The following is a 144,179-nucleotide window of genomic DNA, read 5'->3' as shown; positions in this document are numbered from 1 at the left end:
GAGCCCATGTGTCCATGGATTACGTTTTTAAATGAAGCTAAAATTAAAACTTCTATAATACATAACCAAAGAGCGTATAAGGAAAAGTAATACTTGATTTGATTTCTAAATACAAATTTATGGACAACTTTACTAGGCATAATTCGAAGTTGCTGAGGGATCACAATTCCCCAACGATTTTTGTTATCTTGAAACACTAAAGCTGGGAAAAAAAAAAAAATGCAAAAGCCTCCACCAGTATTTAAGGCTTCCTCATCATTCATTTGCACTCAGACATACGGCTATCTGCAATAGTTCAAGAACAGCACATGGCTCCTTCTAGCAGGCAGACTCTTTAATAAAGCATTTGCCACAGACATACCAAAAGACTTCTTATACTGAAGAAGGCAAAGAAAGGAACAGAAGCTTTTATTTCCCAGGGCCTATTCCCCTCAATTTCCTGCCATTAGAGATTTTTTCCCATGGAAAGTGAGACATCAAGGAGGAAGAGGGATTTTTTGGCACCACAACAGGAAAGCTCAATACATAGGACATAACAGAGGATGGAGAGAACAAAATCCTCTTGCAGGGACAGAAAACAATTTTAAAGTCAGGATTGAGGGAGAAAAAGAGATACATGAAAAATACTGTAAAAAGCTGGAATGACAGCTTTTCACCAGTGTATTTGAATTAAACATTAGCTAACTCATGTTTGGCAGTCCCAGATGTATACCCTCCTGGCCATGCAGTAGGTGAGGCAAGGTAGCTCTCCAGTCCACTAGTAAGAAATTCTGCATATTCTGCTTATTCCCTCCTTGTACTTTTCTGTTTCCTCCACCCAAGCCTGTCCCTACATCCCTGGTATTATCACACTGAAAAGTGTTTAACAGAGGCATGCTGTAACAGCTGAAAACACACACAAAAAAGAAGCCAAGGTCCTCTTGCACAAAAACTCCTGACTGACATTTTGCTGGCAGCCCCAAAGAAAGCTGAGCCCATTACAATAGGCTCTAGGCAGCATCCCATTTATGTCTGCCTGTACCATGAGGATAAGCTGTGAATCTGAAGCATTTGTCATCACACTTTAGTGCTGTAGTTTCAAGAAAAAGCTGTTTGAATTATAGATGATCAAGGTGACTTCAAACCTTATTATATGACAGCATATAACTATTTTGTCCTCGTGTGAAAGACGACAATGAATTCCATGTCAATAAATTCGGAGGTCAATACATTCAGTAAATGCACCTTTTTATTCCTAGTAAAGTTTGTACTTTCACTCCAGGAGTGACTGCTCAGAGCAGTTCAGCTCCATGGCCACTCCTAGGTTAGCAGTTCAGATGCTACTACTTCACCAACGTATCGCCATCCAACCCCTGTAACTGGAGCAGGTCCAAGCTGATGACGTTCTGAGGCATACTTGCTGCTACCTGAGGTGCCCTTACTGCAGTGGGCAGGAGTTTACAGAACTGCAGCTGGAAACTATGTGGAGAGGATTACATGAACAGATATCAGAAAAACACTGCTCAAAGCTGCAGAGACAGAAGGAATCCTTTTCTGAGCCTTCACTTCCAATATCAACTCATGGGTATCTAATGAAACAAGTTTATTAAATGTGGAGCAGAAAGATGCCAACTTTAATTATGTGAACTTTAATTCTGTGAATCGGAGACCATTCAATAGGCTAAGGAAAAAAAAAAAAAAGGCTTTACCGCACAAAACACTTATTACAAGTGCTCTGTTATTAATATATTTAGTACCTACAGGTCTATCATTATACTGGCAGAAATTTAAGGCTTCAATCAAAACAGCTTTCTACGTCAAAAATCACAGTCACAAGCAGCTAGCACGTATCCCACAACAATACAACCAGATGGCCTGAGCCTATTTCTGTGGCTCCAGTTGAAGTAATTCAGTCCATTCCCTGATTATTTGCTCCAAGAAAGGGCTCTGGACAAAGGCAGGCACAGCAAGAACTCAGAAACCTACCACAGCTATGAACTTGGAGAGCAGATTCACTTGAGATAGTAGATTAACAGAAAACTCAATTATAAGGTTCTTCAGTACGGCATTTTCCAAATCTTTCCAACATTGCACTACTCTCTCCCTCCCTTGAAAATTACTATCTCTCTCCTTATATAGTTATTACAATACCCAAAGCAATCAGGCTCAGATTTTCATACAGAACTATACACGCATCCTCTGGCCAGCAGACAGATATTATCCAACTCTTACAAATTGTGAGTCACACAGGATCTTCAAGGCCACTGTTCTGGACAAGATCTCACTGCCCAAACACTGCAGAAACATGGAAATTAAGCACACACCATTAGTGTGGGAGTGTTGACAACAGAACTCCAGTAAAATGACATCGTGATGCAAAACTAAAGATGTTTGTTAAACTAATCTTTCCCTTGAGCTTTCTCAGAGAGTCGCACTCTTGTGTGTTCACTTTCCTGAGTCCTCCTCCCCTGTTTCCTTGAAAAATGGCTTCTTTCACTGTCATGTGTCTATTACCATAAGTCCAACTACATCCACTTACAGACTCTTAGCACTATTACAATATGTGGACCTTAGGACTATCATACCAAGGAGACAAGGATGCAACAGCAACCACAGCCCTTGCTTCTGGAGCCAAGTGTCAAAACTGCTTGATTTCACAGTCTGTCAAGAAGGCAATAGGACTCCAAGGATGCGGAGATACTTGAATTCCCACAAAGTTTAGAAAGTCTCATTTAGCCACATGGACACAAGACAGCTTTTGCATTCAGCAAGTAACTACCTGCACTGCCAGAACATTTAATAACTCATTTTTTTGGCTTATAGGTAAATACGGGCTTTACTCCACTTTTAAATTTCAGGCTTTCTACAGTACCTTCAAGTGAGACTTTGGTAGTGGCAATACATTAAAACACATTCAGTATTTCTAACATCTTATTGCATTATGATAACACACATTCATCTTTTTTAGTAGGTCCTTACCCTTGTGCAGAAAAATAACACTGCTCAATTTATCTGAACTTCAGTATAAATATTCCGCATGTCTGGAAGAATAAGGAGACAGAGTAATGGAGTTGAAGGAAGTATATGAAAATCCAACTCCATGCAATTTTGGTTAGCTTCAAGCGTTGCCATCTACAATTACAAATATGAAATGCAATTAATCAGCCTGTTGCCCAACTGCTTCCACCTTCCACCTATATTGCACTGCCAGTCTCACTGTCTCCAGCAATACTTCACATAAACCCTTAAAATTGTAACTGTTTACCTTTGCACAATTTGCAAGGGGGTCACCTCAAAGCACAACAGGTTTCCCCAAGATCCAGGTTCTCAGGGAACACCTTTAAAACTCTAGCTCCTTTTTATGGACTTTACAGTTGACCTTAAAGTTCTTTGTTAATATAAACCCTCAGGCTATGTTACCGAAAAAATTACAAGCCTGAGAAAGCACTCAGACTGATGGATCCTGAAGAGGCAGTGAGCACCAATTACAAGTTGCTTCTTTCCCTTACAAGCCATGTTATCTCTAGTTGTCTAGTCTAAAAGCCATTAACACAGCCAAGCTTGAAGGCAGCTTGAAAAAGGCTACACCGGGAAGTAGTCAGTCTGGTTGGAAGGTCTGCTTAGTTTACACATGCTTACAGAAAGAATGACATATTTCACATGGTCTTTAAAAAAGGCAATGCTTTGAAAAGGCTGGTTGATCAGGTTAACACATCACTGGAGGCTTGAGGCACTCAAATGAATATTGCACATTCCATCAGGAATTTCCAACAGGCTTTCCTTCTCTAGAGGCTAATTCATGAGGAAACAAATAGCAAAGCATGAAAGGTTCCTCTGTAAGCTCTATACACTCACTGCTTTCTTAAATAAAGAACTTATGATTTGAATTCCATGTATTTTGACACATTTTCCATTTGCTCCATTCATTTCACTGGAATTATTTTTACCTGTTTGCTTTTTATTAACAATAAACATTAACAATACTCAATAAAAGAGCCAAAATTTTACCATATGGATTCCATTTCTTTACTTTTTACCTACTGCAACCTCAGTTCAACTTAAAAGCAGAATGTAAATGAAATAATGAAGAAGACAGTTTAATATTGCCAGGCTAGTAAAATACACTATTCAGCTATGAAAGGCAAACATTAGCATCTACAGCACTCTGCAGTATCAAGTCTGTAATGGGATTTAGTCAGAAGAAAAATGCCAAGTAACTTCTCTAGAAATGCCATCAAATTTATTCCTAGGATTAAAAATTTTGTATTTCATTTTTCTCTGAAAAGAAAAATTGCAGATATATGAGTAGGTCAAATGCATACACACACCTACATAAGAGGAGAAGTAACTTGTGGAATGTAAAATATTTTGAAGGGTATCAAAAAAGGTGAAAAACACATCTGAAAGGCATTCATGCTTTTCAATGAGCTGGACAGAAAGGCACAAATTAACAGGAAAAGGAGACGTGCCTGCAGCCTTCTGCTGAACCCCAAAGGCACTTTCATTATATGTAGTCACACCACCACTGCCTGTAACTACAACCGCACCCATAAACATTTGTGGACCAAGTACAGAAAGCCACTGCAGAAACAGTGGAAGAACAGGAAAGAGGGCTGGAGATGATCAGAAGGAAGGGCAGGGCAAAGACTGAACTCACCACAGTGGCAGCACAAAACCCAGTCTCAGGGTCACCCACCCCTCATCTGCTTGCAAATGTTGATGTTGACCCAGGGCTCTATTGCACTCCTACTGATGCCAGTTTAGATGCTCTGCTTTGCAAACAGAAGCTAAGATCACCCTAATTGTTTAACACAGAGAACCAAAGTAAGGTAAGAGGCTTACTGTGGCAAAGGGGGACCACAGGAACTCAAGAAGCTAAGCATGTCTAAAAACAGCTACTGCAGTTTCACCAAAAGGCAAACTCACTGAAGTCCACAGGGAAACACATAACACTTTGGTCACTGTTACTCTCTGGTAGAAATTCAGATGACTGATGGCCATTTAGACAGTAATCTATTAAGCTAGTGCCCTGTAAATGCTGCACATGATTTTTGGCTAAACCAGAACTTTGTGCAATTTCTGTTTCAATCTTGAAAGCGTCAAAAACCTCTCACCTGCATTACAGTCTGAGATCAGAATAGTAAACTGCTACTACCTGGAGGCTGGTTAGGGAAGGGCTACTCTTTGCTGTGAGAAAGGAGGAAGACAAGAACAACAGCTACAGGGTGAGTGAGAGAGGAAGGGAACATCCCCTCACACCTCCTGAAGAAAAGTCTAGCATTATACTCTCTTTAGAGGGTAAGAGTTACTGAATAGATTCAATATTCAGATCATTAGAAGGCTGAGATCAAAAAACTTCGTACCAGCAAACTCACAGTATGAGCTGGAAGAAATCAGCTAGAAGAAATGTGGTAAGATATAGCTTAAAGAACAAGAGAATGACAAGCAGGAATATCGGAGTGAAAGATTAAGAGAACCCGAGGAGAAAGCTGTATCTGAGTGTCAATGGACAACTCAGACAAGAGCTACATGAGTCATAGGCTCTGAACCATAAGACTTAGAAGCACTGAAACACCTGTCTAGAAAAAGCCATAAGCAAGGGCATCATGTAAGCACTGGGTAGATTTGAAATCAACTGCAATGTAGAAACCCTCAGCCCTGACACCTGGTCTCAATTCTTCCTTTGGCAGTGTATCATCTCCTGGTCCTTCCACAGCTGGTCTGTTGCAGAGTCCTCCTTCTACCAAGGTCTGAAAAATCATCTGCTTTACTCTCTTTTCACTTGGAAAGGAGCTGCAGAAATCACCTGAAATGTTGCAGCACATTTTTCACAAGCACGTGTTTAAAAAAGAAAAGCATGCATGCCATGAGGTTTGCAGCCTAAAACTTAGAGAACACATTTCCTTCTAGCTGCCTTGCTTTTTGTTCCTTAGTAATTATTACAGTCAATATCTTTGAAGTCTGTAATTCAGATTCTTTAATATACAGACACAATGGCTTTTTATTAATATTAGCGAGGAGAAAGAAAAAAAAGCATTGAGGATAACATCTGAAAATTTAGTTTGCACCTACAGACCCATGAAATAGGATTGAACAATTTTGATACAAAAAATGGTTTGAAATTCAGAGGAACATAAAAATAATGATATATCGTGCATAACATTAACATACAGGTATGGTAAGGTTAGGTGATAAGCAGGACATTTGGGCACCCAGAGGCAGAGACTGAACGGAGCCATGATGGTTCCTGCCCTCTCTCCAGCATTCCCAGCTGCACTGAGAAGGCAGCTGAGCTTCTTGTGAAGCAACACCTAAAAGCACTGTGCAGTCAGAAATGGTTTCTGCAGCTGAGATGGGCCAACACTAGCAAGAAAAACAAACAAACAAACAAAAGATGGAGGTGCAACATCAGGCTCACAAGGTAGGATCCCATCCTAAACCCTCTTAGTCTTGCTAACTGTGTTGGTCAACACAGGTATAGAAAGGCACAGGGAATGGAGATGCGCCTTCTTTGTTCTTGCTTCATCGCTAAGATGACACATTTTCACAGGAGGAAGGCTGACTCAGTGTATCCATGCAGTTAACCAGTTTAGAGATGGTCTCATGTCAGCAATAACCTCACCACTTGAAGCCTGCTTGGCTGCCTCCATTTTGCAGTGGGCAAGCAAGTGCTTGCAGAGTTATTGGAGCTGATCCTACTGGCTCCAGGGTAACCTTCTCCCAGTACTCTCTGCTAGGTCACTTCAGGAGAGCACCACACAGGCAGGCAAACATTGCTTGTGGGGCAATTGCCCACACTATTTTTGGACAAATCCTGCTCTTATTTCTCATCTACATACATGCTCAGTAATAAGAGTTATTTTTTCCTTCATCATCAGGAGTTAGAACCCCAGGAAAAAAACAAAACCACAAAAGGTTAAGTTTCTAATCTTTGCCAAGGTTTGGAAAGAGCAGAAAAAACACCACTTTTCACTCACTACATCCAGGACCTAAACATGGAAGCTCAAGACTGCTCCAAGTGACAATGACACATCTACTGTTGTACCCATCGTTGCAAAATAAGATACAGAGTGAACCAGCTGTTCCTTCTAACTTATCAATAAATCAAGTACTTCTATTTCCAGAAGAAGTCACCGACAACTGCACTCACAAGATAAGTTTTCATCCAGGTCATACACTCACAAGTATAACCACATTCATTCTACTAAATTCATATTTCCTCTAAACTGTCACAAAACTGTCAATCTCTCGTCTTGAAGATCTGCATTCTTCGGGTTACTTGCTTATGTCCACTCTATAGCCAGCTCCAAAAATTAAAGTTTGGTTTAATGCAGCATATACTGACCACAGGACAGCCTGCTTGATGCTTTGAATCCATCTCCACTAGGAAACCACTTCAGTGACGACACTGAATATCAGCTATCAAAAACATTGTGTAAACACCTCAAAACAAGAATTCTGCTTGGAATAGAATTGGAATTGCCAAACCCACCAAGCTAAAGGAAGTGTAACCAGCTTTCAATCACTGTTACAGCAACCGTAGTATGAGCAACACACCTCAAATTAAGCTACACATCTGCAAGCTTTGAAGTCTACTGAACAAGGAAAGTCGTATGCATTGACTCTTGCAGTCTTCTGTGCAGCCGCAGTCCATTTCCTTTGTTGAAGTAGTACTTCAAAAATCAACACTTTTGCTAGGACTTGTAATGGTTCTTTTTCCAAGTTTTACCCTGGTTTCCAGCTCACACACTATGGTCAGCCTCTTTATTACAAGGCATTTACAGCTGCTACAGGGAGCAGAGCACTCAAAAAATGGCCACTCCATCAGCAGTATCTTACCCATGTGAATCTCTGCCATTCCTGATCTATATAGGAAATATTTCTACAAAGGCCCAGTGTTACAACAAGCTTTGTTCATCACTAATATTTCTACTTCTCCTGGCCTGCACATTAAAGGCTATCAAAAGTAAGCTCAGGTGGAATGCTTCTACATAACTGGTAACAGTTTTAATGTAAATGGTCAACTTCCAAGAAAGTCTCTAACTGGAGGAAATTAAGTTGTAATAACTTGATCAGACACAAATCTGCATTTCAGATGTGACCTAGAAGATAGCACAGACCAATTCTGCTACTGCTATAAGAGCCCAGAAGTCTTGAATGCTCCTTTTTTGGTCCTTCTGGGGAGTCTAAGATAGGCCTGTCAATGGGCAACATTTGCAGCCTGCATAGAAGCAGCCTACCAGTCAGCACCCTGCCACCACAGTTTTAAAGAAAAAGGGTACAGATGAATGTTACAGAAATCCACCTCTATTTTTATCAGAAGCCTCTGTAAACATTTATGGAACTAGTTAATTTTAAGTGGAGGAAAAAAAAAAACCAAAACGAAACTGCTGAGTGTTATTGCCATAGTTCAGTGTTAGAGGAAACACCAGCCCTTATTTTGCCCGTTACTACCCACAATGCTAAGAAACTTGATTCATTTTGTTCTGAAATAACTCACAACTGTGAAATCTTCAGCAAAACCATGTGGTCTTACTTCTCATGATCTGTATGAAAATAGAAACTGGAGCTTGCTTTACACATGATAAAAACTATTTACCGAAGCATTCTAACACAACTTTTAAATATCATTGCCATTGTCAAAGGTGACATAAATTCAAAGCAGCAGTCAACCACACCCAATCCTTGCAGGCAAGTTGTCTACCTACCTTCAGCAGCTGGCTGCCATGAAATTTCAAATGCCAAACCAAGGCTGGTTCATCTCCCAGCATCTACTAAATCACAATGAAGAAATTTATGCTATGGTCTGCATTATTCAAAACAACTTCTGAGCTCAGATGTAGTGAAATCACATTTACTATGTGCCTGGTTTTGTAAAAAGAGCTGGTAATTTTTTCTTGGTAAAAATTCTGCCCCAGATTGATCTAAATGTAATCCCTGCTTTCCCCTGGGCTCTTTAGTTCTCCTTTTCAGTTACACCAGCACATATCCATGCTGATATTTCAATGCATTAGTTGTTCTGCTAGACTGTATTGAGAACATATGGAATTTAAGACTTGTTTACCGCTGAACAGGGGCCAGACAGTTATTGCTTGGGTAAATCAGTTGGGCATGAAGAACTAAAAATCCCAGAAATAAGCAGCACATACCACAAGTGACACCTCACCCCTACATTTTGGGGTGCCTGCAAGTCAAGAGTAATTTTAGCAGCAGAGGAGGGTTCAAAAAACTTCTTGAAACTTATTTTATGAACAAAAAGCATTTACTTTTCTTTCTTGTTGAAGCAATCTAGTATTTAGACAAGTATTTCTTACAAGTTTCCTACCACTGCTGCATTGCCTGGCAAACACTGCCATGCCTGTATTGACACTTGGGGATTGAAGCTGCAGCACTAGAGACTAAATTCCCTCAAAAACATTTCTGTAACTCAAAACTCCCTGGGCAGCAGGAGAGCTGAGAGCAGCCCCAGTCCTGGCAGGCAGGCAGGGCACCCAAGGGGAGCCCCCCTGCTTCTTCTCATGTGCCCCAGTCCACTCGTGGGCTCTCTGCACATTGTTTCCCCACTGCACACACACTTTCCAAATCTCTGTGTGCAGCAGTAACAACTTAAATCAACTCGACCTGCCATTCTCTCTACCCCTTGTACTCTTCCCTGCTCCAGCTACTACATCGCGTTGGCAGACCTGTCTGCGGGTTCGTGCTGTGAGCCAGACTGGGGAATCTAATCCAGCCAAAAATAATCCCATAGAAGGAGTCGAGGTTGCCTCTTCCACCAGCAGAGCTGGCTGAAAACATACACCACAGCTTCAGGGTGCGGTTCCAGAGCAATTTAAACACATTTAAATTCTGGCTGCTACAGCCCCACCTGGCCAGAAAGTCCCTCCTGCCTCAGGCCAGCAACGAGATCTGCAGCCAGCCCCTGCAGAGGCTTGAAGTGACTGCTAATCCAGCAATGCAAATCAGCTCTGCAAAGACAGATTAGCGTCTTTACACATTAGGTCTCTGTGCCATTGTAGAAGGGCGAAGACCACAGTAGCCTGACAGAGCAGCTGAAGGCACATTGGGAAGTTGAGGCTGCTGAAACCTCACCAGTTGCAACAGTCTGCAGCAAGGCAGGAGCTGGCATGGCAGTGTAATTAACACCAGTTAAAACCAGCAACTTCTCTCATGAGAGATAATGACCCTAGATAAAGGATCGTGTTTTTGGAAGAGCAAACCAATGTCCTTGTTTTAGCTTTTGATTTTGTTTCTAATAATTTCAACAAGACTATTAAACATATATCCCCTGTACTTACCTATGATTGCCAAGAACAACTTTGAAACATTGATGCTACAACCCTGTGAAAGTGTGGTTGCCTCAGTGAAGCACATTTCTGTATAGTTTGGGCATTTCCCATTCTGACTGCCCTTGTATTCATCTGTGCTGTGTTTCCAGAAGCTGTGAGGCTCTGATCCTGCAAATGTAACCAGTGTACACAGCGGCTTTACAAATCAAGCACAATGCAGGAGATACCCTCAGTTTTCAGCTGGAACAGAAAGCAGAGAACACACAGCATGCACAATTACATATTTCCCTTCAGACTTTGGAGCCTGGTAAAAATCTGTTTAAATACTTTGTTACGTGCCACAAAAGCTTCTACTGCACTTTGAAAGAAGCAGGTCAGAGTCCACAGGGGACGACTTGCAGAGACCACATCCTTCATCACCCACTTTAGCTGAAGCCACAGAATACTTTGCCTGATACACCCAACCCAGGAGAAGCACTTGGGGTGAGGACAGTAGCTTCTGCCAGCTCAGGCAGGCACTGCACCTTGAGGCAGCAGGTCCTCAGGGTCTGGAAGCAGTTTGCCAGCAGTTGTGAGTCAGAGCTCTAAGGTGCTCCTTGAATCTGACTCCTGAAGAATTTATACCTCGCCAACCTCTTAACTTGGGCAATAAGTGATACCTAAGAACTGACATAATTCCTCCAGGTAAGTTTTTCTTGCTAGTGCATGCTCATTTGAATGAAATAGTAATTTAACACTGAAATTGGCCACCAGCACAGGTTCTTAATAGCTTTTTGCTTACGTGTATCAGAAGGTATTTAGGAGCCATGCAGAGCTTGTATGAACACCACCTGGTTCAGTATATCCCTTGACGGGCAGCAAGGAAGGTGATTAAACCAAAGCATCCCTGTTCCATGCACAAGACCTCCATGCGAGGACCATGGCCCCATTCCCTCTCTCTTCCCAGCCATATGTACCACCCTGACATCCTACCAAGGCCCTTGATCACTACGGAGCACCCTGCAGGCACTGCCTGCCCCACCAGACCATCACCACCGTGAACCAGGCTGGTGTTCCAGCAGTGCCGGGGCAAGGTGTTGGTCACCAGCACAAACCTGTCCCTCTTCCAGGGGCTCAGCAGCCCCCTTTTCTCCCCAGCTATGAAGGTAAGGCAGTATGTGCCCTGCAGACAACCCTTTTTGAATACCAGCTGGCACCAGCCTGAAGAGGATGCCACTGCTTTCTGATGGTGAACATTGAGGTGCAGGAAGCACTGACCCACGAATGAGCTATGCAGGGCACAGCTCTCACCCCAGCCCACCTCATCAGGGATCAGCAAAAAGGTGCCTGCAGCCAGCACTCCTCCCTTCGCCAGGATGCAAGCGTTTGGCCTGAGCCATCCCTGATCATGCTCCCCAGAACGAGCAAGCACAGCTTTGGCCCTGACCTGCACTCATGCTTTCATTCTACAACCTGTGGCACTACAAGGATACCTGTTCCAGAAAAAAAAACAACACTGAAACAGCCTGAACAAGAGAAGCAAACAGCAGGTTAATAATTTCCTGCAAGGAGCAGAGCACAGGAGAGCACACTCGCTTTTCATCTCACTGAAATATGACCCACAAGTCCTGCCTATCACTGCCAGGCTTTTTTTTCCACCTTACACGTAAGATCATTCCTAGTAAATCATAGTCAGCTCAAATCAGCAATAGTATCAAGCAAATCCTGAGCTAGAACTAGGTAACTGAAGCACCGCTTAATGGAAGAGGAGAGCTGCAAATCTGCTTACTTCCCTGCCTCAAGTATTGGACTCGATCGAGCACACTCGTGTATGCTATAAATCCTGTTTCCAACCCAATATTAATATTTCCTGTTTCAACAGCATTCAAGTAGCTTTAAGCATGCTCTAACATAGCTCCGTCCTTTCTTTACCAAGAAACTTCAGGGGAGATGAGTCTGCTTTGTACAAAAAGCACACAGAGAACCACTCCTACCAAATAAATTATGTGTACTTGGCTAAACAAAGCAGTTAAACTTTTCAAGTTCTCATTCAGCAGTTTAATTATTAGCAATCTACAAAAGAGTGGAAGAGATAAACAGTGTATTTGGTTGCCAAATTACACCCATCAATAAAAAAAGGAGAAGTGTTTTCAAAACCCGCAAGTGCTACAAGAAAGTATACACCCAAAAGAATATATATGCATAGGATACAGCTAAGGTTTTGGGTGAGGGGTTTGTTTTTGAGTTTTTTTTGTCTTTTTCTTTTTTTAGTTGTGTCTTTTTTTTTCTCTTCTCTTTTTATTTTCCCAAGCTTTAAAAAACCCATTTTCAGATAGAAAAATCCTATGGAACTTCTACTGAAAGATCTTTCCCCAGCTCTATTAAAATATAACCATTTGTTTCCCTGAGCTTCACAGACCTGTAGACAAATTTATAATTTCCGAAGTTATGTTTTTTAAAAACTACTAGTATGCAAGCTTTCACATCCTGCTGAAGAAAGAAGCTAGGTGCAGTTTCATCAAAAGGTGTAGGTTCTGTTTCACTTTAGATTTGCCCTGCTTGTAGAAACAGGCAGCTTTCCCTCCCGAAGCTTCATGATGTTTGTCTTGTCTCCTACACTTTAGTGCCAAACAGAAGCAGTCGTGGGAGCCAGGACCAGAAGTACAAGCAACGCCCTTACCATGGATAGCAAAGTCAAGCTTCCCCCATGTTTACCCACCTACACCCAGTGAAGATGGCTTTCCACCTTCAGCAGGAGAGATGTAGTTTTCTATAACTGCTTGTCTCCATTAGATGAGTTTGGTGGTGCTGAAGCACCTAGTTTCTCTCCCACTCAATATACAGTGACCTAGGATGTATGTTAATTCAGTTACTCTGAACATGGAAATGCCTGAAATCCATTGCAAATCCAGCCACTCATGGCCTCATTCTCTTTGTTCCTGCACACAGGTTTCAGTGAGAACTAGCTATAAAAGACCAAAGAGTATTAAGAAAAAGGGATTCTCACACACTGCTTCCTGATTTGTTATCTTCCTATGTACAAAACTTCACATTTAATTTGTGAGGCACATGTAAGATTTATACTTTTTCACTTTATAATCTTCAACAGCACCAAGCACTTTCATTGTAAAAATGGCTTATACCTCAAGTTGTATTACAAGTTCCAATTCTCTGCAGTTATGTGAACCTCTGCATCTGATTGTGCTGGGATTGAGAAATAAACCAGGCAACAGCTGTAGCCAGATTGGAAGAGTCAGTGAAACACCAACAGAAATCTCTTTTAAACTATTGACAACATGAAGAGCTGGAGGCATCTCCCATTGCACAGTCCAAAAAGCCACAATACTTTGTCTCTAACAGGCTAAGGGAAGGCTCAAAGACTTTGCTTTGAGCTCCTGTTCATCCCATGAGCAACATTCATCCTGAGCTAGCACCCACCCACAAAAGGATACTCTTGTTTGATTTCATTCTGCTATTTCCTGACTTTAAAGATTAAAATTATCAGCTCTAAGATTTTTTTTCCTAGGTGTGTGCGTTTGAGTTACTACACCAGCAAAATTTGTAATGCAAAATAAGTTTATAGGTTAGGAATATGTCTTCCCAGTTACTTGCTTTGGGCTATGATGTTTTATGCTCAGAGACACTTTTTTTCCCTACTAGTACCCACCAGGCTACAAAATGTAGCCAAGATCTACGTATGTCTTCCTCTCCATTTATCAAAATGAAATGCTACTGATAACCATGCACTAGTCCATACAGTTTCTACCACAGAATTATCATAGTAAAACACTAACCTTCTTCAGAGCAATACAAACTCAGCCAGGAGCCTGAAGCCAAAGTCAAAAGTCCAAGTTAAATGTTTAAAACAATACTAGGTCACTAAAGCAAGGAATCTTACCAATTTGATAGCCTAACTTGAACAACTTATTAAGTCTTGTTCGGCTTCACAAGCAAAATGCTCATTTTTGCTAACATACTGGCATGGTCACCCAGCCTAAATCTGTAGTAACCACTCCAAAATACATTATCAGTACTCACAACTGTGAGCACACCTTCCAAAGCATCTCATCCACCTGCTATGCAGTGCAAAATTAAAATGAAACCTACCGACAGGTTCTACAGACTGCCAAAACTGGCAGGCATCAACAGAGGAAACTGCTCAGGAGAGCACAGCATCCTCCAAACTGAAGGTAAAGCTGCCAAACACTGCCTTTTCTGTCAGCCCTGAGTGGAAGTGAAGTGACCCAACCTCTAACACTGTCAAGGTGTTTTCCCCTTGTTTCAAAACAGAAGTTTCAGAGCTGTTTTGAAACAAAGCTGCTACCCTAAGACTTGTAAAGCTGCTCATCAGAATGCAGGATGCCAAGGTTGTGTTGTTCACAATTTGCAATGCCTGAAATAGCAGAGCCACTTCCAGGGATAGCACAGCCAGGGGCTTGCCCTGCTCTAGAACCGGGGGAAAGTACAGCCCAGTACAGGGTCCCAGGGCAGCGCAGCAGCGCTGAGAGAGCCGCCACAGGCACAGTAACGTGCTTCAGGGCTTTTCTTAAATGCAGGTTTGGGAAGTAAATGCACCCTCTCTGAAAAGAGACCTGCACCTTTCTCACCTCACCCTAGTTATTCAAGTTACGAAGTTCTAAGCCAAAGTTATAAAATCAGAAAGCAAAGTTTTAGTTTCATGCTCCGAAATTCCAAAGTGATAATCCAAAGGTTACACAGTTACAACCCGAAGCTACAGTCAGAACTCGTTATAAAGTTACAATCCTAACATCAAGTTACGAAGTTAAAACCCCAAAGCTCCGCTCTAACCTAAAGCTCCCAAGTTGCAGCGCGCAGTCACAGCTACAATCCGTTCAGAGAGTTTTCGGAACAAAACCCAGCCCCATGAAAACCTGTTCAAAACGCAGCAGGAGCCCACTGCGAGCTAACCTAAAACAAGCCGGATCGCTGCAACAGAGTGTGCTGGGCGGGTTTTACTTCCCTCCAAGTCCCTCTTTCAGAGTTAAACCGAGAAAGCCGGCAAGAGAGCAGAACAGAAAGAAAGGCGGGAGGGGGAAATAAAAGAGGTCCGGGGCTCCCGCCGCTCCCCCCGACCCTACTCACAGCCATAGCGGGGCCGCTGCAGGGGCGCCAGCTCCTCATGGTGCATCCTGCCGCTGCCGGGAGGGACGGCGCCGGCCCCCGCCCGCCCTTCTTATGCGCGGCCTCGGCACGGCTGATTTGCTCCGCCCGCGGCCGCGACCGCCCCGCGCGGGGCCGGGGCCACCTGGGTCTGCTCCTCTGAGCGCCGGGGGGGTGGAAAGGGACAAAAACACGAAGAAAGGGTGAAGGAGAAAGAGCCACCTCCCCTCCCACAGTCACCACCCCCTAAAAAAAAAAGGGGGGGGGGGGGGTAAAAAGAGGGAAAAAAGAGAAAAAGAAAGAATGTAAAAATTAAAAAAAGAAAATAAAAAACAAACATGAAAAAAAAGAAAAAGAAGAAAAAAAGAAAAAAAAAGAAAAGCAAAAATACCTTAAAGCAAAACAAAACAAACAAACAAGCCAATTAAAAAAAAAAAAAGAAAGAAAACAGGAAAAGAAAAAAAATCCCAGGAAAAATCAAACCCAAACAAATAACAATACCATCTCCCTGAAAAGCAAACCCAAAACCAAAAAGTCCCCAAACCAAAAAGAAAAAATATCTCCCCCCCGCCCCCCCCAAAAAAAAAGGAGAGAAGCAATTAAAAAAATTAAAACCAATCAGTCCCTTCCCTGTAAGAAAGGCCAAGGTATCTCTGCTCTGGTGTTGTGTGTGCTATGAAGAGAGGTGAAAAACCAAGTCCAAGTGTCCTTCCTGCAATTCCATCCTATTGAAAACTCTCACAGTCCACAGTGGTTTTGCTGCAACAGGAAGCCACCACTTCAATCTGCAGGGCAGCTTTGGAATGGGGAGCACCCACATAGTCCTGTGCCATGTTTGTGCCCCTTTCTGAGGGGTATTGGAGAGAGCAGAGCATGTGCCTGCCTTCATGTCTTCCATGAAGGGTGTCCCTCATATCACCAGAGAGGGTTTCCTTGTAGACAGCAGAGCAACAAATCCATAGATCAAAAGGTTTGTGCTTTGTCGGTCTCCAGGTGACATCTGGAAAGCACCTGGAGATGGGCAGGGCAGCAGTTTCTAAAATGGAAGTGTATTATAGGGCAGGACTGTACCTTCCTGGCAGTCTCTATGTGAAGTTTGCTGGAGAACAGAGAGTGAAATGGTGTCTCTACAGAGCCATGACTAGTTTCACAGAGCCAGGGGGACATGACCCACCTGAGCATGCTTGTGGTTTAGTGCATAGCCAGGTGACTCTGATGAGTGTTTGCAGATTGTCAGGAAGATTTCAGTCATCTCTGTTTCAAAATAAAACAGTGGTGGATCTAGAGAGTCCTCTGTAGTTTTCCACAGATTTAAGGATGCCTGTAGGTTGTTTGAAAGACCTTAATTTTGCTCATTCCTTGTCTCCTGGTGTGCTGGGTACAGGTTGCAGGTTGAAAACATGATGAGGGGTGACAGACACTCCTGACAGTAATTAAAACATGGATTATCCAAGAGTAAAAGACCAAAAAGGTACAGAGGAATTACACGCAACGGTAAATGCCATTATTTTTCTTCAGGTCACTTTGATTTTTCCTGCTCTTTTTTCCTCCAGCACAGGGACAATTACTTACTGTAAAGGTGTGTGATACAGGCACTGGTAAAGCTGCAGTCTGCACTTGGCTTTCTGAATGCTTTCTTTTTAAACAATTTTGAAGAATCACCCATTTACTTGCTTCTCCTCTTATGAAAGAAAGTGAGTGACAAAACTCAACATGAAAATGAAGAAATTGGCTTCCACAGTTTAAAAAGCATTTGAGTTGATTGAAAATACTACATTTGCTTTAAATGACCACTTTTACTGCCTTTTATGCTGTTAATACTTAGCCTCAGTCAGGAAAATACTGAAGTACATTTTCTCTCTCAATTTCTTTTATGCTTCAGTCAAAATCAGACACTTCAAAGTTTTCTTTAAAATATTTATTCTCACTAAAATCAAATGACTTTATTCCTCTGAAAAGCTTTTTTTTTTTTTTTTTTGACAGAGGCCATCACGTTTTAAATTACATCACATTTTAAATTACACCCCTCTCTTGAAAAGCTCTCAGCCTCATCTGCAAGATGTGTAGATGTGGTGTGACATGGCGGCTGAGAGGTCTCTCCCCTTGTAAAAACCATCTGGCAAAGCCACAGAGGGTCTCCACAGTACAGTGCCAGTTTCTGGTGAGGTTTTGTACTCCCTCACTTGCTGTGTTTGGGAAGACAAGGGTATGTGCAGTTGTGGTGTCACATGCATGAACATTGACTCTGTGCCTGAGAAAATGTTCGCCCTTGTCTTTCAGCCTCTGTACCTGCAACATGTTCTCTGCCTTCTCCACCCTATGGCTCCCCTTGCCCTAGGCTGTCACCAGCATTTTACTCAACCCTGGGGACCCAGCTAACTGACCCAGATGAAAAATTGTTTTTTTTTCTTTTGGTGGGGCTATTTCCTAGGGCAGCGGTTCCTGCACCGCTTTCACACTGCTGCCTCTTGAATGCAAGACCTAGCATTGAGGAGGGGCAGCCTGAGGGGAGAAATGAAAGGCCAGGGTAGTGAGAAGTGAGAGTGGTTTTTTGGCTGCAGTAACCTCCATAATGCTTGCAGAACAACAGGCACGACAGGAAACAAATACTCCCAGTGGGAGATGAGACAGGTAAAAGAATATTGGAGTAACAAGCAGCAGCCATGCAGGTCTGGTTATGACCTTTTGCGCTGCATTTGTTAATCCCCGTTTTTTCCGACTTGAAAGGCAAACTCCATCAGCTGTTCATGGCATGAAGGTTTAGACGCTTCTGGCAGGAACCCCGCTGAGGCAGTCTGCCCCAGTGAGCTGCCCAGTGCTACATGTCAGTGATGACAGCAGCCCCTCTGTACCTCCTTTCTCTCCTTCCTCCTTCTTCCCCTTCTGAAGTGCCACCGCAGCTGCACCCAGTGCCCACTTGGGCCGCCTGGAATGTTTTCCTGCAAGAAAGGCAGCACACCATGCATTCTCTCACTGTCTTACAGGAACCCAATTGCAGTATATGATGTAGAATCAACCACTGATTTTTAGTCAGCCTACACCGGACCTAAAGATGTGGACCATATTCACTTTTTAAGTACTTAAGCGCTCCACTTTTATACTTGCTAAGAAGCATGCACTTCAGAAATCAGGGTAGCCAGCTATCTAGAGTAAATGTTTGCATGTGAATACTTCCTGTTCGCACTCTGCATCCTTTAATGGAGCTTAAGATCAATGTCCTTGCTATATTATCAAGGACGTTGTGCTGTGGATAACATGTTTCCCACATTAGCATTGTTGCTAACCGGCTAGCCCCAGCCTCCATACCTGCGGGTGAGCGAAGCAACATGCCCCAGTAGGGAGAGAGCATGGAAGCAAGCTTGGAGTGAATGGGTTGTGTTATATACACTCCGTATTTTCAGAAGCAGCTATGGACTGCTCCAGATCTAGCAGAGAAAAAAGCAGACAGAAAGCCGATAGGAAGAGATTAAAATGTACCCTTCCTACATCTCATTGCCTGCACTTGGATCAAAAAAACTGCAGAGGACTCTGTTACTTCATGCTTCCTGACAGTCCTGTTGTGTACAAAGGGATTTCATATTGTGGAGGATATTGATATTTGGAATTCTTGGGTGGCTTATGTAGCAGTGACGCAAGTACATGCAGGTAATTAGAGACACTAGGCTTTTTGTTGAACACAACAGTTTCAATGTCACTTTTTCTGTGACAATACTTGCATTTTATTGGTAAATCATATGCCTTGGCTGGCTACATTTGTCTGACAGAAAGGAAAACTGCATTTGCTAATTTAAAAGAGGTGGGTTTGGTTTGGGGGTTTGGTTTTTTGTTTTTTGTTTTTTTTTGTTTTTTTTTTCTTTTTTTGTTCTGTTTCAGTTGGTTGGTTGGTTGTTTTTTTGTTTGTTGGTTTGGTTTTTTGTTGTTTTTAGTTTTTTTTTTAATTTCTGTTATTACGTATTTCACAGAAAGACAATATCCTTTTTGTTTTTGCAGGAGTGAAAGCCTGGGCTGGAGAGTTTCTCTCAGTAAGTGGGAGAGGGAAGCTGCTCCTCAGGTGGGTCAGCCTGACTGCGCAGCACAATACGGAAGAAGATTAGCATCAGGCTGGTCCCAGTTGTTGCAAGGACCTTTTTTGATTGTTTCTTTTGCTCAGCTAATTAAAGGGCGGCAAGCTCAAGCTGTACTTGCTACACTGCCACTTGCACAGATCCAACCAGCAGCGTGTTATAACCAGAAATGCCTGGCTGTCCTTAACACTCTCTGTGTAGCCAGCAGATCTTCCCCTGAGCAGGGGCCAAAATGGACCTGGGTGCTTTAGCATTTTGGGAGGGCTCACTCAGCCCTGCTGGACATTAGAGGTGACTTGAAGGGACAGTGGCTCACAGCGGCCGTGGTGGCAGAGCTAGTGCTCCCATACGCTGATGAAGATTTCAGTGGGAACACTGGGGGAACCCAGATAAATAATTTTACACAAACTGCAGTGAAAAGGCCAATATTGCTGTGTTTCAGAATTCAACCCAAAGGCCAAGAGATACTCAGGAAACATTAGGAAAAAACAAAATAGGGAAGTGCCCCCCGGTGCAGGATGCCTGTATGGTCTGCATGGGTCTTGTAATCTTCTGCCTCTGCAGGGAAGAGGATCAGCGGTGGGAATCAGCACTGGGAACCAGGCTGGGTTACAGCCTCCTCCTCAGCATGGTATTTGTGTTATGCATTATTTATTGTTGTGAGGTAAGTAAACAAATAAGTCATGACATAATTGGCCACAGGGATCCTTGAAAGAACACAGCCGGTGTCAGGGAAGGAGGGAGCTTTAACTCCCCTGCTAGGGAAAAGTAAAGATCATCACTTGCTTTGACTGCTTGTGTGCCCTTGTGTGCCTAGAGGGGAGAGACAATGGTGCAGCCCAGCTTTCCCCTTCCTTAATTTCCCTCTCGGCACTCTCCTTCCACTGAGTGAGGGCCTGTGGTCGCAGCAGAAAGCCTGATTTAAAAAGTACATTAAACTCAAGCTAGACTGGAGTTACGTTAGCCACATTCACTAAAGAAATGTGACATTTCATAAATTCAAAATACTGTGGCAAACTTAAGTGGTGGATAAAATGGAGATCAGGAACAAGAGTGCTGAAATACACTTCTCTCTTAGCAGCAACGGTTCCTTCCTGTTGAGGAAGTGATTTTAACTTCTGAACTCTCCTGGCGTACAGTCAGAGGCAACACTAAATACCAAAACTCAGTGTCTAGAGGAGCACATTCTGCAGATTTTGTAACAGCTTCTAGAATGAGCCGAGGTAGTTGAAGATATGCTGAACTGAGGCCTGTTGGGCATCAGTCTAAATAAAAAATAATAACTATGTTGTTATTTATCTTGAAATTGGAAACCTATGTTTTAAAAGCAAAATAAATAGTTTCTGGGTTAGAAGGAAAACAAACATATGAGTAACTTTGAGCCAAAAATTTAGAGAAAGAACCAGAAGGTATGTATTAACATATTCACGAAAGAGTGATTTTGTATAGCACTGACATCCAAAAAAGAACATGATTAGAGAAAAAACTTCAGTGTTAGAATCATAGAATAGTTAGAGTTTGAAAACACCTTAAGATCATCAAGTTCCAACCCCCCTGCCATGGGCAGGGACATCTCACACTAAACCATGCCACCCAAGGCTTTGTCCAACCTGGTCTTGAACACTACCAGGGATGGAGCATTCACAACCTCCCTGGGCAACCCATTCCAGTGCCTCACCACCCTCACAGGAAAAGAGTTTCCTCTTTATATCCAATCTAAACTTCCCCTGTTTAAGTTTTAACCTGTTATTCCTTGTCCTATCACTACAGTCCCTAATGAAGAGTCCCTCCCCAGCATCTCTATAGCCTCCCTTCAGATACTGGAAGGCTGCTATGAGGTCTCCATGCAGACTTCTCTTCTCCAGGCTGAACAGCCCCAACTTTCTCAGCCTGTCTTCATACAGGAGGTGCTCCAGTCCCCTGATCATCCTCGTGGCCCTCCTCTGGACTTGTTCCAACAGTTCCATACCCTTTTTATGTTGAGGACACCAGAACTGCACACAATACTCCAAGTGAGGTCTCACAAGAGCAGAGTAGAGGGGCAGGATCACCTCCTTCGACCTGCTGGTCACACTCCTTTTGATGCAGCCCAGGATACGGTTGGCTTTCTGGCCTGCGAGCGCACACTGCAGCCAGCTCATGTTCATTTTCTCATCAACCAACACCCCCAAGTCCTTCTCCACAGGGCTGCTCTGAATCTCTTCTCTGCCCAACCTGTAGCTGTGCCTGGGATTGCTCTGACCCAGGTGCAGGACCTTGCACTTGGCATGGTTAAACTTCATGAGGTTGGCATCAGCCCATCTCACAAGTGTGTCGACGTCCCTCTGGATGACATTCCTTCCCTCCAGGGTATCAACCGAACCACACAGCTTGGTGTCATCGGCAAACTTGCTGAGGGCGCACTCAATCCCACTGTCCATGTCAATGACAAAGATGTTGAACAAGACCGGTCCCAACACTGATCCCTGAGGGACACCACTCGTTACTGGTCTCCAGTTGAGCACTGAGCCATTGACCACAACTCTTTGTGTGCAGCCATCCAGCCAGTTCTATGTCCACTGAGTGGTCCATCCATCAAATTGATGTCTCTCCAATTTAGAGACAAGGATATTGTGTGGGACAGTGTCGAACGCTTTACACAAGTCCAGGTAGATGACAACAACTGCTCTACCCCTGTCCATCAGTTCTGTAGCTCCATCGTAGAAAGCCACCAAATTGGCCAGGCAGGATTTCCCCTTAGTGAAGCCATGCTGGCTGTCACCAAGCACCTTGTTGCTTTTCATGGGCCTTCCAGGAGAATCTGCTCCAAGATTTTGCCAGGGATGGAGGTGACACTGACTGGTCTGTAATTCCCCAGGTCAACCATTTTCCCTTTCTTGAAAACAGAGGTTATATTTCCCTTTTCCCAGTCATCAGGAACTTCACCTGACTGCCATGATTTCTCAAATATGATGGCCAGTGGCTTAGCAACTTCATTTGCCAGCTCCTTCAGGACCCGTGGATGGATTTCATCAGGTCCCATGGACTTGTGCATGTTCAGGTTTTTAAGATGGTTTTGAACCAGATCCTCTCCTACAGTGGACCCAAGGTCTTCATTCTCACAGTCCCTGCGTCTGCCTTCCAAGACTTGGGTGGTGTGGTCAGAGCCTTTGCCAGTGAAGACCGAGGCAAAGAAGTCATTCAGAACCTCAGCTTTCTCCAAATCCTGTGTAGCCAGTTCTCCTGAGAGCTTCCTGAGGGGGCCTACATTCTCCCTAGTCTGTCTTTTATTTGCTATGTACCTGTAGAATCCCTTCCTGTTATTCTTAATACCCCTAGCCAAGTTTAATTCTCACTGGGCCTTAGCTTTCCTAACCTGGTCCCTAGCTTCCTGGACAACATCCCTGTATTCTTCCCAGGCCTCCTGTCCTTGCTTCCATTTTTTATAAGCCTCTTTATTCCTTTGAATTTTCCTCAGGAGCAGCTTTTCCATCCAAGGAGGTCTCCTCACCCTCCTGCTGCATGTTGGGATGCAACACTCCTGAGCTTGTGGCAGGTGATCCTTGAATATCAAGCAACAGCCTCAGGCCCCCCTGCCCTCTAGGGCTGTATCCCATGGAGCCTTATTCAGCGGGTTCCTGAAGAGGCCAAAGTCTGTTCTTTTGCAGTCCAGGTCAGTGAGCTTGCTGCACGCTCTTCTCACTGTCCTGAGGATCTCAAATTCGAGCATCTCATGATCGCTGCATCCAAGGCTGCCCTGGAGCATCACATTTCCAAAGAGCCCTTCCCTGTGGGTGAGCACGAGGTCAAGCATGGCACCTCTCCTTGTCGGCTCCTCTATTACTTGCAGAAGGAAGTTGTCTTCTACACAATCGAGGAACCTCCTGGATTGCTTGTGCCAGGCCGTACCATCCTTCCAACAGATGTCAGAGTGGTTGAAGTCACCCATGAGAACAAGGGCCTGCGAGCGTGAGGCTTTTCCTGTCTGTCTATAGAGTGCTTCATCCACAGAGTCCTCTTGATCAGGCGGTCTGTAACAGATCCCCACAGTAATGTCTCCCACAGCTATTTTCCCTCTAACCCTGACCCACAAACTCTCTGTGGACTGCTCACCTGTCCCCAAAGAGAGTTCCATACTCTCCAGCCTATCCCTAACATAAAGGGCAACTCCCCCTCCCCGCCTGCCTGTCCTGTCTTTCCTAAAGAGCCTGTAACCTTCCATTCCAACACTCCAGTCATGGGAGCCATCACACCATGTTTCTGTGATGCCTATTATATCATACCCCTATAGACATGCACACATCTCTAATTCCTCTTGTTTGCTCCCCAAGCTATGGGCATTTGTACAGAGGCATCTGAGCCGAGCTCCAACTGAAGCCGGCTCATTGGCTGGAGTGGCTGGAATATCTCTACATTGCTCTGAGCATTTATTATAGGTTCTGGCAACTGGCTGGGTGTGTTGGAATGGAATGATGCTCCCCTCCCCCAACACATCTAGTTTAAAGCTTTCTTGACCAGTCTGGCAAGCCTCCTACCAAAACTGCTCTTTCCCTTCTTTATCAGAGCAGCTCCACCAGCCCCCACTAGACCTGGCCTACAAACTTGGGTCCCATGTTCAAGACACCCAAACCCCTGACTATGACACCACCCTTTTAACCAATTATTAACCTGGCCAATCCTCCCAGCTTTTTTTAGGTCCTCCCCTGTACCCTGGAGAACTGATGAAAAGACCACCTGAGCTCCAGAGCCCCTAACCACCTCCCCCAGGGCTCTGTAGTCCTTCTTTATGTTCCCCAGGCTACTACTATCTATATCCCTAGCACCCACATGTATCACCAGAAGTGGGTAATAGTCCATGGGACTTACTAGAGCAGGCAGCCTCTCTGCAACATCCCTGATCCATGCCCCTGGTAGGCAACACACCTCCCTTGAGACCACTTGCAGGTCTCATGTTGTTTGCCTTAAAGCTGCATCTACCAAAGTAAGAAGATACTTAAGCACCTGCATTTCAGTTTTTCTGAGAAAATGAGACTTTCCAGACCTTGTGTTTTGAAGGAAAACCTGCAAATAGAGTTCTGAAATATCGAAAGTTATATATCCTCCATAATTTTGTCAGTAAACCCTCATGACTTCCAAGTTAGTGCCATGAATCCAAGGATTTTGATTTCATACACTACCCCATGGAAACAGCAATACTGTGACTCTGCAGTGCCTCTTTCTGCATCCCAAATCGCACTTTACAAACCAGAGAAGCACCACTCACACTGATGCTGTTTTACTCATGGGGCTATCTGCAGGATCACACCATTATCTCAGTCATGGGTCTGAGCTGACTTAATGCTCCTCTTCCCCACCCAAAAGCTGTGATTTTTTTCAGAAGCTAACTCAGCTCCCAAGGAACTGCTTAAGTATAAAAGAGAGGGGAATGATACGCCCTGTGCTGAAAGTGAGAAGCAGTGGTGGAGCTTGAATATGGGGTTATATGGTAGCTTGCTGTATCGACTTCTAACTTATTCATGTTATGCATCCTAGACTTACCTAAGGTGCATTTCTAAGGTATACTTTTGTATGTCCTTTCCTACTAGGTGAGGGCTTCCTCCACTTTTCCCATCCTGGCAAGACTTGGTTAAATCCTGCCTGCCAAGGTACCTAAGAAACCAGTTTCTCTGCTTGAACAGGTTTAAAAAAAAAAAGAAGTATTTGTTGAAAACATCTTGGACAAATGCCCTGGTTCCTGCAAAAGAGGCAGGAGTTTAGCAGTACAGAGGTTCTTTCTGCAAGAATTCTGCCAGAAAAGAGCTTTTACCATTTGTCTATTGGAATAAATATTTATTCGTTTAACAGAGTACTTCATAGTGGAGTGACCCTCCTTGTCTAGACAAAATGAATGACCATAAAAATGAATTCAGACCTGTTTGAAAGCCGGGAACATCTGTGCTTGGCTCCAGCTCACAGATTCAGCAAAAAAACCATTCCTTATTGGGTTGGATATAGCAAAAGTAAAGTCTTGATTGTTTCCTCACATGTTATCCACAAGCTATGAGGTCTGCTTGTGGCAATGTTTCTTTTGGGGGGAGATTTCTTTGGGGGTTGGGGTGGGATTTTTTTGGTTTTGTAATACAGCATCTGTGTGCTTCTTTGTGATTGCAAGTGCTTAGCAATGTTTCCACTCCACTAAAAGTCTATACATTATTCACTCATTAATGTATTATTTACTTATTACTCTCGAAGCAGAGCGCTAGGAGCTTTGCATTTACAACATACCAAATGACAGCTACGGCAACCCTACAATTATTTCTTGCCTGCCAACAGTTGCCCCACAGATAAAGCACAGGCTGAACTCCCATGGATTTCCACTAGACTAATTCTGGTCTCCTTATTTCCAGCACTTTTCCACTGGCACAGCTCCAGCCTTTTGAAAAGCTCCTCATTATTCACATTAGTGTAAAAAAATGAAGATTGTGTCTAAAAGACTGACAAATTCAGGCTCTAGGAAGCTCAGTGAGGAAAGCTAATTCAAGCACCCAGGACCCTTCACACAGGGAACACAGTATCAGCAGCCTCCTCTTATTTAAATGAAAATCATTTCAGTTTGAATTACACTCTTGGAAGTGGCTTTGTTGTTTTTCTAAGGGGAAAAGGGTATTCCTCAGACAACTGGATTCCAAATCAGTTGCATCTGTAGTGTCAAAATCAGTATGTGAAATTCCAGGTAAAATTGACCAGAAGCCTTTGTCGTTTGGTGAGCTCTGGGATCCTGACACTGGCTCACTGGTTTGTGGCAGCACTGCTTGTGGAGAGGCCCGGAGCTGCCCTCTGCTCTAGACTTGACCCATCAAAATGTGTGGCTGAGGGGAACCAGTTCCCAGCTCAGGACACTTTGCTCACCCATTGAATAAGACGCCTGGTACCTCGGCAGTGGATTCACCCACAAGTGAAAGATCAAAGCGTGTTGCTGGGCAATGATAGCTGAAACCAGCTTTATATTAATCAGGTCTTTCCTGATCCTTTCCAATAGTAATTTTTCCTACTCCACCTGTAGGTCAAATTGGCAATTGCACTGTTTCGATGTCAACCTGTTTATTTTCTATAAACAGATTGCTGGCAGTAGAATATGCCCCCCTGATGTTGCCAACATTAATGTTTCCACGTAGGGAGGGTCCTGTGTTGTCATGAACATGCGTTCTTCCTTGGTTTCAACATTCATGCAATAATACAATGTAAGGTAAATGTTTAATTAAGGATGACTTCTTTAACAGATGTGCACTCTTATCCACCTTTTTTTCTTTTGCTTTATGATCAGTCAATAGTTTCGATATGGTTTTGCCACTCTAAGTCCAGAGGTTTTTTCCTGGCACTTGGAGTCTGTATGCCGCTTTTTCCAGCTTTTAACTATTAAGGCTTTTATACGTATTTTTGCTCACAAACACAGTATGACAACCCTACTGAAGACCAGTTAGAGTTCAAACTAGCAATGTAATACTGATATTGCTATATCTCAAGAGTATAGCAATATCTTACTGTTCCTTGGTCCTACTCTTAACCTCTGTACTAGCAGCTAGTGAACTTTTTTATTTCTGATCAGATTCAGCATTTTATTAAAATCTAAAAAGCTCTGTTTTTAGTTAAGGACTGAAAGGAAAAAGTCAAACTCCTGCATACTGAAAACTGGGATGCTGAGTAATTGGTCTCCAGGAGCCTGAGCTCATTTTCCATTTAATTTTACTGGTCAGTTACGAAGCAATCATATCTGTAATTCTTTATTGACTGAAGGGGAAGGAGAGGGGAACATACTCATAGATAGCAGTTCACAAAGGGCTCAAAAATGCTGGATAGTAAATAAACCTAGGAAGAAAGATCCTAACGGATATGTAATCCTACATACCAGGATGATTGCCTTTTGGATAGACTAGCTGTGCCACCATTGCTGCAGTGCTGTTTGTAAGCTGAATCTGGAGTTCACAAGAGAGTCTTTGGGGAAGTTTGTTTAAGGACAGCCACTTGAAGTTAATGGTGTAGCAGATATGAGAGTCCACTAATGGCTTCACTTTCAGGATGTTTGGGAAGGTGAATTGCTTAGTTTTATCTAATTTCTCATTCCTAGTCTCTGTAAAATCTGGTCTGACTGCAAAGTGAAAGATATTTTTATTCAAAGTCAGGAGCCTCTTCAGTGTCCTGTGGGGATAAGGGGTTTGCAGTCTGTATGAGCGTGAGACACAATTAAATGTGTTATGATAAAACCTGTTGTATAATGCACAATTCAGAGATATTGTAGCCACCTACAAAACCACTGTTGTTCTGCAATAATACAACTCTGTGGATTATTATGAAGCTTTTTACATAAAAGTGCCATTTACCTTTGCGAGAATTGAGATCAGATCTCCAGCCTAGGATGTATCTGATCAGAATTCAACCAGACTATCTTGATATCCAACCAACATTTTAAGTGGTTATAGCAGACATTTCACAGTTCATTCATGTAGCAAGTGATTCTTAAGTGATTATTTTTTTCAGCATTGGACAATATGTTTGAGGAATACTTTGACAATTTCCCATTCTGTGACTAGAATTGCCACAGTCTGGCTTTTCTGAAGGATAGCAGTAGTCACTCAAGGATTGGTAAGGCTGACAATGGTTTGTCTTCTCATGTTGAAAGCTGGAAGTATTGCCTGGATTGATTAGTGTAGGCATTTCCAGATGTAGCTTGTTCAGGCATTATCACTGACGACAGTAACTGCAGCTTCCGCTTCTAGGTCTAAAGGTAGTGACAGCATTTTGGCTTTCTGGGCAAATATCATACAATATTTTGAAGACAGCAGTGTACCCTTGTGCAGTCAGTAGTGATCAGCAGATCACTGCTGACAGACCTTTGTGTTTGTATAATTTAGCAGGTGACATGGTCCGCCCCTTTCTTCAAGCTCTATCTTCCTCTCCCAGTAAGTCTTGGGTGGTTTTGGTGTTTTCCCAAGCTATTTTGTACATGCAACTTTAGTCTGCTATAGTAATACTAAATTGTTACTGAAATCCTAATCACACCAGCTAGGTCCATTCGAAGAGACAGAAGTAACATGATCTGAAATGCATTTGTATAAAGAGGGAATTCACCTGTATACTGTGAAAGTTATGTATACTGTGAAAGTTTATATATGAACCAGAAAAGGTACAGAATGGTATGAGTTTTGTTTCAGCTCAATAGTTTTAGGACAGTCTATGAGGAACACACACACAGTGCTCTGAATTAAGCATCACCTCTTTGCCAACATAGCTATGTCAGCTATACCCATGCTTTCAAAATTCTTCCAAGAAATGCAGTCCTTAAGCCATAGTGCCTTTTTTTGCAGGGTGATGCTGTCCAACACAAAATTCCCTGCTGCTGAAGGGAAGAGTTGATTTTCAACCTCTTTTCTAGCTTCTTTTTTATTTTCTCTTAGCAGCCCTCCAGTACCTAAATGGGCCTACAAGAAAGCTGGAGGTGGACTTCTTACATGTAGTGACAGGACAAGGGGGAAGGGTTTTAAACTGAAAGAGGGTAGGCTTATATTAGACATTAGGAAATAATTATTCACTGTGAGGGAGGTGAGGCATTGGAGCCTCTGTGGCTGTCCCATCCCTGTTACTGTTCAAGGCCAGCTTGGATGGGACTTTGAGCAACATGGTCCAGTGGAAGGTGTTTCAGTCTGTGGCAGGGGGTTAGAAATAGATGATCTTTAAGGTCCTTTCCAACCTATTTGATGATTCCATTATATGATTTTTCCCAGAATGAGACTAGGAGGTACAAGCATAAAATCTTCATCTCCACTAGAGGATGAGAGCACTGAGTTATACTTCTAATCCCCTTCAAATACAGGTGGAAAGGGTGTACATCTAAGTGGACTTAAAATACGGATTAGTACTTCAGTTGCTTGTACTTAATGAACAGATAAAAGATTTTCTGTACTGTAATACAAAAAACTCAATTTGCCAAAAGACAGCCACAAAATCATACATGCCCGTATATCTGTTGCATGAGCTGAAAAATACTTCCATTCAAGCACTGGTTAACTTTTCCCTGTTGGTGACACAGCTGAAGAGGCAAATGTGTTTTGTTTGGTGCATCATCTGTCTGGAATAACCTATACTTGGAAATGAATTTCCAAACCAGACACGGAGGTGGCAGAATATAAATAACTCAGCAGTTTGTGTTATTTTAAAGCTACCATGTTTGATCTGTTGAAGCTTTCTGGAGGTTTTTAGTGTACAAATGCAATGAAGAGCTTGCATTGTTGCAGGGCTGCTTCAGTTTTTCTCTGTTTTGTTTTTTTGTTTGTTTTTTTTTTTTTTTGTGAATACCAAGTTCTTATGGAACCATAGTTTTTTGTATAAACTCCCATTGGCCTTTCAGATGCATGGATCATCATACCTTGCAGCAGCATGCTTTTCACATAGAGTTAGATTAGACTCTTTGGGTGATAATATACCCCTGTATTGCAGTTATGTAGCAAAAGGCCAGTTGTCTATTTTGTGAAATTATGTACCATAAAAGTATGAAGCCCAGATAGTTAACTAGAGAACTTTGTCTCTTGCTACTGTAGCAACTTTTACTCTTTTTTTACAGCCATTTTAATTTCCATTGTTCCATGTTTTCTTTTAATACATGTTCAACTTCCATTGCAGGCATTAAAGGTGAGATACATAGGGAGCCTTTGTAAAACAACTAGTTATCATAAAACAACTGTTTTTGTGGAATTTTATGGGTTGTAGAGGGTGATGTTCTGGCTATCATCACACCTGATATATATCCATTGCAAAGAACAAATCTTTATTTGAATATAGTGAAGCAAAATATCCCCTTTATTAATCTGATGTACACTAAATAGCTTTTGCATTTGTTACATGGATGATAAATATTTGGCAGATAAATTTATAAACACTTCCACATTTTATAGATTTATACTGTACACAGTCATCTTACACAGAGCATGCCCTTTCACAAGTATACAAGGAGCTTTCCTCAGGGGACTTAATCAAAACACTTGGTCAAACATTTTTGAAGTTTCAATCCAACACAGAGGAGCATACTGGAAAGATGAGTTCACAATTGTACCAGCTGGACTTGAAATGAAAAATTCAGAACTCCAAAGAGAGAATTTATCAAGGCACACACATGCAAACACATATATACAATAGTGATGACTGTAACCTGCTTTGCAGGAGATCACACACAGCCATAAAGAAAACAAAGAAAGAAAGAAACAGAGAAGTCAGGACCATTGCCAAGATCTTGTTGCAGATTAGCAGATCTAGAAGTAAACATGTATAAATGGGAATTCAACTTCAAAGTAGCTCATTACCATATATACAATATGTACATGTTTCCTTGCCTTAAGAAATGGAGACTGTCAGAAATGGTTATGAATTTCTTGACAGCATATGCACACTAACACACCTGTGCTTTTGTACACAAAAGACAGTTTGAAAAAATGTACTCCCAGTTGGCTCAGAGCAGTTGGAAAGTTGAGTGGAAGTTTAGTAGGATAAACCAGGAGCAGAATATAGCTTATGAAAAACTAGGAAAGAATATATATTTTCCTTCTGTGGCTCAGCATCAGAAAATGCTCCTAAGTTTTTAAGAAAGTCAGCAATCTGACAGTGACAATAAATTACAGTGAAGGCAAAAAGCCCTACTTTGCCTTATCCTTGATGTCTGAGTTCTGCACATATTTCATTATGCAGGGAAACTGCCCACTTAAAATAAAAAAATCTAATTATGCCTAGTACATTGCCATATATATTTGCGGCCAAGTATGAGATACAATTTAGTTGTTACAATGTTATACAGATGAAAGTAATACAGCAATTTTGGGTGAAGTTTTAGTTGGGATTTTTAATACAATGTCCTATAGAATAATAAGCTGTCAGTTGATTCATTAGTCTTGCAGCATGTGGTGCTATTATAAATCCTTCTACTGTTTGGGAAACATTACATTCATCTGAAAAAGCTAGGCTAAAGTTATTCATGCTAAAAAGAAGGCTTAAAACCCCACACTTCTCTTGCAACAGCAATCCCAGCATGACAGTACACAGAATCATGTATTTAGTATCTTTGAAAGAGAAAGCTAAGATCTCAATCATGCAAATTGCTTCACTGATTTAAACAGGGATCAATTTACACATAAAATACAAGCTTAATTTGACACTTTGTAGGATCTTATACCACTAAGAAGACAATTCAGTCATGAACAGCTTGGTGCATTTTTAAAAACTGTTTATAAATAAGCTGGTTTTCCTACAGCCTAATACTGTGCCTGCTCTCATTTTTGTTGCAAATGTCAGTAAAAACGTTAATTTCACTAGTGGGGCCCAAATGAAATCAGTCACAATATCGGAAGGGATGTGTGGCAGGAGGAAACAGGAAAGAGCTGTATGGTTTGCCCAAAAGAGATAATGGGCAGTTGTGTTTTGTAAGTTGCTCTCCAAATATTAATATTCTCTTTTTCCTTCTAAACTATAGATTTTAATCTATGTTCACAAATTTCTGCATAGAAGCTAGTATTATGTACTACTACTTTGAATCTGAACAGCAATTTTCTACTTAAAACTGTCTATTCATGATCACAGTCTCTCTCAGTGACTATGTGTTCCTTTTAGAAAGGCCTGCTACCTTTCCAAAAGTACTGTCACTTAAGCATTGCTACCCTTTCATAGTCTCCCCCTAAAGGTTTGGTATAGACTAGTATTCGGTTTATCAACTCCTAGAACACATGGAGAAAAAGGAAAATTACAGAAAACCTCAACTAACTGCAAAGCTGCTTGGCTTTGTTTGTTTGTTTGTTTGTTTTAATCTTATAGAGTTGGCTTTGTTATAGCAAATATACATTGTTAAGTCTTGCGGAAGGAATACACTCTTTCTTCTGCTGCTTTCTTAGCTCTGTAACATGTGTGCTCTTCACCAGACGAAGCACACTACAAGAAGCACATGTCCTGCAAACAGGGGAGGAGAAAAGTAGCTTTTGAAAGAGCCCTCTCCACTCTCACTGCTCTGTGTGCATGTACTGCTATTTTCACTCTAGATTTGCTTGAATTATAGATGTAATTACTGTGGAAGATCTTTGTGGGAGGTGTTAGTCATTAATTGAAAGACACCCTGGCAATGGCTCTGTTTCAGGCTGGTCAAAGATTGCTGACAAGAACAGCAGCAAACAATTATTTGGCCATATTACTAGAACAACAGCAGCTGTGTATGCAGAAACAATGGAAAATATACAATACAGCAAGACGCAGACATTTTCTCATAATGTTACACAGAAGTTTACAAGTTGAGATCCCCATGGAACGTTTTGAAGGACTTCTAGTTGTGTAAGGCAAATTTCATAGCTTTTAGGATTTTGTGAATCTGAGAGTGCTGTGTCTCTTCGTCACTGGAACATGACCAGTGCCTTTGACCACATGCTATTTTGCTGTTTGGCATAGTGGGGCAGTAACATGGAAGGCTACAAGTAAGTCAGAACCCATTTTCAGAGCATTTCAGGAGTTCTCTTCCAATGATGAAAGCTAGTAACTAGCTAAGATGAATTTTGGCATCCCTAAAATTTTGCACATGAATAAGTAAAGGGTTCTGCACAAGGAATGGAACAAGATGTTACTTAAGTTCTAAGCATCATGCACAATGCAAAAATAACACTTAGTGTCATGGAGAATGAGATGAGAATGTGATTTGTAAGTCTTACATCCACCTGTGTTACAGGGAACTGTATGTGTATATATGCATGTATACTCAGCCAGACATGTGTCTATGTGTTCACTTCTAACTGTGTAATATTTCTTTACAATATATAGTATTAAATAGCTGCAGCCTAGGATTTAAGGAAAACAGCTGACAAATGAAAGTAATAGAAGCCTAGGCCTTGAAATCCTACTTTTCTTGGTTTGCATTTGATTTTATTCCCTTTCACTGTTTTTTCCTGATCCTTTTCTTTTAAAGTATCACTTCTTAAATAAGTAAGACAGGCCTATATGAGATTCACAAATCACTTTTATCACATAGCCAGTGGAGGACAGGCGTGTATTTACAAGGCAGACATTAAGAGAGTAAAAGACATGTCTTATAGGTTAGAAAACATGCAGTATTATCTTATCAGAGAGAAATGTTGGATGACAACTCTAGCACTAGACAACAGATGAAACTGGAACAACACATAAAACATTGCACTTTTACAGAGTACTGTGCATGCAATGAGTTATGAATGCTGTCCATTAGCAGCAAGTAGCTTCAACTTGATTGGTCAGGACTACTGGTGAAAACTGAGTGGCAGGTAGAAGATGTCCAAAACTAGAAAGTAGAAGGCTGAGCAAAAATACCAATCCCTAGGATCAAGCAAAACGAGTTTGGGTGGCTAGTTGTGGAGAGAGTGATGAAGGCCAGCCTGCCAGCAATTTCTCTCTCACTTGCAGACTGATGTGTCTAGCTCCAGCTCAGAAGCGTTGAAGCCCACAGTAGGGGCAAGATCTGTACAAATCTTATTGGTTACATGGCATTATAATATATGTTCATGAATCCCCTGGATGGAAAGGACAATACTTTTGTGTCAGGTTATCCTCATCCAAACACCTTTGTTATTAAGTAATATCCAGTCTTTGGTTATTGGGCTGTATGCTGGTCAGAAGCAAGCAATATATTCTAGACCTTTGTCAAGCAGGGAAGATCTTCTAGCCCAGAAAGCAATCACACCTGTATTTTTCCCCATTTTTTTCCTAAGAATTTTGGTCCTAGTAAATGTAGCTGTGTGTATGCTGTGGGAGGAGAAAAATTATTGCTTTATTCATTTTTGATTGGACAGTATGTACTCAAAGGGCTAGAATGCCTGGCTACATATTACAGGTTAGCATCTTTGGAGATAATTCAACCTGCTATCAAATAAGAAAAGTAAATCAGGCCCATTTTGTCTTATTTCCTGTTTCTGACATGCTAAGTCCCTGCATCAAAGAAAGGTCCTGAATGTGGATGAAGTTCTATATAAAAATCTTACCCATCCTGAGTAGGACTAAGTATCGGAGGATACTTCCTTTGCATTAAGAAATAGGGTATTCACCATGGCAACAAAAATAAAGAATGCAGGTAACAATAATGGATCCAAAAATATTTTACATCATTTGTTTGATATTATCAATATTAGAAGAATGGGAATCAGGCTTATTTCAGCATGTGGACTGGTTGCAGGCTGGATAGGAATACCTGCAATTAGCACTATATATTAGTGCTTTCTATTTAATTCAGGTTCTGAACTAAGTTCCAGATTTTTTGGCGAATATGTCTCTGCTAATTCCACAGCACTTCTTGATCCTTGTCTTGCCTCCAAACTGCATGCAAAAGTCTGTCTTTTCATGCTATTTTTTGTGAACTAGCAGCATTGGAAAGTACTAATCCAGGCCAGTACCTAATATTTTACAGTAAGTTTAATGAACACGAAGGCAGGAAATGCAGAAGAAAAGCAGTCTCTCAGACATGTTTTCTTCTGGAATATGATTACTGAACATGTGTTTTCTTTCAAGACTCCAGAGGAAGTAAAGGATTCTGTTTTCACTTCTTGTCTGTTTGAGCCCCTGAGTGCAAGGATTCATTTTTTAACATTGTGATTGAAATTTCAACTGCATTTCCAGGTTATTAAACAGGAAACATGGCTTGTGGGTTGTATTAGCATGATATCATCTTGTTTAGGTAAAGAGGTGCAACTGGATGTAAACATCTTTCTTTGACTAATGAAAATCATTCTAAAACTCAGAATGGGGAAGAGAGTTAAAGCCCAGCACACAGAGGCTGTCCATATGAGAGGCTGAAGACTATATTATATTTCTAAGAATTGGAATCAGCAGTTGTGCCTCATGAGCAGTTTCACAAAGATAAGGATCCATAGTGGAAGAAAAAGCTAAAAGAGAATACGTATGTTTCACATGGGGCTACACTAGGTGCACAGACAAAATTACTTCACAGCTGCACCTAGAGCAGAAAAGGCTCAGCAAGGGCCATTCTGACAGGAGACCCCTCCTTGTATTTGTTGGGCCTTCTTGATATGTAAGGAAATGTAGGTTCTGGCTGCTTCAAAAGGATAAAATCATCTGAAGGACTTTTGATGTCACTTTCCATCTTCATTTAAGATCCTTAAAAAAGGATGGACAAATTGCGAAAAGTAGGTAGCAAACCTTCTTACTGAATGTTACTATGAAATCAGAAGCAAGTGAGAGCATGATCAGTGAGTTTTGGCTGTCTTTAAGGTTCACCCTCTGGAAAGAAAAGCAATTTGGGATGGAATTAATGGAATAGCAGGAAGACAAAGAGAACAGGGTCTGAGTTAGCAGTCTTACTTTGACCCACTCTTCTAAGATTAGGAGCAGGGTAGACTACTGAAGCCATTAGGAAGGAGAGCTAACACCTTTTTACCCGTGTAAAAATTTTGTAATACATACCTCTGGAAAGGCACTGGCTAAAATCAAGCATAGAGGAAGAAGGCTTCCCAATACATTATTCATTAACAATCCCCTTCAGGACTCCAGAAACCATTAACACCTAGACCTGGTTCCCTTGATAGGAGTCTGTACTCAGTAATCAGTGTAATGCATACCAAATGTAGTAGTACATGCTTCCAACCAAGAAGGTGCTAACATGAATATAACCAATCTGGTTACAACGTTCAAACACAATGAATAAATTTCTTTCAAGAAGTAAGAATCTGCTAAATCAAGCTCTGCTGTCAGACAACCTGTAAGGAGTAAAATTACATAAATACTCTGACAAAAATGAAAACATGTGGTTTCTTCTGTAGTTTTTGGTTTTGAATTATGAAGTAGTTCTAAATGCTTTCAGTCTTCTTTGTCTTCAAAAGCCATTGTACTTTTTGTCATTGCTGTCATCAGGATAAGTCTTTCATCTTTAGTGAAGAAGAGAACTAGACCTTATATTCTACTTCAGTTTAGACTGAAAAGAGTTTCCAATTAGTGGTCAGTCAGTTCGGTGACCAAAACAGAAAAATTAACAGTTCTTACTACATATGTTTCATAGCTCTCATACACAAATGCTATCAAGGTCAGTTTCCTGTGGTGTATCACGCATCTAACCAAGACACTAAGTGGTTCTTTATGTGAGATATAAGTGAATAGACAAAGAAAGGATGTGCAGTTCCTATTGTCCAATATTTATTACCTGATACTGCTTTGGAAACAAAAAAAAAAAAAAGAAAAAAGATTCACTACAGAGCAGTCCAAATCACTTTTGTTTGTAACATAAGAAACATTAATGTCTAGATCTCCATAGATCAAGTATGTACCTAAGTATTTATAACTTGAAATTGCATTCACTTCTTTTGTCTTTATATGAGACAAATCTTCACTGCACTCAAGCCCAAACGATTGTTCAAACAGCTTTGATGCTGGCTTGCTTCCTGGTTCAAATCTGTTGAGCGAACTGGCTCACCAGTTAGGGAAACTCTAGCTTTAAGTTTTGTTTCATATGGTGGAAATGTTCGTGGATCTTTTCTTTGTTCTTCTTGTTTTTTTTGTTTTGTTTTGGTTTGGTTTTTTCCTTTCCTGAACACTATTCTTTTTTTTCCCTTTTCCTACCGTAGAACATTCATTTTAATTCTGGACCATGCAAGGTCTGTGTAGTTGAGAATCTTATTCACCTTTACTGATTCCTATTGTTATATTCTACTTCACCCAGACTTGATCGCACACTAATGATGTACTCAGGTTTTATGGTAAGAACCAGCTTTCAGATCAGCAGAATTTTGCATGTAATGAGATTTTAGTGTGTTAGTCTTGAACCATAGCCCTCAAAATTCAAACCTTATTTTTCTGTAGCACATTTTCACCCTACTGGTCAGGCGGCATGAAGTGTTGGATCTGGGTGGTTTTCAGAATAACATACAGAGATGGGCAGAATATATTACTTCAAGCGGACAGTGGACAGCAAGACAATGTAATATTTTACCATTGCTGTTGATGTTTACTCCAAGCATGTACAGAGGCTTCAGATTTCAAAATACGTTGTGCAGTAAGTACAAGAAGGTGGACACATACTATTGAATGTAACAGAGAAAGAGAGCTCAAATATAATCTCATTGGAGAAAACAGCCTTGAAATAATACTAAGGCTTTGACTAGTGGACAGAAGCCACAGATGCAAAAATAAGGCCAGCATTTTTTTCTTAACCTGGTACTTGGTGAAAAATAATCCTTCCTCCTTTTTACACCATTGTTTAGAAATTTAAAAGACATGTTTAAGTCAGATTGAAATATAAAATACTTCATCTCATAAGTCTTGATCATTTATATTCTAAAATAAAAACAATTACTAAACTTTGTTTTTACTATATCATATTTAAATTTTCAACATTAAAAAAATACTCATTAGTTTTCCCTACGTATGCTTTTTTTAATTCAGCTACCTTTCTCACTTGTTAATAGCAGAAAAACACTTCTTGGGGTAACATTCTGGTGCTACAATGTGTAGCACACGCATTTGTTAGTAACTGAAAAATGCAGCTTCTAGAACCAGGAAATAAACAGTGAACTTTAAATGTAATGAATGATGTTCTTATATGGACTTTTAGTGACTCTTTCAATATGATTAAGACAATGACTGACACAGAATGCAGTGATAGGTATTACTACCCAATGCCAAGTTCATATAAATGAGCAAGAGACAAATTAATGACAAAACCCCAAAAATCTATCTTACTATATCTTATCTGAGACCCTGATTTCTTTGGCAATGGTTCAACCACCTAATGAATGTTGTCAGACATAATTAGAAAAAAATACTGATAAATTTTTCCTTATGTGTTATACCAGATTTGTTCTCTGAAACTTGAAAGGGTAGATAGTTCATCAGCTTATACATGTTGTCTTAGCTCCACTGAAAGCAATGCCAGCTTCTGCCATCAGAGGATCTACCCCTTTTTTTGGATAATTTTATAAATGTATTTGTATTGAATTTTTAATGTTAACATTTTAAAGAGATCCTACTATTATCAGTCTTGATGCGGTCTGTAGTTTCCTAATTAATGCTGCGTGCATTGATACATTAACATTCTCTGCACCAATACTGCTAAGTAATGGACTTGTGTGTCTGTACTCGTACAAAAGCTCCAAATGCTGTTGCCGAATTTTTTAAACAATGTGACTGCTCACATTTTAAATACCTTATCATCAGTATTGTTTTTACATACCTGGACATGTCACCAGAAGTGTTCTAAGAGGTAGCTTTACAGTTTTAAGTGATTTTTAATAGTGATATATGCAAGCAAACAAAATTGAAATCTGAAATTTTCATACAGAGGTTTCTAAATCTCTGCCACTCCAAACGCGTTTTGGGTTTGATTTCTGACATTTGAGTACTCTACTAAGCATTGAGAATCTGAAGCCTTTGCACCATTGGTCAGGAGGGTTGACATTTGTACAAATAAATAAATAAATAAATAGTAAATGGCTTTTTCCCATTACATCAACACCTGGGTTCTTGTGTCAGGAAGACGAAGTCCTACGAGACCTCCACATACTAGAACAGTAGAAGCAAGGAGAATAGGGATTGCTTTGGTGATACCAACAAGGGAACCGAATATTAAGTTTCCAAGCACAGCTGCTGCTTTGCATAGTGCATTCAAAAAGCCAAAACCTGTTGCCCTAGAAGAGAAAACAGAAGAAAGTTTAAAAATGGGCTAGAGAGTAAGGCCTTTCAGACAAATCCTCAGCAGGAATAAATCAGTATAGCCCAAACATCTTAAACAGAACTTATGCCAAGAAGGATTCTGTGCTTGTCTCTATAATGCAAAATAAAAGCTCAGCTGTTACAATATTTTATTAAAGCAAATTCATTCTGCTGCCTCAGGGACCAAAATGGGGAATGAATGACTGAATAGCTACGTTCACACCTCCACAGTAGATCAAAGGCCTGCAAATGAAAATTCAGTAATACTTCAAATGCTGGATTGGGAGACAGGAGGAATCAAAAGAGTTCAAAATAGAGCTACTTGGTGATTTTGGAAAGAAGCCATCAGAATAAAAGAATGTTCATCTTGGGGCACTGAATAGAAATGGATTTCTTACAGGTGGTGTACATATTCAACCAGTGCTTTTTCAAAAAAATAAGACCTCTAGTAATAATGAATGTTTGTCTCTTGGAGGCAATGAGAATAGGGTATATAAAAACCTGCTTGGTGCAGGAGTGATATCTGAGAAACTTTGGAGAAAAGGGAAAAGAAATAGAGTGACGACAGAAAGTATGACACAGGCAGTTCTGAGGGGCTTTTGCATTGCACTGGTGTGATTTTAGTAGCCTGTATTAAGTATTTTAGATGCTTGGTAACCTGTGCATAGATGTATTACGCAAACTGCAATTAAATTAATAAATTATGCTTTACTTGACTGTATGACTCATTATTGCAACAATAGCCTCGCCCTAACAAAAATATCTTAACAAAAATATCTGTACAATAGAATCTCAAAAATGTCTCAGATTTCTTAGAAGTGAAAGAGGGAAGGAGTATGTGGAGGTCACACTGTGCTCTCTGAGATAAAATAATATGAATTAGGAAGGTAGCTGTTCTTCGTTTCAGAACAAAATATTTCTTTCCTGTTAAGTATTGCCATTAGAAGGAAAAAAGACATAAACAATATTTTTCCTAGAACTAGTCTCTGACTTTGAAAACAGCAAATCGTGTTGTCAAGGGAGAAGGATCCTCTGCCTCAAGAAACTGCTGGACATGGCCACTGCCCAGAGCTACCAATCTCCTCTGTTCTCCTGCAAACTAGATCTCAAGAGTGCTGGTTTCCTACATCCAGGCCTTATACCGGGGAGAGGTAAAAACTTCTCTCTAGTATAGCTGACCAGGATATAGGGGATTTCAGGATTGTCTGTGCCCTGGCTGTATCTGACATGCTGTGGTTCAGAATTCTACCACTCCTGATAGACTTGAGGACCCTGCACCAAAAGAATGATGAGAGTAGATCCTTCTGGTGTATTTCTAAGTCACTTTAGTTTAAGAAGCACAACTCTAGTTAGCTCATAGAGTCAACTCCAGAATCTGAAACAAGATTCAGAAATGTGCTAATTTGAAGTAACGGTACTTTTATTGTCAAATTCTTAAATCAGTTAAAAAGACATTTGTAGAACAGAGTTAAAACATGGAACAGACTGATTATTGTACCTCCAGAAAGTGTTTCTTTTCCCATTATTATTAAATATTCATTTGTCCATGGTTGCAGACAAAAGCCAACACTCTTGCATAAAACATTATGGAAGTAAAACCAGAAAAGCTGATACTTACTGTTCCAGTGTCAGCTCTGTGTATTACATGCTTTTTCTGACCCCAAGACAAAACACAAGTTCATTTCTTCTTCTCAGTGATCATTATCATAATATATTTATTATTAGTTTGGTGATTAGTCTCTAGCAATCAAAACAGTGTCTCTTTAAAATACCTGAGATTTTAAAAAGTAATTACTATTTGTCTGAAGTAATCATAATTCCTTTTTGTGCTAAGCATTGTACCCATTCACACGCTGCATGCCAATATGTAGCAATATCTAAGGAAGGAGAGATCAGGCATGCAAATGGCAAATCAGAAACTACCCAGAAAAAAGTTGAAAACAAGCAAAAGAGACTCAGATATACCTCCTGAATGTTCAAAGTCCTTACCTACTTGTTTTTTTCTACATTTAATTAAACCTGCAATATTTTTACCTACCTACTGCCAAGAAGAGCTAAACATGCACATCCTGAAAATAAGTAACTTGGAAGTTGGAGGTTGGAACTAGATAATCTTAAGTTCCTTTCCAACCCTAACTATTCTATGAGTCCACCATTCTATAAGCAACATTCTATGCTGCCTGACAGTGCAGACCAGTGATGGCTACTGGAGAGCAAACTGCTGAGGGCAGCAGTTGAGGAAACTTTGGAGGTGTTGTTTATGAAGCTTTCTGACAAAGAAATATTTGCAGCAGCTCCTTGAAAATATGTTCCCCAGAGGAGGAATGGGTAAGTTAAAATTTGCCCATTTTAAGAATGACATTTGAAGGAACTGGTGTAAAGAAGGAGCAGGAGATGCACTGAAGGAAGTAGCCAAGAGCCACCCTACTGGAGTAATCCTCCAAAGCCTATGAGAAGATCAAATCCCTACCACAGAAACATCTATACTGCAAGGCCAGATAAAGCCCAGAATATCTGGAGGAAGCTGATCCAGGATGGGGAAAAGCTCCTGAGTGGGAAGGAGCTACAGACTGATGCATCTTCCAGGGTAGAAGAGAGTGCAGGTAGGAAGAAGGAGCATGAAGAGAAAAGGCTGTTGTAAAATAGACATTAAACAGGCAGGAAGAGGTTAAAGATGACACAGCCAGCCTGGAAAACACTGTTTATGTGATAGGATATAGCAGGTTGTAGCTATTCTGAATAAGTCAGAGAAGAAGGAAAGGAAAAAAGAACTATTCTAATTTCAGCCACATTTATACACAGAAAGTATTTCTGAAGTTGCGGTGGTGGTTGCGGTCAGTGTCTGTACATGTAAATACAATTTCTTCAGCTGCTGGTGCTCCTGTGAAACCAAACTTGCCCCCAAATAACAGTAACAAGAAAAAAAAAACAAAACAAACCACAAAACAAGCATTCATATGCAGAAAATAGACACCTGGTCATCAACAGCCTCAGGATATTCAGAGGTATACCAGAACTCCCTAAAAAATACATATATTTAACTAAAGCAAATTTGGATGGATACATGCAGGAAATCTGTGGAAATGCACAAAAGCACAACATATGAGGATATTATATTCAGCGTTGTTTTATACTGCCTTATAAAGATAAGCTGTTTTACAGATGCTGTTTGCTTGTATCAACTAGAAATAGCAGGATCCAAACACAGTTTGCTGAGCAATTTAAATCATTTCTTTTCCTGTGCAATATATTTCTTTTCCTCTGCAAATAGCACATTCAGGGCTGACAATGTGTTTTAGGTATACTATAGGTTATATAGCCAAGATTACCTTAATAAGGTTTAAAGTAATTCTGTAATACAGTATCTTTTATGTCTGAGTAAAAGTAAGTTAATCTGTTGGCACTGAGAAAATGGCTCTGCTTTGTAAAATGGACTTACTTAATTTTTCCAATTGTAAAGGGTCAATTAATCTAATCCCATTAATATTATAAAATTTTAAACAGAGTAAGACAAAGTAAGCCCATTTTCATTGCTCTTGGCTGTTCTTATGATGCGACATGAATAACCCCGCAGAAGTTCAATCTTTTGATCTTAAAGCAGTTTTCAGGCACATCTTTTTCCCTAAAATACGCGCTTCATTGGCAGGAACAGCAAGAATTTTACAGGCTAAAGTAAAATATTGTTGCAACCTGTTCAGTAGTCTGCTTTCATATCCTTCAATTTTAATGCTGTGTTTGAATATGTATTTGTTGTGTACTTACAGAATAAAGTCATTAAGCAAACTATTGAGCTCTAGGGATAGTAAATTTAGACTTGCTGTGTTTTAAACATCTTTCTTAGAAGAGTGTTTGCGATTCAGATCAGTCAAAATCTGCATTAATTCATGCCTTTATACTTAATCCTGCTGAACCCAGAATAAAAATAGCTGGGCAATAAATACGCGGCAATTCACATGCATGTACAAGAAGAGTCTTCTGTTGCAGCACTAGCTCAGCCTCTGCTACAGTGTTTCAGGAAAGTGCTAAAGTGTACAGGAAGTCTGCAAATGATCAAAGACACTTGATGCGTCACACACATGTATAAATGAAAAAATCCAACAGCGTAAGGCCATTACACCAATTTCTGTTATGTTGATCAGTTACTAGGTGAAGCACTGGCACAAAAATGTCGTTTTGACTTCACGAACAATCCTTATTACTTGTCAAAGGAGTATGGCAGCAAGATTCCCTTGTCCAGCCAGAGAATGTCATTAAAGCCCCTTGGCACATCAGTGATACAATGCTGGTGAAACAGTTTGGAATTGCCTTTAAAAAACCCCAAACCAAACCAAGTCAAACCAAACCAAATCAAACCAATCCAGAACCAAAAAAATTAAACAACACCCCCCCCCCAATCCAAGCTAACAAAGAAACAAAAAAAATCACAATGAGTAAAACCAGTTACATAGTTTAGTATTGATAGAAGAAAAATGCAGCAGTCTTATAAGTCTTGTAAAACTGTCAGGTCTGATAGAAAGATGCATCTTACAGAGAATGAATTTTCCCCAGTGTATTTTACCTCTTGCTGGGAAAGCTGCTACGAAGTAAAATGCTCATCTTCCTTTCACCCAAGCCCCACACAAAAATGATAATAGTCCAAACAGTTAAAAATAGAAGGATTATCCAGGCCTTCAGAGTAAAAGAGCTTGTTCCGTGATTGCCACATATGTTCCTTCTTAGACAGGTACGTATATTCCCACATATAATACTTCAAGACCACCTTTCCATTGCTGATAGTTAGAGTACCTAAACACTTCATGGTCCCATAGTGCTACTGAATGTGTGTAGCACAGAAATTTGGTAAGTTTCTTGCCAGAGCTAGTGTGAAGCCTACCAGAGAAAATTATAAAAACATCTGAATATAATTTTGTGGGTGTTGATAATATGCAAAGACTATTACAACGACTTCTGAATATGCTACAAACAATTCTCTCATGTCCGAACATCTCAAGTTCGTAAAAAAAAAAAAAAAAAGAAAAGATGGATATCATATTTGGGTGAATTACAGCATTCAGTGTGCAAGTAAGTAAAACTGTGGTATTTGTCTCCCTGCTTCAACTACTGCCCAAAGCCTCCTATAGGTTTGACGTGTCATGCCTTAAACAAATTAACATGAAATTCCAGCAAAATGCAATTGAAGCACATCCACAGGATGGCAGTAGAAAATAACTATCAGGAGGTCTGCTGTAAGTCTATGACTGTTGTCATGACTCAAAAGAATAGGAAACATCTCTTCTAACAGCCACAGCAAATCAAAGTTGAACTTAAATACCCTACAAATAACATTTATTACTCTGGGAACAGATTCTCAGGGCTCAAGAAAAGGAGAACAAGAAATGTAACTAACTAAAGATAGGTGACTTAATTACGACCAAGCCCTTCTGAGCTTGTTTCTGAGGTATTAAAAAAAAGGCAAAACAAGATGACTTCATTTTATAGCAAAACCTGGATTTTAAATATTCCTGGCCAAGATTCAAAATCAGATGTCTGGCAGCTGTAATAAAACTGATGAATTGTAGGTTATCTGATACAATCTGACCTTGATTTACTTTGCGGGAGTTGACCTACTTCTATTCCACTTGCTGTTTGGGTTTGGGTTACTGGTTGTATCTACTCCTTGACAAGAGTCTGGCCTTAAAAAGTTTGTGCTTCCCAAGCTAGTTCACAACAAGATATTTATCACTTATGTAAAACTAATGATTGCATTTTAAAGTCATAAAAACCTCCTGTATGTTAATTCTTCAGAGAATTTTAACTCTCTTCCATTCATATTTATATTACAGGCAGAGGTAGGAAGCTACAATGTTCTTGCAAGCCCCTTGGGCACACATTACAACACAAGCCATAATGACCTCATCACACAGTATTTTTTTTCCGCATCACTCTGCCAGTGCAGAGAACAAAGACAGCTTGAGGGTAAAACACAAACTTGGTTTCCTTCATCTGCTGCAGAAATTTGGAAGACGCACTGTGAATTAGGCTGGGGACTGCAAGATGAGAAAGCAGTCTCATTGGTTAAAGTATTTGAGTGCTATCAGAAGAAAGTATACAATCACTACCCCTGCCACAAAATTCATATATGACGTGAGCAAGTCACATAAAACTAACTAAATAGTCATAAAGTATGCATTTCACATTTTCTGGATGTTCAGCTTAGCACCTTCAGGTTTGTGTTGCTGAAGCGCTGAGCAGTGGAAGTTACATTTCCAGACATTCCCTCATCAAAAATGCTTAGGGATAGTTGGTACCACATGTGCCAGTCCACAGGTTTCCTTTCCTAACAGACAGTGCTAAAGTAAGTTTTAACAATCTATTTTTCCTCTGTGCCTCAGTTGCTACAGCCATCACCTCTTTCCAAAGCAGTGTTTGAAAAATATGGAAAGTTTATAAAAGAGTACGAAAGCTCTCTGGAGCATCCAAAAATGATTAAAAGACATTTAACAGATCTTCTTGAGAGCAGAGCTATGGAATATATTGGTTTGGCCTTCAACAGCTGACCAAAGGCTTCTTAGAATGTGCTGATTAGTCCAGAATACCACATTAAGAAGAAAAGGTAAAACAGATATGATGAGACAAAAGATGACTTAAAACAAGTTCTTCACATTGTGGAGCTGGGTTAATTTAGTTGCTTATTGGAAATCATCTGGTTCATAGCTAGTCATCATGACCATCCTTTAAAATTTGTGTATGAAAAGAAATATCAAAAGATTATTTATCACCACCATGAGTGTCATCTGGAAGACAGAAAACCACCTAGAACTACCATTAGTAAAGTATCTTCAGCTTTTAACAGAACTTCATCATCTACCTGACAACCACCTGAAATCTATACAACCTTGAACATATTTTAGCAGTTGTGTAAATAAACTGAGATTGTATACAGAACATGCAGGCAAAAGCTATGCTAAAATAGCATAAAATTTGATAGTGCTCATCAAAAAGACAGGACAAACTACTTAATTACCTCAAATCCACACACTAGAAAATTAATATGTGGTTACGTAGATCAGTGTGAATGCATACAGAAACCAAATCTATCAAGATTTTGAAGCAACCTTAACTCTGCCTTGCAGGCAGCTGATGAAGAAGGAACTGAGATGTGTGCTAGATGTGTGTGTGTGTTGCATATAGCACATTTCCAAATTGCTCACCACACCCTTACCTGGCAAAAAGCCAGTATAGTCCCTAAATAACGTGGAGTACAATTTATGAAACACCTTTTGTATTAAGCTGCACAATACTGTCAAAGTCCCACTGATTTGGCATCTGGCTAGTCTCCAAGAGGAGTTGCACAGGAGGAAAAGCAGGGGCTACCCATCTTGGTCTCTAGTGCATGGCAGCATGAACTAGCCTCCTTTACATACTTTTCTTCCAGTCCAATCTCCAGCTGCACTTTGCTGCTCATTTGTGGTCATTTCACTGACTGGGTGTACAAAAATGTGTCTATTGGAATAGTAAAATAGTGACAGAGTGAGCAAAGCTTTTGTGCCTAGATTATCTTTTGAGAGGAAGCTGAAAACCAGGTTCAGGACCAGATTCTCTCTGGATGCAGCTTTCCACTGAAACAGATCATCATTATAAGTATGAAGGACCTCATGTGCAAAAGCAGATCATACAGCTTGTTGCACCATATATGCCTGGGAAGGCTGCTCAGCCCTACACCTACTTGCAGAAGGTGAAAATTCCCAGCAAAATATGGCAAGTTATGGCGAGTTATGACCGGCTGTGGAGATAAGAAATCTATTAGAAGGGAAGACAGGACCATCAGAGGTGGGCAGTGACGGCTTATAAACTGCAGTTGGTCTGGATAAAAAAAAAAGAAACAAAGAAAAAAATCCTGGGAAGCAAGTTATTTGAGTCCCTGCAGGTATTAGTTTTCAAATAATTCTATGAAACATGAATAAGCTTTGCCAAAGTCTAAAAAACCACATCTAGGAAGTGACTTTTAGAACTCAGAATTTTCTTACGATCAGCTGGCAAAAACTGGCAGTGACAGTTCCATCACTTTTAAAATTCTGAAAAAAACACCTCATCTACAGTATGTGTGGGCAGTGCCTTTCCTGGCACAGGTAGACTTGGCTTACCAGCGTTTTTATATTGATAATACAAAGGGCTAAGCCCCATCTAAGTTGTTGCAAAAAATGCCAACAACTCAGCTGCAAGTAAATTTCTGAAGTGGAGTTCCAGAAAGCTATTATTGCACACATAAGCTTTTTAAAAATTAAAAATGGGGAAGAGTTTCTGCAATCCCCAAAATAGCAAAAACTATTTGAAACAACTATTATCTACCAGTATAAATGATCTGGAATACATGTCAGTTACATTCCTTTTATCATTCCTAGTAATGATTATTTTTGCTTCCATTAACATCAATGGCTTTTCCAGTTGTTTTTTCTTCACTTCATTTTAAGAAAATATGTATCATTGCTACATTCAGGAATGCAAAAAAAAGATAGCTATTTCTATATATTTATTAGAATTATATTATAGAGTTTAGATGATGGAATAATTCTTGCCAAGAGAGCAATTTTCTGAGGTATAATATAAACACTATCTCTCAATATTAAAGCTTAGTTTTTTTGATTCGTAAGTAGCCTAGTATGGTTATTCAATACAAACACAACAGTGCATATCAATGTCTTGCATGAAGAAGCATATACTTTCATAATGCAAATAAAAAGAAGGCGTCATGCATTTATAAACTGGAGATATTTTTTGTCATATTTGAAACTTCTAGTGAATGACATAATGAATAGGACTGTGACAGGAGAAAAAGCACACTGTCCCTAGGCAGAAGCCTGAGCAATTTTGCATAAAATTTGTTTCAGGAGAGAAGGAAGGAGAAATATCCCAGTTTTTCCAAGAAAATGTGTTCTTACACATGACATACAATAGCATAAGACTCAACTCTTCTTCCTTTATTCCATTAAGTGACATAAAATTAGCATGAAAATGTTTCTGGGAATAAAAGCCAAACCGTGTCATCTAGCAGCAATGCTTGCAGGACATGAAAACTGCTCTGAGTTTTCTGGTAAGAGCTCTGAAAACTCAGGAACAGTGCCTGAGACATTTTTGTATCCTCTTAATGCTGAGTATGTACACTTCTAGTGACCCTGAATACAAATCTGTAGCAGACTGATTAACAGCTCAGCATGATTCAAGCCCACAGTCTCATCCAGAAGATGATGTTCAGCTCCAGACAGTGATTTTTATTATCATCCCCACCGTTTCACAGCTGACAGACTAATGTAGCTTTATTGCTGTTTCGGACCAACAACTGTCTTTATAGCCAGCTGCACTAAGAGAAACCCAGAAATATTCCATTATTGTTTTCAGAAATACTAGTCATTAGCTGTGTTTTAAATGAGAGTAGCAGTTAGACCTTTTTTTTTCACATGAAGTTACATTTGTGGTATTTTCCTCATTAGGTGATGTTTGATGCAAAATCCCAAATAGCTCAAAACCACCTTTTTTCCCCTTTGTAAGTCAAACTATTAATTCAGCCCACTCAAAATACCACTCACCTCTGTAAAGCTCATAGGTAACCATTTCCAATTACCATTTCTGCTGATACATAGTGTCAGTAAAGTTAGGGGAGATGTATGTGCCCATACCTTCTGTCAGTAGGATATAACTCCACAGTAATAACATCTAGAGAGTTCCATGCTGAGATGGTGAGGCCATTGTAGAGGCACAGCATACCTATCATCATGGATTCACTGGTCCCAAACCACAGGAAAAAACAGCTGATGCCAGAGAGAACCATGGAACCACCTAGGTTTGAAACAGGTAAAACGAGCATGAGGCGGAGCTGTATTTTTAAAATTACCGTTTTTTGTTTTGTCTGATGTTTCTAAACACACAGTGCACCTAAATAAATGACACATATACTTGAGTTAAAGAGACCTCCTCTGCTAGAAAGACCAGTCAGGCAGACTTTTCATAGGAAAAAAAAAAAAAGTAACTCCTCAAGTATTAGGATATATCATAAAGTATGTAGTATAAAGTTTATTGAAACCCCCTCTGAAATCCATAATTAAGCTATTCAGGGAAAACAACCCCATTATCCCTTGTTTATCATCTTCTGCAATTACATGAAACTCATTTAAATATTGTAGCAATAAAAACACTGAGTGGGAATTGCACTTATATAGAGATATTATCCTAGAAAATATACTCACTGAACTACCACATAGTTATTTAAGTAAACCAGATTTAAGTAAATTGAAAACAGATTTGTCATTGACGATAATCCACGGGAATTATCTTTCAGTTGTCTTACTTTGCAAGGTAGATAACAGCAAAGGACTTCTGACTCTTCCAAGGGGCTGCTCCACTAGCTGAGGAGCATCTCAGCACATCTCACCTGTGCACATCTCTCTTTTCTTTCAGCTGGAGCAGAGAGGAGCCAACGGTCATCACTCTCCAAAATCTCATCTCAAATGCCTAAATAATGGTTTTGTAATATCAATGTGGAAGAGCAATGACTGATACTGTGGCTATAGCAGAACTGGTTACAGAACCTTTTGTTCCCACAGTTTCTAAATTGGTGACGCTTTAAAATGGCACTTATGATGCCACAGAAACAAAGTATCTGCAGAAGGAATGTTCTGCGTCTGTCTGAACTAAAGTCTTTAAAAAGAGCATGTATTACTTTATCAGGAGAGCTTTAGATTTTGGTGTTGTTCCCTGTTTTAAATCAAAGCCTCTACCTAGCATCGTTAACCGTCCAATTCTATCCATCAGGAGAGCGGACACAATATTCCCTGGTAACACTGCCAAGGTTCCCAGGAAATTAACAAAGTAAATCCAGTAGGCACTGTAGTCGTCATCAAAAGAAATCTGGCATCCTGTCCTGATGTGGAAAAATGTGCAATTTATCAATTCGCTGTCAACAAATTTATACTGCTCGAGATCTGTGAAAAGAAGAAAAAGGGACATTTCAGGTAACAGCTGACTCCATGTGCCGCATTTGAGTAGAAACATTTCAAGTTTACACAACTTTAATGACAATTCTGAGCTTTCATTGCTTCATAAAATGGAACTAGTTATTGCTGCTAATTTTGATACCTTTTTATCTTAATACAAAAATATGCAAAGCTCATGAAAAAAAGGATCTAAGGCCTTGAGTTAGGCAGGATAGACTACTGAATTTCAGTTCTGCTTGGACTGTATTTGGTTAAGTTCTTTCAGCACCAGCTGGTCTTGCATAAAAGGTACTGGATATCTGCAAGTTTCTATCACTCTGTTTTGCTTGGTATCAGATCTTCTGTTTCCACATCAGACAGCCTTTTAGATGAGACTGCAAATTACGGTCAGTTTGGTTTGACTTCCTTTATAGTGAGACATTCATACAGAATTCAGATTAAACTAATTTTCATTTCTGAGAAGGCCTCATGGTCTTCAGCTCAAACACAGATGAGCTCCCACATGCCATTCTTCCAATAGCATTTCAGAGATCTCTTCCTAAACTTCCACTTGCTTTCCATTCCTCCTGTCAGCCTTATAACCCTGAATCATGAATACCTTCCTCTCATGCAAAGAAAGATGGGTGCCACTTGCTTTGAAACCTAGGTCTATTAATAGTATGACTGATGCAGTTGCTTGAAACTGGTAGGAAGTGCCCCATCTTTTCCACAAGCTTAGCTGGCCATGTTCTACTTTCAGTTATGATTTAATAAAGTGAGAAAAAAAGAGTCCTCTGTTTAACGTATGAAAATATGCATTCCCATTTTTGTTACAATACTTAGGAGAGTGGGAATGATTATAGATCAGGTAGGTTGTATCATGAACTCTGATTCCCATGTCACAGGAAGCACAATGAACAATGTATTTCACCAGTCCTATTTAGATGAAGTAACCTCTCCCCCCAGGTTAAACCTACCAGTAAAGCAATAAATATATTTTCTCCCTTCCAGTGTGAATCTCTTTAGAGATATTAATATCAAAGAGAAGTTTATTATCTGAGTCAATATTAGGCCTGATGTATGCAGGTGTGATCTGATCCTTTCGCTTTTCTGTTACATTACAGAGGCCTGTTGCTTTTTTATAGCTTTCTATTCCCTACAAGAGGGCTTTTAGTATGCCTTATCAGAAATCCAGAAATTACAAATGTGAGAACACACAGCTGAATGGATATTCAGTGTTTTTTCTCATAATACCTGTGTTGGAGAAGGTGGTATTCACGAAAGTACAGTTCCTGAAGTATGTGTTCAGTGAAGTAATATCTTCAAACACACAGTTCTTAAAAAGTGAATCTTCAAAGGTTACTGATTTAAACTTCATCATAATAAACCTGCCCAGTAGAAATAATTTCTGTCAGTCTACCTTCATAGGTTAGAAAGAGCAACAGGTCAAGCTGACGCAGCTGTACAGGTCTAAAAAATATTAACCCCAGTAACAATGATTCCTTAAAGGCATTCTGGGGATGTAATTAATGATTACCTGATTCTAGAATACTATTGTTCAGAAAAAAACATTAATAAGAAGAATAGCTCCATACAGCTACCGGCCACAACAATTCCTTTGATAATATTTCAGTTATTAGTTGTCCTTAATGATCAGCAGAAAACAATGTCATGACATAAATGGAATAGCCTTGGAAAATAACTATTACTTATAACTTGACATTACAGTCAGAAACTGGGAGATCATGCTCCAGAAACTCAATATCTTGGAACAAACAATCGCTCGCTAGTACCAGGAAGCTGGAAGAAAAGAATATTTTAAAGAACTTGTATCTTTCCAGACGGACACAGTGAGTGTTGTATTAGCCTCAAATGCAAAACAGGAACACAATGATTATATTGCCAGTTACACAGCTACCTATCTAACTGGAAGTTTATGTTTATTCCCCCTGTGCATGTGAGTGCAACTTCAATTACTGTGTACATAAAACAGGTATAAGCAAATTTTTAGTAACTTTTTCTTATTTCTGAACATCCCTCTTCCTACTGACCCATATAGCTTCTGGAATTTGATCATGACTGTCATTCAAGTAATTCACAGAAAAAGTCAATGATGAAGTGCATTACTAGCAATAATTTTCTACCTCGATGTTAATAGAATAAAAAAATGCTGTCAGCCTTTTTTAGTATAATTCTAGAAAATAACATTACTATGCTAATAATTAAAAAAAAAAGAGATGTAGAAATACATCATTATTTTTGTGATGTCTTCTATTTCACATGAAGGTGTGGAACAAGCTCATAGTTTTGCTGGCAGATTTCACTCAAAGTGGCAAAAGTTTTAAAAGCAGTGCTTTGTTATACAGCTGTAAGAACTGCTAAAATGTCAAAGCCTTCAAAACACAGACCTGGCTTTGCTCTAATTAAACATGGTGTGACTAGCTAAATAATTTTCTTATTATAAGACTGATAGTAACAATAGGACAGAAAATATGTTACCTACAAAATAGTAGGAATTAAACTCTCACCAATAAAGTTCTTGGAATCTTTATGAGAAAGGAGAGAAAAGATGACCATGTTTGCTACAGGAAAAGATTTCCAGCTAATGAATTCTCTTTGTCTATTGGTCAGAAGAATGGTGTTTTCAGCCCATTAGTTTCATTTACTGTATCATTTCTTATTTGTGACAGACTGATTAAAATCAGTGTTTAGTGTCAACTCATTATCATTTTTCATATGGCACTTGCCATTTCAAAATGTAGCCTAATTCCAGAGGAGAACAAAGAAAATTTAGCAATTAAATTAGTCAGTTGGAAAAGAAATGACAGACTACATGTCCTACATTCTTCTGATGCACTTTCTAGCTTTGGATAGGAAATATGACTATATTAAAATTCGTGTTGCTATGATTTGCATTAAAACCCAAGAGAGATGTAACAAAGCAAAAAGTCAAGTACTAATGGATCTTCTATTTAAGAAAGAACAGGAGGGAAATACACATTGAGGGTGGGTGGAGTATTTAAATCTTTGTGGAGGAAGAATATCAAATGAGCTAATACTTCTGTGGAATATGTTTTGGTCATCTCATATAACTGTCAGAGGCTTCTTAAATTTGCACATTTGAAAGAGTAAGTTAGTGTTTTGGAGCAGATAAATATTAGATCAAGTGTTTTACAAGAATTTTCAGTTTAAATTGATAAGACCCCAGCTGATGGAGTGCTGCCGGTTACTGACAGTAGATAGTTCTTTGCTTTTAGGAGAAAATTTACCTCCTAGAAAGGAGTGAAACTGGAAAGCTATGGCTAGTTTGAAAATGAGATAACTGCATCTTTTTTTCTGAAGTGCATAAACTTCCAGTTGTGTCAAAACTCAATTTCTTATAATTTTAAAAGCCTTGTATTACAAAAGCCGGTAATTTTATTCACCTAGATTTATTTTCCTATGGAAATAGTAATTACTTAGCATCACAACTCCAGCAGACCAGTCACATGGTTATAACTTAAGAGAAACCAGATACCTTAACCAGCTGTGTTTAATTTTCCCCTAAGTTCCCTAGTTATCTGTGAAGTCCAGCTAGAGCCTTAATATGTTCAGATTCAGTTGAAAAAAAAAACCCAACAAAACAACACAAAAGTCATTGCCAACGTGTTGTTTCCCATTCAGATCTGTTTGTACTTTTTATTGATTTATGGTAACATTTAGGTTTTAGTTTTCTGTGGTAAGATGCTAATGTCTCAATGTTCAGCATTTTCATAGAAGCATCTTTCATTCATGTAATAAAGAATTAGCAACAGAGATGAAAGTATGTCCATTCTCAGGCCCCTACAGTATGCTGCATGTGTTGGGTCTGAAGATCTTTGAATCCCAATGTGAAAGGACGTACTGTTAATTTAGGCTTTTTGGTCTATTTTTCAGGATGACAAGGAAGCTATGTTTGCTTGGGGGATCCTCACACAGGAACCACTAGGACATGTATAGATTTATTTCTCCTCATGCTCCACAGGGCACAAGAAATCAATATCAGGAATAAATTCCCATTAAAAAGTAACAAAAGCAAGTATCATTAGCTGATGGAGAAAAAGATGAGATTATTAGGACATGCTTTAAAATGTCATTTTTATTCCAGCTAAGCCAGTATATTAGGAAATCTCTAAACCTGTCATTGATGTATTCTCCATTGCTGTGAATCTGATTTTCCAGTGTGAAGTTGAAGACGAAATGTGAAACCTCCTCATTGCGGAAGTGTTTCACTCGGGATGCGTACTCGTCTGACTGCAGATGTTTAATGACGTCGGGAAACCAGACAGATAAGCCATAGTAGCTGCAAAAAACAGCAAAAAGGTCAGTCGCCAGTCTTACTTATTGGGAAATCTGTCTAAGTTGAGGATGAGCAGCTCTTATATGATGGAGCAGTTGTTACACGTCCTGGTTTCAGCTGTAACAGTTACTTATTCTTTCTAATAGCTGGTGCAGTGCTACGTTTTGGCTTTAGTCTGAGAACAATGCTGATAGCACACTGATGTTTCAGTTGTTGCTAAGTAATGCCTGCTCTAAGGACTTTTCAGTCTCATGCTCTGCCAGTGAGGAGGGGCACAAGAATCTGGGAGGGAGCAGAGACAGGACACCTGACCCAAACTAGCCAAAGGGGTATTCCGTACCACAGCACATCATGCCCAATATATAAACTGGGGGGGAGTCATCTGGAAGGGACCAATCACTGCTCAGATCGGGCTGGGTATCAGTCAGCAGGTGGTAAGCAATTGTATTGTGCTTCCCTTGTGTTTTCTGAGCTTTCACTTCTTCTTTGTTGTTTCCTATTATTATTATTATTGCTATTGTTGGTATTCTTTCTACTATCAGTGCATTTTACTTTATTTTGGTTATTAAACTGTTCTTATCTCAACCCATGGGTTTTACATTCTCTCTATTGTCCTCCCAGCCCACCTGGGGAGGGGGAAAAATGGGGGGTGAGTGAGTAGCTTCGTGGTGCTGAGTTACCAGCTGGGTTTAAACCATGACAGTCCATCATAGTAGAATCCACCACAAAAATAAAAATATTGAGAGATGCTGACACCAGGAGATAATCTTTTCTGAAGCAAATGTTTTTGATGAGGTAAGCTTGCAGTAAGAACAGGCTAACATAGATATACATTTTGTGGAAAGATAAGGGATAAAACCCTTCTGAATAAAAAAGATAATCATAGTGATAAAAATTTGCATGCAGATGATTCTTCTGTCCTTCAAGTCTATCAAAAATTATTTAAGATTTCAACCACTCTTACCCAAAAGACAGGGTGAACCATACAGCTGTAAGTTTGATGGTATTATCCTTCACTGGGTAGTTGAAGCATCTCATAAATGTCAACCAAATCTGTAAATCATTAGGAAATACATTTATTATAAATTGTATTTTGAACAATTTTGTTAAATGATAAAACCTTTTTTGATTCTGATTTGCTTGCTTCTTCAGGGCCTCTGAGATAGGAGGTAACTCTATGTTAATCACAAGTCATTGGTCACATAAGTATGTTAATCTCCAGATATAGCCAAGTTGTGCACGTTATATGACTTTTGACTTCTTTTCATAGAATCATTGAACAGTTTAGGTTGGAAGGGACCTTTAAAGATCATCTCTTTCCAACCTTCCTGACACAGGCAGGGACGCCTACCACTAGATCCAGTTGCTCAAAGCCCCATCCAAACTGGCCTTGAGCACTGCCAGGGATGGGGCAGTCACAACTTCTTTGGACAGCCTGTTCCAGGGCCTCACCACCCTCATCATCAAGCATTTATTCCTAATGTCCAGTCTAAATCTATCCTATTATGGTCTAACATTCTTACTCCTTCTCCTGTCACTACAGGCCTTGGTGAAAGGTCTCCCTCAATCTTTTCTATAAGCCCCCTTTAGGTACTGAAAGGTTGGTATAAGGTCTCTCTGAAGCCTTCTCTTCTCCAGGCTGAACAGTCCCAACTTTTCAACCTTTTCTCATAGGACACGTACTCCAGCCCTTAGATCATCTGTGCAGCCTCCTCTGGACTTGCTCAAACAGTCCATGTCCTTTTTACGTTGGGGGCCCCAAAGCTGGACACAGTACTGCAGGCGGGGTCTCACAAGAGCAGAGTAGAGAGGCAGATCTGCTGGCTATGCTTCTTTTTATGCAGCTTAGGATGTGATTGGCTTTCTGGGATGCAAGCACACATTGCTGGCCTATATAAAATTATTTACACACCAGTATGCACAGTGTTTATTAATTCACCCTCTGCTCTGATCACCTCAAAATTTCCAATATCTAGGCAACTTCATTTCACTATGTCAAATAAACAGAGATCTTGTAAAAAATGTTTTCTTCTGACTTCCCAGTATTACACTGCTTTAAGTTTAGATAAACTATATTCCATAATTCAATAGTGACACAGAGTTTGATCTGTCATAACCTACCGCAGCTAGAAACTGGTACTTTAACTCTATGAGGAAAAGATGGGACTACCTCCAGGTCAGAGACACTACAGCAGAGCCAACTGAGAATGGTGGTCTCTCCCCTCTCTCTCATCTCAAGATGATTTTCTCTTTTTGAAGAGACGTATCAGCCTGTCTAAGGAGGTTTCAGCGCACATTGTGCAACAAGGAGCTCTAACCCAGGGTCTAGTCCAGTGAGATAACAAGCATGTGAGACAGCCGCTCTGTAACTAAGTGGTTTAGTTTTAAAGGTGGTTTGGTAACAAGGCAAAATCATAACATTTCAATCTTCAACTACTTCATTTGTGTACAAATAACTATAAAAGCAGACACCTTCTGGGTTTGTTTGGTTGGGTTTTTTTTGTTTTTTTTTTTTATAGTGAAAATGCCATTTTTCCAAGCCAAGCAGTATTGTGACAAACCTTGTTTTACAGCACTTTATCATAGCTCTGGAGACCTTCAAGATGCCAGATATTTAACAGCTGTTAAAAGATATTCCTAACTTTTATTTTTTTAATAATGAGACTTTTCTCAATTTTCATTACAAGGTTCAAAGGTACTGCATAATTTTGGCTTTGCAAGGAAGTAAAGAAGAGCATACTCTCATTGAACTTGCATTAAACCCTCTGAAATAGCTCTAACATAGTTTTCTGGTAAAACATTTAACATGCTTAAAAATACATGCAGATACAAAGCCTTATAAAGATTTTATGGCATCCATTTACACAATTTATTCATGACTTTACCATTTGTACTTAATGTTGCTGCCTCAAGTTCATGCTGCAAATTTTCCATCTCATCATGTGTCACCTCTTTCTATACGTATTTATTGATACACATTTCCAGTACGTATTATACCATGGTGCTTGGGAATATGGCTACATAACTATCAGCCATTTTCCTTCTCACAAACTGGGACCAACCTCTATGATTCACCAGCATTTCTCCTGGGTCAGGAAATGAGAACCTTGCACAGGTTCCTGAATCTGCCAGTGCATGGAAAATGCAGCATTGCAGCAATCACCAGCATGAGCTCAATAATCCATCCCATATCTGAAGACTAATTAAAAAGAGGAAAGTTAACAGGTTACAGAACAAACAGAGATGCTGTTACTTACGCCATACAGCTCTGTGCGAATTCTAACAAAACACCTCCTGTACCAAGTTCCTGTATCGCTCTCTATTTCTATAAGCTCGTCTATCTGCTTTGGAGTTTTGATTCTGTTAACCTAGAAATAAAAATAGAACAGCAAATATTTGCATTTTATGGAATAATTACCTGTCTCTCAAGGAGATTTGGAAGGTTTTAATAAATCCCATAAATCAAAAATGAGCGGATGTTAAACCTGTGTATACACTTGGAATGTATTAGAAATATAAAGGAACAGTAGCACACTATAATGCCAAATTTTGTTATGGATGCAACTGTACTGGAAAAACTTCAGATTTAAAGCATGCAGGAAATCAGTTTCCTCTGACTGAAGCAAGCTGTTACTGTCAGGTTCTGCTAGACCGTTGCTGTCCATATCCCTAATGCCACAAAGGATAAAACAGTATTTAAACCCTCAGTTAACCATGTCTGGATTTTGCTATCAAGATGTTTCTGACTTCCTATCACAACATTCTTGAAAGTCTATTGATTAAAGGTACAGTGATGCAAATAGAATTATTTGAAATGCCAAGAATTAATAGTTGAGTAATATTATTCTTTTGTTCTTATTTTCTTTACTGTTAGACAAGGAGCTCTCTTTGTCTTTTGGATGTTGAATTTAACTATCTAATGAAGAGAGAAAAAGTTAGGTGAAATGATCTGGAACCATGCATGTTATTGCTGCTATGAGCAATCACCTACTTCATCTAAAGTGAAATGAGATAAACAGACATCATGGAAAAATACAGAACTATCAGTGACAGAGAATGTGATGTTGCCTACAACGCTAGTTTTCACTTGCACTCTCCTGTGTAGCAGAACAAGAATGCGTTATATTGTCTTTCCAGACACAGGGTCTGACAAACTTAAACCACTGTATAGTTTTGGTTTTGGTTTCTACTCCGGTCCCAGGTTCATACCAATATCACAAAAGGCAGTGCATTCACCCACAGTTTATTTTAAAAGAATAGAAATAGAGAACAGAAAAAAAAAAAGATAAAATAGGAGGGGGCCTGATATATGGGGAGGGAGACAGCAAGACACCAAGTGTTCAGTGTATGGCTGACATTTCTGAAGGTCACAATAGCTTGTGCTTCTTAAGAGAACGGTGACACCACTACCCACAGATGCACCACAGTGGATTAGAGGACATCAGGGAATAGCAGTATTGGTGGTAAAGCTCTAGTTTTCAGCTCACTGCTTTTACAGATGTACACTCTTTAAGATGTACCAGCAGCCTCATCCCATGAACAAGAACAAACAAATGCCCACTAAGTGATTTAGCTATAATCACCATAATTTCTGAAATACTACAGCTCACTGTCTTGCCAAATCATGACTGCATCAAAGACAAGACTGTTCTCTTCTCATCATGCCTTTCTCAATTGCAATAATCTTGTCTGCATCATTCAATTGATTTTAAGCTTTTCTTAAACTGCTTTTACGAAACATGCTATACAGAAGACTGAGTTGGGTCTTCCAAGATTATTTATCACCTTGCATATACAAACATCCTCACATGTCACACCTCCAGGTAGAAAGGGCACGCTTTCTGAATCACACTATAAACCAGTGCCACATTTGTAAGCTCAGGGGCAGCCTTTTCACCTGACTCATTTGGAGCTTTGGAGGTTGGGGGAAGCATGTGTATATCCTAGGACCACTGTATGTGACTGGAGACAAAGAGCTGCTGGCCTTGATGTTTTTTTTTTAACATAAGAAAAGTCCTATTGAATCAAGACAATGGTCCATCTGGACCATGCAAATTCAGCTGTCAGTATATGAAGAATGAAAGAAAAAAATAAAGAATACCTATTTTAATGAAAATGGAACTTCTGTTTAAAAGCAATGGCTAGAAATATGCAATGGTTTGAATCTTACAAAATCAAGACTTGCTGCAAAGTTTTTTGCAGAATAAAAGATTATCACAAAGAGTAGATAGAATTTGGGGTTTAAGGATAGAAAGGTTTTTTTTTTTACTTAAACGTTTAAACCAATAGATCTAATGAATGTATATTTTAAGGACCCAGGAAGGTAGTTAAGCATGTACATAAATGTTTAACTTGGATAGTTCCCTAATAGAAGATACTATTAATTTTCTACCATCTCTACTAATGTCACTGCTCTCGAGAGAGATTTTCAGAATTTTTCAAAGATACTATCACCTCAGTAAGTAACTAGATATACTTATGCGAGTTTCTAACTCAAAACCCAGTTGTTCATCCGTTGATGCCTTCCCTTTTCTAAAGGTTTGAAGATAAAATCCTCAATATGAGTAACAAGAGTAAACATGACATGTGAAAAAAGCTTCTAGGAAAAGATGAAATCAAGATAAGATAGGAAAACATACAGAAGGAAAGAACATTAAAATTATAGCAGTAATAAAAAAAGTTACATCAGCTGTGGAGTTAGAAATACTATTAAAGCATATCAAATGTGACTAGTAACATGAAGTGGAGAAAAATAGTAACACAGAAGTCATAGAATGGCACTGGATGAAGAAACAGGGTTTAGGAGAGCTATGTGAATAAATTCCTGAGACAAAATGTCACAATAGGAATAGCTTATATTTTTTTAAAAAAGAGAGACTAAAAGTATGACCCAAAAAATTTATGCATAAGTTCTTCACTTTCTGGGTTAATAAGATTAAGTGCTGATATTTCCAGTGAGGAGACAATGACGTATTTTCTAATCATATTAATGCAAGCTAAAACCAGGGACTTCTATATATGTGTAACCTTTACATACAATATGTCTAATCTTTCCAATCCTCAATATCTGGAATTGAGTTTTCCCAATTATCATGGCAGAAACTGGCAAATATCCCAAGAAAGTGGTGTGTTTTCTTTATTCATGCCCTATTCATGGGTGACAGATTAACAAAAAATAGCTATAAATAAACTGTTGAGTTCAACATGATTCAGTGTCACATTTTAACAAGCGTAGAAAGACTTGTTAGATCACAAGAACTGGAAACAACAAGCGTGTGCTTTGTTTTCTTCTCCACAGCTGCTTTAGGACATGATTATGATTATGCTAAACTAATGTGAACTGATCCTTCCTCCCACCTTTTGTCCCAGTATATTTCTGTCTTATTCCTCATGCCTAAGCCAACACTGCAGGGGGATGGCGTCTGTGCTGTGGCTGACTGTGCAATCAGTCAATGAATATCAACACTGGCTGAAGAAAAACAAAGAGTGACCAAGGGCAGGCACACTTTGTCTGAAAGCAGCTCAGATCAGCAAAAGCCAGTTGTGAAATTACACCCTAGCCGTATGGTGTTAGGCAAATCCCTTTATCCATAAATGAAATCAGAAAATAAAATACTAGGTTAGATGGGATTTGAGGTAGATCACAGGTGTATCAATAAATGTGGATTTAACATGATAAGCATGCTAACCAGCCCTCTTTCAGACTAAATAGGAGATTTTAAGCTTCTCTGTGGAAAAAAATTAAATAGAGTAAATGGAAACTACATCCAAGGCAATAAACTGCAAGTCTCAATGAAATAAAGTTATATGGTCAGATGGTCATTCCTTGAGACTGCCTGCAAATGCAGAGCCTTTAAAAGGATTTCTTAATTGAGTTATGTGTGCATTAAAGTAAGAAGAAAGCCTCTGGAAGAGCAAAAACATCCCAAACATGGCTCTGAGTGGAAGCAGAGTGCTTACACTCCCACAGCACAGCACAAGTTGTAAAGGGAGATGATTGATTTTCAAAGCAAGAAAATGCCTTCTGCTGTTTGGTCCTACTGTATCCAGGAAGAAAAAAAATTATTGGGTATATTTTTCATATTTAAGGAACATGCCATAAAAATCCCCCACATTTGAATCACCAGTTTATCCTCCAAATAGAAACAACCTATCAATGCTTTGAATCTGGCCTTTTCATTAAATAAAACACAGATTGAGTCTATTAAGTGTCTTGGTACACCAAAGGAAAACACAATGTGGATTCATAGGTTCAAGAACATGTTGGTCAAAGGCTTGTATCTTTACAAGACTTGTATATATAGCAATTGTATATATAACGACTTCAGTAGGAATTTGGTTCTTATATTTAGGAATTTAGAGTGCAAATTATTTACTTGGTCATGCAGAGTATTAATATTGGTTGCTTAAGCCCTCCAGACCTTGCCAATCAGCCAGCTTACTGATGTGTTAAAGTGATTAGCTTTAAAAACAATACTCACTGTGAAGACTTTCTCAGGCTGACCACGAGCTCGCATGTTTGTGTCATGAATTTGCTTGAGTATCATCCAAGCTTCATCATGTTTTCCAACCTAAATGTTCATTTAAACACAATATACATACAGATTAATATATTCAGTATTACCACTGAACAATCTTAATGCCTGTTATACAGAGGTCGTGATATAAACACAGACATAATTTTGACTGGAATCTAAAAACAATTTGGAAAGTTACATATACCTCCAGCAAGAACCGTGGGCTTTCTGGCATAAAGGTGAGGGCTACCACGGAAGAGACACAAGGCAGTGCACAGACGATCACAAATACTCGCCAGCTGTGGAACTGGTAGGCAGAGCCCATGCTGAAACTCCATCCTATGAAATAAGAAATTCACAGCATGTAGAGAAATAAGGAGTATTGTACGTGAGAGTCTGCAGCTTCTTTGAGATGCAAAATGATACTTTTAATTAAATGAAGCCTGGTTGGTCTCCCTCTTCTATTTCCACAAATATTGATGATTTCACAAATAATCTTACACAATGAGTTTCATGCTCTTTCACGTGATTAGTCAGGCTGGAAAATTGCCAATATTATGCAGGTTGGGAGATTTTCTTGCACAGGGATGAAGAAAGCTCATTGACATCTCTTATCAAAATCTGCATGAAAGTAGTTATAAAAAACAAATAGGGACACAATCACCATACATAAGAATACGTACACAAAGAAATAGTTTCTAAGAATACTGGAAGAAGGAAGAATTAAAGAGCTACACTCAGATGACATGTTTTGTGGAATTTTACAGTCTTCCTTATTAACTTTTTCTACAGAGAGTTAATTTCAACACTCTTAATAAGAGTTTCCTAACATGATACAGTGCAACACATAAAGCATTTATAGTACCTAACTTCTGTTTCCATCTTGTTCCAGAGCACTATACCACTCCTTAAATTCTGTTAGAAGTAAACTGACAGTTGACCCCCCTGCCCCATAACTAGATATTCAGGAAAAAATACTCAGCATTTAAGTTTATATCTGAGATGAACAACCTTAACACTGAAGTAGAGAGAGAATTTATGATTATATAAAAAAGATTACAAAAAATGAACAAGAAAAGAACTCTTATCTGAAAAATTGGTTTTGAGATACATCTGAGTGTTAATAACATGCTGTAGAAGCCATTGTTAAAATATTCTGAGAAGAACACAAAAGGAAATACTGGAAAACTTGTATGTGTAATTGCAGTGCTGGTAGTTCAGCTCTTTAATAAAATATCTGATTGTTCTGTATATTATGACTGGACTATTGAAATGGCATAATTTTAAGAAACCTAAGAATTTCTCTAAAGAAAGAGAAAAATATTGTTTGAATAATTATCTGGCCTTTTAGTCTGTCTTCAATACAGCAGAAATTTTCAAGTACAATTTTCAAAGGATAACATATTAAAAGATGAGTGGAAGATAAGAATGATAAAGGACAGATAAGTTACTGGAATTAAATGGAACCCTGACTGATGAAAAAGATGATACCAGATTGTTCTGATATATTTCTTTGCTAACTGATATTTTTTAGACAAAAGACATGGTTAATTAGATCTGTCTGCATGTCCATAAACAACTACTACAACATGGTTTCAAAAGGCCACAGGGAAGACAGCACAGGAGAGGGGGCTTCGTCTTTCACGACAGTGAGGTCCAGGTACTGGCTCTTGTCATTAGAAACTGTCCCAGAAATACACAGACCCACTGGTATACTTAGACAATATGCCTTTCACTGCTTTGGTTTATGTTTTACGAGATTGAGCTGCACAATAGGCACTTCTGCTGTAAATGTAATCAACCTGGCTTTATACCTGTTATAAAAACCAACAGTAACATCTTGTGATCCATAGCCAGCCCTGGAAAATGAGAATTTATTTTAAGGTGTAATTTATTAATGTAAGTGAACTATATCACACTAAATTAAAGACAATGAGTGCACCATTCATCCTGCTGTCATCCTGACAACCTACAAAACATCTTCTTTGCACCTCAAAATATTGGAGGGGCATGTTAAGTGAAATGTTTATTATTCTGTTAAGTGAAATGTTTATTGCTGTTATTCTGTCTTTTTCTCTATTGTATTAGCTGCTGCAATTTATCAACATATTTGCTGAGTTAATTATAATAATAAATGTCAGGATTATAAGAAGCAATTGGTAGAAAAAAGCCAGCTGCAACACAGCTGTCTTGATGTTGCTCTCCTGTCTATTCCATCACCACCAGCACTAAATCAGCAAAACAAACATGTATTCTGAATTAAGAACAAGTTTAGAGTTATTCTGATGTTTAACACATCCCAATTTCCTAGGTCATGAGCTCATCTGGAAAATGAGGCCATTAGACTGGCTCTGAATTTAGCTCACAAAGCTGCTTTCATTCCTCTTAAATGTAGGTCTTGAAACCAAACGGAAGTGTGTTCTTGCCTGTAACTCAATTTGCTTCTCACTTCCGTGATTTATGACACAACAGCAAAGACTCAACAGCTCTATGCAGTTCCATTCAGAGCACTGCACAGCAACCTAGAGATAAACTTCACCCTTGATCCCTGGCTATGCCATATTTGAGAGTCATTAATCATAAAAACAGTGGCAAGTCCCAATGTTTTACGAATTGCAAAACACTTGGCCCAAATGCATCTTGGGAATGATGTCCTGTACAGCAACGCAGAACTTGCAGTGACTAAGTATGAAGATGCTGCAGCAACCTTTGTGCTGAATACCACTCTCCCACTCTACTGACAACTGAAAAGGCCAAGTGAATCACAGACACGGCGATTACTGATTACAGAAATACAACACCACACAGCAGAGCAAAATGTACAAGATACTAATCTATATCTAATTATATGTTGAATTTAATGTAACAAAATCTTCCCTCCCAACACAGCAGTTCATTCACTCCATAATGTTAATAAATTAAAAGCCTGTTATAAACAAGGTCTTGCTCCAAAGGAGAGAAAAGAACATTTATGTCATAGACTTTCTGAATAAATATAGAGGTAAACCTGTTCACATTATGCTGAATTTTGTAAATTTATACTACCTGATAAACAGCAGTATTTTCAAATACAAGGGTCATCTTATACAGTGGGTATGTTACCAGAGAGCAGACTAATGAGAAAGATCTGCTTAACTTTTCAAAATGAGGGCTGAAAGGGAACACAATAGTTCTGTAAAAATCCATAAGGGTTACACTAAGGTGCAATGTGGGCAATGAAATTACGGGTGCCTACAGCTGTGAAACACCTTTGTAAGAGACCAGTGTGGATAAAGAAAGCTAATCAGAATAGAGGGATTTTACAACATAGTTAGCTAAAGATTGACCACTCTCGATAACAATTTTTGTTAGTCATACAGTAGAAATAAGAGGAAAAAGATTCCTGGCAGTTTCAGAAATTTACAAATGCGAGTTTGCATAAAATTCTGTCTTTTGGTAGATCAAAAGAGGAAGCAGATGGAAGAATATCCCTAAAATTAGGGGTGGAGGGATAGCCAAGGAACTTATATAAATTCATAGACTAGATAGATTCATCTACACAATCCCTTCTATTTTTTTTTCCTTATTTCTGTTTCATCACGCAGTCTTTGGTCAAAATTCAGCTTTCTAGGCTCTATTTTTAACGTTTTAAATTTGAAGTATTTCCAGCAACGAAGATGTGTGATTGCCGCAAATTGCCACCTGATGGCACTGTTACCTCACTTAATACAAATAAAAAATCTGCAAAAATACTTCTATTAAATATTGCTGTTTTATTTAGCATTTCACAAATCTAAGCTAAAATGAAATTAGAAGCAGGACTGGAAATATTTTGCAGCTAGCAGCGCTGAAATACAAGATTATTGCAGTGATATTTGTCTGTCCTGACGTTACCAAGTTTAACTGAGAGTGGTATCTAGGATTTGAGCATATGTATTTTAGTGGTACTGATTAGAATAATGGTAAAAGTGACATAGGGGGGAAAAATAAAGTTCAGGTAAGTTATATAGCTGGGGAAGCTCAATTAGACAGACATTTTTACAAGACTGAGTGAAATAATAGTTTCCAAGAAATGCAGAAATAATGTTTTCAGAATTATTCTGTAATGGTATTTATGTGAATTTCCAGTAGAATGCATGTCTTTCCTGTTATTAGTTTGTTAATATCGTATTGGAAAGACAGTGGTATTTTTAGCCTGTTGAGATAGTTAGATACTTTACAAACCCACTGCCTCAGCGGGTCATTTGCTGGTAATTTCTGCAGAAGGAATCTGGTAATAAAATAGCTGAAGTGTGGCAGGCCATCATGTGGCATCTTAACAAAGGTGCCTGTAGAAGACTCTCTAGATATCATCCACATTTGCCTGGTTCTTTAGCTGATGTTAATTACCCATGGGAGCCATAAGGATCAACAGTTCCATGGAAGAAGAAAGTAATAGTGTTAAACAGATATATTTTACAAATACATTACACTCAGGCTTGGTCTGCTGATGCTTAAAACTGTGATTAAAAGGGACAAGGCATTCTCTAAAGACACATTTTGTCTCCCACAGAGGTGGTGGCTGTCAACCACTGACACTTATCACTTCCCTGTGCCAGCACTGATCGTATCTGAAGACCTGAGATTATCGTGTCTCCAATCACTCAGGTAACATTATCTACCATTCAGACAAGTCCCAGGAGAGCTGTGAGCAGGGCTGACCTTCTATATAAAATAATTTGGTCTGTAATACCATCAGACATAATTCCTGTACCCAGTGCCTGGCACTGCAGTCCAGGTGATGTCTCCAGCTGTACTCTGTCTGAACAGTGATATCAATAATGCACTTTTAAAATGTTTCTAGTACATGCTGTAGTACTGCCCAGTTTTACTCTTCATTGAGGAGGAAATCTGTGTATCCTCATATTTCAGACAATAATGCAGTATTATATGTCCTCAAAATTCATGGTTTACTAATGATATGTCAGCCTTTCACTTAACTTTTCATATACTCTGTGCAGATTACAGAGCTGTGGTGCTTATTTCCTTGCTATGGAATTGCTAATGTGTCTGTGACAGACCTGATAAAAAAAAAAAAAAACAACAAAGCCAACCAAAAAAAACAACAAAACAAAACAAAAAAATAGTTGCGAATCATAACATCTAGCAATGATCAGGGGAAAAAAAAAGAAAAGATGAGGGAAGCTTGTAAGTCATTGTGTGCACAGATTGAAATGATCTGTCTGAAATCTGACTTTCATTTGGCCCTAGAGTATGACTGTAGCAGGATGTTGTGACTCATAGTAGCCATCACAGGCAAGAAGTTAATCTTTAAAAGGACAGAAGAGATGAACATGTATAATTTTCTAGAAGAACTGAAGCACTAATAAGAGAACTGCAGATACCAAACAGCCTGGTCATGTCATCTGTCAAATCTTGGCAGACGCTAGAGGTGGCAAAGGATGTTTAATTAGTGGTCTATTTACGATTAGGAAATCAAGATCTCACTTGCCTTCCTATCTAGATAAATATGAATGCATGTAGAGACTTAAAGTAGGCTGTTGATAGTATGGAGCCTGATGGGAATGGCATGTCTGCCTCTTGACTTCAACAAAGGAAGCTATTCTTGCACTGCAATTTTCTTTCTGAGAAGAATACTGAGCCAACTAAATAAAACAGACATGAGTAAGGCAAAATCACTCATTAATAGTTCACTTTTCATGAAGTCTTACAGGACAGAAGAGAAGCTATACAGAACCAGAGAGAAAGGACTTGAAACCTAAATTGACCTTCGTACATTTTTGGCATATTCACCCCTTCAGTGATAATCTTCCCTTCGGTGGACTGTTCCAAAGACATGATAGTTGTAATGGTGAATAGTTGAAATGGTGGCAAAAGAGTAGAAGAATTTTCATAAGAGGTAGCTTATAACATTTTCAGAATTGGTTTTCATCTTCTGTGCTTATTATATGACTAAGAAAGGTCTGATAGCAAGGAGATTCCTGCACACCTTACAGTTGGACCTTTTACTCACACAAAGCAGAGACGAAGCAAGCCTTGGGTAAGTGCACTTGGCAGAAAACATTCTGGTTTGAAGAGTAGCCCTAAGAATCATCTGACAGCAAAACAGCTTGCAGGAGATGAAGATTCCTCTCCCTCTATACGTATTATTTAATAACTTCAGTTAGTCTCCAGGCCGTCACTCTCCATAACATTATCCTCCATACAGGAAAGATATGGACCTGTTGGAGTGGGTCCAGAGGAGGGCCACAAAATTCATTAGAGGGATGAAGCACCCCTCCTGTGAGGAAAGGGTTCATTCAGTCTGGAGATGAGAAGGCTCAAAGGAGAACTTAGAGCAGCCTTCCGGTACTTAAAAGTGACCTATAAAAAAGACAGGGAGAAACTTTCTAGCAGGGCCTCTTGCAGTAGTACAAGGGGTTTTAAACTAAAAGAGGGAAGATTCAGGCTGGATGTGAGAAATAAATTCTTTACAGCGAGGGTGCAAAAACACTGGCACAGGTTGCCCAGAGAAGTGGTGGATGCGCCATCCCTGAAGACATTCAAAGCCAGGTGGTTCTGGGCAACCTGATCTAGTTCAAGATGTTCCTGCTCATTGAAGGGGGGTTGCACTAGATGACCTTTAAAGGTCTCTTCTAACCCAAACTATTCTATGATATATGATTATATTCAATTACATGGTGAGTTATTGGCAATCTGTGGTGTTATATTGTGCTTTTCTGTGTATTTATATGCTACATCCATATCAATAAAACAGGAATAATGATACTTACACAGGTTAAGTCTTAAGTCAGTGCTGGAAGTTCTCAGAAACACTGCAGGGGCATGAAAATAAGAGGAAAATCAGAGCCAAAATATACATCATTTGGGAGAAGACTGTACTCTTCCAATCCATAAAGAAAGACATTGATATGAAATGAAGAGCCACCATTCCTTAAGGGGAGAGGGGAAGGATAAACATCAAATTTGTACAAAACCCTTTACATGATTTCTTGATATATCCACACCTTATTCCTAAGAGAATTAGAGTTTGTTCTCCAATACATGGGCCTGGAGATGTGCTCAACTGATGTGGGATCATCATACAGAACTTTGCGAGCCTTTGCTAGATTGATCCCCTGACTTAAGCTCATTGTTGCACCCATTAATATGATACTGCATAAACATAAAGGCTAAGAGCAAAACATTCCATGTACAGGAAAGGAATAAAGAATGTCACCGCTTAGAAGTGGAGACATCCCAGCAGTCTTCTGCTTCTGTTTAACTCTGGCCACTTAGAATTTTCCATTCTCAAACTAGACAGAAATAATAGAAATGCACTTTGGTAAGATGTCATGGTGATGTAAATGCCTCCACCTGGCAACCACCATGTAGGATCTAATTTTGTACCTTAGCAATTCTGAATGCAAATGCAATGCATCCATCCTGTTGGGCTGGAAACCTACCAATTTTCATAGCACTTCAACAGAGAATTCCAATATATTGATTTTCATTACCATTAACACTTCGGTCTATGTTCTGAGATGTTTTGCCAGACTTCAGCCACCTCTTCCTATCCTAGGAATCAAGTCTGAATTACTTTCACACGTCTTCATTCTGAAGGCAAATATTGTTATACTCCTTGGGAAATGAGTATATCCTCACTCATTATGATCCCTGGATAATGAGCATAGACCTTGAAAATTTTCCAGTGCAAACCTGTACATTTCTGCTTAAATAATAAATCTAAAACATTCTACTTGTGCACCCTCACAATAGCTTTCTTCTTCTTTACCTCATACTTTATAATATACAAATCAGTGCAAGAACTCTCTTTAAAACTTATGTCTCTTAAAATGAGAAACACCATGTTGCAATTAAAATTATTAAGTAAATATGCATATTCACGAATAGAAGAATAGGATGTTCTGCACTTCCCTTTTATGCAGTTATGAGAGACTTACTGAGAGAAAACTGCCCAAGACCAGTAGAAATTAATGTAGATGGATACAGATAAAATTTTGTCCATGGTCCATCTTCAAAACTTGAAGAGAACTGTGATTTGTAATCAAAAGTTCAAATGTTTTATTTCCCTATAAATGCCTGCTTTTGTCATATTTCTGCATCTAAATTGGATTTGGAAAATTTTATCCTTTCAGTCAAAGATCTGATATAGATCTACATCTACTTGTAAGTAAAGATATTAGGACTCATATGGCAACTTCCTCAGCTCTGTGGAAATCAACACACGCTACAAGTGCTTGGATGTAAAATTCTTCCATACATACATTTGCAATATTCTTAATGCCCTTGCAATACGATGGAGTCTGAAAAAAAAAAATAGTGCTGGGATGCAATAGTTCAGTGACTTGCGACCTTCCTGAATTTAAAACAACTAGACATTTTTTAAGTGGATGTGTAGACTCCTACACGACCAGCTAAGGCTTGTGGATGAAAGATTTATTTGTCTTAATTATTTTTACACGCATATAGCCTGGAAACATTTAATGAAATCCCTGCTATTGAAAACCACAGCAATAGCTGGCAGGATCTGGAAAATAAACTGAATCGAAGAATGGTCTAAGAATTTTCTCAGCTTAAAAATCCGATAAAAAGTATGTATAAATATTAATATGTATTTTTCAAATATGAACAAGTTTTATTCAATAATTACACTGAGTTTACATCATAGTCCAAAACGGAATGGACACTGAGGAACTGCAAAAACGATTTTCTAATTACTTACATATTGAACAAACAAACGCATGATAGGCCACCAAGGGTTAATATTTAGCTGATACTATTGAAAATCTCATTACAAAGACTGTAGCACATAATTGATGTGACTGTTTGCCTGCCTGAGTCAGTGGCCCAAGAGATATATGTACTCATGCAGTTCTGCAAAGTCCTTGCCTGTGTCTGGCTCTGTGCAGCTGTTCAGTGATGCACTTCACAATCTGCTAAACAAAGAGAAAAAGCTGCTGGCCACTACTCGGACAACATCATAACTTACAGGCTTGTCGGTCTAATTAAAAAAAGCCATGTCATGCTTTCCACAAATGATGGATCAAGCAGATGCAACTAATGTAAAAAAATAAATGGGTGAGAGCACACATTAAAAGATGCTGCTGTCATAGCTTAAAAATATCATGGTCAGTGTCAATACTGAGACTGTGCAATCAAATTTCACTAAAACGTGCTTTAGATTTGTTTGCATGACCTTACTTTTGATTTCTTTTTAAGTTTTCTACCTCTGGTCTTCTACATGTACTTAGCAGTACTACTCTATTTTTCTACACCTAATTAAGAGTTGGATAATGGTTTGTGTATTAAGCTCAAAACATCTGTTTGGACAGTGATAAACAGCACAATAAGAGTAAATTGTACTCATCAACAGCAGACAAAATACATTTGTATAAGTAGACAATATAAAATTGCCAAATGCATTATGCCGTAGTCATTACAAATCAAGTGTGAAATAAAACACTTGTCTGCAACAAAATCTGATTATATTGTTGTCCTACCAATATACAAAATAAATATATGATGGTACGTCTGCAATTTTTGTGTGGTGCCTCCCATGGCCTACCCATAGACCTGAGTGCACATACTGTGTGATGACTTATTGTAGACACCATTACCAGCAGCTGTTAAATGTGGAAGCTAATTGAAAATGTAAGTGTTTCTGTCCTGGTTCAGGACTTCCAATGATTTATGTGCATCTGGACTAAGGGTATTTAAATGATGGGCTCACAGTTGAAGAAGAAAAGAGAAACAATTAATCAAAAAAGACAATCATGAAAAGGCAAAATTAAATATTGCAGTTTATGAAAAGAAAATGGGGCTTTCTTATCTAGCCTAACTTACAAACAAAATCATCATTGAAATACTGGAACATTTTCTGAAGAATACAGGCTCTGTCTTTTACCAGTGACAAGCTTTTACTTTTCACACGCTGCTGCACTGTAGCAACAGAATATAATGCAGTTCAAGAAAGTCTTTCAGAATTTAACCTTGTTATGTCTTATTTGCTTGAAAGTTGTAAGAAAAATATTTTTTAAATGCACATTTCAGTGTTGTGTTTGAAGTGTCATTTCCTTTTTTTTTTTTTTTATATTTAATTTACTTCTAATGTTTGGTTGTTTTTTGGTTTTTGTTTTTTAATTTTAAACTACAATGATCAATATGCTATTACTAAGAGAGAGGAAGGCAGTTATGTGACCTAATAAGTAGACCAGATAAACATTCTAAGAATTATCTTCCAAACTATCAGCAGCCAATTAAATAAACATGTTTGGTTGAATACATGGAGCTTTTCCGTATAAAATGTGAACCATGGGTCAAAAGTCTTGAATTCAAATTTGGGAAAAACACTTCCAATACAAATATTATTTGCACTCGCAAATCATGTACCAATGATCGTCAGTTATAATCTATCATAGATACTGAAGGAAGAGGGGTGGGGGTGGATTTTGTTTACAGACATGCAGTCACAGTGTTTGAAGTGTAATTATCAAAGGGAACAAAGAAAATACAGTATGTTTAATAAACAGAATTATATTATATTTTTTTCTTTTATAAAGCTTCGTGACTTCCTCAGAGTCTAGAATACCTAGAAATCATGAAAGAATCAGATGCTTATATCAGGTTGAAATACATAAGGTTTCTGAGCAATCTAAATGTGTTACCTTGATCTCTTTAGATGTGACTCCTCTGTTTTTTATTATATGGCAATGCTACCTTCAGGAAACAACTAGGAGGGGCCCAAACTTCCAGTGCCCCCAAACGAATAGCCCCTGTACTAGAAATGGAAGACAATACAGCAAGAAAGGAACAGACACTGGTAGAATACATTATCTCCTCACCTTGGCCAGCATCAAAGCTGAGGAGACCAGGTACCAAAACTGCTGCCCAGAGCCCTGACTACAAAATCTTGCTGTTTCTCTTTGCTCGTTTTATACTATTTTCTGCTGGTGTCTTTAGAAAGTGTAAAAATAAAATTGTATTGAGAATACTGAGCGCACAAACACTATAGGGGAGGTAGATCAGGTTTTTACCATATATTTATGCAGGTCCTTCCTATATACACAAGAATAATTTGATCAGATGCTGTAGTCACCTACTCAGATATAGATGGATGATTGAATATACCTTGAAGGAACTACTTCCACTGAAGTAGGCATGACTTTCAAAACAATATTTAATATTTCAAATTGAGAACAGATATAAACAAGTTTCCTGAAAAAGAAATCCAATGCCATTCTGTAGTGGATTATGTTAATTATTTTTTTTAAAGGCAACTGCACTGCAAATTGACAAACGATATTACAGTTGTATATCAAATCCATAGATATAGTGTATTATTAAAGTGAAAAGAAACTGTTGCTAAAAGGACAATTGCTATCTCCTTCAGAGCAGATAATTTTATAAGCCAGACAAGCAATATGGCAATATGACTGACAAACTTGTACTGTTGCACTGTGTTCCAGAGCAAATGAATATATTTAGGTATCAGAATAATCATACAATAACACCAATGACCTCTTCCTTTGTCCATCTGTACAAAACACCTTCTTCAGCTGTCACAGACCAATCATAAAACCAAAAGCTTTTTCTGTCTTTTTAACATTAAAATCTTGTCAGATTAGCATCTTATTTGTTTCTACAAGGAAAAAGCAAGGGTTATGTCTGACACTGCAGACATTTCTGATAGTCACTGAGCAGACTTCTAAGGCAGCTTCATTAACTTGGATGTATTTTTTTTAATTTATACTGCAGGACAATTCATTGTGTGAAACTGAGTTTTCAGTAAAACCAAGGATGAGGAACTGCCATTGTTTTACTGCTGTAAGAATGATTAACTATTACTAGTGTCTGCAGAAAACCATGTTTATGGCATTAGGCAGTGGTGTTTATGGAAACAGACTGTTCACCTGTCTGTCAGTTCCTCCTCCAGCATTGCTTAAAGTGACTGACCTGCTTCAATCAAATCTGGCAGTAAGAAATAGTCTCAAAGATAATCACAAAGGAAAAGGCTGAAGAAGCCAGTGGTCCCTCAGGGGTGCTGTGGCCTGCCTGGTAGCTGAAACCATGCCTTGGTTGTGTCATCCATCGGCTCTGGAACCAGTCTGACCCAAGCCAAAATTTGTTGACTCCACACCAACAGCAGCTAGACTGGAGCAGGGCTGCAAAACAGCAAGGAGCTCTGTGAGCTCCTGGTGAGCTCACTCTCTCTAGTGAGTGTGTTTCTTATTGCACAGTGTTGGGGACAAGAAAAGGCAAATGTGGGCACACTATAGCAGAAAGGGATCTGAAAAAAACAAGGAGAAACTGGGTACTGCTGTGGTGTCCTGAAAGGTATATAGGGGATGAAAGGAGAGAAGGGTGTTAGCCTGGATAACAGGGACATTGCCAAAAAAAAAAAAAAAAAAAAATAAGAAATTGCCTCATAACTTCTCTGCCCACAAAACAATTTACTAGCTTTTTACTAAGCCTCTCAATAAACAAATTTTCTCTTTCACAATCAACCTGAAGAGACCAGGGGAAGATTATATTTGAAGCTCATTAATGAGTATCTTTAGTGCTCATTAAGTAGATGTGCTAAAAGCTACTTAAGCTTCTAGCAATTGCAAATATAAACATTCAAATGACCGTATCAAACCCTGCATTAGGGCACAGAACATAGTAAACTGATAAACAAAGTGATTTGTTTTGCTTTCCTAGCTGGATCTGCATAAGCATCTATTCTAAAATTCTGCTGCGTTCCATCGTTCTTCTTGCGCCTAAAGGTGAAGATTTTTTTAAAGTATACACATTAAGTATAATCTAATTTCACAGGATTATTTCAAATTAAGAACAATTCACCAGTAGGAGTTGATAACTCAGGTTAACATTAAACCTGCCTCATACCCACTTTAATTAATGAAGTTTTAAAATAGCTTCAGCCTGCAGAATACCAGATTAATGGAAGTGCACTAAGTATGAGGGGAGCATAACACATTGGGGATCATTTTGTATCCTAGTGGAATGCAAAACAAATCAACAGATGTTGCATTAGGTAGTAGATGCCTTTATGTCTGATCTATTCCATTTGTTCAGACTGACACAGCCTCACAACAAATGCAGATCCAGCCTTAAGGAAGCTTCAACAACTTCCATTAAATCTCAAACAGTATCTTTCATTGGTTTAGGCATTCATAAATTCATGAATTCTGAAGACAGAAGATGTATCAGAAAGGCAGATGCATGAAGTAAAAATTGAAGAGCAGATCTTCATTTCAAAATTTGGATCAAATATTTCCACCAAGATAAAAAAAAATAAAAAATCAATAACTAAATTCTGCAGATTTATTAGTCCATTCAGGAGCTTTTTAAAAGTAAGAAAAGACATGTGAAGCTCATTCCCAGGCCATCTTCCCAGGTCTTCTTTTTTGGTATCTCTTTGGTCTGGGCAACTAATAAAATTCAGAGAATAGAAGCTATTGTATAATAGAAAATACAGCCTTGGGCTCAGATTTTTCCAAAGCGGCTGCTGCCACAATTTGGATTTGTTCTGAACCACCATGAAAGAATAGACTATTAGGAAAAAAAGAAAAATAATACTTTTTAAATTGAGGGTCTAGATTAGAGAAGGATCAACTTGTTTCTGTGAATGTCCTGCGCTACTTCTTTTTTGTTGTTGTTTGATCCTTCTAATTTCTGAAGTTCTGTTCTTCTTCTGTCTTTGTTTTGTTTGCTCTTTTCTGGCCCACCCCAGCATTCCTAGGAGCAGCAGTATCTGTTTAATAGTTTGCTGAAAACAAGCGTAGATGGGATTTTGAGGGGGCACACACTTGCTCCAAATCAGGATCAACAATAGCCTTTACAACGTTCTCAAAATATCATCTTAGACCTACATTGAGTTTTCTCTAGTTCCGTAGCAGTTTTATTGAGGTGCTTCATTTATTTAGATGCTTTATTCAGAAGCTAACACACCATTAGAAAGTCTTTTTCATCATCTATACTACCTCCTCTTGACAGAAAGTTCAGCTCATTAATTTTTGTCTTATCAGCAAGCAGTTTATTTCTTTCCATCTGCAGCTAATCATGCTTTTCTCTTATTTGCCTTCTGCAGGATTAAAGAAGACATCACTGATGCACCTCTTGCTTGTCTGAATCACTGATAGCACCCTATTTCAGTACGTTTCAACTTTGAACAAGGAAACAAAACAGCCATCACATAACTGTTTTTCCTATTTCCAACTCACATTAATCAGTTGTTGACGTACAAGTACTGCAGTAAATCACCTCTGTAGATACGACTATTGAATACATTTCTTTCTCTTGTTGTTTTGGGCACAGTCACTGCAGAGATGCAGCAATATGAAATCAGTCAAGTGTGGCTCTTTTTATTATAAATCATGTAAGCACATCCTGGTCTTTTGATTGGATGGGTGCACTGCATTAGAGATAGTCAAATTCCTCTCTGAGGACTACAGCAAAGAAAAGGGTGGAAGAAGGAACTTGGTAATCTTTTCCCTAAGATTAAACCACGATTTATAACACATTTATGAGCTGCTGGGCACCTCACTGCTGAGGAAATGCTAGCAGCAGCTGAATAAATAGCTGTGAGTGAAATCAAGCTGTTCCTCCAATGCTCAGACCCACCTCTAACAAACATTTCAGAATCTAGAAACACTACCAGCAATACTTGAAATGCGGCAGTAGGTGACAAAAATAACAGACACTTATTTACAGCATCACCATCAACTTTGACACTTTGAAGCTCATAGATCTGAGGACACAAACTGTGTCTAAAGATGCTTTGCAGATATTGATCTGTGCACTCTCAACAAAGTAATTACTAGTGTTTTGGTTTTGTTGGTTTTTGTCGCTTGTTTTTTTTATACGCAAGTAATAGTGAAGTTAAGACCTTAACTTTTCGAAGGAGTCAAGAATTTTCTATTTCTATCCAGGTACCCTGACTTAAACCTTGAGATACTCAAGTTCATGGGTTACATTTGAAGAAATTGTAGCTTATACAAGCTGCTAGTCAAAAAAAATCTAGCTTCAAGTCCTTCATCTTCATAACAAAGCCATTTTGTTAACCTTTAAATTTCAATAAAGATAAACGCTGTCAAACAGAAAAAGCTTTACCACTTAACATTTAATGTGCTGTGAACTATTATTTCACAGCATTTATCTTGGAATAACCATCACCATGGAAAAGTGCAACCTTTTGACTCTTTGATGTTTTGCTGATGCAAAAAAACCTCTTGTCTCCTTGTAATGGGAGGAGAACAGCAGACTAGACTGAAACATCTGTACAGCCACACTTGCAGCTCCTACCACTAAGATCCAGCTCTGTTCATCAGAAGTACTCAAAGACAGACAGCTCCTAAGATACTTCTGCTTCTATTGCTAAGCCAGGTTGGACAGAGTCTTGAGCGACATGGTCTAGAGTGAGGTCTTCCTGCCCTTAGCAGGGGGGTTGGAACTTGATGATCTTAAGGTCCTTTCCAGCCCTAACTTTTCTATGATTCTATGATTCTAAGCATTCACCATGCCCTATAACCCCATTGATAATACAGCATTGGTGTAGGACTTTTTTATTCTAGTGTTTCTACTGCCATGTGCCACTGAGAAACCCTTTAACACCCCCCCCAACTCATTGAATAAGGAAGTTAAAAGTTTTTCTGACTTTATTGCCACTGAACAGTTTTAGTCCATCATGTTCTCAGTGTAGTCTGCTGCAGGCTGACAAATTAAATCCCCCCTCAACACTGAACGATGCTGTACATGCCCTGAGTTGCAAAATGAGCCAGTAGCTCTCCATCTTCTCATCTCTCTGCTTACTTCCTTGCCTTTTTTACTACAATGTAGCTCATGATGGGAATTGTATAGCAGGTTTGAAGATGTTTACCTTTTTTATGTTTTATGTCCAACTGGACACAAGAATAGAGCGAACATGAAAATAGAAAATAGTACCAAAACAACTCTCAAGCCACCTACCAAAAAGGTGATAAAAAGATCTTTTTGATTGCTAGTCAAGTTAATTTCTTTAGACAAATTGATCTGTTTCACCTTGCCAATCTTCTGCTACAAAGAGAAATCTTCGTCACTTTGCAAGCCGCTTACTCTAAAGAAAAACAGATTGTTCCATTCTAATCACAATTACACTTGGTTAGAAATAGAAACTACTCATGGACTCTTATGCCTATGAAAAGATCTACCTACTTATGGAAAGCAGATTTAAGAATGAGCAATGTGCTTGCCTAACCTGGTTTGTTTCCAGGACGGTACAGCAATGTATGACAACATACTCCCAAGACCCAGAGCAGGGTTTGCCCTGGGAGCCCTTGGCAATGCCTGAAAACTTGGCACAGCATTATAACAATGAAGTTTGCCCTGATCATGGGCTAGGGTGACTCCAGGTGTGTATTATGAACTAAGACACATGTTTTAAATTTCACAGTGTAATAAAAAAGTTTGATCAAAGTGAAAACTTTCTTACAACCTCATCAAAATCCATAAATACATTTTATCTAATTTTGTTTAAATTATGTTTAACCCCACTTCTTCTCCTGTGAGAAAGGATTGTTTCTGTTGTTCATAGCTTGCTTTTTAGCCCTCCTTTTGGCTATTACAACTTTCTTTACTATACTGTAAGGAGAGTGATTTATAATCCCCCTGTACTCAGCACTGGCGAGGCTACCTCTTGAGTCCTGTGCTCAGTTCTGGGCCCCTCACTGCAAAAGAGACATTGAGGTGCTGAAGCGGGTCCAGAGAAGGGCAATGGAGCTGGTGAAGGGTCTGGAGCACAAGTGTAATTGGGAACAGCTGGGGGAACTGGGCTTGTTTAGTCTGAAGAAATGAGGGCTCAGGAAGGACCTCATCAGTCTGCACAGCAACCTGAAAGGAGGAAGTGGCTAGTCTCTTCCTCCAGGTAACAAGGAATAGAATAAGAGGAAACGGCCTCCAGCTGCACAAGGAAGGTTTAGACTGGGTATCAGGAAAAGTTTCTTCACCAAAAGGTGATCAAGCATTGGAACAGGCTGCACAGGGCATTGGTGGAATCACCACCCCTGGAAGTGTTCAAAAACTGTGTAGCCCTTAGTGATATGCCTTAATGGTAGACTTGGCAGTCCTGGGGTAACAGTTGGACTTGATGAGCTTAAAGATCTTTTCCAGCCAAGTTGATTCTATGATTCTACAGCCAACACTGAAGAATACTGTCTTTTAAAATTAGTTTTTCTGATTGCCTTAATATTATTTCATAAACATTTTTGCAGGACACAAACACACACACAAAAAGAGGTGCAGAATGTATTTTTGTTGCTGATATTCTTCCACTGCTAAAGAAAGAAGAAAACTTTTCTCTCTACTGCTACTGCCTTGGTATAAAGAAGTGTATTATCATCCACTCATATACTGCCACGTGGTCTTTCAAAAGCACATTAGTAAAGGTTATGGAGTTATTTATAAAATCTACAGTGAACTCAAACAACATATATCTGTCATAATGTTTGCATTTTCCACTCAAAGATAAGGAAAATAAAAATCCATAGGAAAGTGAAACGTGCTTGGCATTAAGAGCAATTTATTAATTGGACAAAAAATAAATTATCCACATTATACTTTGTCAGCAATAATTACTCTTTTTACTTCCAGCAGTTCAAAGACAAAAGGCAAGGTTGAAGACATAGATTCAGGTTTGTGGAAAAATTAATTTTAATGCAACAGTCTAGATATTTTATTAGTCTGAATTATTATAATTCATTTCTGGACACAACAGCTTGCTGAATGTTCCAATCACTTTGGGCAAACGTTATGAAGTTGTCATCTCTTCCACAATCCAACTGTGATAAACCTCACTGCTTGGCTAAAGAAAGCTGCTTTGGATGCCAGCTAACTCACAGCTCTGCTTTACTGTCTTGAGGACTACCAGAGAGAAGTGCTTGCAGAGGTTAATTTTTAAGAGCCCCTGAGCTGTCACAGGAGACCTGTGAGCACTTAACACGTGCAAAAGGCAAACCCAAGAGACTAAGAACTGAATCTGTACCTCCACATAATGTTTAACCATGTCAGGGCAGTAAAGAAGTCTTTCACAAAGTGGCTTATATTGCATGTGTGTATAACTTTAGCTATTGCAAGCTTTCTGTACTACCTGTCCTCATTCTACCCCTACAGCACCCTTACAGGATTGAACAATACACTCTGTTCAATTTCTCTACTTCTAGACTTCTAGTTCTTCTACTAAGAATGAAACATTCAGCATAGCTTCATATTCAGAATTAACACTGTAAGCATTAATTATCCTTACTCTTCTTTCTCAAGAATGTGTATTTGACATTTGACCTCTGAATCATGCAATGTGAGCACAAGTTTGATATCCAGCAATTTAATGTTTATTTTCTCGGATGCAAATCTCCACACCTATTTTCTCCAGATTAAACACAACCACCAACTGTATTTTTATGTGTCCAAGTTTTCAGTAATTTAAACAATCTGACTAAACATGGGGTTTGACTATGTTTCACCATTTTAATACATTGTTTGTTATTTAGGGTACAACCTATTCTTATTATTCCTACCAGAAGGAATAATATTTTTTTCTTGACAGCAGGGTCAGTATTTTGGGAGCAGACATGAAGTCCCCTTTTTAAACTATACTTCAGGATCTTTACTTTCACAGTGGAAGAGCTACAAGTCACTAGGAGATGTTCTTTCTTACCATAATGAGGAATTATTGCCCAAGCCATTGCAGAAGCATAGATGCCACCAATCATCCAAAACATACAGAGCCAGCTCAGGTGTTCACCTCGTTTCTCCCGAGCAAGCACTTCCGAAAAATAGGAGAAGACTGTAGGCACAGCTCCACCAATCCTAAAAGGAGATACAGATTATGGATTAAGTTGAGAGAGTAACAGCTAACTGAAGTTTGAACAAGCCCATAGCTGCAGTCATTGAAAAACCAGACTGCAAGCAGCTTTTCTGGTAAAGAATTATTTTTTTTTCTCAAAGTGCACCATGTATTGGGAAACTCTTGAGGAAATTTTCACAAGTTTGGACAATTTTTGTCACGTATTTCCTTTAAAACTGTATGTACTATTAGTTGCATTCAGTGTTCAAGGGAATTGTCAACGGGTCAGCTGCTGGAACAGGTGGCTACACATAGTGGTTGACTTTCACCATTACAGAAATCTTAAAATTATGGGAGTCTGCTGACAAGTGTCAAAATACATTAATGTTATCTGAAAAGGTAAGTAATTTTCCAGAAGAATAATAGAAATTTCTCTAAATCTTACCTCCCATGCTTTAGGTAATCAAGAAGTAAGTAAATGCCAGCTATGTTACTAATACTGCATATTTAAAAAGAGGTTCTACTCATTTGTAATACATGTTTTGAGAAGCCCATGATGGCTTTTGACTTAAGTTTTCTATGAAAAGCCTATGCATTCATAAAATATTCTTTTTTTTCACATGGTAAAAATAAACACTCTCTGAAAGTTGGTTGGACAAAAAAAAAGAAAGTTTAACTCGGTTTTACAAAAATTAGAGTAACTCAAAATATGTATCATTTTCAGTACTGGTTTACAGATTATCTACTGTCTTTACCTCTTCGTTATCAATGCAAGTTGTCAAATGTTCCACAGCAGGATGAGTCCTTGCGGATTTTATTTTCCCTGCTAGGTAATATCTGTGAAGCTTGAAGAGATATTCTCACACACTAGATTACATACTTGAAAGCAGTACCTTGCATGGATTGAATTTTTAACCGAGTTTCAAAGATAAATACATATTTATGATGTCATCTGGGAGCTGTCGCACCGGGAACAAAAAGAAGGAAGCTTGAAACAGATTAAAACAAATATTAAAAAGGAAAATATGCATGCAGAAATGGTTTTTCACTCCGAAGAAAATTCAGTGCCATAGCAATACAGTTTATTTTTACACTGAGAGAGAACGATAAAATACTGGATTGAGTTGTTATACTTGTTTAGTGGTCTGATGTTTTGTCACTTCTTTCTAGACAGCTCTTCATGAGGTATCACTTGTCAGCTCTCACCTTTACAAGGAATGTTTACCATAGTTGACCCTGCTAGTTCAGGTTCAGTTACAGCCAGTGCTGTAAAGGTTTATACCTCCATTAACTCTTGCTAGATCCTGGTCCCAGTTTTGGCTGGAATGGAGTTCACTTTTTCTTAGTAGCTGCTGCAGTGCTGTGTTTTGGCTTTAGTCTGAGAATAATGCTGATAACACACTGGTATTTTAGTTGTTGCTAAGCAATGCTTACCCCGATGAAGGACTTTTCAGTCACTTATGCTCTGCCAGTAAGGAGGGCATGGGAAGCTGGGAGAGAGCACAGCCAGGACACCCGGCCCAAACTAGCCAAAGGGGTATTCCACACCACAGAATGCTCAGTCCATAAACTGGGGTGAGCTGGCTGGAAACCCCCAGTCACTGCTTGGGGACTGGCTGAACATCAGTCAGCAGCTGTGTATCATTTGCATTTATTGAGTTTTCTTGTTGTTAGCATTATTATATTATTATATTTTAGTTCATTTCAATTATTAAGCTGTTCTTATCTCAGCCTATGGGTCTTACCTTTTTCTGATTCTCCTTCCCGTTCCATGGACGGGTAGGGAGTAAGCAAGCAGCTGTGTGGAGCACAGTAACCAGCTGGGGTTAAACCGTGACAGATACACAGCTAACAAGGGCTGTATCTCATTTGTGTTCATAGGTGAAAACACTAAAAACCTTCATGAGTGAACTGACCCATTACAGGTAATGGGAGAAGTTACACTCAGTGGTTCTCTTGGAAGTCCAGAGTAAGGAACAGTGGAAGTGGCATGACCAAGGGTGGAACTGCAACTTCTTTTGAAGTAATGGGGAAGCCATGCTGCCTCAGTGATGCTATGGATTTGGGGCTTTCCAGTTCCCAAAGTATAAGGAGATTACAAATATGATTTCATATCCTCCAGGGCTCAGGCACAGATTTGAATTGCACAGTATTGCCCAAATACAGTACTCATGGATCTGATTAGAGTGGTTCTGGGGGGTTGTGGTCTGGGGGGTTGTTTGTTTTGTTTTTCCTGTAGAAAATTCACTATCAGAACCAGAAACAAAGTCTTCCAGCTGGAAAGTGCTGATGAGGAGTTATAGGAGCCCACTTTCAAGAAGACAGAAATTAATAGATTGCTCATGGCATGTAGGACAGTATCATTCATGTAATAACACCGTACCTAAAGAGAGTAATTTTTGGTAAATCCGTGCTTTTTTCTCTGATTGCTTCCACTTGTCAAGAAAAGTATAGAAAAGAGTAAGTAAATATATATTTGGTAATTTTTCTGTTCTTTTATATGATCTGTTCTTTAAAGTTACAATTTTCTTCATTTCATATGATTGTTCATGAAGAAAAGAATCTTCTCTTTATATTATAATGCAGTTACTATGGTAGTAAATATAGCCTGAAACCACCTGTGATATGTAACACAATTAGCAGTAAATCACATTTAAAACTTTAGTAGTTTTCCTACTGCAAAGTGCTTGGAAACATTCTCTATAAAAGGTTTGCTTCAGGCAAATGCAGTTTTTATGCTTATGAAATTTCAGACTTTACGTACAATCCTCATGAAATCTCCCTTAAAATATCCTAGGCTGCAATTTTGAAGAAGTGAGACTGTGGAGAGTTTCCCGTGGGTGGAGTATGTCTGTAGGATGTACAAATGTTTGTGGGATGATGGTTTAGGAAGTGGGTGGATGCTTCAAGTGAAAAGAACACACCCTATTTTAAGGGCATAACAAGTACAGAGATCCTGACCAAAGGCAGCAAAAAAGGCATCTCCTACCTATCAGCATTAACCAGCTATACCATGAGGGATGGGAAGTTGATGCTGCTTTAGCATACAAAATCGATCCAGGTGGGTTGACTCATACGCAATGTCCTAAATGTCCTCTAAGGCTACACAAGAAGCCTTGGCTATAGCGACCAATTTAATAGGGTAACTTTTTTTACAAATAGACCTTTTAGACATGCAAGAGGAATTTTGGAGCCAGCAAACTAAAATGTTTATTTTGGATATGCAAATAAACAGAAAACAATTCATCAGCTTTGAAAAACAAAACAGTTTTTCTGTTTCATCGGATGTAAATGACATTTACAGCAAGCACCTCAACAGGCTAAGAGAAGCTTAAAAATCTAGATATTACTTTCATCGTGGTTAAACAGTGAAAATAATGTCTAAAGGATAAATAGAGGATGTATTTTCATCATACAGACAACATCAGTGATTTAGAGTTGTAGGTCTCTGTTTCATAGCAACTGTGTAGTAAAGTGTGCTGTGCACTTCTTCACACCTTAAATGTGTGAATGGAAAACTTACTTCTCTGGTAAAAACTGGTAAATTCTTCCTTCTGTCCTTACGTAAGTGCAGAGTTATACTGCCAGAAGCTTTTAGGATACTGGTACCTTGTGAAGACTTGGGCAAAAGAAGATCAAAGCAACTTTGAATTCTCTCCACTGAGGATCTTTCACATACTTCAGCAACTATTGCAAATTCTGAATTAATTCATAAAAAAAACCCAACCATCATATCACCCAGTAGCTGGAAAGAAGAATGCACTTTCTAGTAAAAAAAAATCTAGGCTAGATCCCACCTTCACTTACGTTCATATAATCCCTTAATAATTCAGTGGCTCCAGTTGAACTCTTACATATTTACATGGAAGGAACAGAATTTGATCCTCAACATTTTTGTATTATAGCTTTGAAAATAGACTACCTCTGTGGTAACCCACCAACATTGTGTGAAATGGATGGTGACATGCACAGGAGGGAATTCCAAATAAAATCAAATGCAGAGTTGCCTCTGATTTTAAAGTAAAAAGACCTCACCTTTTGTTTTAATGGAAATACAAGCACTCTTTTCCCATAGGGTACAGTATTAAATTGGTTTCTGGCAATTAACTGGTTTGACACAGACAGCTGTTTGCTCTTACAGTGTTTGAAAATTTATGGAATTTCTTGAAAAGAATTTGATACATAAAACTATACTCCTCATCTGTACGTGCAGACTAAAGGCCTGTGAAAACCTTGCTGACTTGAGACAAATGTTTATTCTAAAACATAGGAAGGATTTTAACTTTCTTAAATACAAATGATTCAAAAAACCTGAAGTTTTTACATCTCATCTGTCATTCATGTACATGATTTCTTCAGTCATCATAATCAAAGCAATGGACATAAACTTGTTATCCAGAGATCACAGAGATGAGTCCATGCATTACTTCCTAAAGGGTGACAAAAAGCATCTATGAGATGTGAATATCCTGTGAATATGCACATATTAACTATACAGGGTTTTTATACCTCCAATGAAGAACTGAGTAGAGTCTGAACATTTTTTTAAGAGATTAAAAATCCACTGTTCTATACCTCTGGGTTGATGATCATAAATGATAACTGTCTCCAGAATAACAGATTCTGTAATAAGGCACAGCCTAAACTGACAGGAGGCAAAACTTTATTGAGTGGTTCTAGACCATAAAAGAAACTCTCTTGCTCTATAAGGATCAGTCTCTGTACTTAAAACAACAAAATGCATTCCTTCAGCCTTGCCTTTTTTTAATAAATACGTATGAATATATACAAGAAGGACACTTAATAAACAGCAGGACTCTTTTTCCACTGCACATATTTTTACATATGTGGAGAAAATGACACAAATGACAGCCATAATCTTTTTCAGCTTTTTTTTATCTTCTGCAATAAACCCCATCATAAGTAGGCAGAGCAAGACCAGAATGCATATTTTTTTTTTATTTTCTCAAAAAAAAAAAAATTAGAAGGAAATACGAATTAATCAGCATATTGTTAGCCTTTTTCATGCAAAAGATAAGTCAGTTTTGGAGCTTTCTAGATTTTTTCTTTTTTGGAGAAAAAATAATGACTTAAAATATTATTTGGCACCATCCTGGCTATAAAGAATATACACAATCTGCCCCAAAATTATTACTTTGCTCTTACATCTTACTGTTATTTCTAGGATTATGTTCTTAGTGTCTTTCTAGCTACATTTTTAGGATTTAGCTATCTCTTTCTGTCTGCTTTTGGTCATATACAGACACATGCATGCAGATTTCTCCACTATCTGGTACCTATGCCCTGCAGCTGCATTTAGTCTCTAGTGAAAGCCATTTTCTACATAGTCCAGCTTCCACTGAGTGTGCATATGACATGTGTTTTGGGTGGTAGGTCACATCTTCTGAGTTCTTACTTCAAAAAAAAAAGAGTTGTACTGTTTCTTCTATTTATTCACAAAGAAGGGTGTCTCCCTATCCAACATTTTGATGCAGTTTCAGTTTGTTTGGTTTTTTTTCTGTTTTTTTTTTTTTGTGTGTTTGTTTTTTTTTTTGTGAGGTTTGTTTTTTTGTTTGTTGATTTGGTTTGGTTTGGGTTTGTTTTATTGGGTCTTTTTAGATTAAAAAAAAAAAAAGCAACAGCTATTCAGGGGGAAATGACAACACAGAAAAAAACAACTGGTCTAATCCTACTTGTCAACAAAAGGTTCAGTTTCCAGCCCCAGAAAATGATGCAAACTGAAAGCTGTTATTTTAGAATGTCATTTCTGTATACTCTCTGTTCATAATTGTTCTGTGAAATATGGGCAGATTTAAGCGATGCACCTTTGGAGGGAAGGAGTCTGTGAAAGAAAACAATAAGATAAGATACATTTTTGCTTACTTTGTCACAAACAACGATGACAGATGTCTGCTAATCTACCTTCAGAGCTGTGATTTGTCACAAGATTTTGGCAACTGCACAGTGTGGCAGCTGGGATGAAAACATTTCTGTGAGCATTCAGGACCCTCTGACTTCAGATAGAAGCCTTTGTATATTTGCAGATCCACTAGCCAAAGGGGCTTGAAATGCAAAAGCATATAAGGAATAGAGATGATTAGGAAAAAACCTTTACAGAATACTAATTGCACAGGCAGGATGGTGTTCTTCTAAAATACCTTGTCTTCTTCCCTTTCAAACTTGGACAGCATCCAGACTAAATATATAGTGTCTGTGTGAAATGGTATTTGCAAGTTGTCCCTTGTTACTTGCAATTTTTTTAAAAGTGATAGAGCTTAAAACACAGATTTAGTGTTACACTCCTGAGATTTGGAAACTGCCCACCACCCTTTGCCCTTCTGCCAAATTGCACTTATTTCTATTCTGATTAATAGTTCCCTTACCCGCACTGCCACAAGTCCCATTAAAAACATCTGTTGATTTACTTTTCAGAACTGTCATTAGACTGGCGAAGTATCTGAGAGTAAGCAGCCAAATTGACCAGTTCTCCTTGAAAACTGCTGGATAAATCCCTTCAGAACTACAGCATGCTATAGACTAAGCTTTGTTATCATTCTACCCTTGTTTAAATACAAGTGCCTATTTTGATTGTGAATAGTATAGAAGCTGTCTTTCAGGTACACGTGTGGCTTGTCTGTTTAACAACAAGGAAGTCCTTGGGGTAAAGATTCACGTGATTGTTTCCTAAATTCTACCGTACTGTTTGTTCTGATGGAAGCTGGCCTGATGAGTAAATAATTCCCCAAATTTACTCAACACTACTTTGAAAAATCAAGTAAAATTTGATGTCAAGTTCAAGCATATAATTGTAAAGAATTTGCCTGCAGTATTTGCTCAGCTAGGTATGTCAGATATATTGCTTTCATGTTCGCCAGTATTAGTAATCATAATATTGCTGTTTATGAACATTCTCTTTTGCAGATTTTTATCTTCTTCATTGTTCTTTTCAAGTTTTCATTTGAAAGGCAGACAACATAGTGGGATATCTGTTAAAGATGACACAACCAATGAAGAGGCAGAAGGAATATTCTATAGGCAGCCAGCAGAAGTCTCACAATCACTAGACCTTGTTCTCATGGGGAACTTCAACTTACCAGATGTCTGCTCGAAATGCAATACAGTAAAAAGAAAACAGTTCAGGAGGTTGCTGGAATGCGTGGAAGATAAATTCCTGACACAGCTGGTGAGGAAACGTAGGGAAGGTTGCCCCTGGACTTGATGTTTGTGAACAGTGAAGGACTCGTGGATGATGCCATGGTTGGAGGCCATCTAGGCCACAACAATCATTAAATTATAAGAAATTTTAATTCTCGGAGAAGTAAGGATGGGGACTCAATAGGACTGCTACCTTGGGCTTGTGGAGGGCAGACTTTGGCCTGTTCAGGAGCCTGTTTGACAGAGTCCCTTGGGAGGCAATCCTGAAGGGCAAAGGAGTCCAGGAAGGCTGAATATTTTTCAAGAAGAAAATTATAAAGGTGCAGGAGCAGGCTGTCCCCATCCATTGAAAGACGAGCCATCAGAGAAGAAGACCAGCCTGGCTAAACAGAAATCTGAACTCGGGAAAAAAGGGAAAGTTCACAGCCTTTGGAAGAAGAGGCATGCTTCTCAGAAGGACTACAAATATGCCATATTGGATGCAGGGGGAAACAGTGACAATGGATGAAGAAAAGGCTGAGGCATTTAATGACTTCTTTGCCTCAGTCTTTTAAGACCAATTGTCCTCTGGTTGACCAGCCCCCTGAATTTCTGGGAGGCAGGGATGGGGAGGAGAACGAAGCCACATAATCCAAAGAGAATTTGTTAGTCCTGCTACACCACTTAGACACATGCAAGTCTATGGGGCAAGAAGGGATCCACCCAAGGGTAATGGGGGAGCTGGCAGAAACACTCACCAGGTCACTTTGCATCATTTATTGGAAGTCCTGGCTAACTGGGGAGGTCCCAGTTGACTGGAGGTTGGCAAGTGTGACACTCATCCAGGGAGGGCCAGAAGGAGGATCTTGGGACTACAGACCTATCAGTCTGACCTTGGTGCAGGGAAAGATTATAGAGCAGATCATCTTGAATGCCATCATGTGGTATGTACGGGACAACTAGGTGATAGGGCCCTGTCAGCATGGTTTATGAAAGGCAGGTCCTGCTTAACTAACCTGATCTCCTTCTACAGCAAGATGACGCACTTAGTGTATGAGGAAAGGCTGTGAATGTTGTCTATCTAGACTTCAGTAAAGCCTCTGACACTGTTTCCCACAGCATTCTTCTGGAGAAATTGAATGCTCATGGCTTGGACAGGCATACTATTCACTGGGTAAAAAACTGGCTGTATGGCCAAGACCAAAGACTGCTGGTGAATGGAATTGAGTCCAGTTGGCATCTGGTCACAGATGTTGTTCCACAGGGCTCAGTATTGGAACCAGTTCTGTTTAATATTGTTATCAGTGACCTGGATGAGAGGATCAAGTGCATCCTCAGTAAGTTTGCAAGAAACCACCAAGTTGGGAGGGAGTGTTGATCTGCTTGAGGACAGGAAGTCTCTGCAGAGGGATCTGGACAGGCTGAATTGACGGGCTGTGGTCAGTGGTATGAGGCTCAACAAGGCAAAGTGCCGGGTCCCACACTTGAGCCACAACAACCCCATGCAATGTTCCAGGTTTGGGGCAGAGTGGCTGGAAAGCTGCCCATGGAAAGGGACCTGTGGGTGCTGATTGACAGAGCTGAACGTGACCCAGCTTGAGCCCAGGTAGCCAAGAAGGCCAACGGCATCCTGGCCTGTGTCAGCAATAGTGTGGCCAGCAGGGCCAGGGCAGTGATCATCCCCCTGCACTGGTGAGGCTGCACCTCAAATACTGTGTTCAGTTCTGGGCCCTTCACAGGTAGTGAAGTGTGTCTGAAGAAGGGCAATGAGGTTGGTGAAGGGGCTGGAGAACAAGTCTGATGAGGAGTGGAGCAGCTGAGGGAACTGGGGTTGTTTGGATTGGATATTAGGGACCAGGGGAGGTTTGAATTGAATATTAGGAAAAATTTCTTCACCTAAAGGGTTGTCAAGCACTGGAACAGGCTGCCCAGGGAAGTGGCTGAGTCCCTATCCCTGGAGATATTTAAAAGATGTGTAGATGCGGTACTTAGGGACATGGTTTTGTGGTGGACTTGGCAGTGTTTGACTAATGGTTGGCCTCAATTATATTAAAGCTCTTTTCCAACCTAAATGACCCTATGATTCTGTACTTTTTCTTTTGATTGTTTTCTGTCATGTAGGCTCTCTACCTTATTTATATGTTTCACTTGTCTAGTCTTTCTCTCCCTTTTGTATAATCTTTGCTCCTCATAAGGCTACTGTCCTCTTCTAACACCCTAATCAAAGATCACTTCTTTCACAGCTACCCCAATTTTACATTAGTCAACATTTCCCCACAGCTGAAGCTGTTACAGATGGATCAAAGCTGTTTGGAAAGCTCAGACCTTTCCAACTGCTTCCTTGGCTTGATCGAAAAGTGTGTCTACCCTTTTGGAATACACTTTCAGCTTTGAAGCCAGTCACCTGTAGAGCTATTCATTAGCTCACAGCATAAAAACGCTGATAGACATGGGTCGGAGATAGCTTAGAGCTGGAGAGGAATTAGAGACAGCAGTATTACAGCCTTGTGAGGGTGAGAGGACATAAAGTATTTCAAGAGACAGAAATGAAGAAAGTGGGCATGAAGAGGTAAAAGATAAATACAACATGATAGTAAATACTGATGACACACAGTTACAAAAGCAGCCTGTTGGTCTAGATCAAAAGTTCTTGAAGGCAACTGCTTGTTCCAGGTCAACCATCTTGTGTTGTGTCCACATGGTCCATACCCCTGCTGGAACATTTTACAGTTATGCATTTGGGCTGCTTGTATGTCCTTCCTGTCTTGGCCATTAAAAGAAGGGGATATACAATAGGAATAGTTTCTTGACACTACACATGATATATGAAAATAGTATTAAAAGTCAGCATGGGTGGATTTACACAAGCAATCACCTCAAAACTGCTAGTTACAAAAAACTACAACCATGGTTTTGGATTTTTTGCTAACTATTGATTCACATAAGAATGTGAAGAATTCAATGAAAGATCTAAATGATGAGTTTGGTGTTACTACATTGACACCAGCAATCTTTAGCAGATCCTAGTAACATAGAAGGAGTACTGCAAGCAGCTTTAGAGGTATTTCTGAAGGAGGGTTAGGAAAGCTGTCTGAAGGTGAATCTCCAATTCAGTGAAGTATATTCTAGAAAAGAAACATTGTATGATAGTATATCTCAAGAGAGAGAGTTATTCACAAAGGGCAGTGGGCAGGAAAAAGGCTTTTTTATAGCTTTTAGTTACATAAGTTAACTGCATCTGTGAGTAATACCTCACAGTGGCAATGTAAAATAGGCAACAACTCTGGTTCCATTCAAGTTAACAGTGATGTTATGAATCATGTTCTAGTATTAGAGAAACCTTTGACAATTTCAAAGACAGATGTAACAATGTGCTTTTTGATGATAAATCTTTGCACATTTCCCACATGGGCGCTGATAAATACAGCTCACAGTTTATTGTCTAGGTCTTTTTCCTTTGTAGGTGTCCTGGGTTCAGCAGTAGCAGTTATTTTTTCTCTTTCTTAGTAGCTGGTGCAGTGCTGTGTTTCTGACTTTCAGCCTGGGAACAGAGCTGATAACAGCAATGTTTTAGTTGCTGCTCAGTAATGTTTACTCTGACCAAGGACTTTGTGAGCCTCATGCTCTGCCAGGGAAGAGGGGAAGCCAGGAGGAAGTAGAGACAGGACACCTGACCCAAACTAGCCAAAGAGGTATTCCATACCACAGCACGTCATGCCCAGTATATAGACTGGGGGCAGTCACCTGGAAAGGTTAGATCACTGCTTGGGTCGGGCTGAGTATTGGTCAGCTGGTGGTGAGTGGTTGTATTCTCTCCCCTTGTCATTTCCCTTATCATTATTATTACTGGTGGCAGCAGCATTGGTTTGTGTTATACCTTAGTTACTGGACTGTTCTTATCTCAACCCGTGGGAGTTACATTCTTTGGATTCTCCTCCCCATCCCCCTGGGGTGGGGCGGGGCGGGGGGGGGGGGGGGGTGGGAGAGTGAATGAGCGAGCGGTTGGGTGGCTTAGCTGCCGATTAGGCTTAAACCATGACAGTTCTTTTTGGCACCCAACATGGGGCACGAAGTGTTGAGATAACGACAGATCTGACCGGAGGGTGTCTAATCGTATTTGTGATAAGCATTCATTGGTTTGGATTAATAGTCACTTGTCACAATGCTGATTTATTGGCTCTCAAAGCTGTCGCTCTTGATCTCAGAGTTTCAGCATGTCGTACCTTACTTACAGCCGGTATTTGCTGTGTTAGTGTTTATCGGCTGGGGGCCTTGGGCTAAGGTTCTTGTTTCATTGTGCTTTATGGTATTGACTTGTAATACAATAGAATCATTGATCATGAAATTGATCTGGCTTGCGTCCCCAGTGTGTTCATCACCTCTATACTTTGGGAGGTATAAAATAGAAGCGTTTAGCAATTACACATCTTTTTTCCCCTCCTCGGGTGGTCAGCCCGTGAAGGAGACATTCCCTTACGTTCCCTGTCCCCCCCCCCCCCCCCCCCCAGACCGTTTACAGCATCATTTGAGAGTTCTGAAGGTTTTGAGTGGCTTTTAGGTACCCTTGAGAGCTGCCTGCTGATTGTAATGGGGATCACGATGTTGGCACGTATACAGAGTGTTTTACCCACGACCATTTTGTCTGGTCTCAAGAGTTAAGCAGAGTTGGGTTTAGGCCTTGTGCAGGGTTTGATGATGATATAGGAGGATGAAGAGGTTTTCCCTGAGGCTGCATAGTCACGAATAGTGTGTGGGATAGGATGGGCAAGCATCTAGGCCAGTGGGCCCCCCTCCAGTGCTTTGGAACTTCACCACTGAACAAGTGCAAAATAAAGAAGAATTAATAAAACATTTAAATGAGGTGTGTTGTCATCCTGGTCATACCAGAGAGGGACAAATCATGGCAACATGCTGGGGCTTGGCCTATGCTTACAGAACCCTGTTCAACACCATCAAGCACCTTCAGAAAGAAAAAAAATATCCCTGGATCTGATGGCAAAGCAACAGACAGGGCAGCTACTCCAGTGACAAGTACAGCGGCTACCCAAACCCCAACTGTGTTTAAACCACGACAGTAGGAAACCATGTCTAAAGCCCTCTTAGACCTTTACCAGCCTTTTGGGTTCAAGTTCCTTTTGAATTTTGATTAATCAATCGAAGAATCACAGCTATGATATTATTTTCTGTAAAAGGAAATGATTTTGCATATTGTTCAACATTCCTTTATTCTTTTCACTAGCTTAAGTTTACCTTTCTTATCCCTCAATATCCTTTATCCAGCAGTATCTTAGTATTATTGAGACTGTTTTGAATTCTAAACAATTTTTTGCATGCAAAATTTTTACTAGCCATCAGTTTTTGAGATGCAGCATAAGTATTTGAAGGGAGTTTTTTCTCTGAGCAGTTTACTTGTATAAACACATTTTGACTGCAAATAAAACCTAAGAACCTGTTTCATAGTATTTTTTATAAATAAAAACTTCTATCAGATAATGTTTTTATTTTTTATGCTTCTTAGTCTATTTTTATATTATCTGGCAGATAACAGACCAGTTTAAACTCTATACATCTAAATGATATCTTCTGAACACTTCTTAATATTTTACTGACTTTGAATTATATGAAATTATCCAGATAATTCTTTGGCTCTTCAAAAAGCTCCTCTTCAATGTGAGTAACAATACTATTCTGCATTTAAAGCACATAATTAAATTCTTTACTTACAATTATTCCTATTTCACATTTGGGCTCCCTGATTCAACAAAATTACTGGAATAAAGCCACCTCTCTTGCTAAGAGAGGTATAGAGGTATGTCAGTGAAAAAAGAGAAGACTGTGGGCCCTCTCCAGGAGGTAACAGGAAAGTGGTCACCCAGGATATGGGGAAGGCTAAGCTACTCAAAGATGACTTTTTCCTTGATCTCCACCAGTGAGTGTTTCAGACAAAGCACTCAGAAGGCAAAGGCAGGGACTGGAAGAATGAAGAATTGTCCTCTGTTGGAGAAGATCAGACTGAAGACCATATAAGGAACCTGAAGGTGTGTGAGTCCATGGGACATGATGAGTTGCATCCGTGTGTCCTGAAGAAACTGCTGGATAAAGTGGCTAAGCCGCTATCCATCATATTTGAGAAGTCATGGCAGTCCAATGAAGTTCCCACTGGGAAAAGAGGAAACATAGCCTCCATTTTTAAAAAGGGAAAAAAGGAAGACCCAGGGAACTACAGGCCAGTCAGTCTCACTCCAGTGAGCTATGGGATGTAGTAAAGAATGCAATAAATGCTCAGGATCCCTTTAAGCAAATTTCCTGTCATGCTGCAAGAATATAGGGCTTCAAAGCTGGCACAAACTTCTGAGAGTTTCTAAGTGAGTGACACGGGCTTCTTTCATAGCAGCTGATGCAAAGTATCTGGAAACAGATAAGTGTTAGATGCATGCTCTAACAGTAGCATATATGTGTTTAAAAGTGAAAAGATTTGCTTTACTGTCTCTGTAGCTGGAACAGTCTAGCCTCTCCTTTCTTGGTGCTTGGCATATGATGTGTCTGTTTGCTGTTACAGCTGCTCTCAACACAAGATCATACCCAAGGCAGGGTTGAAAATCAGAGGAAAGGCAGATATGACAAAAATACCATCTTGAATACTGCTGTTAAGTGAAAAGTAAGCCTCCTCTGAGGTCCAGTGAGCAGATGAAAAAGAAGAGCACCAAACATGCAAAGTCTGGTGGTAAACTACGTCATCACAGCAAACATTGAGAGCAGAAGAAGAAAGAGTTTTCCCTCATAGAATCATAGAATAATTAGGTTTGGAAAGGACCTTAAGATCATCTAGTTCCAACCCCCCTGCCATGGCACCTTACGCTAAATCATATCACCCAAGGCCTCGTCCAACCTGGCCTTGAACACTGCCAGGGATGGAGCATTCACAGCCTCCCTGGGCAGCCTATTCCAGTGCCTCACCACCCTAACATGAAAGAATTTCCTTCTTATATCCGATCTAAACTTCCCCTGTTTAAGTTTTAACCCGTTACCCCTTGTATGGAGCACAGATCGAGTTCTAGAAACCTCATGGTTTTTATAATGCTACTCTGATAACCAGCTGAAAGGGATTATTCTGAGCAGAAGTCTGGTCTTTGAAAAAAATAGCAAATGTGAGCCAGCCGAGCATCTTTCTCTGCAGCAATTGCTATGACCACTGCTGTGGTTTAACACCAGCCAGCAACTAAGCACTAAGAAAGAATTAACTCTATACCAGCTGAAACCAGGACAAGGAATGACTTTGTAGCTCATCGTGTCTTGGGTTCTTGTTGTCATTGTCTGGTTGTTCTCTTTTATGTTTGGTTGGGGTTTTGTTGATTTTTTTTTTTTTTTTGGGGGGTGGGCATTTAAAATGTAGTTGCCAAATTATCTATTACCAATTGATGCAGTTCTCAAAGATGAGGTAGGAGAGTTTCAGACAAGTGGAGACCAAAACAAGTGGAAGATAAAGATCTGAAGGGCTTGTTCTTTCAAATCATAAACTGGGTACACAATAGAACATGCTTCCTAATCCAGGACGTACATTTATCACAAGTAAAACTATAGGAACTGCATGTTACTGGAAAAGCAACAGGTATAGGTGATGAGGAGACCCTGCAGGCAAGTTTAGCATGAGGCATGACAAATACACATTTTGTCATATGTCCCAAGGGGGAAAATCTGGGAAACTGACAGTGTCACAAACCTGCCTCACAATAGACAAACCTTTGTGGCACAAGGGTCCAGTACTGCCCTCATGAATTGGTCAGTATATAACCCAATAAGCAGATACACAAGCAGCTTCTGGTCTTTGAGAGGGTCATGGAACATTGAAAATGTCATGTAAAGTGAGCAAGATTCGTCTATGGAGAGAGAAAACTAATACCTGAAATTGAGAGTGACCTATAATATGGAAAAAAAGTAAAGTAGCTGGATGGGATTTTTTTTGTTTGTCTTTCTAAGTTTTTTAAGAATTGGAAGAGTTGCCTCTTGATCTTTCTTAAAGTCACATTTGACAATTTGGTGACTAAGGGGATTCTTCTAGAAAGAAGACTCCTCACATCTCCTTCTTCTCTCCCTTTGCCCTTCTACCCTCATTCCTAAAACAGTTTAATAATACTTAGTGCTGTAGTAACTTCATTTTGGTATTTTGAGTGGCTAGTCCAACCCTACTTCAGACCAGTTCAAGGGGTTTCTAAAACTGCAGACATCACACAACAGTGTCAGTACACTGTGGTCACATAAACTGTAGCCAACAAACCATAGAAGTGGACTTCATGTGCATATCTTTACAATCAGCATACTGTGCTCTCACCAGATCCTGTCTGTTCAGCATCCTAAAAATTGGTAGTAGCGTGAAATGAAATTGTAACTGGGAGTTTTGATCTGAGCCAAGGAATTACCAGAAGTAAACTAACTGCTCTGCAGAACAGTACTCTTGATTATCCAATGGTGCAGTAAAGGTAGAAGCTTTCTCATAGTAATTTACTTCTGTATCTCGATCTCTGCTCATGTAAGTTTAAAATTATAAACTTAATTGACCATTACCAATATCCTAAACATTTCCAACAACTGAGAAGTTATTTAAATGAAAAGTAAAGCAAAACCAAAGTCAAAAAAAAACATTCTTATGGAGAGAGCAATAATATCTGGCACACTCCAGGGCCCTGTTTTAAATTTTATAGTATTGAATTCAGTGGTATTATAAACAATAGTATGTGTGCAAAGACATGAGAAACTTTACAAATATTGCTGAAATCTTACAGTACACATGTGAGGAGGGTATTATTTTGCTGACTGAACAAACAATACATGGAGAAGCTGAGGCGTAGAAGAGTTAAGCAAATAAATCAAGTTCACAAAGAAAGTCTGTTGAAAACTCAATTTCACAATTTGCAGTCTGTGTCTTTCCCCTAAAATTATTATTCTTCTCCTTCAGGTTATTATTGTTATTATGTTGCTTAGGGGTACAGGAGCTACCTTGTTTAATTCTCTCACTCCTGACACAGACTATATTTCTACATTAAATAATATGCTTTTACAAACAGTAAAGTTTTATTAACATAAAAAATTGTGGAAAGGAACAAAACCAGAGAAGCTTACCCAAATCCAGAAAACAAGCGACAGAAGAGGAAGAAGCCATAGCCCTGGACAAATGATGAAAGGAAGGCAAAGAATCCATTGACAGACATGCATATCAGGAGTGACTGTCTCCTTCCCACCTTGTCTGCCAAGCCTCCCCAGAAGAATGCCCCCACCATCATCCCCAGGTACACTATGCTACCTGCAATACACAAAAAAGAAAGATGTTTTGTGAGCTACATAACTGACCATAATTGATGAGACCAAAAATAATTGACCTTCTATATTGACAAAACAAACGGTATACAGATTGATTTCTCCTTTCTCAGGGATTATAAATTATATGCACATTTTTGAAAATATATCTAGTGAGAACAGATTTCCTACTGTGTCTTGTCATCTGTTACCAGACACACTGAAGCTTACTATAATTATTAAACAAGGTACCTCTAGCTAAAACAATTAAAATAGAGGTAAATAAGACTGAAGGGGAGAAAGAATGCCACTGCTTCCTCAGTAATCAACTACGTTCATGTTAAGCACTGCGAAAGTTATAACTTCCCCTACAGTAATGAATTGTCGGAACATTTCTAGTATATAAGCAGTTCTGTAGTGGTTTAGGCACTGGGAGTAAGATGTGCTGAGTCTGGGAATAATGAAACAGGCACTTTCCCATTTAAGATCTATAGAATCAAAGATGTCCAGCTTGATTAGTTTTTTCTCTCTACTTTTCTTCTCTGTACTACAGTAGTATACTGCTTTATTTAAAAAGGCACTGTCCTGTATACAGAAAAGTACTGGAATGTTTTGGTTTGTGGGTTTTGGTTTTGGGGTGGTTTTTTTTTTGTTTTTTTTTTTTTGTTTTTTTTTTCCTCAAAGAATTTTGTACAGATGTATTAGTTTAGCTACATATATGAAAATGGGATAGGAAAAAATACTATGGGGTGATTTTATTTTATTTTTTCTACATTAATGATGTTTTCAACATGAAGTATTTTCCCACAGAAAGGTAAGTTGAAATATTTAACATATTAACCATTCACACATAGCATATTGTGCATCACTTCCTTTCCAGGGAAAAATCTTCTGTGAGACATTCGCGAAGATGCACAACGCACTGAGCACACTGTCAGAAGAAAAAGTATATACCAAGCTTTGAACAGAACCAACCAGATTTCTATTTTATTTGATACATGTCATTCTTTTTCCACCTACTTTCTCACTGAACTTCCCAGTTTGCTTTTTATCTACCTAGCAGTTGCTGTCATCTTCTATGTCTACTACAGAGCAGGAATTAAACATCAAGTATCTGGAAGCAGCTAAAATACTAGCAATCCAAACTGTGTCACTTTTCAAACAGCCACAAGAGCAGACAAATTCCCCAGCAACTCTGCTGGGCTCAAATAGCTGTTTTGTAAAATTCTGGTCTCCAAAAGAAAGACCTCTGCCTTGCAGCAGGTAGTTGGAATAGAAAGAAAGCTGGAAAAAAAAGCCAACAAAACACTTAAAGGCCTGGACTTTTTTAACTGCATATTAATATAGAGGTCACTCATCAGCATTTCCATGCTTGGAATTCTAGATGTTAACATTTGAAGTCCTGACATCTGCAGGGTCTCATGCACCCCAAAATATCCCTGCTCCCTCTCATGTGTTGTACAAGCAGTTCCCGCTGCTGCTTCCTTGTGAAACATCATTTTAAACATCCAACAGAAGACACATTGTGTGAAATTAACATTAGCAAGATAGAGAATTTTACTTTGTCTATGTGAATATGCTGTTTGCATCCATGTCCTTTGCCTTTTATTGTTACCAACACCAGCAAATCAGGTTTTTCCTGCAGCTGCCTTTTTAGCCAACTTAAAATAAGAACAGGATATTTCTAGACTGACCATTTTCTCCAAGAGTCCCTCAGGACAGTCTGACAAATACACTGTTGCTCATCACAGGAACATTAACTATCCCTTTACATAAGCAAGAGCAACAAGCTCATTAAGAACAACAGTTAAACGTCCCCTCAGAACAACTTCTATCAATGAACATTTTCTAGCTGTTACTGGGATCTTTGCCTTTCATCAAAGGATATTAATAAGAATGTAGGTCAATCCAGAATTTGCAGAATTACTGATATTTTTGTTCTTCTTTTTAGCCTAGGAAGGACATGGAGACTACAGTATTCTTTCTGGTTTAGAGATGTTTAGCAACAGACATTTATCAGATAGCTCCTTCATTCTGATCAGAATTTTTTTTTTCCAATAGTTGAAATTTTCTTGTGAATGCATACATTGCTCATACACTTTCTGTTCCTAAAGAGATGAAGTTTGGCAAGTGGCTTAGCATATTTGCTCAACTGCTTTATCTCTTTTGTGGGCAAGGATACCGTACCACGCTCCAGGTAGACCAGTACTCAAAAGCAGTTTGGAAACTCCATCCAGCAGACCTCATGCTTGCTTGTCAATGTTAGTAAAATTCAGTAGCTGCATTGACAGCAGACTGATTTTAAAGGGAAAATAAAATGGTTAATTTTTACTTTTAAAGTGAAATTCCGTATAATTTTTCATATATAAATCTTGTTGGGCTTTCCCAGTAAACACTCTTAATACTAGAAATACTCAGAGAAGGCCAATCAAATAGTAGTGTATTTCTTTATGTAGATAACTTGGAAATATTTTATGCAAATAGTAATCATTTTACCAGCTACTTCCTTATGATGCACAGAAATACCAAAACCCTGCGAACAAGAGAATAATAAAGTTTTCAAGTCTTGACAGTTAAAAACATTAACCTTTCTTTTTAATGACAAGTCACTGTACTGCCCTTTGGTCTCTCTTATACCCATGTAATTCTTCTGAAGAGCATTCAAAAGCCACTGCTTAAAATAATATTCTCCTTCTATCAATAAACTGCTATAATAAGCTGGTCTCTGAATTGCAACATTAGCTTATTCTTTCCCATTATAATAACCTTGAATTTTGTCCTAATTGCCTCGCAGACTCTTCACAATCCCTCTCCTCCCCCCCCCAGGAGATCCATTCCATGATGAACTTATTGCAGCTGCCAATGATACCTGTTTCCATGTATTTTCCTGTCTATTTTCTTTTTCATATTTCTTGTCTCTCTTTGTACAGTAGGTAATAGAAACATAAAATCATAGGATGGTATGTGTTGGAAGGCACTTTTAAAGGTCACCTAGTTCCAAACCCCCTGCCATGGTTAGGGACACCTTCCACTGAACAACCAGGTTGCTCAAAGCCCTGTCCAACCTGACCTTGAACAATTCCTGTCATCAGGCATCCACAGCTTCTCTGAGCAAACTGTTCCAGTGACGGACAGTGTCTTAGCCACCTAATCTGCCAGTTCCCCTACAACCTGTGATGCATGTCACCAGGTCCCACGGACTTACGCATCTTCAGGTCCCTTAGACCTTTTCCTACAGCAGGTGGGTTTTCACTCTCCCAGTCCCTAGTCTTCTGTGGCTTGGGTGGTGTGGCTGGAGCTCTTGCTGGTGAAAGACTAAGGCAAAATGTCATTGTTGAGTACCTCAGCTTTCTCCATATAACCAGATCTGTTACCTTCTGGAGAAGACTCACATTTTCCTAGCCTTTTTTTTTATTGCCAACATACTTACAGATGTTTTTCTCGTTGCCTTTAATGCCCCGGTCAGATTTAATTCTATCAGGGCTTTCACATTCAGAACCTAATCCATGGCTGCTCAGACAATTTCTCTGTATTCTTTCCAGGCTATGCATCCTTGCTTCCTCTAACTGTAGGTTTTCTTGTGTGTCTGAGTTTGTTCAGAAGATCCTTGTTCATCCACACAGGCTTCCTGGCATTTTTGCCTGCCTTCCTCTTTGTCGGGATGCATTGCTACTGAGCTCTGAGGTGGTGATCCTTAAATATTAACCAGTTCGCTTGGGCTTTAAATGAAATTAAAACAGCTTTAAACTGAAAGAGGGTTGATTTAGGTTAGATATTAAGAAATTCTTTACTGTGAGGGTGGTGATACACTGGAACAGGTTGTCCAGAGAAACTGTGGATACTCCATTCCTGGAAGTGTTCAACACCAGGCTTGGTGAGGCTTTGAGCATCCTGGTCTAGTGGAAGATGTCCCTGCCCATGGCAGGGGGATTGGAACTAGATGACCTTTAAAAGCTCCTTCCAACACAAACCATCCTGATTTTATGATTCAATGATCCTTACATAAAGAACTACCACAAAATAATATTCCTCTGTAACAAATATTCCTTCTTTTCTCTAAACAGTGCTTGAAGTGGTGGAACAATATGCCCAGAATTTATGGAGTAGGAAATTTTTAAGGTGTAGATCTTAGTGGTTAAAGGAGTAAAACAGTCAATTGTTCAGACATCTGAAAAAGTCAATGGGTACTGTTTTCCAGCAAACATGTAAGATAGCCTCCATGTTAACTAAAATAAAAATTTTGCACGACTCTTTGGAAGTTCAAGACTTCTCAAGCCATGGATTTCCTTTATCTAAGTGCTTGTGATTCCAACAGCAATCATTTTGTGTCTTAATTTCAGATGTTAAATGATTGCTCTTACTTAACTATATGCAATATATGCAAATCCCTTAATGCCACAGCATATCATGTTCTTTTTCTATTACGACTCTTCAGACTAATCCACTCTCTCTGCATTCCCTTTCAGGACAGCTGCAGACAGGCTTCAATCTGCTATTTCATACTCTCTAATGCAGATGCTTAATTACATATTTGGTTTGAAGCTTTTCACTCTTCTGCTTAATATATATTTACAAACTGTTAAGTTCTACTTACTATTAGATTATTAGAATTATTTTTAGCAATCCTGGTAATAGGGTTTATCTGTTTCAATAGGTTAGAAGTAGAAAGCTATTTCAAAATGTTAAAGCTCTTCAGTCTCAATATAAAATTTTGTAGTGCATCTCTCACGCTAGAGTGACTCTTGTACCTTAGAACGTGACTTGAAACTGAGTAACCCGTATGTTTATTTCTCTAATAGAAATAATTCTGAAGTGACAAGTCTTCACATAACAGACCATTTAGCTTTTGCATACTTTTTTAGAAAGCACCTGCTTATACCACTTCTAAACATACCTACAAAACATCTATTTGATGACATCCAATCTGATACAAATCCAGAAACTTCACATAAATAGAAATTAAATTAACTCTATCTGGTTTTCTTACAATACTGATGAATTGCAATAGAGAAACTTAACCATAAAAGTCAGCAAAATGGAACTTAAAGTAAAGCTGAGCAAATGTAAGATCATACTCTGTTGACCAGTGTAGATAGGAAAATGAAATTACAAGTAACTCAAGTAATCCAATAGTTCTATGTGCAAACCTATTTATGATCTTCAAGGTAATAGAGGGGAAAAAATAAGCAGCAACACAAGTAAGTAACTCAAACTATACAGGTTTGTAATAGTATGAGGGGAATATTTTGATGATTGTATAATCAAAGGAAAATTGCCATGAGGTAAACAAGCACTCTACTTTTAAAGAGTAGCATCACAAATACAAAACAAAGATAGAGCCTAGAAAAAGTACAAACTATTAAATGAAAATAAAATTAGGTAGGGGGGGAACCTACACATTTCAAAAGGATCAAGTCCAAATTTCCCTAGAACTTAATTCAGAAAGGGTAGTAGATACAAAAGCCCGCTATGGATCCTCCAAGATAGTTGTAATACAACTGAATCTAAGTGAATGGGACTTCAGGCATATACAGAAACCAGAAAGCACCTAACGCAATAAAAAATTTGACAGTACAAAATTTTAGGTCAAAAAAACTTCAGACCAACAAATACCTACAATATATTTGTTTTGACTTAACACTGAGACTAAAATGAAAACAGTCTCATGGCATGGCTACCCAAATTCATCAACCAGTTACGTTTTTGTAAAGGTCAAATATAAGCCAGGAAGACTCTTTTTTTTTCCTTGGGAGGAAAGGAAAAGTGAGAACAGTTCTGTCCTTCCCATGAAATCAAACAAAACAATGAACCAACCACATTCCTTCCCCTCCCCCCCCCCCTTTTTTTTTTTTTTTTTCCCAGGGAAACAACTTGCATATATTTTCAAATCTTGAAGCAACTCCAGTGGAAATTTCAGAGATAAAAACTCATAGCTGGAAAGGATTGACCAAGAGTTTTCCAGTGTTATAATGGAAATACCACCCACATTAAAGTCAAAAGATCCCACAAAAATCATTCACACAAATTTCATTTATGTATTAGCTGATTTTTTTTCCTCTGGCATCTTTTGTTAAATTTATGTGTCTAATATTTCTATTTTTTATTAGCTTCCTGTATCTCAGGGGTGAAATTTATAACCTAAAGTGGTTTAAGGCTTAATTTAATTCCAACAGTAAAAAAGTTGACATTTTGCCTTCATGTTTCCTCTCATTTGGCTAATGAGACCAATTCAGAACAAGGTGATTTAGCTCTGCACTTTTAAATTATCTGTTAATTTTGAAAAATATAGTATTACCTTGCTTTGAGAGTCTATGCTATTAATTCTTGTTACAGTTCTAAAGAAATTCACCTTATAATACATCTGAACTTACACAAGCAGGTGTACTGATACATATATTTTTATTAATGAAATAATACTCTGTCTTAACAGATGAGTTTCCTGTGTACTTAGATAGTATTTTAATTGAAACACTGTAATAACAAAAGGAATAACTGCTCCTGCTTATCCTCAGATCAAAATTGGATAAATTAATAAATGCATAGAAGAAGCTCAGCAACTGCAGAGATTGTGACAGGTAATAGATTACTAGCTAGGATGGGAAATTTTCTTCACAGCTGTATTTTCTGATAAGGCAGCAAAAATGAAGAATATGGTAAACCAGAGCCTTTGCAGTGTATTGTCATCATCACTTCTGCTTTAAGAATGTTTTCATGTCAATAACCAGATTTCTCAGAATAAAAAAAATTGATCAGAGCTTTTCCATTTTCTTCATTAGAATTATTTACAAACTGAATACTGGTAGCAACTATTGCACAAGCAGCAGCACACCATTTCATACTGCTATTTCTTGACTAGCAATATCAACCATGCATTACAAAAAAAAGAGACCAAAGCACTACTTCCTTGACACAACAGAAATAACCAATCAATCAGCATTCAAATTTAGTAACACAGGGCTGTAAGAACCAGCCAATCTGTGGTATCGTTCTTCCTACATAAACAATATTTTACAAGATGGAATATATAGAGCACAGACTTTATCAAAAAACAGTGTAATCCCAGGTGATGATGAGAAGCTGTTGACAGATTCCTTATGTGCTATCACTGAACATACTATTTTCACATTATCTTCTCGTTTGATCCAATAGTTCCCTCTGACATTAGTGAGAAAATCCTAACAGACAAGCTTCAGATAAAACACACCTAGTTAAGCTGTCCTAATACCACTAATTCCAGTTTTCTTTCACTGCAACTGTGGAGGTTCCTCTGGATTTTTCTACTCTCAGATTTAGATGCTAAATTCATTCTTTGCCCATCTCTGAATTGACCCTGTCATGCTAGAAATTGCTGTGACTTTGCAATTTGAAATGCACTCCCATGGCAATCCTGAGAATTAGAATGATTATAAAGGTTGCATATGATTGAATAGTGCATAGCATGGTGCAATGTGCTAGGATTAATTAAATTTCAAAGTAAAAAAATATACTTCACTAAAGGTTTAAATTGCCCACACAATAATATACATTAATCCTCTTATTTCCTATCAAAACTGTTCATTTTGGCTGCACGTTTTACTGCCTGAATGTTAATCTCTTATTTGCCTAGTACTTCTTCTGACTCAAAACAGGTAAGTGCATGAATATAGCTAACTTTTCATTAATGCTGAATTAAAACAAAAAACCCAAAGTAGATACGCCTACATTAATAATAGATGCATCCAACTCAGGAAATCAAAGCACATGGTGCTAAGAATTAATTAATAAAACTAGGCTTCTAGTAAAGGTATGTGTATAGTATTAAAGCTAACAGTTATTATTTCTCCTGGGTTTAACAAACCATTAACTCTCCTTTTCATAACTGTATTCCAGCACTGTGTAAACTTCTTTCCTCGTAAATGGGAGGAAATATTTTTTATTTTGCTTCATCCATACACTGGCTGTTGCCATTTTCATTCCAATGAGATGAAAGCGTGGGAAAAGAGAAATCATACAAAAAAATACAAATCAAAAGCCAAAAACTAAACCAAAACAAAAACCAAACCAACCTTCCACTGGTTTCAATAAAAGATGCTGAATTACACTAAACCTCATCAGGAACAGGTTACCAAAATTAATAAGGGCCTGAAACATCTTCTGAAGTGCTGAGAAGAGACCTGGTCAACCTCAGCTAGCACACAACAGTGTAAAGGAAACTTTTGTTGCTAATGGTCCCACATCTTTTTTCTGTTTTCCCATTTAGAGTCAAAGAAATAGATTAACTAATCCAATGTGGAAAGAAGAGTAACAGATCAGAATAATCCTCTATATGGTGCCAATACACCTGCAGGTGGTGGTGATGATAAACAAGCTTTTTAGTTATGTATTTACAGTAGTGCCAGAGGCACTATTATAATGACTAATTGGAAAATTGTTTAGATGACTGTATCTATCAGCTCATGATCTCTGTTTAACAAGACTTGCTCCTGGCAACTTCAGAACCAGCCTTGAAAATTGCCCTGAATTCTAGTGAATTTGGAAAATACGTGTGCTCTGTGAAAAAGAGCAGGTCTGACGAATGCCAGAGAAAAGCAATATAGAGGACAATAGACAGGGGGTACGTTCATCCATATTCCCTCAACTTCATATGAAGCTCTCGAATGCTAACCAATATACAACAAATAAATTCAGTCTAGCTAACAAGACATGAAGAAATTTGCAAATGGGCCACCTTTGTCTATCCTTGAGAACACAGACCTTTTTTTTTAATACTATGGATGCAAAGCCAGTGTCACTTTACACCATTTTCTTAATTTCCCTACTTTAGATTACTCTCCCAACTTTCTACAATCCCCCCAAAGTCATATAAAAACATCTGCCTGACTGATATATGGGTTTATGTGAGTCTTTGAAGACACTTTGTCCATCACCTGTTTATCATGAGAAAGCACACTTATTAAGAAAAACTAGAATAACTTGACATATGTTATGTATCATTAAAAACTCTTAGGTTTGTTCTCACTGGCTGGAACAAAGACTGATAGATGTTGGGCAAAAACGTCATTAGTTTAAGAGAGCCCGGGAACAACATTTACACTAGTGGTAGCTAAGTGCCCATCTAGAGTACTGATGAAATCCACAGAAAAAAGACATAAGAAGAAATTTACTTAGCTGTAACAAAGTGCCATTAAATTATGTTCGTTCCATGTCATGTCTTAATGAAGTTTATTAACACTTTACTGTGAAAATATTTACTTTTCTTGCTGAGGAGGTGATATGTCCTCTCTTTCTATTCAAAGCTCAGCATTAGATGCAAAACCCAAAAAAACAAAGCTAAAACGACAAAAATAAGGAAGATAACATTTCTATAAATGAATGCTTGCAGATCATAACTTAATGCCATTGCAGAATTAACCAAACAGGGCTTTGGATGAGAGTCCACCGTCATGTATAAAATGTTTGAACAACTTCATTTGACACATTGATTTAAAAAATGATGTATCAACAGTCAGAGATCCCATGGCATTTGAGAGAGGGAAGAAAAAGTGGTGGCAGAAGCTGAATTAAAGGTGTGAAATTACCATGGCCCTCAGGATTTTCCTTTGGGGGGAATTTCCTTCCTTTGGCCACTTCTATAAAATTATAGATTTGTGTGATGTAAGCAGTAAAATCACTGATCTGTGGTGGGATAGGTACAGCCAGAAAATAACCTGTAGTACATAAAAAAACAGCCCAGTGATTTTCAATTATTTTAGACATAATCAGTCTCTGAGACAGATGTTTGAAGATAACAACATGTACATAATTAGTTTTAATACTGCGTGCAAATAAAAGGTATATGCATACTTTGACATGGTGGTAATGCATGTCCGTAAGCAGTCAAATGTACAAGTATCTACTGGCTACTCACACAATCTTCCCAAGTACATACATTATCCCAATTCCAGGTTGTATTTTTATCATTTAAATAAAAGCAAGTTTCCCAATATCCACTGAACTCACTTAATTCAGCTAAAGAAATTATAGCTTAAACCTTGAAGGAGTGCTATATTCTGGTGATAAATATGAGGCACTAGAACGGGCTGCCCAATGAAATGGTGAATGCTCCATCCCTGGCAGTGTTCAAGGTCATGCTGGACAGAGCCTTAGGTGACATGGTCTACTGTGAGGCATCCCTGCACATGGCAGGGGGCTTGGAACTAGACGATCTTAAGGTCCTTTCCAACTGTAACTATTCTATGATTCTATGATTCTATGTTCCTATGATTTTATGACTATATGATTCTATGATTCCATGATTTTATGTCTTGCTCAAAAAGTTGCCTACTACTTTATTAGTTATATATGCACTGATTGATCTCTGATGTGTTCCAAGGTACACAGGTATAGTTAGGTCCATTTAACTAAAAAAAAGAAAAAAGTGAGAAGCACTTACTGCATTATTTACAGAGCTTTCAAAACGTGAATTGGTTAAAACAGTGTTTGTGCTAAACATGAATGCAAACAGCAAGACTCTCAGCTATGGACTGCATTGCAATCATTTCATGTTGTCTCACATTGTGTTCCTCAGCTTAAAGCTGCATGACTGAAACTGGGTATTGAGCTAGGGAAATATTATGTTTAGCCCAAGTTGCTAAATGGTGCACCTCTTAAAAACTAAAGTGAACATGTAAGTTAATGGTGTCTGGCACCTTGTTTTCCTCAGTAAAGCTGCATGCAGGAACACCACAAAAGAGTAAAGACATTTGACATGGTGGTACTGTTTTCCCTGTTGGCAAAGCTTCAGTAAGGTGGTTTGGGAACAACACCTCAGAAAAGGAAGGCAGCTATGACCACCTTACTGGCTTATAGTGGGAGCTTGCGACAGTGCAGAGGACTGAATACACAATATTTCATTAATGGTTCAAATCTGTGCTCCTAGTTACTGTCTTGTGACAAGCCCATGACATTTCAGGTTTACTTCAGTTCATAGTAGACAAAGATTACACTGCATATTCTCTCAACCATCCTTGTTTTCCCCTCAGAAAAGAGAAACAAACATAACCAACATATCCACTGGTCTACATAATGTAGCTTCTTATAACAGAAAAGGATATTTCTTTTAATTTTTCTCACTCAAACAATTGGTTTTGGAAGGCAAGCAGAAAAAGCACTGCAGTAGGAGCACTTTAATAATGTCATTGCAAGGGAACGGAACTATACCAGAGGTGAGCAGCGTGCATGATGTCATTTGTATTTCTGGCATTTCCTTCCGAAGAAAGAAGACATTAATCCTACAGACTAGTTTTCACCTTGCTCTGGAATATTTAGCACACATTTCAATGACTGTGGCTCTATTTCTAAATTTTTCTGTCATAGCTAAAGATTTATTACTAGTATTAACTGCAAGTGCAATGGAGTTTCACTGCTATTTCAGTGAGACTCCTCACACTCAAAGGTCTGCTATGGTTTCAGTAAGTATTCTTAACCTAGATACATTTCTTGTGAATGCAGTAATTCTCAAAGCCATATGCAAGTGCCTTACATTTTGAAATCTGTGCTCTCTTCAATAAAATTTATACCACTGCCAAGACCTCACATTAAAAAATTAGTTCTGAATCTCTTCCTGTAATCCTGAAGTCTAAAATCATTTTAAGAAAAGAACTTCCACATGCTTTTCACAATAAAAATATGAATCTTGCCATGGAAGTTTTAACTTTTTAGAAGCCAGCTGCACACAACAGTAAAATGTAAGAGTGGCAGAGGCTGGTTTTCCTTTATTTTACATCACTTGTGGTCTATTATGTCATCACAAATCCAGTACCTTGCTAATAACTGGAATATAACAATATCTCACCTGTATCTAGTGAGCTGTAGTAATAATGAACAATAAAAGAGAATAGTATTGTATAGCAATACATAAAAATCTACTCACAGCAGCAGAAGGAATTTTCAGTGCTGTGTAAGGTCAGTTTTGTGACAATCAACTCAAATTCAGACCTGTAAATAAGTAGTGTCATGTGTTCTGTATGATAATATATAGAAGCACCATGCTGTCAAAACTATTACTGAAATCAAGTAGATGAGAGAAAACCATGATGCCTGAAGTAGACTTTCTTTAGAAAGAAAGTCTTAAATGTCTGAATTTTAAGAAGAAATGCAAAACAGAAAGTCTGCTGCTCAGCATTATACTTCCTGAGTTTTCAGTCTTTGAATTCTGGACTTGGTCCTGAAGTTAGAATTTCAGTTAAGCCACAGGTGTAACATAACGTAGAATAAACAAGGCTGATTAAAAATGGTTTAATGAATTCACAAAAAGGAATAATCATAATTGATAAGTAAGATAAAGACATTTAGTTTTCATGGCCTTTTTTCAAGCTTTAAAAATACGTTTATTTACAATTCGTAAAAAGATTATTTATTTTTTTAATAAAATGTTTGCTTAACCATCAGTTAGCAAACCCAAAACCTTTAGCTTCCATATTAAATCATAGTCCTCAAAAGAGATTAGCAATCCCCAGACAGCTCCTCCTCCCCTTCAAATCATGATGTGTCTGTATCTGGCCTGCACAGAGAACTTTCAGCTACTTAATAAGTGTTAAAACGAATGAGTACCAAAAGCACTGAACAGCAAAGAAAGCTCAACATAAAATTTTATTTAAGATTGTTTTAGTTTGAACATCTACAAGAGAAGTCTCTCTAAAATGGATATTTGTTGTTTCAGCAACTAATTACATAAAGGAAACCTATCCAAATGTGCAAAATGAAAACCAGTTTGAGAATAACAATTTGATTGCAGATTTTTTCATATATTTATGCCTCTAAAAAAGTATGCAATATGTCTAGTGATGTAGACGGTGCCTAGACATGTTGGAGAATCCCACTAGGCAATTAGATGCCTGAATATTTATGAAATGGCCCACTCAGACTCAGGTTCTGCAGTCCTTTAGTCACCGACATTTTGTCACACACTTCCAGATTTCTGCCAAATGCAGAGACAATCCACATAGGCTAGGAGAAGAGTGATGGACTTGGCAGTCCTGGGGAAATGGTTGGACCTGATAATCTTAAAGGTCTTTTCCAACCATGGCTAGTTCTATGTGGCCTCATTGTGGTAACAAAGGAAAATAATCACTTCTCTCTAGTTACTGGTCACTCTTCCCAATGCAGCCCCGGTTGTGGTTAACTTTCATTGTTGCAAGGCACTGGTGACTCATCAACTTATTTCTTACTAGGAGCCCTATATCCTCTTCTGCAGAGCTGTTGCTGCCTAGCAAGACAGTGCCTAGCCTATACCCATGATTTGTGTCATTCTCTCCCGGGCAAAGGACTTGTATTTGTCATTGTCAAGTTTCATGTTGAATATAGATCTGTTGCAAAAGATCTGTACAAAACCAGATTTACCTTAAGTAGCAAATATCTGGCAAACCAGTATTTTTTAAACTGGGGGGAAAATGCTCAGTAATGACCTGGTATCCTTAGCAGAGTTTATAAGTGCATCAACTACTGTGCCTCTGGGTAGCACTTCCTCCCATGTAAGAGGAAGCATTGTCTGGATTAGAATTATGCTGGGTTATGTTACATAGTTTTTTTAAAATAGAGTAAATGTAGAAAGCATTGCATTAAGCCAGGTAATATGCAAATAGGCAATCAATGCCGAATGGGTAGACATGTCATCTGTTGTCCCAGACTGAAAGCTATTTCAGTCCAAAAGACTTAATTATCACCTCTGCACTTTCTTTCCTATGAATATTATTAAAGGTGTGATTATTAAATTCTGACAATATCAGAGAAACCTTTTACATCGAGGCATTATTTGACATTAAACAGGGGTTTCAGAAAATCCTTTCATTTCCTTAGTAAGATGTTTGTTGCTACTCACATTTACAATAACTCCATTATCAGACCAGTGATTTATCAAGATACTTGACTTTTCTAGATGGAAGAAACAGTCTGTATGGCTCAACAACTATGAATATCTTTTACAAGGAAATTGTCTTGTTAAATAAAAGAAAAAAAAAACAACAGGTAGGCTCTATGAATATTATCACTTGTTTTTAATTAGCTCAAGTTCCCTAGTAAACTATCATGGCACAGTATATGAGAAATCAGTTTTTTACAACTGAGTCAATAAGTACTTTTCAATGACAAATTAACATGTTCTTAGTGTGTTTCTTAACAGTCTAGAAAATTGCCTGGAAAATAAACACTGTGTATGTATACCAGCTCCAGCCTATAACACCTAGGGCTGGTCCCATGACTTCAGTATTTTAACAGCATTAAAGCTCTCTGGATTATGGAATTATAACTATGAAAAAAATGTATGCCTGTCTGTAAGACACCAGTTAGACTGTAATTATGATGCGAAATCACAATGGCAATATAATTGTAGTGTTACATTATTACAAAAGGAAGATACAGGGATATCCATTACAATTTCTGTATTTTAGGCATGAGAATACATTGCTTGCACACCTAGGCCTTCCAGAGTAGTTTCCTTCATTTTGTCAGGAAGCATCATTTACATATACACACGTATCCATGTGATATTTAACAGCTTACTGAATTTTAGTTAGACATTGGTGGAGTCACTCTAATATACCTCAGGACAGAATCATAAGATGTTTAATAATGGGCAAATCCTTAATGCTCTTCTTGACATGGGTCAGACCTAAACAAGTGGCTACAGATCCTCATGGCAGCCTCATGGCAGCTTAGTGTCAACACTTCTCGTACCAAGTTCCAGATACCTCCATAGTACTTACCACAACTGTTTGAATGAAACACTGTTTTTAGAAAATATATTTTCCCGAAAATTTCAGTTCTATATAGTGAAGAAAAAGCATATAACAAAGAAAAAGCATTATAACCATGCTCTCCACACTCGTAACTTGACAGGAGAAGCCAGGAATATTAACGTGTTCAGAATATCTTAATTGTGAAAAGATTTATTTCCCAGTCCAACATTTAATGTAAATGGAAGGAACTGCATATGTGGATAAGTTAGCTACTGAATGTGTAAGCATCATGAAGCTCCCTCTTAATGTTGCATAACTTTGTTTTTTTCCATAACTCCATACAAACTAATTGCAGAGAGATGTGGTGGCTGCACTTACATTGTTATTGTTCTGGAAAACAATGACAACTTTGACCGTTCAACTTGTTGGGAGTGTGTGTGTGTGGTGAAACAAACTGTGTTATCAGTGAAAAAAAAAATAACAAAAAATTAAAGGAGTCGAGATCCATCAATTTTTTTTCCAGCAATAAACAGGACTTACAAAAAGTGCTTATTAGAGTTTAAAGATATTCTCAGCTGCAAGTACTGGGTAGCAGAATCACATTCTGCTTGTGCTGATTTTATAAAATATATTCTGTGTTACTATCTGCACTGACACAGTAATATTTTTGTAGTGTTACCTTTTGGAGTTTTTGTTTCTCTTCTTTCTCTCTACTGAGTAGAGCTCCATAATAGCTATATACAGACATGTTTATGCACTTTCTTTCTTTAAGAAGTAGATCAGAAAACTCAAAGGTTGAAGCATGGCAAATACAATGCTTGTAATTTTTTGTAAAAAAACAGTACCAAACAGGGTATTTGTATGCAGCCTCTTTAACAATAAAAGCTTAGATAATTTATTTTCATTTATTAGAAGTTTAACCACTGTACTGTACAAATAAGAGTAGTTGATTTCTAACAACAAATGATCAAATGGCAAGGAATGACTCAAAGGACTCAGCCATTTGATAACTCGGCTCCTGTTTCCAGTCATGATCCTCTCACATGGAGGGAGGCTTACAGATATAAATGAGGGTAACTACAGCCCCCATTATTGAAACCTATAGAGCCAAAAAGCTCATATCAATATGTCAGAATACAACCTGTCATGGCCTTAATGATCTGCCCAGAAAGCTTCTGTGTTACTCAAATAGCACAAATAGCCTTGTGTTGTCTAAAATTCTGAATCTGATATTGATGCATTTGGTATCTTCGGGTCCTTCTAATTGATTGTGAGCAAAGAAATAAAATCTGGAGACTGACTTAAGTTTAAATCAATTATGTTAAAATGAGACTGTTGCAACAGAACCATGCACTGTAAGGATGCAGTAAACAAACAGTGCATCTGCTAGAAGACAAAGGTTCCTAAATATTTTATGAGAACTCTCCTTTTCTGTAATAGCTTGGGTCCTTCAGGCCTAAGCTGCTTATCTACACACATACACTCCATTTTCTGCCACATCCAAAGCCCCCATGCTGCTACCTCCCTTCATCCTCAGGGAACCATTTCTACACCCTTTCTCCATAGCCCTGCCCCATGAGATCCTTGCTTTATCTGCTGCACCTGAGTATATGCAGGGAGAGCAAGCACAGACCTGCTCACAGCACTGCTACTCTCTTCAAGTCACACAAGGCTGCCTCAGCCTGCCTCTTTGCCGCACTGCGGGAGAGAATAGGCAACAAGATGAGACACAGCCCATCCCCATCAACTGAACAGATAAAAAAAAGGATACCCTATGCTCTTCTTCAGCCATTTGGCTGACTGATTCTGTGTCCCCCTAATCAAAATAAACATTCTACTTTTCGGATGGCCAGAGAGCAGTCATTGGGATAAAATGAGTAAAAGACAAGAAGAAGGAAAAGGCTAGGCAGCATTTTCCCTGAATTTCTTGCATTTCCCAGATTGCATTCCACTTTGCCCTTGGAGTGGCTCCCATGTAGTATGTTTCTGGACAGTTGTATCGTCTTCTCTTTATTATGCCTGTATAAACCCAGCAGAACTCCAATACTCTGAGAGTGGTTTGGTTTTTGTTTTGTTTTGGGGTTTTTATTGTTGGTTGGTTGGGTATTTTTGTTTTCTTGTTTGTTTTTTTGTTTTATTTTGGTTTTTAATTCTTTCATCTGCATGTCTACTCTTGTATATGAGAGCAAAATATATCCCTCTGCTCTTAAGTTTTACTGTGCAGACTTCCATTTCAGCAATTTATTTATACTTACTGAAAAAAAAGTCTAAAAATAAAATTATAATCTTCATTAAATCCATAGAGCTCTTCATGCACTTTGTGGATCATATATATTCAATACAAATATATTTTTATATAAGCATTGGTGTTGACAAATACATATTTAGGCATACTGTAAGCAGCACTTGTAATAGCACAAAGACAGAGAAAGGACTTTACTCACCAAGCCATCCTGATCCAGAATTGGGTATACACATGTCTGTTTCAGCACTGGGCAGCACAAATCCAACTACAAAAACTTCAACCCCATCAGCCATCAGGGCCATTCCTAACACAAAGAAGAGGGCCCACTGGAAACGACCATGGCCACATTCTTGTATTATCAGTTCATACTGCTGTGCTAGCTCTTCTTCATCAGCTTTTCTCTCTGTTTCCAGTTCATGACGATCCTTATATTCATCACTCATAGGCTGACCTAAGGCCACCATGCCATCTTTACCTCCCATGCTGGGGACGCCCTGATACTCCCCTTCATAAATTTCATCATCTTCATCATGCCCTTCAGTTGCTTCACTTGATCCTTCATCATCATTAGCTTCAACACCATAATTTCCTCCTTGCACATAGTAATCATCATCATCTTCCTCATCCTGGAATCGATTGTAGGACCTCTGTGTGTAGCCATCCTGAGCCTTTTCAACAGCTTTATTCACTTTTTTCACTGCTTGCCTCTTCACTTCTTTGGCAATATCTTTTGCCCCTTTCATTAATGAAGTTCTATCTTTGTATGTTTCCTCCATCTTGTATCAAAGAAGGACTACTGTTATGCTGCTGCTATGCTGCTGTGGGACCTGCTGAATACCGCGTAGAGCACCTACTGTGTGTTAGACATCAGTGGAAAAGGCCCAAGTACGTGTGAAGCCGTAATGTTCAACCTGCAAAATACGAGAGAAAAAAGTTAATACTTTGCTCCTTAGTTGCTTTTTCACACTGATACAGTGCCATACCAATCTTTATTTAAGCACACAACACTATAGTTCAGGCCTTCAAATGTACAATTGTGGATTTTCCTCAGAGATACAAATATCCCAGGTTACAAAGAAAATATTCTAAAGAAAAAGCTGACATCCTTCCTGTTTCTCAAAATGAAATTTATTACACTCTAGTCTTAGATACCAGGTTTTATTCTGAAATAAAACAAGTGATTCCATGCACCATACATCATATCAACTCTGTCGGCAATGTCCTTCTCCATTTGATCTGCTTGCTGTGTTTTGAACTGCCTGCTATGTAATAAAACACTGCTTTTCTCCCAATTAGCTACCATGAAATAGCTGTCCTCTGTCCAGCCTCCCACTTACATGAATCTTGTATGGAGTTAATATTCCTGAAATCTGTACTAGTCTCTCAAACTTACTGAGCTTGGCCAATGTATTCACAGTGCATTCATACTGAGTCTTAGCAACATGTATTTCTGTGCTAAAAGAGTCAGCACAGGGAGCTGGGTGGGTGGAAGTGATGGGACTTCCACACTTCAGAGTTTTCCGATACCTAAATCATGCCCAGACACATCCCTCTTTCCCCATACCCATAGTAACAGTAGAGGCAGCCCAAAGCAACTGTTTATAAACAGCTAATTCACCCCAGAGTGTGTTAGTCTGGCACAAGCTCAAGCCAATCTACATGCACGAAACCACCAAGACATTTTATCCACATTCTCCTGCTGGACTTTTCCATCTCTCCCTTCATGCAGCCCCAGGATCACAAATACAGGCACAATGAGTCAAGAGCAGCTTGCTTATTTGACTGAAGACTAACCATTCTCTTCTTTTCCACAAAGTTTTCAGGCATATTAGCAAGGCTATTTGCTCATCACACATCTGCATAGTTGCTAGGGGTAGTAGTAGGAAATGGCAGCAGCATGCAAGCAGGTGGAGGGGAGAAATGCACTATCCTTCTTTGGCAACCATCCATAGCTATAACAGCTGAAATCAATTACAAGACTGTACCATTACTCATATGTCGAAAGTTAAGAGGGGGGCGAACTTGGGCATTGCAACAGGACTGCAGAAGCCTCACCTCTGGGACAAAGCAGGCTAAAATCTCTTTAGCAGTGCTTCCAAGAAAACAGTGCCTCCTTCCAGCTTGGGGAAAACTTATTTTTAAACATGACCATTTTAATAAGCATAACCTCAGAAAAAGCTGCAGTGGTACAGCTAGGGAAGCAGTGAGGTGTAATGCAGGAGTAAGAGAAAATGGCTGGAAACTTCTGAAGAAAATCCTATTCCCTTTGCTAAAGTAGTGTGAACTGCCCACCCTGAACTCCATGGGAGAAGACCAGGGTAGTGCTTCAAGAAGCTGTCCTTTACTTATTCAGCTGTAAACACTGTCCCAGAAGTACATTCCAGACATCAGTTTTAAGTCTGGTAGTGTTTTGAGGGGTAGGAAGAATCACAGACTGCATTAGATAAATTAAGGACATGATGTACTTCTGATTAAAAAAAAAAAAAAACAAACCCTAAAATCACACAGACATGCAGGTAGTATGAATTAAGACCCTAAAAGATATTTCCCTGGTTTCTTTGATAATGACTATAGAAATTCAGCTATAGTGGAAAACGTCTTTATTTTTAGTTCCTTCCTCTAGATTACACTCTGACTGCTTCTCAAAGAAACCAAACGTGATGGCACTACTTAGCTATTCAGTGTAAACTGAAGCATTTACTAGAAGACAAATGCAGCCTTAAAATAAAAGAAACAGAATGTAATATTTATGGCCGAAAACTGTAGCCTGATCTTAGGTACATAATGATCATTCTAAGTAGGTCATCCCGATGAATCTTTAATGCTAAGGCAGATTCTCTAACTACACCTTTTCAGTTTTCAAGGCACTTCTTAGAAGTTATTCTTTGTGTACTGAATTAAGCATTTGATCCCTATTGTTACCTGTGTGTTAATACCGGGTCTACTATCTGTTATTAAACACACAGTGCATAAAAATGTCCACTGCATCTGCTGTAGCTTCTACAAATACTTTGAAGAAGCTAACAGTCGCCTAACAGGGACTTCTGACTATGATGTGATCCTAGATATTGACTGTTTTAGAATTTTAGATTACTCTAGATTATGTATGCACCCTATTTACCCTAAACTCTGAATTTATCTAATTCTTGTTTGTTTGTTCGTTTTGTTTGGGTTTTGGTTGGTTGGTTGGTTGGTTTTGGTTTTCCCCAGTGAGTACAGTCTTCTATTAAAGATTTTCAGTTGTCAAATGCCATTTTACTGTAGGGTATGTCCATGGAAGGGAGACAGCAGGAGTCTGAATGCCAATGTAAGAGTATAAAGTCTGAATGCCAACACTGGCAAAACTGTGTGTTGCATTCCTATAGTACACCTAGCTCATGAGTTCAGCAGACTCTAAAAACACAGATTTGCAAAACCAACTCAGCTTACACTGTAGTTTATGATATAATAGGTATGGCAATAGGAATTATGCATGCTGAAACTCATCAACCGTATAACTCTGCCAGCAAAATCCAGCACATAGAACATGTCAAATTTCTGTCTGGGCAGAGTACAAAATCAAAAATTTATCTTGCCTAAGATTACCTACTTTGAGCACTGTTTTTTAAACATCTTTGCTTTCTTAGGGAACTTAAATCCCTGCCTTAAGAGTGATAAGCACAAAGAGGAATTATTTACAGCCCATGCATGGTAGCTCCCCACCCTTTTAATTATGTTGGACTGATTGAGTACAAGTAGCTGGAAAGTCTGGAAGAGTGAGGATTAATGACTACCTGAGTAGCATAAAGCAGCAAAAGCACAAGGTTTGTACCGACTGTCTTACCCAACGAGCCTGCTCACCTTCACTAAACCCCAAACACCACATTCCCATTCAATTCCTTCAATTAAAAAAAAAAAAAATATTCCAGGAAAAGAGTGATTTCACCTGGAAGAAAAATACTATTTCAAGCAATAATTCCTTTCTTTTTTTCTCCCCACAAAACACTCAGAGATGCACTCACCAAAAAAAAAAAAAATCCCAACAAATTTTCTCTAATGTTTACTCTTTTTCATCCTATTACATTCACAAATTTCAATACATTTACACTTTAGACATACTATGCTACATCTGAAATGAAGGTCAGACATTACAGACCAAATCAGTGAGGCCCTATGAATATGTAAATCTACGAGAAGTCAGAAAACCCATTTCTACAAAGTCTTACGTCATTGCTTAACATAATCTGTAAGAAGACTCACTAAAGACTAATAATACATGATATCAGCTATATGTATACCTTGAGATAATAAATTTGTCAGAATAAACACGGAAATCTATTCTGAACTATCACATTTCAGATACACTTGGGGACCTGCTATAATAACTTATTTGCTTTTGAATCCGTGATTCCTTTTCAAAGGAAAATAAAACAAACAACCCCCACCCCACCCCCAAAATAAAAACAAAAATAAAACCACAAAAGCAAAACAAAAGAACCCCCCCAAACATTTCTTATATAAGAAGATGCTTTTTTAAATGAACATTTTAACCAATATTTTGATTCTGGTTTAATTTCAGTTTTTCTGCCTTCATTTTTTATTAATGAGTTTTGCATAGATACAAGAGTTTTGTTTCTTCTGAGTTTATCTGTTGTTCAGTGTTAGTCTTCATCTGAAGCTATAATCTTCTATTAGATCATAACTAATTTTAATTATATTACTCTGATGTGTCAAATGATTTTATTTCCAGGTGAAATATAAGCACCTGAACTATGTGAACTCACAAACACAAGATATTTTTCTTTTGCATTGCTGTCAGTTATTAAAAAACAGGTAAGAAAAAAATAGAAGTATTACGCATTTCTATGTCATGACAGAGAACAATAGTATACAAATTTTGTGGAAGTTCAACAATTTTTGCATGGTACAGTTCATATAACACAAAGGATACAATCCTACAAGTCACCATAGATGTAAGCCATATGCAGTACAACCTGTCCTTTCATTTATTGGGACAGCTGCAAACTTCACACAGCTACACCTCTTCATGCACAAAACCTGTTCTGTAAGAGCTGTCCTGTTATAATTCCAGGGTATGGAATTCAGAATGCCCTGATAAAGAACAGGAGCCTCAATAAAATATATTTATTTATAACTGTATTACATATATTTATTTATTCAGGTCTTTATTCATAACAAATAAGAGCTGGCACCAAAGCTGATGAGAATGAGATTTTTTTAGGGTAATGTTAGCTGATTAAAATAAAAGCTTCTATAGTCTAAACAATTTTTCTTTTTCTCATGTTGAAATTCACACAGCCAGACTGCAACTCTTCTATCTCAGGCTGCAGTTGCCAAAGCCATGTAAGTCACTGTAAACCTGCAGTGCCACGACCAGCAGCAGTCCCCAATCCTTTCCCAGTTCAGATGGCATTCTCACCATTTGTCCTGTACCAGCAGTTTTCACTGTTCATTCTCAGTGCAGGCACAAAACACGTACACAAGATGAGCCTGGAAATTCATTAATCTAGTACACATCAAAGATCCTGAGCTCAGCAAAGATGGACATTACATGGTACATTGCACTCGCTCCCTATTTTATTCCTTTCCTTCCTCATTAACCAGCAGAGATAGCTTTATCTCTCTGCATTGTATGCTTTACCTGCCCAGTTTCTCTTACACTATTTAACTAATCTACCTAATAGGAATAACACTAGAGGAATTGATTTTAATTTGATTTTGCTTGAAATTTGATAACCCTTATCAGAAAAAAAAAAAAAAAGGACATTTTTGCCTGAAAGCATGTTCATTTTCTTTTATGTACATTAGCCATTAGCAAAAAAGTACTATCTTTAACTGTCTCCTATGGCCTAAAAGTATTAATAAACCCAGATACCTTTACTAATACTTTTCTCACAGTTCTTTTGATCACAGCCTTAATTCTACCTCACTTACAGCCGGATATAAAAGCGTGGAAGCAGGATCTGCAAAAGCTTTACTTAAAGCAGTACAAATGACTGTGTGAGATCAAAAATGAAATACTCTGTCCAGTGAAAATCAGCAAATCTTAATTGAATCACTTAGGATAAAAAGTCAATAATATTGTAAAAAGGAATTCTCCTTTAATCAGGGGACACAGAGTAGAAAATGACAGGTATAAAGCTGGGAGGTGGGCCATTCTCCACATCATATTTGCACTTTATTATTCTTTTCTGCATTACTTCTATGCTCTAAATATCTTTCAAAGAATATCCCAAAGGAGGGTGCCACAAGGCTGCAACATTTTATGGGCACCACCATCATTTTAAACAGTGCATAGATATTTCTAATTCAGCTAGCTGTCATTAAATACACTCAGGCTTCAAAACCCCTCTGATCCACTAAGGTCACAATCTCCACTGAAGATTCATCTATGGTCCACCCTCTCTTATAATGCTCTTTTTTTTGACCTACAAAACAGCTTTATTACTGACAGTAGGGGAAGATGTTATTTACTCTCTGACTGTAAAACTTACCAAACTATCTAGACTCGGCTCAATGTGTCCCTCCTCTTCAACAGCAGGGCTAGATAGGGTTACAAAACTGAAATAATAGTATCTTTAAACTATAGCATCAAAACTGTAAAGACTTTATAGTGGAGTGATCCTTTCCTTTGATTTTTTTTAAATCAAAAGGTTACTTGTGGGGAAAAGGTGATTGAACAAAAAAAAAGACATACTTTGAAATTTCTTGTTATCTCTTACATAGCAAACCGGTAACAGAGAATAGCACATACAAAGAAAACAACTTTACTAATAAGGGTTCTTTTTAACCTAATTCTAGTTGCTTTTTTTTTTGCTTTTAAGTACTTAAATACAAGAGTTTTAATTGCTTTTGTTGGTTTTGCAATCAGTTCCATCACTATCTGATCACTATCTTGATGCTTAAAGATGCTATTGGTTTTCACATGGCAAACACTGAAAAATTCGTTCTCATTAAAAGCAAGGCAGGACCATTGGAATCCTCTTCCAACACTGTTTTTATTTGCTCTTTAAACACTCTTCCTTGCTTCTTCACATGCTTCCTGTGGACCTATTAAATGAGCATTTCCGGGATTATGTTGGGTGGTGGTCACTAAAATGCATTGACTTGTTCAGTAAGTATTGATAAGAATCAACCAAGGAGAAATTTCAGACAGACTGGATGACAAAAACTAAGTTTCTTCAGTAAGACTGCATACTGTACCCACACTGCCTGCAATGACTACCCATATGTAGGGGAAGCCGAAATTCTGTTATTTTAAAAACCTTCATTTAAACCAAACATATTTGAACACATTTCTGAAATTTTCAGGCACATTATTAAAAAAAATTGTATTTCCCAGTTGGAGCTGAGAGCTATCCCCCTTTCTCACACCTACTTCTCTTGAAAATTCACTTTCTTCAGCAGGATATGTGCATCCAACATGCCTTATACTTTTCAGTTGCCAGAATTATAGTGAAAATAATCATCCTGCTTTTCAATAGTGAGAAGGTGGACAAGCAAGTTTTCATTGCTCATCACTGCCAATCAAAAATAAAAATAGAACACCAAAACCACGCCTGCCAGCACTTTCTTGTGTCTGCCATGGTCATGTCTGCTGCTGCACAGAAAGCAAACAAGAGTGTCTTCTAAACGTAAAGGCCCACCTGCTGGGAAGAACGACTCAAGGTTGAAAGAAGATGGAAAAAAAATTCCCCTCACAATGGAGAAGGGAGATGGAAAATCCGGAGATAGGTAACTAAAAAATGCATCTTAAAAGTGCCAAGACTGAAGTCCTGAGAACAATAGCCAAGGAATCCCGCCCTGGAAGGAAACTAATGACACGCTGTCGAAAGTCTCCAGGGAATAAAATCTGCAGGACTCAAGTAGCCGTTCCTGAAATTACTTTGCATAAATCTGTGATGCACAGGTGCTGTGAAACAGCACTTGTACAAATACTAGACAGACAGGTGCCACAGAACAGTGCTGGAGCTTAGGGAAAACATGGGAAGGTTGAATGGTATCTTGTAGGGCAAGCTGTAATACAAGTTGGAATTACGCATCTTTTCTTTCCTCCTGGAATAAATCAGGCAAGCCTTCTTTACATTTAAGGAGGAAACACAGGGTCACAATCATGGCTACCCTTCGCAAAAACTTTCTGAAAAGAATCGGCTTTCTGTGCTGCCAGTTTGCTGCCGGGGCAAGTCATCCCTGCACCACCACAATTACAGTCCCAAGACTCTTCTCCGTTCTGAGCTAACACAGTCTGCCAACTCCCTCCTTTTCTGCTGCTAGTTTAGATTGGACTCCTCATGGGGAATCAGCTATTGCAGCCAATAAACCTTGGTAAAAAAGCAGTGGTTTCTTGGCACAATGTTAAAAGATACTTTAACACCCTGTGTTTTAACCCACGCTGCCTTCCAGGCATTTTGCTATTCAGTCAAAGCACATACTCTTTCATCTTTAACATCTGTTACTTTTTTATTGTTTGTAACAGGGTATGAAAAGTTGGAAAACACAATCCTTTTATAGAATTCCATAGTTCTCATTTCCTAAATATTTTATTTTGCTACATTTTCAACATGACAACAGCTGAACTTGTTATTTCAATTTTATTTCTCTGTTTCACAACCACGACATCAGACTGATGCTTGTTCCGAGAATCTCAAGCACTCAAGTTAATCTGTTCCTCCTTTAGTGAAAGATGTTTGAATTGTCTCTCCTGAACAAACAAAAAAAAAAAAAAAAGAAAAAGACAAGCTATATATAGTGTTTTCTGTGACTGAAAGCCCATTTCCTCATTGGCATTCAGCCAGCACACTTGCAAAACTATCTTGTGAGAAGAGATAAATAATAAAAACAAGGATGACATACTAAGCCTTTCTGATGAGGGACTGCTTCAGCTGTGGGAATCTGAGAAGAAACTGCGCATTCATCAATTTGACCTAAATAGTGAGGAGGAAAAGGAATAATTCCAGGTGTATAATGAAATGAAATGAGCCTGGGTGGAAAACATGAAACACATCAGTGAGGGTAGGTAAAAAAAAAAAAGAAATAATAAATTAAAACAATTATACATATAAATGTGTGTCTTTTAATATACACACGCAATTATATTAATTATACAAATTAATATTAATTATGCAAACGCATACCTATTAAATGCTTCACTATAAACAAATCATGAGTAACAACTAACTTTGCATGGGAAAAATTCACATTTTCAGTCAAAAAGGAAACATTTGTGCTTGGTGGCTATATTGGGTTTGCGTGGCAAGGTTTGGAAGCTGGGGAGGGATAGAGAGGTGGTTTCTGTAAGAAGCTTCTGGAAGCTTTCTCCATGTCCAACAAAACCAATGCCAGAGGGCTCCAAGACAAGACCCTCCACTGGCCAAGGCTGAGAGCATCATCAGCAGTGGTAGCATCTCTGAGATAATATACTCAGAAAAAAAGACTGCTGTGGAACAATTGCAGGAGGAGAGAGGAAGGAAAATACATGAGAGCAACACAATTCTGCAGATATGAAGGCCAGTGCAGAAGGAGGGGAGGAGGTGCTGCAGGGGCCAGAGCAGAGATTCCCCTGCAGCCCATGGTGCCTCCCATGGTGAGGCAGGCTGTGCCCCTGCAGCACATGGAGGTCCATGGTGGAGCAAATCTCCACCTGCAGCCCAGGGAGGACACCACACTGGAGCAAGGGGATGCTCAAAGGAGGATGTGACCCTGTGGAAAGCCTGCACTGGAGTGGGTTTGCTGCAGGACTTGTGACCCTCCAGGGACCCACATTGGAGCAATCTGTTCCTGAAAGACTGCACCCATGAAAGAGACCCACACTGGAGTAGTTTGTGAAGAACTGCAGCCCATGGGAAAGACTCACATTGGAGAAGTTCATGGGGGACTGTTTGCTGTGGGAAAGAGCCCAATCTGGAGCAGGGGAAGAACGTGACGAGTCTTCCCCCTGAGGAAGAAGAAGGGGCAGAGACAACATGTTATGAACTGACTGCAACCCCATTTCACATCCCCTTACACCACTGGAGGGGAGGAGGTAGAGGATACATGAGTAAAATTCAGCCCAGGAAGAAGGGAGGGGTGTTAGGAAGGTGGTTTAAGATTTAGTTTTAATTAAATAGATTTCCCCAAGCCAAGTCTATTTTGCCCATTACGGTAACTGGTGAGCGATCTTCCTGTCCGAATCTCAACCCAAGAGCTTTTTGTTAAAGACAGCCTTGTTTCCCCTTTTCAGCTGAGGGAGGGAGACACAGAGAAGATTTGGCAGACAGCTGGTGTCTTGCGCTGGTCAACCCACCACACCACAGTAGCATAGAATGGTTTGTTTGCTGTTTGTTATCCAAATAGTGCTAGAAAGCGATGAAGGAAATGAACAAACAAAGCATTCTCTGATAACTATTTTAATATAGAGGCTTATTGCTATATTTCTTTAGGCTGGTTACACCAAAAGCAAATTTAAGATGGAGAATGTATTCCCTGAATACTTACATAGGTTAGGTTTTAGTCACTGTATTATGTCTGCAGAAAGGGACCTAAGGGTCTAGGTGAATAACAGGCTAAACACAAACCTGCAGAGTCCCTTTTCAGCCATAACAGAGGTAAAAAAAAAACAAAAAGAAAAGAGGAAACAGCTGCAAGCTGCAGCACGGGAAATTCCAGCCAGTCCTAAGGCAGACATTCTCTACAATGAGGCTGGAATGGCTGCACATAGGAGCTCAGGGATCCATAGCCTTGGAGGTATTCAAAACTCAACTGGACAAGACCGGGATAACTAAAGTTCAGGTTTGAATTTAGATGACTCCAGAGTCCCACCTAAATTATCCCATCATTCTAGCACATTCCTTTTTTTTTAAATCAATGGTCCTATATTAAACAAAGAGCTCATTTTTTATAAATTAAAATCAAGTGTCAAGTGCTGGACGTGACAGTGTACAAATGTATCTTTCACTGAAAACTGAAAACATTCGGAATCCAGTATAGAAAACTCAAAGGTAGGGGATGGTTTAGTGGACCCTGGAGGGCAGGTGGCATATATACACCCAAAAGTCACAAAGCCTAAATGGCTGGCTAAAACTGGTTAAACAACCATTGCACATAAGAGAAAAGGAAAGCAGCCTTCTGGTTTCATAAAAATTTGATCTCAGAGAAGCATTTGACAAATATGTCAGATCTGAACAGTAGTTAAATATGGATCAGGTATTTGTCACATCCTTGTCACGTGACATAAATATACCAACATTTTATGATTTTGCTCTAGTTCAAAAGATCTGATCTCGAGTTACTTTGGGAAAAAAACAACAAAGCCTCTGCTGACTGTGCCTCTTAATTTTGCCCCATTTTGAAAAGCAAAATTAAATGTCATATAGCCTTTATTTTTCTTGTTGCAAGTGAATTAAGATATACAGGAAATATAGAACAAATGCTTTAGACTATCAGTGTTTAAAAGAGCACAAAAATTTGCTTTTAGATCGGTACCTCAGATGAACTACAGAAGCAGGTTATTCAATAATTTTCTCTTCCCTGCTTTGAAATAGTGGCAATTAAAGCACAGAAAAGTTAGGTCACTTGCCCAACTTGACATGGACAGGTATCAAAATAGGTCTTAAAATTATATGGCAACTTCAACATCTTGCTCTTTGAATTATAGATCATTTCTTCCTTGTGTTTTTCCATAGACTCGCTACCTCTGAGAGAAAACAACTCAAAAAATACCAGACTCAAATTAGAAAACTGCCTAACTACAGAAGTAAGAGCTGTACACATCCAGTACAGATCATTACACAGAATAAGGCAATAACAGAGTTGATAAGTGTACTTGCACATAAGAAGTAACAAGGACTTTCAGAGTCATGGTGACATGGAAATTCACCAATATGGGAACTCAGCTATAGTCAAGAATGACAAGAACATTCATAGAGAGCTGTAATAAAAACAGTCTGATAATATGCAGATAACAGGTACCTTGGCAAATGCAGCTTTAGTGATTTCAAAATAGGTTTATAAATAGCAGAAAAAAAAAAATCCTACGTATGGATGTAGAAATTAAATTTAAAAGCTTTATTTAGCTTTACTTCCTTTTTTATCCTGAAATAATTAAAAGTTGATGGCCTGTCTTAAAACATTTGGCATCTCATATAAAAAAGGAAGGGGGTTAATGAGCAGATTATTTTAAAAATAGCTTGCAAACCTAAATTCTTCTCAGTTTTGTACCACTAAAACTGCTAGGCTCCTTCTTGCAAACAACCTGATTTGGTTTTACATCCACCGTATCTTTTCTCTGTTTTTATTAAAGAACAGGGTACTTTCTAAACCATTAGACTGAAAAAAATGTGTACTGTGTATATTCCAGATGGTGTACACCTATTCTTTCTATATCATCCTGGTCCTTTAGGGTTTTCCTAGGACTTTGCTGCACCATGCCAGATACAGTGTTTTCACTGGAAGCTTGTGATCACAGCAACGTATCCTTCTGCTTCAGACATACCTCAGCTATTAAAGATTATGGAACATGATATCCAAATAGAGCACTAGTTCTGCTGCATTAAAAAGGAAAAAAGTGATTCTGCACACTCAGAAAGTCTTACCTCTCCCTATTTATTTAACAATTTCAGGTGGAAATTACTTTTTTCATCATTAATCTTGACTCATGGTCTTCCAGGCTTTAACTGGGTAAGAAAGGAAATCACGAGTGCTCTTAGCTCCCAAAATGTAAATGCCACTGCTAAAAATTGAACTGCTTTTTTTTTTTTTTTTTAAGGCTGAACTGGCTTACAATTGTTCAAATTGTTTACATAGTTTTATTCCACTGTGGAAAATAAAGGCTTCCTAAGATCCCTGTAACTCAGGTTTCAGTCATATTCAAACTGTCATTTGCTGATCACATATTTAATTAGATCTCTTCAGTTTGTTAACCCAAATCACACTGCTATTACAAGTTACACAGTGCACATGTGCCTCAGGGCATGCAGGCTTTTAGCAACTTCAGCCCTAAAGTAAGTAAGTTCAAATGGCTGCATGTGCATGGCTTCCATTAAATCACAAATCTAATATTTTAGTTTATATCCCTACGCAGTTCAGTAAACTTCATAAGCCTTTATTTTGTAGGTTTGGTAACATAGGGAAGAAGAGAGTGTGGAAACAGACTAAAACAAGGGACTGATGAACAGTGTACTGAAAATGCATCAGGCCCTAGCTTTTCAGATTCTGCAGCTTAGACCTCTGACAGAATGGGATTTATCTGTATCTCGGAGTGCATTATGCAATCCAAACACTACTTCAGTGTGGTTTTCTTCCGTTGGGTAGAATATGTAGGGGTGAATAGCACAACTGAACAAAAAACAGTGCTTTATCACTGAGAATAGACAACGAAATCAAGATAGAAAAGCTGATGAACATTGTTTTTATTTATTTCAGTAAGCTTCCTGCAGCTTATTTTGAAAACTACTCATTGCCAACCTGGAAAAAAAATGTGTTTGATGCTGCACAGAAAAAAGGTGTGGTGAGGCAAAACATTTCAGAAACAAATTCTGCCATATGAAACCATTTCTATTTTATTTTAAAGAAGAATGACACAACAGCCTTTTTTCCAGTGTGTGCTTTATGGACATGGACAACTCACCAATTCACTAAGACCCTCAGTCTTCCCACTTATTCTTAGCCTAATTCTTAGTCTGGTTCTTAAAATGCCTGACACCCAACACTGAAGTTGACCATCTTCCCGCAGTCCCCTGCCTTGAAATGGTTTTTCCTTCTTCTCCTGAAGAGTTTTAATTGACTGTTGGGACCCCAGGGGTCCAATAGGACTTAATCATCCTTCCCAGCCTCACCTGAGACCCTTGCCAGGCACTCACATATTCTGCCATGGACATAAGCTGCCTTTAAGCTCAGACCTGGGCAGCCCAACTCTGCCTGAGCTACACCACAGGGTGCCTATCTCCTATCCCCTGCTCTTCCTGAATCTCAGACTGGATTTGCCTCACTAACCTTGAACATTGCACTGCCTGCCTCACCTTGTCCAGTGAGTTTCAGGCTGTTGACAGAAAACTACTGCTGCTGCTTCCACCATCTCTGTATACCCTGCCTGTGGACCATACTTCATCAGCAAAAGTACCACCCGTACTATAATCCCCCTCAACTCCAGGCAGAAGCTTGAGTTTAAATAAAGCTCCTGGACCAGCAGGCAGATGATGCTTGTGTGAGGGGTCTAGTTGAGACTCATCAGGACAAACAAGGTCTGTTGGGCACTCAGCATCCTCACAGAGACTGAGGGTATGTGCCTGACTTGCAGTCTACTCTTAGGACTGAAAAAGCTCACTAAAACCAGAAGTGAGACTACTGCCAGCAGGCTGAAATTTTCTACACATGGATCCTTATCTGTACAGGAAAATCTGAAGGCTTCTCTGTCCTGGGAGTGAGTGAACAAGTTGCCTGACTGGGTTTAAACCACGACAATCTCTAAACTCCAAAAGGCTGGAAATTTCTTTATGCATACAGAATGGTATACCCAAAAATATGACACCTGTTGTGATCAAAACTATAATCTGGAGGAGCTCCAGTAACAGCCAAAGAAAGATACACATTGGGAAATGTGACAGTATTTTTCATTAGCAATCACTGATTATAGTTGTTACCAGGATGGCTAAGAGGATACTCACTATTGGCACATGTAGTAAGCCTAGTTTATCAGATGTTAGCTTAGCTCTCCTTTCTGGTGAGGTGTGGGGAGCACTGCATTTCATATGCTAACTGCCAGTTTTAGCATCCAGCCTCTTATCTCTGTGTGATCTCCATTTTCTCTTCTGACACGTGAAGCAGCTATACAATCTTCAAGACTGAGGAGACTGTTTCAATGGGACATTAAGGATGAACATTTGGGACTGGATTAGAATTAATTAAAATGCTCACAGTGAAGCCAGTGGGAATCACACCTTTTCTGGAGTGATTATCTTCAGCAGTTTATTAGGAGTACCTGCTAAAATCACAGAAGACACAACACTAAATTCTGCACAACTTTTAACATTGACTAGGATTATGAATTTACAACAATTCTTCATTATTTGCATCATGAGAAAAATGTCACTGAAAGAAACCCTTGAAAAGACAGAAGGTTGAAAGAACAGGACCTTTGCAACACTGCCGTTCTCGGGCGCCATGGGTTTGATTTCCTGTGCTGCCACTCAAATAGTATATTATAAGTTTTATCAAAGCAGTCTCTGTTCTGTCATATACAAAGCTGCAAATAGAAGCGATTAGACATTTTTTGAAGGGGGTGGTTTAGAAAGTCCTAAGTTGGTTAAGTCTTAATCATAGCGCACTTAGAAAAGTTGTTAACCTCACACTTCCAAAGGGAGGACGTTAACACTGCCAGTTGCAGAGAATGAATGTATGAAATGCTCTCCTTTCTTAAGTAACCTTAAAAGGGCTTTAATGAAAAGAAACTGCAATAAAAATGTGGGGAAAATAAGTAATAAGTGTTTAAATAGGAAAAAAAATCTTGCTTATTTTTCTGTGTCTTTCTACTAGAAGAAGTACTTGTTTTTATAGCAATGTGGACTACAGCACTGAGGAGCTACACAGCCATACTAATGGTTTTCTTCTAACTCTCAAGTTTCAATACCGTTTGATAAACCAAACCGTTAAGAGAGAGAGTACATAGTACCCTTATTTAATTTTTCATGTTACCTCCATATTTTAAAAGATGGAATATCAGCAATATTTACAGCACTTAATCATGACAGTCAGGAAAGCAAAAAACATGTCAAGAATGCATATTGCAAAATAAAAAGTATCTGATAACTTCCTAAAGTCTAAACTCAGACTGGCTCCATCCCCAAAACCCATACACCCCCAGAAGGTAAGAATTATTTAAGCTTTTCACCAACTTATTTTTAACTTTGTTTGACTTGCAGCAACAATATTGAGGTCAATAAGGCACCATCCCGGCATAGCTGTGTTCTGAAGTAATTTCCCATGAATTTCTGCCTTCAACCTGACTAATCATTATTGCTGTTTTTCACCCTGCCTCTTTGCTGATATTGCCCTTGAAAAAAACTAATCATGGCTCTTCAGCAAGTACTGAAGTACAAAAACCTGCATAGTGCTACCATGTTCACACGTGCTTTTTGTGTAACTAAAGGTATTACTACTATTAGTGAACCAGGGAAGTAATGCCACACCAGTAATGTCCTCTGAATGCCACAGATAAGGTGGACCACCCCTTTACTGGCACCTCAATTACACACACACACAAAGGATGTTGAAGGGCCACTATTCACACTTGGCAGGCTCCTCCAGTGGGATCTCATTTATGCTTATGCTTGGGCAGCAAATTATTTAAATGTTCCACATTACTATTGACATTTGTAAGCATGCCCATTTTCTCTCTTCAGACTTGGCCTATTATTATCACTTATTCAAAAGAAACATTAAGACTCTCCTTACCCACCCACAATGGGGGCTCTGGATGACTCACATCAGATAGTATTTTGGGTTCAAGAACAGAAAACAATCTGTAAACCATCAGTGCCTGCTGACTAATGAAGGAAACAGGTGTATGCTCAAAGAAGGTCTCTTGCCTGCTCTGTTGCTGGGGGAGTATGAAGAGAGTACGAGAAGAAACAATTCACTATGTGTGTAGACATAGGTCCAAGGTAGGCAAAATAAACCACTAAATCCCAGTAAAACACAGCAGCAAAACTCTAAAAACAATTTTTCTTTTCTACCAAGAAAAGATTAAAAAATCAGATGTCATGTTTAAATTTAATAAGCAAAGCAAGTTTTGAAAAGAAATTCTTGCTTTATCAGCCAATTAGTTCCTGATTATAGTTTATAATTAGCTTTTAAAGAGGATCACTTTGTGGTAGCCTGAGGATATAAGTCACATTGATTAAGTGTTGAATGCATAAGTCACATAGATTAAGTGTTGAATGTAACATTGAAAATAGTTTTGCAGATTGTGTATCTGATGCCATGTTAAGTGTTTGCATCCCTAGAGCAAGGGACATTCCCATTGAGGAAACAGAGTTTTTAACTGAATCTAAAATTTCACAGAAATTTGGATCAGTGTATCTTTTCTTATAGCCAGGCTAGCCTCACAATTAGATCAGGTTGCCTAGAGCTATGTCCAGGGAAGTTTTGAGCATCTCTAAGGACAGAGATACCACAGTGGTCCTGTGTACCTACCGTAGTACTTCACCACCCCCACACTGAAGGATTTCTTCCTTCTATCTGTCTTGTTCAAATTTCCATTCCATTTCCTGACTCCATCTTTTTTATAATCAGTCATTAGATTAGAGAAGGCAGCAATTAGGTCCTCTCCATTTTCCTTTGGTCTTCTCTCCCCAGCTGAGAAAACCCACGCATCCTTATGCTAGACTACCTGTCTGTCTCTGTCTTTCTTCACCCAGTGGAAAATGTGGTTGTTCTGTTCTGAAAAACTGTACATGGAGCAAGCACTAGGGAAGTTTACAACATTAAGCAAACATTTGCATCCTATTCCTACCAGAATAACATATATCTCTTGAAACACCAATTAGGATGTTACACAGGTTTCAGGTTATCCCCCTGAGTTGTCCATATTTCAGCGAATATACACAATAACATAATTCTTTAGTAACTTCTATGAGCAATGTTTACTTTAGAGAGCAGTTACACCACCAGCAGATTGAAATAAATTGGTTTGCAATAGTTTCTCAAATACTGGAAGATAGATTTTCTTCCTTTCAACTATGGAGCAGGGAGTCACCATATTTATTTTCTACAATTTCTATAGTGAAAATTGGTTATTCTTAGAGATACCTAACTCCACAGAGAGAAACAGTTTCTCCTTTTACCAAATGATTAAGTATAATAGCAGCAGAGTGCTGATCTACTTAATAATTTTGTACAGCTGGTGATAGCAAGGAATCTCCTAAATTGTGCTCCAAGACCACATGAACGATAAGCATTCAGTAAATACTGAATAGGGAGGAGAGGGAGGAGTGGGGAGGAGTGGGGAAGTGAGAAAAAGAAATAACATTGAAAATAATTATGTCACTTTTAGTAGTTTTCTGCCATGAAACTGTAGCTCTAGTGAAACTGAAACTTTAAAAATGAGAAGGAAGAAGATTCTTAATATTTTTAAGTTATTTTTATGAAGTCTTAGAAAGTTTGTCATATTATGTGGGAGAGCGAACATCAGTCAGGAGGCAATACAGTCATCTTCTCAGGCAAGATGATGAGCCAGATATGACAAATAACCATTACTCAAAGTTTTTATGAATTTCAATCCCAGACAGGAATTTGAGAAACATTTCCTGGATTTTCACAAATTGAAGTACACTAATCTTCTCTAAGTAATTGATAAGTCAAAGAATGGCTTTGATATAGTAAAGGAAAGCATCATGAATGGGTTACTCTTGAGTTGGTCCTTAGTCACTTCAATCAAAAGATGTCTCAGTGAAATTATCAATATTTTCTATTTAATGAATTAGTTTTACTGGTTGATCTAGTTTTGTAATCAAAACTGTAATGCTATTTTACAGCAGAAAAAAAATAACATTGAACAAATGTGAACTGAAAGAGAATTTCCGGGTGCCTTTATTTCTACAAAGGAAGCTAGTCCAAAACAAGCAGCACTCAGGACAGAACTGCCTTGAGGAGGTAAGGTGTTCACTAGCAAAACATTAGGATTGCTTCTAGACTACTAATAAGTAGTGTCACATCTTGGATTGCTACTTTCACCATGGACAGACATGGTCATGAACAGACAGTAGAGAGCCAGACTGTAACTCCAGTAAATACCACGTGAGATATTTATGATTCATTCATTTTAATTTTAGCTGCTAAGGTTCTTCAGGTAGGAGCCAGTTTTTTCTGTTCCATATACGACCTAATAAATAATGGTCTTTGAATTTATTTTAGCTAATTAACACCCATTTTCTAAACATCCATTTACTAAAATGTGTTTGGACAACTGGTTAACAGTTCAGGTTTTTTTCCTGCTGTGTAGTTTTCCTGAGCAAATACACAGAACCACCTGGATGGCATTATCTTTTAAAGTCTGGGAGTTTGCTATTGTTTGATTGTTCAAGATATACAAGGGCTGATATCTCACTTGGGTTTTTTATTACAGGTATCTCCTGCTTTCAACTGGAATACATCTTCTAGTTAGAGTATTTCCAGGGTCTCAGAAAGTGAGGCCATGATAGTTATGATCATAAACATGGGTTTAAATATCTGTTTAGATATTAAAAGTGTGTTTCTGGAGTAGAAGATGGCTCACATCCTTAGCACCATGTACTAAGCAGAACTTTAAAGAGCTTTGCAATTAATTAGTGCTTGGATTCCTCCAAGTTCAGATGTGAACTGAGCATGGAATTCTATTTGAAGAAGCAAAAATTAAACAGAATGTAATTTATTTTAGCAAACAGCTTTTAGATGTTCCTATATGGTGTGTAACATTTATACCACCTTTTTGTGTTTTCTAGGAAAAGCATACTCACTTCTCCATGTCCAGGTTGTTTCTATTTTCCTTCCAGGACTTCATTTGAAGGCAAGAAGAGGACTGGAAAGGAATTAGTATTCCAGCTAAATATACCAAAGACATTATCAAAGAATATTATACAAGGCTTTTCCAGCTTTCCCAGGAAGTCAGCTGAATATTCGCTGCATCAGACTTGGCATACACAACTTGGGAAGACTTATGGAATATATTAAACTTGCAAACATATTTGATAGTTTAGAATACCAAAGAATGCACTTTAAGTGTACACATGTTGTGGCCCTCCAGGATTATACCTGCAATAGGCAAATGTAGTGACCTGAACTCCTTTAGAAATACGAATGTCATACATTTTCAGGGGATATGTATTTTTTAAAGTCAGTGTGATTTGGCTTGATATTTTTCTGTTCTTTACACAATAAGTTTGTATTTTCATTCACAAAATGAAATAACATTCCTCGTTTACAATGTGTATACCAACATTTAAAAACTGAAATATTACAAACATACATTCTTCCAACTACTCACTCCACATAGAGGTTATAAGGAAAAGCTTTATTCTGAATTTAACACTTAAATAGTCTAATTATGTGACTGACAAGAGCAACAATTTAGATTTTCTGATGATTTTCCTATCAGTTTTTGTAACACTATATTACAGTATATGTAGCTTTGGGTTTTCATACTCTCTTCTCTCCTGTTTTTACATCAGGTCCATGTGAGTACACAAGCTTTCTAAGATACATGGGGGAAAACTGTCAGAGCAGGTATATCTGAAGAATGTGCAATGCATAAAATATATGGGTAAAGGCTTTCAATTCCTATAAAAGTAATTTTTCCTTTGGTTATTTTCAACTTTAATCCTCTTAGGTGCAATAAAAAACTACAAAAGGTGCATGCAAAAAATAGAGGGTTTTTTTTCCTTTTAAAAATCTTTATGACCTTCGTAAGGTTTTATAAGGTAGATGTACACCATAAATGAGATATGGGATATTTTTTTCCTTATGGTACTGACAAACATATCCATCTGATTTTTTTCCTGCTAATTATCATGACATTTGCCTAGGCTAACCATGAAGGCTCTATTTAAATACAAGTTTAAGACATGTCTGGATACATGGAATCTTAGAAGGATACAGATTTTCTGGTCAGATACTTATTTACTTATCAGTATAGTTAAGACTATTTAAAATTAAAGAGAAAATAATTATCAGAGAAAAAAGATCAATGACTTATATAGCCTCTTTTCTACAATAAAACCTCCAGACTGATAGATCCTGAGCCAAATTCCCACTGAATGCAACTCCACTCACCTTATTTGAATTACTGTGGGTTATACTGGGATCTAAATTGGTCAATATACATATGAATGTAGATCTGTAATAATCTATGGCACCCTTCCTCTCACAAATGGGGTGAAGACACTTCTGGATGTCGTCTTAACCAAGACTTAGACCCCTATAGTACCTGATAGCTCAGTGGGACACTTATCTTCATGCTGTTTATAGGCAGTCATCCCAAAATATTTTTAATGGGTTACCACACTTCAAAAATTGCACAGTACTGTAACACATTTCTAACAGATAATGGGAAATATTTTCTACAACAAAAATCAGGGCCTCTGTACCAATGCCAGGATAATGGCAAAGGGACAACATTCTGACTTATGCTGCTATGCACCACAGTGTACCCTGTAGTAATGAAGGATAATCGCACCCTGGGATGCATTAGCAAGCCTTTTACCTACAGTAATTATTCCTCTCTGCTTGTGAAGCTACTTCTAGTTTAGTGTGTCCAATTTTGCTCCCCTTACTAACAGGTAATAATAAGGAAGAAACCCTTCATGATGAGGCCAGTGAAGCACAGGAATGGTTGGAGGTTTGGAGATATTCAACCTTTGACAGGGCAAGGCCCTGAGCAATGTAATCTAACTATAAGAGTTTGCTCTGCTTTGGGATGGGGACTGGATGAAATGACTTCAAGGAGTCCCTTCGGATGTACATTATTCAATTATTCTTTTGCATTGCAGCAGTGTTGTGCAGAAACCTTCTTACAAGTTTTAAACTAGTTAGCCTTGAATGGAAGGCAATCTACCTGCATTGTGGCCCACACTGTAGGATAACCTCAAGCATGTCTGTGGTTTATTCAGAGCATCATCCTGGTGTACAAGTTTGCAACAGGAATTAGCTATTTTAAATATCTTCACTATGACTATGGCATACTGCAGCTAAGGGTGATGTGGCATGCCAAGGGAAACCAAGGCAAAGACAGACTATATCTGCATAGCAGGGATTCCCACAAGCCTTAATACTCCTTGGTTTGTTTGTTGGGTTTCGTTGGGGGGGGGGGGGGAGAGGGAGAGTTCTTGTTTTGTTTTTTTTTTCCTGGGTTTTTATTGGGGTGGTTTTTGTTTGTTTGTTTGGTCTGTGGTTTTCTTTTTTCTGGACATATCGCCCACAAGCCACAGGCACACAAGCTAATGAGTTCGTTAGTGATATGTCTTGTATCAGTAAGCACATTTTTCTCTAACAGTCTCCCTGTTGCCAGAACTTTATTTCTTTAACAAAGCTGAGTGGAAATAGCAGTTGAGTTGTTAGAAAATAAGGTGCTGCTCATACACTGAGACAGAACGTTAAAAGGATAAGTGAATCTGGTGGCAGTGGCTGTCTGTGCACCAGCTAGACATGAAGACAGGCAGAGAGTCCTGCTCACGTGAGGTCTAGACACCAACAAGAATACTGTCCAAAAGCAAAAGCCACTGTCAGCTGCAAGCTATATGCCAGTGTGAAATGTAGGAGACAGACACGAGAAATGTTAATATCTGGTATCTTCATCTACTGTATTTAGAAATACCTTCTTTTATTTGTTCATTAAACCCAGCTCAGTAAAAACTGAGGAAACTTTGCTTTGTAAAATCAAGCATATGCATTTTCTAGACTCACAGGAGACCACATAACACTTGGTCTTACCTTTCCTTTGAGGACCAGCCTTGCATGACTTACAAAGTACCCCAAACATTCACAGATCCATAAACCTCTCAAGAAGCACTAACAAGCCATCATTATAAGATCTTCACAGTTTGTACCGAACAAATTACTGTGTTGGTGTGAAAGTTAAAAAGGGAATAATATCTTTCATATAGGTACAAGAAAGTTATCACAGGTGTGCTGCAGACAGCTTTCAACACAATCAGGAACACAATCAGGAAATGGAAAAATACACTATTGATCTTATCTTTATTGTTCGGTGCTTGGATATATTTTGTGATGGAATTTTCAAGTGGTTCCTTTTTAATGAAAATGAATATTTTCTCCCATTTATACAAACAGCAAGGATGTGAGACATCAGCAGACCAAGAGAAAGGATTTCAAGAATCCACACAGACAAAGGAGAAAAAACCAAAAAGCTACATGCTGGATACCAGCAACTTCCATCTGGAAGTGCTGTTCCAAGGAATCGCTCATTTTCAGCCTTAGGAGCAGTTCAGAGGACCACTTCATTTGTAAGGCTGTGGCAATGACTGGCATCCCTGGATAAAAGCAAAACTTGCCATGCCAGAGCAGGGCAGGGAAGGGGTGAGAAAGGTGGAATCCCATTTACAAAACCATCTTCTTGGGATTAGCAGTGCAGTTTTTTGGAGAAAGAGAAGCTTACCCTCTAGCTCTGTGTGCAACAAAAATGGTGCCACTTAAATATCCAGAGGGCCTATGAGATGCAATGAGCAAGGTTGTCTCCCAGTTCCACATTTAACTGTAATAATTTGTTTCCGTGATGTATTTCACAATGTTTTTTCCTATAGAAAACCTCCTATGATCATTAAGGGGAAAAAAATCCTACACCACCCTCTAATGCTGCTACCAACTGTATTCACTGCAATGTGGATTTTCACTCAAAAATCTAGACGTGCTTGTGAGACACAGGCTATCATTGTAGAACAAAGCACGTAACTAGATCCACACAGCCACAACCACAAAAATAACCTGCTGAGAATGAGAGAGCCAGCTACAGGGATGCTGCTTTATCTTAAAAAAAAATCTTGCTGCTGGCAAGGAAACATGAAGCTGCAGCAACACCAGATTTTTCAGGAGTCTCAGATCAGTATAAAGCCTTGTGTGCGCTAAAACAGCTACATTACATGGTAGGTATCATTCGCATTTTCAATATGGTGCAGTTTTAGTTGAATTAGAAATATTTGGATGGAATACCCACCTAATTATGAAAATCTCTGACAGTCTGTTGATGCATGGAAGGTCTTTACTGCCAGCAGCTGGCCAGCAGAAATGCAGTCAGAGGTTAGAATTCAGTCTTAAAAATGAAATGACGTTATGGTATCTTAATCGCATTACACTACATTATACCTTAATCAACATTTAAACTTTTATTAGCCTCTCAGAGGGAAAGTGACTAAGAGTTTGAATCATAGAGGAGGAAAGGATTTGTTCAGCATTGCTTTACCCCCTCTGTTTGGTTTTTAATAAGAGGACAACAGCTTCAGTAATAATCGTGAAAAAGAAATTTGCATTTGATTATATTTAGTATACACACATTTATCTCTCACTGGCATAAAAATAGCAACTTGAAACCAAACCTAACATAGCACAGACAGCAACATATATATTTACAGGCAAGTAGGTAATCTGAATGTTTAGGATGTCTCCAGAAGAACCATGTAGCAACACACAAAATTAGAGATGAATTAAAATGGGAGGCTATCAACTGGTGCTTTGTGGAAAAAAAGGTCCACCACGTTTTGTAGCATAGTTATTAGAGAATATATCACATTTAATTAAAAACTGAAACAGCTAATTTAAAAGAAAAATTTAACTGCCTTTTTCTTCCTGGTGTAAATACTTTGAGCATACTTTCAACTAATTTTTCCATTCTAGTGCTTACAAACACTTAAAAGAAGACAAGCTCTAAATCCAGTCATCTGAATAATTTTTAAAAGGACTCTATTCTGTTTCAATAGGAAAATGTTATGCACTACATAATACAAAGGCGGTGGCAGCAGCTGTGCTTTCCCTATCATAGGTTTGCAAACACATTTAATCTAATTGATGAGCTTTTGTTTAAACAACCATTGATATGCATCCTGTGATGCATATGGGTTGCAAAGATTCACAGCAACATACAATCCAAGTGATCTGCCTGTGATGCTGAAACAACTTTTATATGACTGAGAATGAAACATTAGTATTTTCACACAAAACTACTAGCTAACTATATAGCTGAATTCATTGTGCTTCACACCAAAATCTACAATAGATTTCACACCAATTTTAATGGGATGATAAGGACCACTTTGAATAAACATTTGTCCTCTGTGCTCTGGAACACACCATTAAAAAAAAAAAATTGACATCCACCATTACTGCAAACAACTTATAAAAGCTTATATACTCAGGTACTTACAAAATTGATTATATGTTTCATATTGTCACCTGAAGTAACATCATGGTTTGCAAACATAATTGATCGCTTCATGCGATTTTCCTTTGTTGCAAACATCTTTCTCGCGTGCTGCTGACAACTGAGAAAAAACCTAACAAACATCTTTGCTTTGCTATTATTAAAAAATAATTAGATCTAGCAAACAAATACTCAGAAAAAAATTGGCTTGATATCATTTGGCCAAATACAAATCTATTTTTCCAGAATGCAATGACATTTTACATCAAGTTGCCGTCAGGGAAAGTCTATGTCTAGTCTTCACCACTGGTATTAAGGGTCATCTTTATTGAATAAGCAGTAGGAATACAGCTTCAGAAACACAGACATTAAACAGTTTCTTCCTCTTTTTCTCCAAGTATCATTTGAAGATGTTTGGAGGCTCAATATGTGTCAATAATTTTAATTGACAGTCTTTTTGTTACTATTTGCCTATGCAAAGCTTTTCTGCAAATATAAATGAAAGACTATTTGGAAATTACTGTGACTGTATTTTAGTGTATTTTGTATTTCTCTGGAATACAGAAAAGCTTCGCACTCCCACATTAGAGAAAAATATTTATTTTTGTTAAAAAGGACCAAATCCATAAGATTTAATGTTAACATTTATGGGATGTTGTCATTCCATAAATGGCCAGGTGAGAGGGAAGGGAAGAAAAGGAGTCTTGGCTTCACCATGGTGCCTTGTTCTCTATGAAAATGCTGAATAAATGCACAATTACAGGGAAAATTATGAATATTGCACAAAATAGTGCAATAGTAGTTTTCATTCCCACAGGGACATCAGTCAGAGAACAAACAATAAGACAAAGAAGATCATTGTAAAACTTCAGTAATTCAGGAGGACATATGGCATAGTTAAAACAGGGCTCTTTCCCATACAGAACTCAGACGAAAGCAACAGCAGTATACCATTTACAATTTTTCTGATCGAAGAAATTCATTTGCTTTGGGTGTTGCTAGTTTTGTTGGGGGGGGGAAGGGGGGGTCTTCTTTTTTTCTTCCCTCCTGCCCCTTTCTTCTCCCCTCTTCCCCCCAAATATTTTGTGGTTAATTGTGATTCATCAGGAAGTTCCTTCCAAAATCTCCTTACATCTCTGCTTCCAGTTCTATCTGCAATTCCCCCACAAAGCAGTAATTTTGGCAGTTTGTGCAACCTCTACAGATCAATTCAGCATCTCCCTCTCCCTTCTAAGGCAGAAGTTGCTGTGAGCTCCCTGCACTGCAGCGCAATGCAGCCCAAGCATCAGCAGTTACCAGTTGTGTTTGGCTGAGTAGGTTTCCCTTGTGTTGTACTAACCACTGCAATCTGCCACCCCCTCCACCAGAGTTACACTCATCAGCCTCCTAACCCTGTAAGGAGAGCAGGGTACTATCAGTCACAGAGGAGTCTCACGGTGATCTTGGCTTCTTTTGAAGAGATGATCTGCCTCCTCCCTGCCTATCTTTATATGCGTCTTTCTCATCTTTTCCTTCTCACCTCAGCCTCCCCATTTCCGTACAGATGTGCCATGGCTGCCCCATGACTCAGCTCCCACTCTCGCCCCCTACTCGCACTGCGCCCACTGCTTGGCAGGATTAGGCTCCCAAGACTTGTCAGCGACCTCCATGCTCCGTTACCCCCATTTCAATCGGCCCTCAGGTCCCTGGGGTGTCCTGCCTCCACTCAGGACTGCCAGACCCGCTCTTTGGCCTTTTTGCATCCCTTCTGTCTTGCTATCCTCTCAAAATTGGATGGAGTCGCTCCCCAAAACGTCACCATCCCATGGCTCTTCCTAACCCTAGGACTAGGACTGTGACTTCTCTGTGCTTCCCTGCCCATATACTGCCAGAAGCATCTCAGAATCTAAATCCCTAAGCACTAAGAAAGCAGTAACTTGGTGTTTTGGCAAAGTCCTTTCCTAAAGCTGCAAGACAGTCCACCCTCCCCTCTGTGGGTCACAAATGCTAAACCATTCTCCCAACATAGTCAGTATGAGTTACAGTCCTTGAAGCAACCTAGAGTGAGAAAAGCAACAGTTTCCCAAAACACCTAAATTGTTTGGGGTTTTGGTGGGTTTTTTGTTTGTTTTGTGGTTTTTGTTTGGTTTTTTTTTGTTTGTATTTTTGGTGGGGTTTTTTTTGTTGTTTTTTTTTTTTTTTTTTGGGGGGGGGGAGAGAGAGTTGGGTTGGTGGGGTTTTTTGTTTGTTTTTCTGTTGCAGGGTCCAAAACCCTACCGTTTCTCTTCTAAACACATCTTAGAAAGTGTCGGTTCCCTAAAGAGCTGGAGTCTTGACACCCTTCTTGCATCTTTGATTCTCTTTGCCATCCTTATCGCTAGGACATCTGTAAGCATGTTTTCTTCAAACATTTGGAGTCTGCGAACCTCAACACCCCTGGTTTTTGCTCCCCTAGTGTGCAAAAGTTCTGCCAGCGTTAATATGCCTGTCAGCTTCCAAAGCAGAGATTAGACCTAGCTCGGATCTGTGCAACCTAGTCTAACTGCGCAGAAGAGCGACCGAGCTCTTGATAGAGCTGGAGTGAGTAGCTGCCGAGCACAGGCTGGTCCTCCAGCTCACAGCCGAGAAGCGAGGGAACCCCGAGCTTCCTGCACCGCCCGGCCCGCCCCGCAAAGAGCTCTTCCCGCACCCCAGCGAGCAAACCCCCCGAAAGTCCCGTGGAAAAAGTTGAAGTCCAGAAAAAAAAAAATTAGGAAGGAAAAAAAAAAGGAAATGAATTAAAAAAAAAAAAAGAAAAAAAAATAAAAGGAGAAAAAAAAAAAGAAAAGAAAGGAAAAAGGGGAAAGTTGCTCGGGGAGCAGCAGCGGCCGTCTGATTGCCCGGAGCATCACTTACCGAGCTGCGGGGCAGCGGCGGAAAGCTGCGGAGCGACTGGGCTGCGGGGCGTTACCGGCTCCTCCGCTCCCCGCCTGCCTCCTGCTCTCGGCGAGCTGCTGTGGGAGGGAGCGCCGAGCCTCCCGGAGAAGCCGCCAGGCGTGACGGACCAGAGGAGGGGAGGAACGAAGTGGAGGTGTGGGCTTCGCTTTGCGGTGAAGCCTCTGCGGCAGTGCTGTGGAGAGACGGGGAGCGCAGAGGGGTGCAGGGCGGCGCGGCGCGGAGGCAGGCGCGGGCGGCCGCCGCCACCATCAATAATTGAAGGCGTGGGGATAGGGGAGGGGGATCCCTGCCGCAGGCAGCAGGAGAGAGGGAGGCACAGAACCGCCCCCCCCCCCCCTCCCCCCGCGGGGAAGGCTGGGAAGCCTCTGCGAAAACAAGCCCTTTTTACCCGGTATAAGCGGAAAACAGAAACAGTGACATCCACACATGCACTTATTTCAGAAGACAGTGTTTTATGAGAAGTGGTGCCAGGGCAGAGCATATGAAACGGCTTGTTTCAGAACGGGTTGCAACAGGCCCTCCGACTACCGAAAGATCTCTCCATCCTTCCTCCTTGCTGTCTTCCAGGGGCACAGGCCATGAGCAGTTCACAGCAACAGTGCAAAGCTGCCTGCACTCCGCATGCAAAGACTGTGTGTAGAGATCAGGGTGAAGGAAGTGAAGTTGGTCTAGGAAGTCCCACAAGCAAGATTCATGTCCCTCTGTGGAAAAATGACTGACTACGGGAAGAGTGAAGCATTGAAAGGATTGCCTTGGGTGATGGTGGAATCCCCGTCATCCATGGCTTTTAAGAAAAGCATATATTTGAAGATGATTGATTGATTTGTCTTGCGAGAAATGGATAACTGGATTACCTTGTGAAGCGTTTCTTTGGACTCATGTTCTATGAACAGTAGGAGGCGTTTATGTTTATTACCATTACCAACAGAATTTTTAATGCAGTGGGTCATGATGGACTGAAAGTGATAGCATAACTTTGTTGTACTAGGTGTAACAGCCACTGTAGAATAAAGAATGTGGAAATGGTTCCTCCTTTATGTGCATTTACCTGCAATTTCACTGGCAAAGTGTATAATGTGACAAACATAGCGGTACCGCCAGAGTGAAGACATCAGAGAAAGTAAAGACAGTAGGTAGGACTCTGTATTAAAGCTACTTTTAAAAATCATCAAATATTCCACCAGCTTTATTAACCAATGAGGGTCTTGGATTCATCTCCAGAATGTGTTAAACCATGCAGTATACCTGTAATAGCAAGGTAGAGTAATAGGCAGATACCACCACTGCTTCTGCCTTGTAGCCAGCACATGCCTAGTCTGTGGCTTCCGCAGAGCTGCAATTTCTGCTTTGGTAGTTCTGCCTTGGAGTCTTCCTGTCAATACTGTGAGTTTATATGCATGTTTTCCTTTCCTCTGAAATGCTTTTCCTTTCCTCTGTTGTTCAACAAAAGACTCAAACAGCAAGGAAACTGGCTTATTGATCAGCTACCCAGAGGGAAAAGACTAGTTGAACTATGTATGGAGTGCTGTCAAGTGTGAACACAAGTGGAGAAATAGAAAAGAAATACCTATTACTTTTCTGTCCTTTTCAGTAATCCTAGCATTAGAAAATTTTACCTGGTGTTAGAAAATGGCAGCTCTTGGTTAGTAAACTAAACTTGCCATGTACAATATACAAGAAAAACAAAGATTCCAAAATTTTCCTGTGGCAACAAAAGACTGTTTGTGCTACACAACAAGAATGATAGGAAAATGTTGTTTCCATACATTTACTGTTGACTATCTAATAGGAACATTTCTGTATATGAAATGCATCTTAAACCAACCCCACTCTGTTTTACTGACACAAATTGATTAGGACAGAAGACAGGCTCCTTGTGTGTTCTTGAGTAAATGTAGCAACTAACTCTGAAAGAAAACACACCACCACACTTAGGTTTTGAATATATAGGACTAAAATGCTAAGGAAAATCGATCAGTTTGATACAAGCACAACAGACAGACTCAAGGCTTTTTTTAACCTCACTTTCAGATTCCAGAGAGAAAGGGCCACTAAAGCAGCCACGTACCTCTTCGCCTACTGCATTAGACAGAGGAAGGCTCACACGGTAGGTTTCAGGCATTTCTAAGAAACAGGCAGATAGACTGAAGGATAAACCCAGGAATTTTTTTCACAGAAGTAAAAGTTGTGCAGTTTCATGGTCGAGTTACTGAAGTAACACTGCTGCTGCTGCAGAGAACAGCTCTTCCACTTGTCTGCATGCTCTGCCAATTTCTTAGCATCAGCTTTATTGTTTGTGTGGTTTCAGGGAAAAAATGGGCTGGTGAGGAGATTCAAAGCAGAATAAGCTGCAATTAAGCT

At 38.9% G+C, this 144,179-nt stretch overlaps 2 protein-coding genes across 2 annotated transcripts in view; both read right to left on the bottom strand.

Annotated features, from left to right (window-relative positions):
- The window catches only part of LOC130597733 (ras GTPase-activating-like protein IQGAP2), a 71,159-nt gene extending 55,688 nt beyond the window's left edge, over positions 1–15,471 (bottom strand). The window contains exon 1 of the mRNA XM_057406507.1: positions 15,348–15,471. Within this exon, the coding sequence (XP_057262490.1) occupies positions 15,348–15,393 (46 nt within the window). The 5' untranslated portion in view covers positions 15,394–15,471. The remainder of the gene's footprint in view (positions 1–15,347) is intronic.
- Positions 15,472–38,127: 22,656 nt separating this feature from the next.
- On the bottom strand, positions 38,128–142,165 carry SV2C (synaptic vesicle glycoprotein 2C). The gene is made up of 13 exons (XM_057406506.1): positions 141,777–142,165; positions 114,228–114,939; positions 96,917–97,097; positions 80,537–80,688; positions 62,072–62,205; positions 61,831–61,920; positions 57,607–57,717; positions 55,314–55,402; positions 54,188–54,352; positions 51,286–51,419; positions 49,837–50,040; positions 48,739–48,898; positions 38,128–39,060 (listed from the first exon to the last, which is right to left on the bottom strand). Exons 2-13 carry the CDS (start codon positions 114,802–114,804, stop codon positions 38,877–38,879), a joined length of 2,181 nt encoding a protein of 726 aa, XP_057262489.1. The 5' UTR covers positions 114,805–114,939; positions 141,777–142,165; the 3' UTR covers positions 38,128–38,876.
- Positions 142,166–144,179: the final 2,014 nt, after the last annotated feature.

The sequence above is a fragment of the Pezoporus wallicus genome, unplaced genomic scaffold (assembly GCF_028554395.1).
Source record: "Pezoporus wallicus isolate ANWC-B61680 ecotype Strahan unplaced genomic scaffold, APGP_CSIRO_Pwel_v1 contig_2975, whole genome shotgun sequence".
In the NCBI taxonomy this organism is placed as follows: domain Eukaryota; kingdom Metazoa; phylum Chordata; class Aves; order Psittaciformes; family Psittacidae; genus Pezoporus; species Pezoporus wallicus.
This window is presented reverse-complemented; position numbering and strand designations above follow the sequence as displayed.

Bases quoted from the DNA above. Each gene is read 5' to 3' on its own strand.
- SV2C (XM_057406506.1), bottom strand. From the start codon at position 114,804: ATGGAGGAAACATACAAAGATAGAACTTCATTAATGAAAGGGGCAAAA. The intron at 51,420-54,187 runs GTTTAGAGATTT...TCTACTGGGCAG, and splicing joins GGAGAATACATCAATGACAG to GTTTATTATGATGAAGTTTA. The intron at 48,899-49,836 runs GTAGAGGCTTTG...TTTCAAACCTAG, and splicing joins TGGACGGTTAACGATGCTAG to GTGGTTCCATGGTTCTCTCT.